Source organism: Coregonus lavaretus (assembly GCF_964263955.1).
Source record: "Coregonus lavaretus genome assembly, chromosome: 12".
NCBI classification, from domain to species: domain Eukaryota; kingdom Metazoa; phylum Chordata; class Actinopteri; order Salmoniformes; family Salmonidae; genus Coregonus; species Coregonus lavaretus.
Genome location: NC_139999.1, coordinates 58,432,380 through 58,539,368, shown reverse-complemented (window position 1 = coordinate 58,539,368; position 106,989 = coordinate 58,432,380). Strand labels below are relative to the sequence as shown.

Below are 106,989 nucleotides of genomic sequence, written 5' to 3'. Positions count from 1 at the left end.
GGTCCGTGGTGGTGTAGGGGGTGCTGCCCACCTCCATGGGTGAGGACTCGGAGGCAGGGCGGCTTCCATAGGTTAGATGAGGTGAGCGTCAAGGCTCTGGGTGGTGTTGGGAATGCCGTCGGTCTCTCAACATGTCGTCAAGACGAATGGACGTTGTGATGTTGGTATCAAGGTCCATCTCGTCGTCCCGACATGCGAGTTCCGTCGTGATGTCCTCCCGTAAGCCTCTCCTGAAGGCCGTGCGCAGAGCACGCTCATTCCAGCCGGAAGACGCCGCCACCGTGCGAAAGCTCAGGGCGTACTCGAATATGGCCTCCTTTCCCTATTGTAGCCAGAAGAGACGCTCACCCCTGTCCTTTCCCTCCGTGTGATGATCAAACACCGCCCTGAACTGAGCGAGGAAGGTGGAGTAGGGAAGCGCCGCGGCCTCACCTCCTTCCCAGACTGCCGTGGCCCAATCCAGCGCCTTTCCCTTCAGTAACGAAATCACCAGCGCTATCCTGGCTTTATCCGATGGAGATGCCCCACGCTGACGTGCCAGATACAGTGAGACCTGTAGCAGGAAGCCTCTATATTTTGTAATTTTCCCATCATAGCGCTCCGGCAGGGCGAGGGGTCCCTCAGTCATTGATGATAGCACGGGAGGAGGTGGACTGGATGCACTCGCCTCTCCCTGAGGTGGAACCAGAGCGATGGTCAGTTTATGCAGCGTTTGGGAGCACTTCCTGCATGGCGGCGTTCAGCTGGGCAATCTCTGCTGGTGCTGTTCGAGGCGCTGGGAAACTCCGGGAGGATTACCTGCTGCATCCATCTTCGTGATTGGTGTGTGATTCTGTGACAAGTACTGAGGATACGAAAAGGAGGATGCAGAAGCAGGAATCAACAATGTAAAGGTTTACTTAACACTGAGCAAGAGAACAACAAAGAGCGAGTACACGACATGACACTAACAATCACATACAACACAACACTGAACAGTCCAGGGCTATATAGGGGTGGTGATGAGATGATGAGGTGCAGGTGCGCTGGAGGTGATTAGGGTGCGTTGGGTTTCCATTCCGGTGTTGCCGAGGTGGTGCGCTCAGACCGGTGGCTCAGTAGACCGGCGAATCAGAGCGGCGGAGGGGAGCAACGGGAGGACACGTGACAGTTAACATCATTTTACAAGAATGTTTTCTGAAAAAAACATACCTCTTAACCATTCACTATCAATCACTTCTATAGTTCAGATTAAATCATTTGGTATGATGAACCAATAACAAAAGGAAGAAATGCAGAGAAGCAATTTTACCATAAGTATTTACATTGTCATTATGGATACACCTATTGGATAAATATGCAAACCCCTTTCTTGCTGCTGAAAAAAAACAAATTGGGTAGTTTTAAGGCCTTGTGGGCAGGTTTTGAGTGGTCATTGGGCTAGAAATTTCAGCTTGACCTGGCCGGACTATAGGTAGATAAAAATGTTGTGCTGGTAATATGGGTCAGATCTTTTGACCTGGTTGGGCTAGAAGCAAACCATTTTCGCTGTAGTAATGGTGCAACCATGACGCTATCGAATCTGCACTCACTGTTCTATCTAGGGCACTCGGAAACAATGGTACAGCGAAGCCTTATCATTATAACAATTATTATCTGGGTGATTTTTTCCTAGTCTCACATTGCTCCCAAAATAAAACTCCTGGTCTTACAGCAAAATATGTATTTGCATATGTGACCAAATTGCTAGCACTTTAGAGCCCTGCATTACTAATATTTGAAATAAATATAACTAAATACATGTATTACTCATATATGTCCATATACTGTATGTCACATACATTTCATACATATGTTTACATATTCAAATTTGGCCATTTTTAAATATTTGTTTGTACTTATCCATATGTGGTAGTATGCACATACATGTGCTATTCATATATTTATGGAACATATAAGTAAATATATGGACTATAAATATATTCTGACAGCATGCAATGCATAAAACTACAAAGTTCAGCACTATTACACAATAGCATGCTGTGGTATACAGTACATGACTGACAACTAAATGAGTGCTTTTAATCATCTTTATTTTCTACTCAAATAACTTGGTCCATTGTTGAATTGTGGCATAGGAGTCACTGAAAGGTTACAACTGAATAACAAATTACCTCTGTGCCCTTATCATCTATATTTGAAAATAAAGTATTTTAATATCAAATTCATACTTACAATACAGATTCCTTCACCCTGTACATTTTCAGACTATGTTGACAGTTACCCTGTGGATAATGCAGACAGAGAGTCAGTGAAACAATTCCAGACAAGAGGAAGAATTAGGGGTTAATGTTCATGACAATCAAATTGATACTTACAATGCGGTTTCCTTAACCTCCAGTGTCCATTTTCAGACTCACAAATTGACAGTTACCCTGTGGATAATGCAGAGAGAGAGTCAGTGAAAAACTTCCACACAAGAAGAAGAATTAGGGATGAATGTTTATGAACACATTTTAATTTCATTGGGAGCTAGCAAGCTAAATTATACAAAATACTAACTTAAATTGGCTGGGGTCTATCAATAGGCAGTTGAGGCTCCAAACCAGAAGGAACCACTTCAGGGAAAAAATATTATTTTTTAGCTAGAAATAATCTAGCTAGCTAGCCAGTTCTAGCTAGTTATATTGCTGTCAGAGAAACCACAGATCGAACAAGGAGCTAAGGTTATTTATAAAAATCTTTAGAGAAACCCAGCCCTCACTATAAAGCTAGCTAGCTAGTGACAAGCAACACGTTGCTTGGCAAGCATAATTTAACATTGACTAGCTTTGGCAATTAAATTATATCTAACACATACATGACATATTAAAGATTTCTGGCGGTGACGGCTGCTTTTCTCCTTCATCTGAAGAAAATTCTAAATTCCAAAAGCTGCTCTGTAATTTGAAGGAGGAGCCGGGGGCGGTTCTCAGGAACATTTCAAATTGTGAGTGACAGTGTGTCTCCTCAAAATAAACATAGTAAGATTAGCTATGTTTCAGAAGTGGCAGGTAGGCTATACCTCAATAGCTGCATAATTTATTTTCAACTACAACTCAATTATCTAACTTTTGTATGTAAATCCCACTTTGGGAGCCTAATGCTTAGGTACCCGAGGTCAATAGACTCAATATGTATTTTACACATATATTTAACAGCGAAGAAAGACAATATTGTGATTTTGTGAATTATTTGCTTTTTATGATATGCTTTGACACCAAAGAATGGCACTGCTGTTTATAGCCATATTGCTGACTTTACATGATTGTTATTGGCTTAACTTGGAGTTTAAAGTTCAATATCTACATATGTTTTATTATACTAAGTATTATACTGTGTGTAAGATTTAATGTAAGATTTTTATCTTATTATAGTAAGTATGATATGAAAATGACACACAATTACCCCTGTTTGTGAAGGTTGAACCCAATCATTAAACTTTATTGTGAACAGGGAACAGTCTTACACACAGTAATGTATTCAATGCCATGGCATGAACTCACTTCCACTGAAATGCCATGGCATAAGCTCACTTCCACTGGTGGTTATGTTGGTGGCAGTGCTGATGCTTATTGATTTATACCGCGTACACCGCATCCTTGGCACAGTTGGTAGAGCTTTGCGCTTGCAAACCCAGGGTTGTGGGTTCGATTCCGACCGGGGGACATGTATGAAGAAAAAAAAGTACGATGTATCATGTATACATTGGGCCGACGTCGGCGAGATGTATGTCTGGGTGCATTATTAATGCCCCATGCCTGGGGCTCGTTTCCCAGTTGAGATGTAACTTAAGCATTATGATGATCGTACCAGATGCATCATTATTTACGAGCCAACTTTTTAAGTGTTTCCCAAACAAGCACGAAGAGAAAATGTTCGCTAAGTGCGTAATTAGACCCAGCTGTCAGATTGGTTCTCTCCATTAAAATCTTACTTTACCATTATAATTATTCCAAAATACTGACGACGGATCAGCTCCTGGAGACATATTACCACCTATGGCTGCACATATTGAGACGGCTTAAAATGCTTACCCTATAATATTGCACTAAATCACGATTTGGCACATCATTGCGCACGTTGTTACACATCATGAAATATATTGAGGCAGAAATTACAGACGGTAGCGTAGGATTAGCAAAATAGAATTCAATTGAATGAACATGAAATTGATTTCAATGTGATTGAAGTATACAGGGCTACATAGCCTATATTGTAGGCTTTTGCAGTCACCTCGGTTTTCATTTGAAACATAATTTTATTTCTTCGCTTGTCTGTAACAATTACAAAGACATAGGCAACTTTGTATTTGTAGTCAACTTCATTCTGACAGATAAACCTCTTGATTCCGTGTTTGTACATAGATCTTCTGTGTATAAAGTGACGCGGAAGGGCAAAAAAGCATCTAATGACGCACTTAACTGTTCTACGAGTGGTCTGAGGCAGTCGGCAAATAACGAGCGTTTTGAAGTGCAACTTTAGTAACAATGGTTTTGGGAAACAGCTTGGCTGCTTAATATAGATCGTAAAATGGTTCTAAGGATTATCTTAACGCTACGAAGGCTCTGGGAAACAAGGCCTTTTTTGGTTATTCTTCTCATACACAAAGAAATATCTAATCCTGTCCACATAGAGTTTGTACATTCAGCATATAACACATACAACAGTATTTGACGTCACATACATGCTTTTTTATCAGTGGTGGGCGTGACAGGCATATTATGTGTGTCGAGATTCATTCTGTCAAAAAGCTTGCACACGCAGACCATCATGAAATTAATGTACATATTACATGTCTCTGAGTTTGCATTTTGGGAGCAGCAAGCACCAAGATACATATTTTCCTAATGGCTTGTCGATGCAGCAAGAAAGACGTCCCATGTTTCTAGGTCAAGCTGATACAGTGCATGTTTCAGAGGAGAAACGAGAGCGAGAGAGCGAGAGAGATACTAATTACTCTCTGTCAGGACATGGAACGGAGCAGCTACCTGCCGCTACCTCCCTGGAACAGGAAGGAGAGAGGGGAGAGGAGGAATGGGAGGAGGGGGCTACCCTGGAGAGAGCAGCTCTCAAAGGCAAGTCAATGTTATACACTTCCTGCCCTACTGAGAACGGTTGTACTGAAGCTGCTCCAATCACCTGCGTGCAAAAACACGAACCCGTTGGGCAGTCTCCCACACTGAGCAATGCAGCTAACGATCTTTATTGCAGCTGCATGGAACAAGTAAGCACACATGACTCAAATATGATTTATGGTATATTACTACCTAATCTCCAAGCCTCAGCAACTAACAAGCGCTGAGAGAACAGCTTGGAGACTATACAGTATGCTTCACAGAAGACTATCTAAAATAGTATTTGAATCCATGTTCCATAGCTGAGTCACATGCAGGGAAGACTGTCACACAATTTGTTTACATAATGGAGGCCCACAGCTGCAAAGGGTCAGGGTTTAATGTGTGAATGTGTGTTCCCTTTCCTGCAGTCAACTGACCAAATCGCCCTCTAGTGGCCTCATAGGTGGAATGTTATTAATATTTTTCATAATTTCATAATTAATAAACATTATTTTAAAAATCCTACTAAAAATCTGGTGTTTCGATGTCAAACGGTTTTGCTATATTTCAGACTTCTGTGATGTATATAAAAGTAATATTGTGATGCAAACTCAACATTGAATACATTTCAACTCTATATCTGACATGGTACAGGTGTCTTCTTTTTTTAAAGCCCATAACCATGTGTGTGAGGTGTATACTTTTGTTTCAAAGTAGAGTTGTTTAAGACTACCAAGAAAAACTATGTGCGAACCTGATTTAGCCCACTGCAGTATAAGGTTAATTACTTTGTGAAGACACCTCCCCCTTTCCATGTCTCTCATTGATGGTGTGAAGGAGCCCAGTGATGTTTGGAGAGGCCCATGATGGAGAATAAATCAATGGTGTCGTGTGTTCTCTCTACGCCAGGCCATTCTGACGATACACAAGCCCCTTGAGTAATGCAACAAACATGCAGAATTAATGGCTACCATGGTGTACTCTCCCAAGGAGGCTGACAGCGTAAACACATTTTCATACTGTAAAGGCTCTCCCTTCAGTTATAACACAATGGGATGTCCGGAATGTATTATTATTTGATGACAATATTTTGAGATCATGTAAAGTATTCTATATTAGTGGGAAAATAATGGTTGTTTTATTTTATAGTCCCATATTACCTGAATACATCTAGGCTGCTATCATAAAATGCCTTTTTGTTTTCACTGCTGATGTAAAAAGACAGGGAAGCCAAAGAGGAGCGCACACTGGAGCCCATTCAGTCAAGTAACATGCTCTCGAGCAGAGGTACTGCTGTGAAGCAATGCATTTGAGGGAGATCGGCTGTGACTGCTGTTGCAAGAAGGACCAGAGATGCTAGTTTGATGTGACTGGTCCTGAAGCCACCTACTGATCTATCATGATTTGATTATGTAAACACCCTCCCCCTCACACTCCCCCTTTTTTCCTTCACTTGACCACCAGGACATAGATACTGTGCCCCAAATAACACCCCATTCTCTAGTTATTGCACATCTTGTAGTATTGCGCTAAAGGGGGAATAGGGTGGCCTTTGGGATGACTCTATAAATCTCCATACCCTTAAGGGCTGCTCGGTTGATTAAGAGTGTGCGGCAGGAGTACACTGTGCTTACTTTCTAATTCTTTGTGCTGCTCACTCTTGGACAACTTCCAAAATACTTTGATGGAGTTGCCAAAATGATGTCACCGTTTGGCAAGAGGTGGAAATCTCGTCACATATGAAAGGACGGACTAGACTGAAGCATGGTGGCATGTAAAAGGATGCAAAATGACTGTGTTTCTATGTTCTAACCTTGTCTATTGTGAGTTTTGTGATGAGTACTACGTTGGCACGTACGATTCCCCTGTGGCTTGGTTTTATTTAAACTATTGTTGATGCAACAGAGACTACCCTTGATGCAACAGAGACTACCCTTGATGCAACAGAGACTACCCTTGATGCAACAGAGACTACCCTTGATGCAACAGAGACTACCCTTGATGCAACAGTCACTGGGGTTTTCTAAAGAGCTCTTTACAGCAGTCGCAGACTTTGGTAGACATTTGTTTTGCTTGAAAAATACAGGATGTCTGTGGCTGCTTGCTTTCTCTGGGTATTGTGGAGTTGTCTAAAACTACCCTGTCAATGAATGATCTGGTTTAAATATGATTTTCACATATCAATTACATTATTGAAATGTTCAATTACATGATTGAAATGTGACTCGTCCCTGACTGTCTTAACTGCCAGACAAAACAGGATGGGAAAAAATATCCCTGAAAAATTAGGCCACAGAAATATGATTACAACTTTTCCTCACATAAAGCTCTGGACGTCTCACCAATGACAGATATTCTACAATGGCAAATTAGAATATTAAAAAATCGGGGCAAACCAATAGTTCTGGATTAAATACTCCTTGATTTAATAATGGTTGTGAAAACAAGTAGCTGTTACACACTAAGTATTATTCTATACTTCTACAAAATATACTTTCCTGCAACCCGCCTCACTCAATGTGGAACGGATTCTATTATTGACTTACCTTTTATCTAGAATCTCCAGTTGAAACTAGCTAGCCAGCTAACTAGCTACTTGCTATTTGCCACAGTTGCTATTTCACCCAGAACATTGGATTTTCTGCCGGAATAATTTAATCACTGGACATTAATCACCGGATCGCAACTAGCTAGCCGCAACCGAATGGATATTGCTGTTTGGCTAATCACCACTGCCCCCGATGCAAGCACCAGTTAGCCTCGAGCTAGCCTAGAGCCAGGCTCATATCCCGGCTATCTACCTCTAGGTCTACCGGACGGGAGTAGCCAGCTAACTAGCTACTTGCTATCAGCTACCGTTAGCGGTTTTTCACCATTGTCCGTGGCCTGCACCACCTACCAGCCAGCTCTAGTCTGGACTATTATTCGGCCAGTCTGCACTGTCTGCACAGCGCGTTATCGACCCAGAACATATCAGTTTTTCTGCCGGAATCACTGAATCACTGGACCTTTAACTCCGGATTCATCGCTACCAGCTAGCTGCAACAAAATGGACGTTGAGGTCTGGCTAATCATCCTGAGCTAGGCCCATCTCCCATCTCCCATCTCCCGGCTATCTACCTCTCTGTCAACCGGACGGGACCACCTAGTGTTGACACGGAGCCCAGCCGATCCTACACGACTGGTCTGCCGACGAAATCGTCTGATGAGGTAGATTTTACAACAGGCTTCCCGTTACGTTGTTGACCACGAAGATTCCATCTGTTAGCCCCGGCCTGCTAGCACACGCTAGCCGTGCCCTCTTGCTCGCTAGTGCTTTAGCAGCCCCCGAACTACCTCCGAACTATCCTATTGCTGTTCACCGGACCTTATAACTCAGTTATACAGCTGATGTCTGCTGGACTGTTCCTTTTTACAGTACTGCATCCTGTTTATGTTTAGCCTCAGCCCAAACTGTGTCGTCATTACCAGCTGTTGTCTTAGCTCTCTCAAATTACACCTTGATTGCTTTATGCCTCTCTCCCTTGTCAATATGGTTAGCTTATTGTTGTTTCGGTTATTTCTAATTGTACTATTTCACTGTAGATCCCCCAGCCCAGCTAAACCTGCCTTAGATAGCTCCTTTGTCCCACCCCCCATACATGCGGAGACCGACTCAATTGGTGCCTCCAGTGATGCTATCTCTTTCATTGTTACCCAACGCTTAGGTTTACCTCCACTTTACTCATATTCTTCCATATCCTTGTCTGTACATAATGCCCTGAATCTTTTCTACAACGCCCGGAAATCTGCCCCCTTTATTCTATGTACCCAACGCACTAGAAGACCAGTTCTTAAAGCCTTTAGCCGTATCCTTATTCTAGTCCTCCTCTGTTCCTCTGGTGATGTAGAGGCTAACCCAGGCCCTGCAGCCCTCAGTATCACTCCTACTCCCCAGGCGCTATCATTTGCTGACTTCTGTAATCGCAAAAGTCTTGGTTTCTTGCACGTAAATATCAGAAGTCTACTTCCTAAGTTTGAGTTATTCACTGCGTTAGCACACTCCGCCAACCCTGATGTTCTAGCAGTGTCTGAATCCTGGCTTAGGAAGGCCACCAAAAATTCTGAAATTTCCATCCCCAACTATAACATTTTCCGTCTAGATAGCACTGCCAAAGGGGGTGGAGTTGCAATCTACTGTAGAGATAGCCTGCAGAGCTCTATCATACTATCCAGGTCTGTGCCCAAACAGTTTGAGCTTCTACTTCTAAAAATCCACCTTTCCAGAAATAAGTCTCTCACTGTTGCCGCTTGCTACAGACCCCCCTCAGCCCCCAGCTGTGCCCTGGATACCATATGTGAATTGATTGCCCCCCATTTATCCTCAGAGTTCGTACTGCTTGGTGACCTAAATTGGGATATGCTTAACACCCCGGCCATCCTACAATCCAAACTAGATGCCCTCAATCTCACATATATTATCAACGAACCTACCAGGTACAACCCTAAATCCGTAAACATGGGTACCCTCATAGATATCATCCTGACTAACTTACCCTCTAAATACACCTCCGCTGTCTTCAACCAGGATCTCAGCGATCACTGCCTTATTGCCTGCGTCCGTAACGGGTCCGCGGTCAAACGACCACCCCTCATCACTGTCAAACGCTCCCTAAAACACTTTAGCGAGCAGGCCTTCCTAATTGACCTGGCCCAGGTATCCTGGATGGATATAGATCTCATTCCGTCAGTAGAGGATGCCTGGTTGTTCTTTAAAAGTAATTTCCTCTCAATCTTAAATAAACATGCCCCATTAAAAAAATACAGAACTAAGAACAGATATAGCCCCTGGTTCTCCTCAGACCTGACTGCCCTTGACCAGCACAAAAACATCCTGTGGCGTACTGCATTAGCATCAAATAGCCCCCGCGATATGCAACTTTTCAGGGAAGTTAGGAACCAATATACACAAGCAGTCAGGAAAGCAAAGGCTAACTTTTTCAAACAGAAATTTGCATCCTGTAGCACTAACTCCAAAAAGTTTTGGGACACTGTAAAGTCCATGGAGAATAAGAGCACTTCCTCCCAGCTGCCCACTGCACTGAGGCTAGGAAACACTATCACCACCGATAAATCTACAATAATCGAGAATTTCAACAAGCATTTTGCTACGGCTGGCCATGCTTTCCACCTGGCTACCACTACCCCGGCCACCAACTCTGCACCCTCCGCTGCAACTTGCCCATGCCCCCCCCCCCCTTCTCCTTCACACAAATTCAGACAGCTGATGTTCTGAAAGAGCTGCAAAATCTGGACCCCTACAAATCAGCTGGGCTAGACAATCTGGACCCTTTCTTTCTAAAACTAGCCGCAGAAATTGTCGCAACCCCTATTACTAGCCTGTTCAACCTCTCTTTCGTAATGTCTGAGATCCCCAGAGATTGGAAAGCTGCCGCGGTCATCCCCCTCTTCAAAGGGGGTGACACTCTAGATCCAAACTGTTACAGACCTATATCCATCCTACCCTGCCTTTCGAAAGTATTTGAAAGCCAAGTTAACAAACTGATCACCAACCATTTCGAATCCCACCGTACCTTCTCCGCTATGCAATCCGGTTTCCGAGCTGGTTATGGGTGCGCTTCAGCCACGCTCAAGGTCCTAAACGATATTATCATTTTACATTTACATTTTAGTCATTTAGCAGACGCTCTTATCCAGAGCGACTTACAGGAGCAATTAGGGTTAAGTGCCTTGCTCAAGGGCACATTAACGTCATTTAGCAGACGCTCTTAGCCAGAGCGACTCGCAAATTGGTGCGTTCACCCTATAGCCAGTGGGATAACCACTTTACAATTTGGGAGGGGGGGGGGGGGGGGGGGTAGAAGGAACACTTTATCCTATCCCAGGTATTCCTTAAAGAGGTGGGGTTTCAAATGTCTCCGGAAGGTGGTGAGTGACTCCGCTGTCCTGGCGTCGTGAGGGAGCTTGTTCCACCATTGGGGTGCCAGAGCAGCGAACAGTTTTGACTGGGCTGAGCGGGAGCTATGCTTCCGCAGAGGAAGGGGAGCCAGCAGGCCAGAGGTGGATGAACGCAATGCCCTCGTTTGGGTGTAGGGACTGATCAGAGCCTGAAGGTACAGAGGTGCCGTTCCCCTCACTGCTCCATAGGCAAGCACCATGGTCTTGTAGCGGATGCGAGCTTCAACTGGAAGCCAGTGGAGTGTGCGGAGGAGGGGGGTGACGTGAGAGAACTTGGGAAGGTTGAACACCAGACGGGCTGCGGCATTCTGGATGAGTTGTAGGGGTTTAATGGCACAGGCAGGGAGGCCAGCCAACAGCGAGTTGCAGTAGTCCAGACGGGAGATGACAAGTGCCTGGATTAGGACCTGTGCCGCTTCCTGTGTAAGGCAGGGTCGTACTCTCCGAATGTTGTAGAGCATGAACCTGCAGGAGCGGGTCACCGCCTTGATGTTGGCGGAGAACGACAGGGTGTTGTCCAGGGTCACGCCTAGGCTCTTCGCACTCTGGGAGGAGGACACAGCGGAGTTGTCAACCGTGATGGCGAGATCATGGAACGGGCAGTCCTTCCCCGGGAGGAAGAGCAGCTCCGTCTTGCCAGGGTTCAGCTTGAGGTGGTGATCCGTCATCCATACTGATATGTCTGCCAGACATGCAGAGATGCGATTCGCCACCTGGTTATCAGAAGGGGGAAAGGAGAAGATTAGTTGTGTATCGTCAGCGTAGCAATGATAGGAAAGGCCATGTGAGGATATGACAGAGCCAAGTGACTTGGTGTATAGGGAGAAAAGGAGAGGGCCTAGAACTGAGCCCTGGGGGACACCAGTGGTGAGAGCACGTGGTGCGGAGACAGCTTCTCGCCACGCCACTTGGTAGGAGCGACCGGTCAGGTAGGACGCAATCCAGGAGTGAGCCGCGCCGGAGATGCCCAGCTCGGAGAGGGTGGAGAGGAGGATCTGATGGTTCACAGTATCAAAGGCAGCAGACAGGTCTAGAAGGACAAGAGCAGAGGAGAGAGAGTTAGCTTTAGCAGTGCGGAGAGTCTCAGTGACACAGAGAAGAGCAGTCTCAGTTGAATGACCAGTCCTGAAACCTGATTGGTTTGGATCAAGAAGGTCATTCTGAGAGAGATAGCAAGAGAGTTGGCTAAAGACGGCACGCTCAATAGTTTTGGAAAGAAAAGAAAGAAGGGATACTGGTCTGTAGTTGTTGACATAAGTGGGGTCGAGTGTTGGTTTTTTGAGAAGGGGAGCAACTCTCGCTCTCTTGAAGACGGAAGGGACATGGCCAGCGGTCAAGGATGAGTTGATCAGCGAGGTGAGGTAGGGGAGAAGGTCACCGGAGATGGTCTGGAGAAGGGAGGAGGGGATGGGGTCAAGCGGGCAGGTTGTTGGGCGGCCTGCAGTCACAAGTCGCAGGATTTTATCTGGAGAGAGAGGGGAGAAAGAAGTCAAAGCATAGGGTAGGGCAGTGTGAGCAGGACCAGCAGTGTCATTAGACTTAACAAACGAGGATCGGATGTCGTCAACCTTCTTTTCAAAGTGGTTGACGAAGTCATCTACAGAGAGAGAGGAGGGGGGGGGGGGGGGGGGGGGGAGGATTCAGGAGGGAGGAAAATGTGGCAAAGAGCTTCCTAGGGTTAGAGGCAGATGCTTGGAATTTAGAGTGGTAGAAGGTGGCCTTAGCAGCAGAAACAGATGAAGAAAATGTAGAGAGGAGGGAGTGAAAAGATGCCAGGTCGGCAGGGAGTTTAGTTTTCTTCCATTTCCGCTCCGCTGCCCGGAGCTCTGTTCTGTGAGCTCGCAATGAGTCATCAGCCACGGAGCTGGAGGGGAGGACCGAGCCGGCCGGGAGGATAGGGGACACAGAGAGTCAAAGGATGCAGAAAGGGAGGAAAGGAGGGTTGAGGAGGCAGAATCAGGAGATTGGAGGGAGAAGGATTGAGCAGAGGGAAGAGATGATAGGATGGAAGAGGAGAGAGTAGTGGGAGAGAGAGAGCGAAGGTTGCGGCGGCGCATTACCATCTGTGTAGGGGCAGAGTGAGTAGTGTGGGAGGAGAGCGAGAGAGAAAAGGAAACAAAGTAGTGGTCAGAGACATGGAGGGGAGTTGCAGTGAGATTAGTAGAGGAGCAGCATCTAGTGAAGATGAGGTCAAGCGTATTGCCTGCCTTGTGAGTAGGGGGGGACGGTGAGAGGGTGAGGTCAAAAGAGGAGAGGAGTGGAAAGAAGGAGGCAGAGAGAAATGAGTCAAATGTGGACATAGGGAGGTTGAAATCCCCCAAAACTGTGAGGGGTGAGCCATCCTCAGGGAAAGAACTTATCAAGGCGTCAAGCTCATTGATGAACTCTCCAAGGGAACCTGGAGGGCGATAGATGACAAGGATATTAAGCTTAAATGGGCTAGTGACTGTGACAGCATGGAATTCAAATGAGGAGATAGACAGATGGGTTAGGGGAAAAATTGAGAATGTCCACTTGGGAGAGATGAGGATTCCTGTACCACCACCCCTCTGACCAGATGCTCTCGGGGTATGCGAGAACACATTATAACCGCGATCGATAATAAACAGTACTGTGCAGCCGTCTTCATCGACCTGGCCAAGGCTTTCGACTCTGTCAACCACCGCATTCTTATTAGCAGACTAAATAGCCTTGGTTTCTCAAATGACTGCCTCACCTGGTTCACCAACTACTTCTCAGATAGAGTTCAATGTGTGAAATCAGAGGGCCTGTTGTCTGGACCTATGGCAGTCTCTATGGGGGTGCCACAGGGTTCAATTCTTGGGCAGACTCTTTTCTCCGTGTATATCAATGATGTCTCTCTTGCTGCTGGTGACTCTCAGATCCACCTCTACGCAGATGACACCATTTTGTATACATCTGGCCCTTCATTGGACACTGTGTTAACAAACCTCCAAACGAGCTTCAATGCCATACAACACTCCTTCAGTAGCCTCCAACTGCTCTTAAACACTAGTAAAACTAAATGCATGCTCTTCAATCGAACGCTGCTGGCACCCGCCCACCCGACTAGAATCACCACTCTCGACGGGTCTGACCTAGAGTATGTGGACAACTACAAATACCTAGGTGTCTGGTTAGACTGTAAACTCTCCTTCCAGACTCACATTAAGAATCTCCAATCCAAAGTTAAATCTAGAATCGGCTTCCTATTTCGCAACAAAGCCTCCTTCACTCATGCTGCCAAACATGCCCTCGTAAAACTGACTATCCTACCGATCCTTGACTTCGGCGATGTCATTTACAAAATAGCCTCCAACACTTTACTCAGCAAATTGGATGTAGTCTATCACAGTGCCATCCGTTTTGTCTCCAAAGCCCCATACACTACCCACCACTGTGACCTGTACGCTCTTGTTGGCTGGTCCTCACTACATGTTCGTCGTCAAACCCACTGGCTCCAGGCCATCTATAAATCACTGCTAGGCAAATCCCCGCCTTATCTTAGCTCATTGGTCACCATAGCAGCACCCACCCGTAGTCTGCGCTCCAGCAGGTATATCTCACTGGTCATTCCCAAAGCCAACACCTCCTTTGGCCGCCATTGCTTCCAGTTCTCTGCTGCCAATGACTGGAACGAATTGCAAAAATCTCTGAAGCTGGAGACTCTTATCTCCCTCACTAACTTTAAGCATCAGTTGTCAGAGCACCTTACCGATCACTGCACCTGTACACAGCCCATCTGAAATTAGCCCACCCAACTACCTCATCCCTATATTGTTATTTATTTTGCTATTTTGCACCCCAGTATCTCTATTTGCACATAATCTCTTGCACATCTAGCATTCCAGTGTTAATACTAATTGTAATTATTTTGCACTATAGCCTATTTATTGCCTTACCTCCATAACTTGCTACATTTGCACACACTGTATATATATTTTCTGTTGTATTTTATGACCTTATGTTTTTTTTACCCCATATGTAACTCTGTGTTGTTGTTTTTATCGCACTGCTTTGCTTTATCTTGGCCAGGTCGCAGTTGTAAATGAGAACTTGTTCTCAACTGGCTTACCTGGTTAAATAAAGGTGAAATAAAATAAAAATAAAGAAAAAATTATTCACATAATATACCAGAAAAAAGAGAAACCCTTCCAAGAATGAAAGGATGCTCAGCAACACAGACACGCATATGGACAGAATTTACTAATTAAAAAGTGATGAAAGAATAGTGGAATATGATACGATGCCATTTGGTTTTGTACACAGGTGGCACCCAGCACAACTTTTGCCTGGAGGATTTTATGCAACAATGCGAGGGTTGTTATGCAGCCACTGTGACAGAGCAGAGAGTCAGATGTGATTTCAGAATTAAAGCCTGTCTTGGATGTCAAACAGCATCTAGAGGAAAAATGCTGGGTAGAAATTACCTGGGGCCTATAAGCATGGCTGAGTCACTGAGCACAGCGAGAACCATCATAAAAAAACAGTGTACCTACCTAGCCAAAATGTCAAACATGCCTGACAATTTGAACAATAACCACTGAAGACTCATCATTAAAGAAAGACGAAACCTAATCTCAATGAATACATTTCAGGATGTTGTTACCTGCAGGGGGCAAACTCTAAGTATGACGCATATCTGCCTTTTTGTTATCAAATGAAATTGAATGAATCACACAGACTAATAATGTCACTCATCAAAGCCAGGATTCAATCCAAGGCGCATTCTAGAGCAGTGCAATAAACAGTTGACACTGCACCTTTTAAAAGCATTTCCCCTGATGTTTGCGGAGATTGCATTCACAGTAAACGCTCCCCCATGGACAACAAATGTGTAGGCTTATGCAATACCTGGTCTCTATGCTATAGACTGCGCTTTTAGATGTTTTAAGGTAGTTTTACGTAGGGAGACAGACGTGGCAGTTTGTCCACGAGAGGGTTGCAGAGCGCCTTGTAGTAGATTTGTTTGCTAGAGTTTGGAGGTCAAGGTGGATGGTGAGCACAAGCCGCGCTTGCAGTGTCAAAAACATCCCTGGTTCAATAGCGCCCCTTTTTTCTGTGTTTTAGTTTCAAGTTAGTTTCGGTACAAGAGTACCATAACTTAACAATTTAGGGGTTCTTGCCTAACCGTAACCCTTAACGTCTTGCGTCCTAGAAGTAAACATTTAAAGAAAAGGGTGTACTTCTGTTTCTTGCACTCACACATTTCCCGGCATAATTTGATATTTCACCGCAGCCTCGCAATTTGACGTTTACGCCAGTTGGACAAATGTCAAGAATCTAAGTGAGTTTGAAAGATCCTGATGAAATGCTAGCCTACAGTTGCCCTGGTCTATTTGTACCCTTTATTTGTTGCCCCAGATGCAAATTCAATAAATACCAGACATTCTACAGTAAATTCCTCGCATTTTACGACTTTGTCATCTAATCTTACTAGACTGTCTTGCAACGTTAATTGCATACAGCCAATCTCATTGTGTTGTGCTTTGGGTCATCCAATGTAACCCAAAAGGAAACGTTTTAAGTATAGTATACTGTACATACAGTAGAACAATGTTGTACTGAACCAAACATTGCTGTAAGCCTGCAGGTTATAATTTCCCTAGGTTGCAAAAAATACGGAACTGTTAGACTGCTCTACTTATAAAAGGTTGAACATTAATACTGACAGTCGGGATTACTTGGGAATAACACACATTTCATTGCATAATCCCCACAGGCTACACAGGGGCAGTGTTGGCTGATGAATTGAGAGTTTTGTGGTTTTGGAGAGGCCCAAGACTTGGATCACTCAGTGTAAATCTTAGCTGGATCACTCAGTGTAAATCTTAGCTGAGTTTCCTCCACTCCAATTGCTCTATTGAGTCCCATTCAAATTTAATTGGGAGGATGAAAGGGACCTGCCGGTAATCGGGTACAGTGGCCAGGAGTAATCCAAATGCTCCTGGTCTGTTGTTACTACAGTGAAATCTATTTGGCCGTGAACAGACACAATGTTCGCCCAATCCTTTAATTGGATTCTGCCTTGATATGAGTGACAATGTGCCCTGGCACAACTGCACTGCAGATCATGGCATCAGACAGTAGTTGATTAAAATGAGCCTGCATCCGTGTCAAAATAAAAAATGTGTTTATTATGTCTCCCCCTGAGAAGAAATGGGTTTGTCAATACAAACCCATTTCCCCCGGACTTCACAGATAGTCTTTTACTCATTGACTCACCAGTTGTCCACAAACTGTCATGCCACAACCTCAGTCATGCTTTGACACTCTATGCCTCACTATGTTGCTTACGTGTTGTTGACATGTTGCTAGACCCTCTCTCTCTTCTCTCTACTCTGGTGAGTAGTTTGATCTATACAGGTGCTGTAGTACAGTGTTTCCCAACCTTAGTCCTCGAGTACCCCAAACAGTACACAGTTTAGTTGTAGCCATTGACAAACACACCTTATTCAACTCATTGAGGGTTTGATGATTAGTTGACAAGTTGAATCAGGTGTGCTTGTCCAGGGTTACAATAAAAATGTGTACTGTTGGGGGTACTCGAGGACCATGGTTGGGCAACACTGCTGTAGTACACAGGGTTGGCTTATCAGAGCTGGTCACTGTCAGGTGCTATCCATGTTACGGCAAATTGACAACGCCATCACTGTGGTGCCCATCTGTTGCCGTACTGACGGGGGTGTCCTGGCGACCCAATGGAGGCCAGGGAGACAGAGCTATAAGGCTCTGTTGAAAGGTCAGTGCCTCTGTGAGGAGGTGTGCCAGGACTTCACAAAGACAGGCGGGCCAACGCACTTGTCAACACAATCTGAGCGCACTCGGTTTGGTGTGTGTATACTTGGGCTCCCGAGTGGCGCAGAGGTCTAAGGCACTGCATCTCATTGCTTGAGGCGTCACTACAGACCCCCTGGTTCGATTCCAGGCTGTATCACAACCGGCCGTGATTGGGAGTCCCATAGGGCCGCACAATTCAGACCAGGCAATGTTTTTCCAATTCTCCAGTGTTTTCGTTCCTTAGCCCACTGCAACCACAGTTTCTTATTTTTTGCTGAAAGAAGTGTAACTCTGTAAGGTCGTCGGCTGCCATACCCCATTCGTGTCAAGGTACGACGAGTTGTGCATTCTTTTACAGGTCTTTGGGCACCAATGTTGTACTGGACTGTCAGTTGACTAACTGTAGCCCATCTGTTTCTCTCATGCCAGCCTCCTTTGTTCTCTTTCATCAATTACCCATTTTTGACCATTGGCCTGCTGTTGGCTTGATGTCCTTTGGGTGGTGGACCATTCTTGATACACACAGGAAACTGTTGAGCGTGAAAAACTCAGCAGAGTTGCAGTTCTTGACACACTCAAATAGGTGCACCTGGCACCTACTAACATACCCCGTTCAAAGGCACTTCAATATTTTGTCTTGCCCATTCACCCTCTGAATGGCACACATACCCTCGGGCTCGTGCAGTGGAGGAGATCTTCGTGGGCTATACTCAGCCTTGTCTCAGGGTAGAATGGTCAGACCTCTGCCTGCCCTTGACCTGTCGTTTGCCTGCCCCCTGTTTTTGTAATAAACTTTTGTTACTTCGACACTGTCTGCATCTGGGTCTTCTCCTGAAACATGATACTTTAACCTGTCTGCTCCCCTTCATCTACACTGATTGAAGTGGATTTAACAGGTGACATCAATAAGGGATCATAGTTTTCACCAGGATTCACCTGCTCAGTCTGTGTCATGGAAAGGTGTTCCTAATGTTTTGTACACTCAGTGTACTTTCCACTGTATGTATTTTGCGAGTTATAAACAAGGCATTCTAAGATGTGCAACATTCAGGAAAGAACACCTTCCACCTTAAGCCAGGTGTTGAAAATCAACAGCCTAACATGCTGACCACACCGCTCGCGTCGAGTGCGCGAGAGTTGCAAAATATATGTACACATACATGTTATTCAATCATTGCACCCACACTGCTCGCGCGCTTCAACAAGTGTCTGCGTAGCCAGGCGCTAAAATAGAACTTGGTTCTATTTGTGACGCTTGATGCGCTGCAAGTCCTGCCTCTCCCATCTCCTCATTGGTTTTTAGGAGCATATACCCACGTGGGTGAATGAAAGATGAACTGAGGTCCACACTGCAGTCCAGTTGGTGGTGGTAATGCACCTTAAAGTTGGTTGCCAACCGCCATATAAAGTCCAAAGAAGAAGAAGAAGCCTGAAGGAGGAGAGATTACTAGAAACAAACTCTGTTTACCCTTTTATCTGTGGATTAATTGTCGGAGTAGAGGACCTTGTGCATTTCAGGTAAAATAACAACCCAATGTTTATATCCCAGGACAAATTAGCTAGCAACAGCAAGCTAGCTAGCTAAATTGCCATAAATGTTTAATGCTTTTCGACCTGTCCCCAAATTAATATAGTTGATTCAGAGTTAGTTTTGATATTTCAACCTGCGTGTCCTGATTGTGTCTGGTGTGGGTGGACAAAATCAACATGCGCGCGATGGCGCACGCGGACACTAGTTCAATCAAATTCTTCACATTCGGTCAAGAAAATGGGTTTCTACAATGGGATAAAAAATTAAATAAAAATCTCAAATCGTTTAAAAAGATTTAAGTCAGAAAAACGTTGTGGCTACCATATATCTCTTGCTAGTTAGGGTTAGCTAGCCAACATCAGTTTGCAAGCCTGTTAGCTAGCTAACAAGGTGTTTTATAGCATGTGTCAAATTTGCAAACTAGGCCTATCTATCAGCACGCAGATGTTTGCTATGTGGCTAATTTGTAATCTCACACATTACACCTATGCAACTGCAAGGCTGTGTAAATATCAATGCAGCTTTGTGAGTACATTCTCGATTAAGACGAAAAGTGATTGTGGAAGATTAAATCCAGTTTGCCAGTACTGTTCACAAAGTGAAATCTGATATTTACTGGTATTTAAAAAATAAAATAATAATAATGATGTATTCAGAATATTTAATGAATACCTCATTAGGCCTCCCTTCAGACCTTCTTAAATGCATTTTGAGGAGGTGAGGACAGCGGACACGGAATTACGTAAGGCTAGTTAAGAAAGTTGTCTGTTTTATGCTCTCTCAAACAGGTTGCTCTGGAGTTCACAAGACGGGTGTCTGTGGACCTCAAGAAGTCATTCTATGAAGGCCTGGACGGTCATCTGCCCAAGATCCTTGAATTCTACAGGACCAAGAGATGTGGAGGGACTGAGGAGCTAAAACACTTGATGGACAGTCTTGACAAAGAAGTGATTTGTATTATATTTATTGAAATGAAAGTATTCTGTCCAGTACGTACTTTTTGTGTATATTGATAATATGATTACTTTTTTCAATACATGTCTGAATATGGGTGATGATGCCTTAACATTGTGTCATTTACAACCACTTTGAAATGTTGTACATTGTGCTTTTGTCATCAGTTCCATTCAGAGGGAGGCTGTGCTAAGAGGCCTGCCGCACTTCATGCGAGTGGACCCTATCCATTTCTTGAAGACGGGAGGTATACAACAATAGACTACAACGCAACCTTATTCTTTCAACCTCCTTTTCACATCATATCTTTTTCAGAGCTGATCTAATTACACCAGAGATATCCCTGATCAGCTGTTTAGAGAAAATGTTTTGTTTTCAGCGCAGCGCTGTATGTGTTCTGAATGTCGCAGAACTGAATAATTTAGCTAACAACCAGGGATGAATAAAACTACACTAGCTGGCTAACTTGGCTATTTTTTGTGAAGCAGAAGTTTGTGTGTTATGTTTATTGATGATAGCATTAAGGCCAAATTCAAGTCATCCAATATTTTTTCCACATTTGTTTCTGATACTCCCAGGTGTCCTAAATAGAGAATCAAATAGCTTAATGGTCCATGTTATTACCATCTTAAACAATTGTGTGGTGGATATCATAAGGTATTCAACTGATAATCTCTTCAACTAATCACAAAGGGGTTGGATAAGTTTGACATGGACTTGTAATGTGTACTTATTTTTTTTTAAAAGATACGTTTTAGATAAATGGCTAATGGTGTTATGAATGTGCTTTCATCAGGTGCTCCAGGGATGTCCATCATGATGGGATATCCTTTTGCTGGCTTTGAAGTGGAGGGAAGGAATGTGCATTCGTTTTTACTCTCCACATGTCTGCTCTGCCACGGACTCTATCTGGATTTGCTATCATAGCGTTTTATTCCCTATGCAATTGTGCACTGCATTAAACTATTGTAAGTTATAGCCTATCCCAGTGCTCTCCAACTCTAGTCCTACGGTGCAGGCTTTTGCTCCAGCCCATCACTAACACACATTTGAAGAATCATAGTCTTAAGTCTGGAGAATGTGTTACTGTTGGGCTGGAAAGAACCTGAGTTGGAGACTCTTGGCCTACTATTAACAATGTGTTTTATATATGACAGCTAGACTCTTTTTAATACTTGTTTATGAATTATTTTAAATATGTTGGCTATATTTATCTGTGTGTGTATGTGAGTTGTTGATGTGACAACTGAGAAGCTGTACTGTAGAAGAGCAACCTTATGATACATTCCTAATGGCTGTTTTTGCCACACTGTCTACTTCGGACGTTATCTAGCTAGTGGACAGATTGCATTTTTCTTGTATATTTTCTGAGCTGAGAGGTTTTGAGTATGCTTGTAGCCTAAATATCAAAGTTGATCATAATTACTTTTGTTATTTAATAGAACAAAGGCATCAACACCCGAAGAGGCTTATCAGAAAATAGATGGTAAGGGTAGATACAGTATTCAGTATCCATGTTAATATCCCTCTTAGTCCTGTATGATTGCAATATTATGAGTGAGTCCAGGAACTGTGTAGATACACTACCGGTCTAAAGTTTTAGAAAACCTACTAATTCAAGGTGTTTTATAAGGTGTAGAATAATAGTGAAGACATCAAAACTATGAAATAACACATATGGAATCATGTAGTAACCAAAAAAGTGTTAAACAAATCAAAATATATTTGAGATTATTCAAATAGCCACCCTTTGCCTTGATGACAGCTTTGCACAGATTTGTCTTTGTGAAGGACGCATGAATCAAGCCACGTACAAGGTTGTCCTGGAAGAAAACTTGCTTCCTTTTGCTCTGACATTGTTCCCCAACTCTGAGGATTGTTTTTTCCAGCAGGACAATGCGCCATGCCACACAGCCAGGTCAATCAATTTGTGGATGGAGGACCACCAGATCAAGACCCTGTCATGGCCATCCCAATCTCCACACCTGAACCCCATTGAAAACTTCTGGAATGTGATCAAGAGGAAGATGGATGGTCACAAGCCATCAAACAAAGCCGAGCTGCTTGAATTTTTGCGCCAGGAGTGGCATAAAGTCACCCAACATCAATGTGAAAGACTGGTGGAGAGCATGCCAAGACGCATGAAAGCTGTGATTGAAAATCAGGTTTATTCCACCAAATATTGATTTCTGAAGTTAAAACATTACTATTGTGTTGTTTAAAAATGAACATGAACTTATTTTCTTTGCATTATTCGAGGTCTGACAACAATGCATCTTCTTTTGTTATTTTGACCAGTTGTCATTTTCTGCAAATAAATGCTCTAAATGTCAATATTTTTATTTGGAATTTGGTAGAAATGTTGTCAGTAGTTTATAGAATAAAACAAAAATGTTATTTTTACCCAAACACATACCTATAAATAGTAAAACCAGAGAAACTGATAATTTTGCAGTGGTCTCTTAATTTTCTCCGCAGCTGTATATACACCCAAAAAAATATGGGGGATTGGAAATGATGTCGACAATTACAATGATGGAAGCCACAATCTATCTGCAATATTAAAGCTGATCTACCCCTAAAAAGAACACTGTAGCGTTAAGATTTCCCTTCACTGGAACTAAGGGGCCTATCCCGAACCATGAAAAACAGCCACAGGCCATTTTTCCTCCACCACCAAACTTTACAGTTGTCACTATGCATTGGGGCAGGTAGCGTTCTCCTGGTATCCGCCAAACCCAGATTAGTCTGTCGGACTGCCAGATGGTGAAGTGTGATTCATCACTCCAGAGAACGCGTTTCCACTGCTCCAGATTCCAATGGTGGTGAGCTTTACATCATTCCAGTCGATGCTTGGCATTGCGCAAGTTAATCTTAGGCTTGTGTGCAGTTGCTCGGCCATGGAAACCCATTTCATGAAGCTCCCGACGAACAGTTCTTGTGCTGACGTTGTTTCCGGAGGCAGTTTAGAGAGAGAGAGAGAATACATTTGCACAGCCCCATTGTGCCAGGGGCTGCTGCTGACTGCAACAAGCCACACCCAGTTTCCCACATCCGCTCTTCTATTGGCCGAGCAGCAACAGCCTGCTCTCCCTCCTCCCCTCTCTGTCTCCACAAAGGACTCACCAGTGAATGAACTGAGTCAAGCACAAGCTGTTGAAATAGTAAAAGCCTCTCTCCGCCACGCTCTATCACCAAGAACAACCAGACAGACACAGACACTGACGCTGTTGCAGTGCACAGGAGCACCCTACCCTGGGTAAAGCTACATCAGCAGACCATACTACGTAGGAATATACCGTCTCCTCAACAAAACAACACCCTCCACTGAACTGAGAGGCTGTTTTTCCTCTCAGTTCTCCCCATAATTACTCAATTTTCTCATTCTAGGACAGCATTGCTTCTCTCCTCAGCGATTACCCTCGGAGCGCACACTACCACAACACAACAGGACACCCCACTCTGACTAAACAAAAGTTGTGGAAACCTATCAACTTTGGAGGGGAGCCTACTACGTATACGGTCGGATATACGGTGGCCTTCCAGTGCCGAGAGAGAGAGAAAGGGAGGGAGGATTTGGGTCTTCTTCTCTCTGCTGGTGGGTGAAAGTCTATCAAAACGCCGCGTGCCGTGCTCCGCGTGAAGAATGCCCAGGCGAGGATGGCCAAGCCGGCCGAACCGGCGCCCACACCAGGGCTCTACATGGAGCGCTCGCAGAGTCGGATCAGCCTGTCGGCCTCCTTCGAGGCCCTGGCCATCTACTTCCCCTGCATGAACTCTTTCGATGAGGACGATGTTGGTAAGCAGCCTAAAGATGCTAGCAGCAGCTTCCTCATTCACTACTTCCATCCCATCTATCTTCACTGCTTGTGGGCTGCTCATCGTGGCTCACAGTTGGTGTGACAAGTTAGTAGACAAGGTGGGGAAAGTCTGAGAGGAGCAGTTGTGTGTAGGTGGTTATGCATGTCGGTATCCCTCTCTTGAACTTAAATCAAGTGTATTTGGGAGTTTAGTGGTTTCGAGGTGGTTGAAATGTCTAAAAAACCCTTTGGGTGGTTGTTCTATAGCATAGTGAATAAAGCTTCTGATCAAATGTTGCTACCATGTTAGTATGTAATACATTGTTTGCAAATGGCTGATGGGTGACTGTTAACAGCTCCAAAAGGAACATTCTAGGTATCACCCAACTTGATGCATCATACATTTTATGTGAAGTTCTTTGAGCACAAAAGCAATTCAGTCAGTCTCTCTCTGAGAAGTGATTTATCCAGCCCAATCTCATTATAAAGGGCTGGATGCATAAGCACTACTAGTCCCATGACTTCTGCCAGCACACACACATTTTACATTTTAGTCACATAGCAGACACTCTTATCCAGAGCGACTTACAGTAGTGAGTGCATACATTTTAATACTTTTTTTTCGTACGCACTAGACATTGGCCAAGGGTCATTGGCTACTTGAACTACTGTAATCAGACCATCTCATGCAAAGGAGAGTAGCATTTCTGTATCTGTGTGCACAACTGAAATGCTAATTCCTTTGCGATTTGCCAAACTGCACTACTCAAGTTAAACACCCACTGATTACAGGTTAATTTCTCCTCTTGTTGAGATGAGCTGCAAACATGCCCTCATCATTTCACTTGTCATTCAATCTATCAGTGTCATTATATTTATATTTAGGCTGATTTGTAATCTCCCCGGTGCACATTGCAAGCCAACTAAATGTATGTGGAGGTGAGGTGAATTGATTGACAGATCACTACTGTCTCTTTGCATGTCTCCATCTCATCTCTTCCCCTCTTATTTTGCCGTCTCCATCTACTCCTTTCTTTCACAGTGTATGTCTCCATTTTCCCCTCTTTCACTGTCTCCATCTCCGCCTCTTTTTTACTGTACATCTCCCTCTCTCTTTCACTGTGTATGTCTCCATCTCCTCTTCTCTTTCACTGTCTCCTTCTCCCCCTCTTTTACTGTCTCCCTCTCTTTCACTGTCTCCATCTCCTCTCTTCCACTCTCTCCATCTCCCCTCGCTTTCTCGATTTCTACATTTGTTTCCCATTCTCTTTCACTCTACATGTCTCAATCTCTATTTTCTCCTCTACTGTGTCTGTCTCCATCTCCCTCTCTCTTTCACTGTGTCTGTCTCCATCCATCCTCTGTCTGTCAGCCTGTCGGGGTCTGCATGCGTGGCAATGCGTGACTGGGCCAGACATCACGTCTCCCCAGCCAACAGGAACAACACACCAGACTGCACCTCCTCGACAAGCTCTAGCTCTACCTACAGTCAGAAGAGTCACACACACACACAGCAGCCCGTTGTCACAGATTTCATCATCAGCTCTTTCGTGCTAGCATTTCATTAGACTCGATTAGACGGCAGACGTTTCGTTATCTTATCCATAGATATATAATTAATTTTTTTCTATTTATATGATCGTATCATCGCATGTACAGTACAGTGACACTCGTGGTCACTGATCTATGTAGCCTGATATATCTCTACATAGTGGTGCTGGGAGCCAGAGGGGAGGATTATTACCTGTTGAGAGAGATTCTGGCACTCAGCCTTGATTACAGCTCGAAGACCCTTGCCAGTCATGTCTCAGCCAGGGGAAGAAGTAAATGTATATGAATATATTTGTGAACATATTTGTGAATGTGTTTTTGGTCTTATTTGTATATTATTTTTTTAAATATGTGACTATATTTGTGGCCCAATTATTATGAGCATGATTTCAATGCCAAAAGTGAGGAACATGGGAAAACATTGAAACAGACTGATTGAGAAAATTGAAATGTCATAATGGAATGAACCCTAATATATTTCATAATATTAGATACTGTGATGTAGATGCAGTACAAATGTATAAGACATTTCATATGAAAATTAAAACAGCATTTTGAAATATCTACAAACTAACCTTAAACAGTGTGTTGAAGAACAATTGGATAAAACAACAACATTGGACTAATTAAGGAATAACCCGGGGTACCCTCCCACTAATCAAATAAAATCAAATGTTATTTGTCACATGCGCCGAATACAACATGTGTAGACCTTACCGTGAAATGCTTACTTACAAGCCCTTAACCAACAATGCAGTTTTAAGAAAAATAAGAGTTAAGTAAAAAAAATAAAAAAAAATAAAGTAAAGTCGTGCTTGGCCACGCAGTCATGAGGGGCCCCCGTGTTGAGGATCAGCGTGGCAGATGTGTTGTTGCCTACCCTTGCCACCTGGGTGCGGCCCGGCATGCTTCAGTGTTGCTTGCCTCGAAGCGTGCATAGAAGTCATTTAGCTCGTCTGGTAGGCTCGTGTCACTGGGTAGCTCGCGGCTGGGCTTCCCTTCGTAGTCCATAATAGTTTGCAAGCCTACCACATCCGACGAGAACTATTATAAATCAATTCCTAAGAGGAGAAATTGGGCGCAAATATAGAAACAACACATTGGTGAAAAATATAATCATCTCTTGTCATAATGGTTATGGTGATCTATGAATGTGCAGATAATGACAGAGCTAGTAATTACAGTTATTTCCAGAGGAAATGTAACATTTTACATCTATTAATCAGTCAGGTCTGAGCAGTGGAAAGGCTGAAACCTGTGTAGGCAGGGCAAAAAAATGGAGGGAAAAATAATCCCTTGGTGACCATTTTGGAGAAACTACCCAGAAAAGTCATAAATAAAACAACAATTTGGTGGGTGAAAGAGGCAATCCATTGAAGAACATACATTATATCGACTGATTCCTGTGATATTTTGCATTGCATTGTTTTTCAGTCTTTAACTGTTGTTTACCTTAGGGGTGGGTTTAAAAATATACATGTATCAGTAACACTTTTCATGAAGTTGCTCTTATAGCTGTGTAGTATAGCTAGCTGTAATAACACTAGTAACATTATTAACATGTTTTTATGCAGCAGATGGCTATGTGCTTCTCTACTGCCTTCCTGAAACCTAGAAGTACTGTTGCCCTGGAAACAGAAATGCCTTGGATTTTCTGGGTCAGTGCTATTGGCAGTGCTACTTGGGTATGTTGTGTTATGGTGCAAAGGGTTGTCAGTTCGCGGCCTGTGGGGTGGAACTTCCAGTCTGTCACAGTGGTGCACGTGACTCGGATCACACAGTCAGGCTTTGTCTGGCTGTTGGGGTTGCTGCAGGAGGAAGATGTCATAGGGAGGTGGATGTGGCGGATGGCCTTCCTGAGACCTAGAAGTACTGTGATCCCCGATCCAGAAATGGCCTTTTCTGGGTCAGTGGTGGTATATTGAAGGTGCTTCTTGAGTATGTTGTGTTATAGTTATCTCCATGTTCACCTCATAGCCTCATGTTATGAATGTATAACCTGTCTATTGGGTCCACAGCTCAACCAATGCCTCAATCACGCATGAACACACGCACAGATAGAAGGGAGGAGTAGGTCAAAGGTTAAGTATCTATGAGCTTTCCCGAGGTCAGTGTCTCACCTGCACAGTAAAAATTACAGAGTAAATTTAACTCTAATTGAAGAAAATGTAACTCTGCCACAGATAACATCTGGTCCCAGTCTAAAAAGAGTAAAACGTACTCTGGAAACAGAGTTATTTTTTCAGAGTTGTATTTGCTCAATTTAGTGTTGATATTTAACTCTGTGTCATTGTGTTTCACTCTGTAGGCCTACAGTATTCATTTAAAATAACTCCATTACTTTTTTAACTCTCTGTAGTGTTGTTCAGTATTCTAGAGTTCATTGTTTACAGTAATGTTTACTCTTACTAGTCATTACAACTTTACTCTAAATAAATGGACTCCGATCAGGGTAAACACAGAAAAATGCTATTTTTACCCTAATACAGTGCCCTGAAACTCCTGGATTGCAGGCCACATCATTTTATTTATTTGTATCTTTGTGTTGCGTAAGATTTATTAGTAAATCAATGTACATGCAAAAACACAGATATTGAAAAAAACAATTCCAAATGTTTTTTCTTCAATAGAGCATGGGGATTATTTTGGGGTTATTTTGCACCACTGAGTGTTAATTTCACTCCTTACAGAGTTAATTGAACTATTTTCGAGTAAAATAATAGTAACTCTGCTCTAAAGACTCTACGTTATTTCCTGTGTGTGCTCCTAGGGTCCCATAATGGACTACTTGTAATGAACGTGTCGGTAGGTTGAAAGAGTACAATAAACACTGCACTTCCAACCCACAGCTCAACCTGTTCCCAATGCATTTTAAGTATCATATTTAGCTTCCAATTGTTCTTGTTTACCACTGACACACTTCTGAAGATATGCCAAGCCTGTTTTCTAATGCCTCCAGGAGAGGAATTGGGATCTACTGAAGAAAATCTCTGAACTTCCAATGCTTGTTAACACTGTCAGGCCCTGGTTAGATGATGCCTCTCAAAATGAGAGCGAGACAGCTCAATGTAATTGAAGAATCCATAGACTCTAACCACTTCTGGGAAAATTGGAAAACACAAAACGAACAACGACACGAAGAGTTATCTATCCAAAACGGAGATGTATAGATAAGCCACTTCTCCAGTCTTTTTGGCCTCATAACAAAGAACAAACAGAAAAAACCTTGACTTTTTCCAAATGTTGTTACGTTACAGCCTTATTCTAAAATTGATTATATTATTTTTTCCCTCATCAATATACACACAATACCCCATAATGACAAAGCGAAAACAGGTTTTAAGAATTTTTTTCTAATATATACAAAATAAAAAACTGAAATACCTTATTTACATAAGTGTTCAGACCCTTTGCTATGAGACTCGAAATTGAGCTCAGGTGCATCCTGTTTCCATTGATCATCCTTGAGATGTTTCTTTTCTGCAGAATTGAAGTTCCCCAAGAACACAGTGGCCTCCATCATTCTTAAATGGAAGAAGTTTGGAACCACCAAGACTATTCCTAGAGCTAACTGAGCCATCGGGGGAGAAGGGCTTTGGTCAGGGAGGTGATCAAGAACCCGATGGTCACTCTGACAGAGCTCCAGAGTTCCTCTGTGGAGATGGGAGAACCTTCCAGAAGGACAACCATCTCTGCAGCACTCCACCAATCAGGCCTTTATGGTAGAGAGGCCAGACGGAAGCCACTCCTCAGTAAATGGCACATGACAGCCCACTTGGAGTTGCCAAAAGGCACCTAAAGGACTCTCAGACCATGAGAAGCAAGATTATCTGGTCTCATGAAACCAAGATTGAATTCTTTGGCCTGAATACCAAGCATCACATCTGGAAGAAACCTGGCACCATCCCTACGGTGAAGCATTGTGGTGATGTTTTTGAGCGGCAGGGACTGGGAGACTTGTCAAGATCGAGGGAAAGATGAACAGAGTAAAGTACAGAGATCCTTGATGAAAACCTGCTCCAGAGTGCTCAGGACCTCAGACTGGGGCGATGGTTCACCTTCCAACAGGACAACGACCCTAAGCACACAGCCAAGACAACACAGGAGTGGCTTTGGACAAGTCTCTGAATGTCCTTGAGTGGCCCAGCCAGAGCCCGGACTTGAACCTGTTCGAACATCTTTGGAGAGACCTGAAAATAGCTGTGCAGCGACGCTCCCAATCCAACCTGACAGAGCTTGAGAGGCTCTGCAGAGAAGAATGGGAGAAACTCCCCAAATACAGATGTGCCAAGCTTGTAGTGTGATACCCAAGAAGACTCCAGGCTGTAATCGCTGCCAAAGGTGCTTCAACAAAGTACTGAGTAAAGGGTCTGAATACTTATGTAAATGTGATATTTCAGTATTTTTGTCATTATGGGGTATTGTGTGTAGGTTGATGAGGGGGGGAAAAAACGACTTAATCCATTGTAGAATAAGGCTGTAACGTAACAAAATGTGGAAAAAGTCCCTGACCAAGGCCCTTCTCCCCCGATTGCTCAGTTTGGCCAGGCGAACAGCTCTAGGAAGAGTGTTAGTGGTTCCAAACTTCTTCCATTTAAGAATGTTGGAGGCCACTGTGTTCTTGGGGACCTTCAATGCAGCAGAATTTTTTTGGCACCGTTCCCCAGATCTGTGCCTCGACACAATCCTGTCTCGGAGCTCTACGGACAATTCATTCGACCTCATGTCTTGTTCTTTGCTCTGACATGCACTGTCAACTGTGGGACCTTATATAGATAGGTGTGTGCCTTTCCAAATCATGTCCAATCAATTGAATTTACCACAGGTGGACTTCAATCAAGTCGTAGAAACATCTCAAGGATGATCAATAGATACAGGATGCACCTGAGCTCAATTTCGAGTTGCATAACAAAGGGTCTGAATACTTATGTAAATAAGGTATTTCAGTTTTGCTAAAAATTTTGATAAAAACCTGTTTTCGCTTTGTCATTATGGGGTATTGTTTGTAGATTGATGAGGAAAACATATAATTTAATCAATTTTAGAATAAGGCTGTATCGTAACAAAATGTGGAAAAAGGGAAGGGGTCTGAATACTTTCCCGAATGAACTGTATATTATCTGTCACAATGTATAACATCTAATCCTAGAGCAATCCTCCAAAAATCGCAAATTCATATTTGATTTATACAAAGGTGAGATAGGTAGGATACATTCATCCTGTTAGCAATCAATGTATGTTCTCTTGTTCTCTTTTGAAACCCATTCATGCAGCTTGCCAGTCTGAACTGCTCCTCCTCCCTTACTCACTTGCTATGTTCATGCTAATAAAATGCTGTGGATATGCACAAACTATGTTCTATGAAATCAAGGTCTGGACAGAACAAGCACCAATCGGTGCAGCTACACCTCCCCATTAGGAGTTAGCCTATAACAGGGGCACGTTCGGATATCAATACTGTATATGACATGTAGAATGAGGAATCGTGTTGGCTCTATTCATGACTTTTCTATCTGCAACGTTCCCCAACGTTTACCCACTGAACGTGGCCCAGGACGGTGTGACAGACCTAAATCATATGTTTCTCTGGGAGATCTATTAGGATGGCTGTTTGTTTTGTTTCAGGCATTTACATAACATGCTCTTATCGGCTTTTCAAAATGGGACTACTTAGGGCTTAACACAATGAGCAGCCCTACTCACGCTCAGTCCCAGACCCATTGGCCTTACTGCAGCATTGTTATTAAGGTATTTGTGTCAAATTTAATTTCTAGTATATTATGGGTTATAATTACTCATGGGATTTGATTTAGATGCCATTGACCAGCAGGGCCATATCACGTCAGACAAGTTACAACGCCCAGGTTGGGAAATGGCAATATTGTGCATTGATGAGTTCCGAATATGGGATCAGAGTCTGTTTCATCAGAGACATCTGAAACCCTGTGTATATTTTTCTCTAATAGGGCATCAGTTGTGGGATTGCATATTCTGTTTAGTGACTTTGAACCATTACCAGTCAATGGGAAATGTGATTGGAAAATACATATTTTCTTATGAGTAGCTGAAAGCGTTCAATGAAAACGAGTCACAGAGAAATGTCAGTCGAGCACTCTAAATAACATTGCCATTTTGAGTGTATGATCATTCTGGATTCATAAAGTGGACGAGTGACTAATGAAGTGCTATATGATGGCCCAATCAATGATCAGAATTAACAAGAGCATTGACGACTGGGGTTTTGGATTAGTAACACCCTAGGCGACTGGAATGATACATTTTAATTATATTAGACACATTCGGAAAATATTCCTTTCACAAGCCATTCTACATGGGAGGAGGAGCAGATACAGATTGATAGAGCTAGTGATAAAACATTGTTTCTGATGCATGAGTTTTTGAAGATAAGAAATACATTACCCAGTCTAATTCTCTATCTAGCTAGAATCTATCTATATCTTGAATCGATATGGGATTATCCCACCACAGGCATTTACAAGGCCAGTGCCTGTCTTGTGAACCATTTGATAAGGGAAACGATCAGCAGGTGTTTTAAAAATACTCATTTTCTCCCTTCCCCTTGGTTTCAAATTTGTGATTGTCACAAATTAATTCAGCTAACATTAATAAATGTGCTCTATTTCATTTATATCCCCACACTGGGGACCTCTGTAATGAGACCTACTTGTGCATGTGCTGCATTAGACTGGTTGACCCCAAAGTTATCAATCTGGTTCAAATTCATGGGGAGTAAAGTAAAGTACGTGTGTCATATGGTCCCGACTGTCTTTATATGCAGGCATCTTGTAGATTGTAGGTTTCCTAGAGGCCACAATGCAAAGACAGAGAGAGTCTCTTTTAATGTAAAAAAGCAAGTGCTTGAAAACAAACCTGAACCTTTGTTGAAATAAGATATTTGGCTGCAAATGCACTGTTTTCTGAGTCTATTTCTCAGTATACATTTGTTACAGTGAATGGAAATGCATTTAAATACGGTATACATTATCAATTTGTTATATTACTGCTAATAACAATCAGCTATAGACTAGCATGCATATGCAAATGTACCAAGAACATTTGTTATGATGAGAAATCAATGAGCCTGTGTATTTTACCTCGGTTTAGAGCATAGTGTTTCATCCAAGAAATGTATTATCCTATTTGCAACAGAACAGGTCTCTGTGTTCAGGGCTTATTCTAGATGTAGCTGTTTATTGGCCCTGTCTATGGTATATACATTCTCATCCCATCTCAATGTACAGTATATCTGTCTCAATCAGCCAACATCCATTATTGTTCGATCTGCTGCACATAACAATATTGTTCAGCTGGATCTTTTTGGAAAGAAATGGTATTAATTATAGTAAGACATAATGTTCCTTCTCTAAAATGTTAACAGGGTTAAAACATTTTCAAAACCCCGGGATGGTTCGGTATCCCATAGCAACAACATCCTTTCAGTACTTTCAGACATCGCTTTAGAGAGGTTGTTAGGACTGCCTGCTGCTCATTGCTTTTATAGAATACACTCAGGTTGATATAGTTTCAGACAGCATAAACAGGTAGTATATTACATTTGAATGCTGAACATGATTGTATTCACATTCTTACGGGGTGGAATTCGGTTCCCTCCAGACAAGATGCCTATCTCTTTTCATTTATTTGAAACCAGTCTTTGAGTAATCCAAATATGCCAATGCTCAAATTCCCTGTGAACAGGCTGAAAATAGCAATGTTCTGGGTCACATTTGAGCAATATAAAAAGCAAACCCTGACACCCCCTACTGGAGTTGCCATGTAAGACTGGGCCATCGACAGATATCACAGGTCTTTTATACAAAGCAAATGATCAAATCTGAATAGCATGATTATTGCATGGAAGTCTATGAGCCAATACTGTCTTTGGGCAAGGTGTCTATGCCTAGTGTTCAGTAGTGTACTGCATGCCTGTGAGGCAATGGCACAGTGCAAAGTTAACCTGGAGATGTAGACTAAGATGACCTGCAACTGATACTGCACCTATGTAAAAAGGGGAAACTTTCGTGTCCTTAATAATAGATTGACATTGTCAAAGACTTTATGTCAGGCCTGCTGGAGCACTCTATCAAAAAGTGCCTCTTGCTTCCCATGAGGTCAAATAGAAGGATTAGGAAATGTTCTGTACTTACATCTGAAATAGATGGATACTGCAGGATTTTTTGGAGATTAATGTTTATTTATTTTTTATCAAGATATATGTTTCCCGGGGCCTCCCGAGTGGCGCAGCGGTCTAAGGCACTGCTTTGCAGTGCTTGAGGCGTCACTACAGAACCGGGCTCGATCCCAGGCTGTGTTACTACCGGCCGTGACCGGGAGTCCCATAGGGCAGCACACAATTGGCCCAGCTTCGTCCGGGTTAGGGAAGGGTTTTGCCGGGGGTGGCTTTACTTGGCTTATCGCGCTCTGGTGACTCCTTGTGGTGGGCCGGGTGCCTGCAGACTGACTTCGGTCGTCAGTTGGACAGTGTTTCCTCCGACACATTGGTGCAGCTGACTTCTGGGATTAAGCGGGCTGGTGTTAAGAAGCGCGGATTGGCGGGTCATGTTTTGGAGGACGCATGACTCGACCTTCGCCTCTCCAGAGCCCGTTGGGGAGTTGCAGCGATGAGACAAGATCGTAATTGGATATCATGAAATTGGGGAGAAAAAGGGGGTAAAATACAAAAAAAATATATATATATAATATATAAATATATGTTTCCACAAAGCAAAGCCTGCAGTGAAGGATTTGTCCTTGCTAAAATGATGTCACCTCACTGCAGTCTTTCAATTGCCCTTATTCTGAGAAATGTTAGATAGGCTAGGCTGCTACTGTGAAAATTGGATTCTATGTGCTGTATTTACTGAGAATTAGAAATGGAAAAACCCTTCTACCTTTGGAGAAGATAGGCAATTTATAATGACCTTGACACTGTGAACCCTTAAGGTTCCTCTTAATTTATTGCTATGCGTTGGTGGACTAGAATAGTGTTGAATTGTTCCAACTCACAGAGGTCTCATAACATCATGAATTACATTTAGCTGGCAGAGCCTTTGCTGTAAATAACGTGGCTGTCACTTGCTGTACAACAGTTTTGGCCTTCTGTAGCTTTCCAAATCAAAGTTTTGCACTACTGTATATCAACAGCTTCATTTTGAATAATATAAGAATACAGCCTTTTGGAAAATCAAAGCCCTGTTTTTAAATGATGCTAGTTTGTTTGCAGTTGGAGGATCAATCAAGGATGTGGTTCATGAGCTGGTATGTGTGAGCAAGCATTATCCTATACTAGATATTGTCTATTATACGGTAGGTTACCCAATGGCTAAGGAGTTGGACCTGTGGCCGAAAGGTGGCTAGTTCGAATCCCGGGCCGGGTGCTGGAAAAACAGGTGGGATTGATCTGGCATCTGGAGAGCTGTTGGGTTCACATTTTCAATACATTCTTCTACCGTTGGGCCCTTGAGCAAGGCCCTTAATCCCTCAAAATGCTCTCCATCCAGGGGCACTGCGCTACAGCTTGACCCTGTGCTCTTCTCAACTGTATGTGTGATGTGTGCTGTCTGGGAGGGAGCAAAGGAGAATGGAGCAGAAGAAACGTTTCTGTTGTTTGCTGTAACTAATGGACAATAAAATGGTATTGCGTACTTGATCTAGTATAGTTTTGTTTTAGGTTTTGGATACGTCGGTTTAGGCAGAGGTTTGAATATAACATTACACTTCACAATTCAAATGGATGGAAAAATAGATATCACAAAACGTTGATCTTTACACAGTAAAAAATATAATATTCAAAATGGACAGATGCACATACTGAACAACAAATGACCCAATGACACAACCCATTGACCCTTGCCACAAAGGCGTAGGACAAATCAACACACTGCTGAAAATATAACAAATGAGAGACCACTTCAAGTAAAGTGTTACCTAAAGTAAAGGGTTACCTTCTAGTATAGTGTTACCTGAAGGAAATTGTTTCCTGTGTTTACCAAACATGTCTATTCCCTGTGTGAATTGTAGATGCTGAGGGCAGGAGGCTAAAGGGGATCCAGAGGAGCACTGAGACGGGACTGGCCGTAGAGATGCCCAGCCGCAACGTACGCCAGGCCAGCCACGAGTCCATCGAAGACAGCATGAACAGCTATGGCTCAGAGGGCAAGTGAGTACAGCAACATCAATCAATCAATCAATCAATCAAATTTTATTTATAAAGCCCTTTTAACATCAGCAGATGTCACAGTGCTATACAGAAACCCAGCCTAAAACCCCAAACAGCAAGCAATGCAGATGTAGAAGCACGGTGGCTAGGAAAAACTCCCTAGAAAGGCAGAAACCTAGGAAGAAACCTAGAGAGGAACCAGGCTCTGAGGGGTGACCAGTCCCCTTCTGGCTGTGCCGGGTGGAGATTATAACAGTACATGGCCATTAAGGCCAGATTTTTCTCCAAGATTTTAAAAGGTTTATAGATGATCAGCAGGGTCAAAAAATAATCACAGTGGTTGTAGAGGTTACAACAGGTCAGTACATCAGGAGTAAATGTCACTTGGCTTTTCATAGCCGGGCATTTAGAGGTTGAAATAGCAGGTGCGGTAGAGAGAGAGAGTTGAAAACAGCAGGTCTGGGACAAGGTAGCACGTCTGGTGAACAGGTCAGGGATCCATAGCCGCAGGCAGAACAATTGAAACTGGAGCAGCAGCACGACCAGGTGGACTGGGGACAGGAAGGAGTCATCAGGCCAGGTAGTCCTGAGGCATGGTCCTAGGGCTCAGGTCCTCTGGGATGGGAGGGAGAGAGGGAGAGAGAGAGAATTAGACAGGACACCGGATAAGACAGGAGAATAACACTAACGTTCTAAGCACTTGAGGCCCCCATTGATTCACTGTGGTTCTCTGTGCGTCAGTTGGTATGAGTGAGGTGCTAACAACGCCAAGGTTGTGGGTTAAACTTCAGAACAGATCACATAAACATACTAGAAGTGTATGCGTTTACTCAGGGCAGGCTCCAGGTCGCTTAGGGCCCCTGGCCGCTTGGGAGAATTCCACGTGGAGTGGAGAAATAACAACATGTAGGGCACTGACAGCTGTGAGTGTAGCTAGCTAATGTTATCTGTTGTTGTTACACCATATTCAAAAGATTAGCCAGCTGGCTAGGCTATGGCTAGTTCTGGAGCTGGATTTCTCATAAGCATTTAGGGGAAATATGGATTGGAGAAACCAGTATTGTTAACTTTGCGTCTATTGTTATCTCCAAAATGTGGGCATAAATTGCGGCCACGAATCCGCCATAGAAATAGAAAGAATAAGATGAAGCTCATATGGATAGCCTAACTATTTATTGGTTTGGACTAGGTACAGTGCCTTCGGAAAGTATTCAGACCCTTTGATATTTTCCACATTTTGTTAGGTTACAGCCTTATTCAAAAATTCATTAAATTGTTTTTTTCCCTCATCAATCTACACATAATGACAAAGCAAAAACAGGTTTGTATAAATATTTGCCCAAAAAACAAAAAGAAAATTGAAAGATTACATTTACAGAAGTATTCTCACCATTTACTCAGTACTATGTTGAAGCACCTTTGGCAGCGATTACAGCCTCGAGTCTTCTTGGGTATGACGCTACAATCTTGGCACACGTGTATTTGGGGAGTTTCTCCCCTTTTTCTCTGCTGATCCTCTCAAGCTCTGTCAGGTTGGATGGGTAGTGTCGCTGCACAGCTATTTTCAGGTCTCTCCAAAGATGTTAGATCGGGTTCAAGTCCGGGCTCTGGCTGGGCCACTCAAGGCCATTCAGAGACTTGTGCCGAAGCCACTCCTGTGTTGTCTTGGCTGTGTGCTTAGGGTCATTGTCCTGTTGGAAGGTGAACCTTCGCACCAGTCTGAGGTCCTGAGCACTCTGGAGCAGTGTCAGTGATGCTGTAGGTGGGTGTAGTGGTGGAATCAAGCGCAGGACACCGAAGTACAGTCCAAAATACTTTAGTGAAAATCCACAAGGGAAAATGAACAAACTTGCCCGAAGGCGAAACTCCGCACGTAGGCGACAAAACAAAACGGGCGCACTACACAGCGTCAAACGCTCCAACACAGTGGAGAATAGCTCAACCGAGCGATATAGTATACATGTCCAGCAACGCACGACAGAAATAAAGCAATCACACACAACACTAGACAATCACAACGAGAACTTATAGGACACTAATTACACTAAACGATAACAGGTGTCACAACAAACAGACAAAAGCAAACGAACATAGAAACATGCAACGGTGACAGCTAGACGACGAACGCCGAAGCCTGCCCGAGCAAGGAAGAGAGGCAGCCTCGGCCGAAACCGTGACAGTACCCCCCCCTTGACGCGCGGCTCCAGACGTGCGCCGACTCCGGCCTCGGGGACGACCAGGAGGACGCGGAGCAGGGTGCGTCGGGTGCCCACGATGGAATTCCGTCAGGAGAGACGGGTCCAAAATGTCTCTCCTCGGCACCCAGCACCGTTCCTCCGGACCGTACCCCTCCCACTCCACTAGATATTGGAGACCCCCCATCCGACGTCTCGAATCCAAGATGGACCGCACGGAGTACGCCGGTGCCCCCTCGATGTCCAATGGGGGCGGAGGAGTCTCCCTGATCTCACTTTCTTGGAGTGGGCCAGCTACCACCGGCCTGAGAAGAGACACATGGAACGAGGGGTTAATACTTTTATATTCAACAGATAGTTGTAATTTGTAACACACCTCGTTCAACCTTCTCAGGACTTTAAATGGCCCTACAAACCGCCGACCCAGTTTCCGACAGGGCAGGCGGAGGGGCAGGTTTCTGGTAGAGAGCCAGACTCGATCACCAGGTGCGTACACCGGTCCCTCACTGCGGTGGAGATCGGCGCTCGCCTTATGACGACGGAGGGCCCGCTGCAGGTGGACGTGTGCAGCGTTCCATGTCTCCTCCGAGCGCCGCGCCCACTCATCCACCGCAGGAGCCTCGATCTGGCTCTGCTGCCAAGGTGCCAGAACCGGCTGGTAACCTAACACACATTGAAAAGGGGTTAGGTTAGTGGAGGAATGGCGTAGGGAATTCTGGGCCATTTCGGCCCAGGGAACGTACCTTGCCCACTCCTCCGGCCGATCCTGGCAGTATGTTCTAAGAAACCTCCCCACATCCTGGTTCACGCGTTCCACCTGCCCATTACTCTCCGGGTGGTAACCCGAGGTGAGGCTCACCGAGACCCCCAACCGCTCCATAAAAGCTCTCCAGACTCTGGAGGTAAATTGGGGACCTCGATCAGACACAATATCCTCGGGTACCCCGTAGTGCCGGAACACATGGGTGAATAGTGCTTCGGCGGTTTGCAGTGCAGTAGGAAGGCCCGGCATAGGGAGCAAACGACAGGCCTTAGAAAACCGGTCCACAACGACCAGTATAGTGGTATTCCCCTGTGAAGGAGGAAGGTCAGTGAGGAAATCCACCGAGAGGTGAGACCATGGTCGTTGTGGAACGGGCAGGGGTAGTAACTTACCCCTAGGCAGATGTCTAGGCGCCTTACACTGAAAATTGAAAGATTACATTTACAGAAGTATTCTCACCATTTACTCAGTACTATGTTGAAGCACCTTTGGCAGCGATTACAGCCTCGAGTCTTCTTGGGTATGACGCTACAATCTTGGCACACGTGTATTTGGGGAGTTTCTCCCCTTTTTCTCTGCTGATCCTCTCAAGCTCTGTCAGGTTGGATGGGTAGTGTCGCTGCACAGCTATTTTCAGGTCTCTCCAAAGATGTTAGATCGGGTTCAAGTCCGGGCTCTGGCTGGGCCACTCAAGGCCATTCAGAGACTTGTGCCGAAGCCACTCCTGTGTTGTCTTGGCTGTGTGCTTAGGGTCATTGTCCTGTTGGAAGGTGAACCTTCGCACCAGTCTGAGGTCCTGAGCACTCTGGAGCAGTGTCAGTGATGCTGTAGGTGGGTGTAGTGGTGGAATCAAGCGCAGGACACCGAAGTACAGTCCAAAATACTTTAGTGAAAATCCACAAGGGAAAATGAACAAACTTGCCCGAAGGCGAAACTCCGCACGTAGGCGACAAAACAAAACGGGCGCACTACACAGCGTCAAACGCTCCAACACAGTGGAGAATAGCTCAACCGAGCGATATAGTATACATGTCCAGCAACGCACGACAGAAATAAAGCAATCACACACAACACTAGACAAACACAACGAGAACTTATAGGACACTAATTACACTAAACGATAACAGGTGTCACAACAAACAGACAAAAGCAAACGAACATAGAAACATGCAACGGTGACAGCTAGACGACGAACACCGAAGCCTGCCCGAGCAAGGAAGAGAGGCAGCCTCGGCCGAAACCGTGACAGTACCCCCCCCTTGACGCGCGGCTCCAGACGTGCGCCGACTCCGGCCTCGGGGACGACCAGGAGGACGCGGAGCAGGGTGCGTCGGGTGCCCACGATGGAATTCCGTCAGGAGAGACGGGTCCAAAATGTCTCTCCTCGGCACCCAGCACCGTTCCTTCGGACCGTACCCCTCCCACTCCACTAGATATTGGAGACCCCCCATCCGACGTCTCGAATCCAAGATGGACCGCACGGAGTACGCCGGTGCCCCCTCGATGTCCAATGGGGGCGGAGGAGTCTCCCTGATCTCACTTTCTTGGAGTGGGCCAGCTACCACCGGCCTGAGAAGAGACACATGGAACGAGGGGTTAATACTTTTATATTCAACAGATAGTTGTAATTTGTAACACACCTCGTTCAACCTTCTCAGGACTTTAAATGGCCCTACAAACCGCCGACCCAGTTTCCGACAGGGCAGGCGGAGGGGCAGGTTTCTGGTAGAGAGCCAGACTCGATCACCAGGTGCGTACACCGGTCCCTCACTGCGGTGGAGATCGGCGCTCGCCTTATGACGACGGAGGGCCCGCTGCAGGTGGACGTGTGCAGCGTTCCATGTCTCCTCCGAGCGCCGCGCCCACTCATCCACCGCAGGAGCCTCGATCTGGCTCTGCTGCCAAGGTGCCAGAACCGGCTGGTAACCTAACACACATTGAAAAGGGGTTAGGTTAGTGGAGGAATGGCGTAGGGAATTCTGGGCCATTTCGGCCCAGGGAACGTACCTTGCCCACTCCTCCGGCCGATCCTGGCAGTATGTTCTAAGAAACCTCCCCACATCCTGGTTCACGCGTTCCACCTGCCCATTACTCTCCGGGTGGTAACCCGAGGTGAGGCTCACCGAGACCCCCAACCGCTCCATAAAAGCTCTCCAGACTCTGGAGGTAAATTGGGGACCTCGATCAGACACAATATCCTCGGGTACCCCGTAGTGCCGGAACACATGGGTGAATAGTGCTTCGGCGGTTTGCAGGGCAGTAGGAAGGCCCGGCATAGGGAGCAAACGACAGGCCTTAGAAAACCGGTCCACAACGACCAGTATAGTGGTATTCCCCTGTGAAGGAGGAAGGTCAGTGAGGAAATCCACCGAGAGGTGAGACCATGGTCGTTGTGGAACGGGCAGGGGTAGTAACTTACCCCTAGGCAGATGTCTAGGCGCCTTACACTGGGCGCACACCGAGCAGGAGGAAACATAAACCCTCACATCCCTCGCCAACGTGGGCCACCAGTACTTGGCACTAAGACAGTGCACTGTCCGGCCGATACCAGGGTGTCCAGAGGAGGGTGACGTGTGAGCCCAATAGATCAATCGATCCCGAACCTCGAGCGGAACGTACTTCCGACCCTCCGGGCATTGCGGTGGACTAGGGTCGGTGCGTAACGCCCGCTCGAGTTCAGCATCGACCTCCCACACTACCGGTGCCACCAGACACGACTCCGGCAGTATGGGAGTGGGCTCCACGGACCTCTCCTCCGTGTCATACCGCCGAGACAGTGCGTCTGCCTTACCGTTCTGTGACCCAGGGATGTACGTGATCTTAAATGTGAACCGGGTCAAAAACATATTCCACCTCGCCTGGCGAGGGTTCAGCCTCCTCGCTGCCCGGATGTACTCCAGGTTACGGTGGTCCGTCAAAATGAGGAAAGGGTGTTGAGCCCCCTCAAGCCAGTGCCTCCACACCTTTAGGGCCTGTACTACGCCTAACAGCTCCCTGTCCCCCACGTCATAGTTTCGCTCCGCCGGACTGAGCTTCTTGGAATAGAAGGCACAGGGGCGGAGTTTAGGTGGCGCGCCGGACCGTTGCGACAGCACGGCTCCTATACCGGCCTCTGACGCGTCCACCTCTACCTGAAATGGCAAAGAGGGATCCGGATGCGCCAGCACCGGAGCCGAGGTAAACAGGTCCTTCAGCCTCCCAAACGCCCTGTCCGCCTCGGCTGACCACTGCAGACGCACCGGACCCCCCTTCAAAAGAGACGTTATGGGAGCTGCCACCTGTCCAAAACCCCGGATAAACCTCCGGTAATAATTCGCAAACCCCAAAAACTGCTGCACCTCCTTCACAGTGGTTGGCGTTTGCCAATTACGCACGGCCGACACCCGGTCTACCTCCATCTTCACCCCTGACGCAGACAACTGATAACCCAAAAAGGAGACCGACTCCTGGAAGAACAGACACTTCTCTGCCTTGACATACAGGTCGTGCTCCAACAGCCTCCGCAACACTCGGCGCACCAGGGCCACATGCTCGACTCGGGTAGGCGAGTACACGAGAATGTCATCGATGTACACGACCACCCCCTGCCCCTGCATGTCCCTGAAGATCTCATCCACGAACGATTGGAAAACTGAAGGAGCGTTCATCAACCCGTATGGCATGACGAGATACTCGTAATGGCCCGAGGTGGTACTTTTGGCTGTCTTCCATTCATCGCCCTCCCTAATGCGCACCAAGTTGTACGCGCTCCTGAGATCTAATTTAGTGAAGAAACGCGCCCCGTGCAATGACTCCGTCATGGTCGCAATCAGCGGGAGTGGATAACTGTACTTCACCGTGATCTGATTGAGACCACGGTAATCAATGCACGGGCGTAATCCTCCATCCTTTTTCTTCACAAAAAAGAAACTCGAGGACGCAGGGGAAGTGGAGGGCCGTATGTATCCTTGTCTCAGAGATTCGTCTATGTACGTCTCCATAGCTCTCTTCTCCTCCTGAGACAGAGGATACACATGCCTCCGTGGGAGCGCAGCTCCTGCCTGGAGGTCTATCGCACAATCTCCCTGCCTATGGGGAGGCAACTGCGTCGCCCTCGACTTACTGAACACAATAGCCAAATCCCCATACTCAGGGGGAACGTGCAATGCGGGCACCTGGTTTGGACTCTCCACCGAGGTAGCCCCTACGGAAACGCCTAAACATCGACCCACACACTGGGCAGACCACTCCATCAGAGCCCTCTCCTGCCACGAAATAGATGGGTTATGGGTACTCAACCAGGGCATGCCCAGCACCACCGGATACGCAGGCGAGTCGATCAGAAATAGCTGGATCATCTCCTGATGACCCCCCTGCGCACACATCCTAAGTGGCGCAGTGACCTCCCTGATCAAGCCCGCACCCAACGGACGGCTATCTAGGGCATGAACGGGGAAGGGGACGTCAACAGGAAGAAGGGGAATCCCTAAGGCTAAACAAAACTTCTTATCAACAAAATTCCCAGCCGCGCCTGAATCTACCAGCGCCTTATGCTGGGAATGAGGTGCTACCTGTGGAAAACGCACAGGTATACAGAAATGTGCAACAGAGAGCTCTGGGTGAGTGGGGCGCCTACTCACCTGGAAGGACTCCCCAGTGCGGGACCTGTCGTCCTCTCCCCTAGGAGGCCATCCCCAGCACCTAGCCGCGGTGTGTCCTCCCCGACCACAGTTGGTGCAGGAGATACTCCTGAGTGGCGCAGTGGTCTAAGGCACTGCTTTGCAGCGCTAACTGTGCCACTAGAGATCCTGGTTCGAATCCAGGCTCTGTCGCAGCCGGCCGCGACCGGGAGACTGATGGGCGGCGCACAATTGGCCCAGCGTCGTCCAGGGTAGGGGAGGGAATGGCCGGCAGGGATGTAAAGCTGATAGAGCATGGCGTTTGCAACACCAGGGTTGTGGGTTCGATTCCCACGGGGGGCCAGTATAAAAAATAATATATGTATTCACTAACTGTAAGTCGCTCTGGATAAGAGCGTCTGCTAAATGACTAAAATGTAAATGTAAAAATGAGATGGACCCCCTCGTAAGCCGACCCCTCCTCTCTCTAGCGCCAGCGCCCCCGGGCTCCATGGGGCACGGCTCGGAGGCGCTGGAGGGTGAAATGGACGGACCCCCCTCGGGACGTCCGCGGGTAGCTAGCAGGTTATCCAGCCTGATGGACATGTCGACCAACTGGTCGAACGAGAGGCTGGTGTCCCTACAGGCCAGCTCCCTACGGACGTCCTCGCGTAGACTACATCGGTAGTGATCGATGAGAGCCCGCTCATTCCACCCTGCATCCGCCGCTAGAGTACGGAATTCCAAGGCGAACTCCTGGGCACTCCTCTTCCCCTGCCGGAGGCAGACCAGACGCTCCCCCGCCGCTTTCCCCTCCGGGGGATGGTCAAACACCGCCCTGAAGCGGCGGGAGAACTCGTCGTAGGTGATGGTGTTCGCGTCGATTCTCCTCCACTCTGCGTTGGCCCATTCCAACGCCTTCCCGGAAAGGCAGGAGATCAGGGCGGACACGCTCTCGTGTCCCGAGGGCGCCGGGTGCACGGTGGCCAGGTAAAGCTCCACCTGGAGAAGGAATCCCTGACACCCGGCCGCGGTCCCATCGTAGGCCCTCGGGAGCGAGAGTCGAACTCCTCTGGGTTCCGGAGCGGGAATGGGCTGACTTGCCGATGGTGCTGGCAGGGAGGATGGCGGTGGAGAAGTCCCTCGGGTCTCCCAGCCTCGGATGGTGGTGATCACCTCCTGCAGTGCGGACCCCATCCGCAGGATCTGGTCACTCTGTTCGCGGACCCTGTCCTCCAGCGTCGCCTGTGCTGCTGCGGCTCCTGCTGATTCCATTCTTGAAGGTGTGTGATTTTGTCACTGATGCTGTAGGTGGGTGTAGTGGTGGAATCAAGCGCAGGACACCGAAGTACAGTCCAAAAGACTTTAGTGAAAATCCACAAGGGAAAATGAACAAACTTGCCCGAAGGCGAAACTCTGCACGTAGGCGACAAAACAAAACGGGCGCACTACACAGGTGCGTCAAACGCTCCAACACAGTGGAGAATAGCTCAACCGAGCGATATAGTATACACGTCCAGCAACGCACGACAGAAATAAAGCAATCACACACAACACTAGACAAACACAACAAGAACTTATAGGACACTAATTACACTAAACGATAACAGGTGTCACAACAAACAGACAAAAGCAAACGAACATAGAAACATGCAACGGTGGCAGCTAGTATTCCGGAGACGACGAACGCCGAAGCCTGCCCGAGCAAGGAAGAGAGGCAGCCTTGGCCGAAACCGTGACAAGCAGGTTTTCATCAACGATGTCTCTGTACTTTGCTCCGTTCATCTTTCCCTCGATCCTGACTAGTCTCCCAGTCCCTGCCGCTGAAAAACAACCCCATGATGCTGCCACCGCCATGCTTCAACATAGGGATGGTGCCAGGTTTCTTCCAGACGTGACACTTGGCATTCAGGCCAAAGAGTTCAATCTTGGTTTCATCAGACCAGAGAATCTTGTTTCTCATGGTCTGAGTCCTTTAGGTGCCTTTTGGCAACTCCAAGGCTGTCATGTGCCATATACTGAGGAGTGGCTTCCGTCTGGCCACTCTACCATAAAGGCCTGATTGGTAGAGTATTGCACAGATGGTTGTCCTTCTGGAAGGTTTTCCCATCTCCACAGAGGAACTCTAGAGCTCTGTCAGAGTAACCATCGGGTTCTTGGTCACCTCCCTGACCAAGGCCCTTCTCCCCCGATTGCGTAGTTTAGCCATGTAGCCAGCTCTAGAGAGTCTTGGCTGTTCCAAACTTCTTCCATTTAAGAATGATGGAGGCCACTGTGTTCTTGGGGATCTTAAATGCTGCAGAAATGTTTTGGTACCCTTCCCCAGATCTGTGCCTTGACACAATCCTGTCTCGGAGCTCTACGGACAATTCCTTCGACCTCATGGCTTGGTTTTTGTTATGACATGCACTGTCAACTGTGGGACCTTATATAGACAGGTGTGTACCTTTCCAAATCATGTCCAATCAATTTAATTTACCACAGGTGGACTCCAATCAAGTTGTAGAAACATCTCAAGGATGATCAATGGAAACAGGATCATCCTTGAGGTCAATTTCGAGTCTCCTAGCAAAGGGTCTGAATATTTATGTGAATAAGGTATATCTGTTTTTAATTTTAAATACATTTGCTAAAATGTCTAAACCTGTTTTCGCTTAGTCATTATGGGGTATTGTTTGTAGATTAAGTAACAAAATGTGAAAAAAGTCAAGGGGTCTGAATACTTTCCGAATGCACTGTATCTCTTAACCCCATCCATATTGGATTTGCCGTATATATTTTTCAACTGTGCTGTGATGTTTCACAAAAGTTCTGAACCTTTCTATTCCCATAGTTTCTACAGATTGTAAATTAAAGATAAATGTTTTTGCTAAAAGTATTATTATATTATTGATAGATTGACTATGACTTTTCAAATCACCCAGTGGTGCTATCTGCAGAGTTAGCTCCAGGTAAATGTTGCAATTCTTCAGCCATTCCTGGACCTGTGACCAAAACAAGCTACATATGGACAGTACCAAAATAAATGATCGAATGACTCTGTCTCTTAGAAGCAAAATCTGCAAAGCTGGGAAGGTTGTATCCCCCATATATATTGGTAGCAAGAATTTTGTATAATAATTTAAATAGAAGACATCTAAGTTTTGAATCCGATGTCATTTTGCGTATCAGTTCATAAACCATGTGCCATGGAATCGGTACATCAAATCTCAACTATTTTGCAATCTATATGGCACAGCTGTCAATTTTTTGGTCCTTAAATTAAACTGGTATACTTTTTTATTAATCACAATTTTCTTTAACCAATTGAAAGTGTGCCAGAGCGAAGAATAACTGACAAATTTACGAATGCTCAACACCAGTTGAGTATGTCCGGTATCAGTAAGCGTAATTAATTTGTTGCCTGCAGCACAGTTGCCGTCACCAATGCTCTGGATAACATAGAAACAGCCTAACCAGCTCTGCTAGGGCAAGTAAAATGGTCAGAGTGAACTGTTCTCTCATTTGTGTCTGGAAGTAGTTAGCAAGCTAGCCAACGCTAGCCAGTTAGTTTGGGTGCTTGCCTGGTGTTGTTAGGTCAGAATGCTCGGATCAACCCTACTTTTCGGCCAGAGCGTCCAGTGTGCGCTCTGAACGCTCCGAGAGCGAAACACTCTGAATGGCCAATCTGACAACGCTCTGAGTTTACGAACGCCCAGAGCACACTTTGGCACCCAGATTAAATTCACGAACACACCGGTAGTATAAGCCAGCCTTTAGTCTTGAAATCTTTCGTTGTTTAGTACATAGCCTCACGTGAATCCTTAAAGAGATGGGTGGGGCTAATGTTTAAGAGGGTGTGAACGATGCTGAATGGGTGTAGATAACGAAGAGCTCTCCAGTAGGTTTACCAAAACATTAGAGGGCCATTTTCTCAAAAGTTAGGTTACAAGTTTATCAACTTTCAAAGCAGAATTACTTTCCCATTGTTCCTCAACTGTAGTGTATGATATACCATTTTCTAGCTCTGAGTCTCTACTTTTATCCAATGTAAAAAAACACAATTTCAAATGTTGCTATATAAGACCGAATCGAGCCGGTCGTTTACAATTTTGGTCTTTAATGCAGGGCCGACAGACAAGTTCCTTACTTTTTACCCCTTCCACTTGCCTCTTCCATTTTTTGCGGTAATGCTGCAATTAGTTGGTTGTAATTTTGGGTAGAGCAGACATTTCCATTTTTGTTAGCTGCATATGTGACACAACTCCACCAGTCCTTTTATGATATAATTTACAAAGATTATATATATTTTTTAAATGTTAGTGGAAAATGTTTTTTTTTATCAATTAGTATATTTGAGTTTAACCACAATATTTGTTGTATTATTTGTTCTGTCTTTTCTGGTGGATTAAACTGAAATTGCAACAAACTTTCTATGGCTTGTTTTAAAAATAGTGATATTTTGGAGATGATTTCATTTTCAAATAACCGAAAGTGAGAGGTTGTAATCTGAATAAAGGGGAAAAAAAGCCATTCTTGAACATGGGGTGAGACATTCTTACTCATTTGCTAGAGAACCAGTTCGGATTTAAGTATAACTTTTGTATGACTGACGCCTTTAGTGAGAGGTCTAATGCTTTCATATTGAATCATTTCTGCCCTCCGAATTCATATTCATTATATAAATAGGCCCTTTTAATTTTGTATGGCTTGCCATTCCAAATAAAATGGAATATTTTTTGCTCATATAATTTATAAAACAGGTCGCTAGGTGTAGGCAAGACCATAAGCAAATACAGTTGAAGTCGGAAGTTTACATACACCTTAGCCAACTACATTTAAACTCAGTTTTTCACAATTCCTGACATTTAATCCTAGTAAAAATTCTCTGCCTGATGTCAGTTAGGATCACCACTTTATTTTAAGAATGTGAAATGTCAGAATAGTAGAGAGAATGATTTATTTCAGCTTTTATTTCTTTCATCACATTCCCAGTGGGTCAGACGTTTACATACACTCAATTAGTATTTGGTAATATTGCCTTTAAATTGTTTAACTTGGGTCAAACGTTTCGGGTAGCTTTCCACAAACTTCCCACAATAAGTTGGGTGAATTTTGGCCCATTCCTCCTGACAGAGCTGGTGTAACTGAGTCAGGTTTGTAGGCCTCCTTGCTCGCACACGCTTTTTCAGTTCTGCCCACACATTATCTATAGGATTGAGGTCAGGGCTTTGTGATGGCCACTCCAATACCTTAACTTTGTTGTCCTTAAACCATTTTGCTACAACTTTGCTTCAGTATATCCACATAATTTTCCTTCCCCATGATGCCATCTATTTTGTGAAGTGCACAGGTCCCTCCTGCAGCAAAGCACCCCCACAGCATGGTGCTGCCACCCCCGTGCTTCATGGTTGGGATGGTGTTCTTCGGCTTGCAAGCGACCCCCTTTTTCCTCCAAACATAACGATGGTCATTATGGCCAAACAGTTATATTTTTGTTTCAGGCGTTTGGAAATTGCTCCCAAGGATGAACCAGACTTGTGGAGGTCTACAATTTGTTTTCTGAGGTCTTGGCTGATTTCTTTCGAATTTTCCCATGATGTCTAGCAAAGAGGCACTGAGTTTGAAGGTAGGCCTTGAAAACATCCACAGGTACACCTCCAATTTACTCAAATTATGTCAATTAGCCTATCAGAAGCTTCTAAAGCCATGACATCATTTTCCTTTCCATGGTAGCAAGATCATATCTATTTTTGCTAACTTTCTATTACCTTTTTTGGGAGTGAGATAATTTCTTTAGAAAAAGTATCTACATCCTCTATGAGGCTGTAGAGGGATCCAAATTGTGGATTTAAAAGAAAACATGAATCATCAGCGTACAATGACACCTTTGTTTTTAAGCCCTGGATTTCTAACCCCTTGATATTACTGTTGGATTTGATTTTAACAGATAACATTTTGATGGTAATAATAAATAGATATGCCGATAGTTGTCAACCTTGTTTTACTTCTCTTGACAGTTTAAAACTTTCTGAGAAGTAGCGATTATTTACTATTTTACACCTAGGGTTTCTATACATAACTTTAACCCATTTTATAAGAGATTCTCCAAAATTTGAAATATTCCAGGCATTTATATATAAACTCCAGTCGTGCTTTATCAAAAGCCTTTTCAAAGTCAGCTATGAATAGCAGGCCTGGTTTCCCAGATTTTTCATAGTGTTCTATTGTTTCTAGTACTTGTCTTACATTATCTCCAATGTATCGTCCATGTAAAAAAAAACCTGTCTGATTAGGATTAATTGTCAGGTGCGAGCGTGGATGTGGTGTGGGAATCAAGCGCAGGACAACAGAGGCTTCGTCCAAAAGTCTTTAGTAAAGACACGAAAAACAAACAAACGGCTACAAACGAGCCGGAGGCAAGTGAACTTTACGCACACTGCGTAAACCACAAAATACAAACAAATGCGCACAACAGTGCGGACACTCTCTCAAAATAAACAAATGGAGAGAATAACTCACAGCTCCTGCTGACCGGTGAAACAATTACACACAACACAAGACTCAAACAACGAGAACTTATAGGACACATAATAAGCACAAAACAGAAACAGGTGTACCAATAAGACAAAACCAAACAAACATCGAAACATACAACGGTGGCAGCTAGTACTCCGGGGACGACGACCGCCGAAGCCTGCCCGAACAAGGAGGAGGAGCAGCCTCGGCCGAAACCGTGACATTAATAATATCCAACAATCCCTTTTTAATTCTATGTGCTATTCATTTTGCTAGAATTTTAGCATCACAACACAGAAGTGTTTTAAATGGACTGGTCTTTATATTTACCACTTGGATCCTTTTTCAGTAATAATGAAATCAGACCTTGTTGAGTGTCTGATAATCTACCATTTATATAGGAGTGGTTAAAACATGCTACAAATGGTCCTCTGAGTATATAAAAAAAGGTTTGGTATACCTCCACTGGTATGCCATCCAGCCCTGGAGTTTTCTCGGACTTAAAGGCTTGAATTGCATCAAGAAGTGATTCCTCTGTAATGTTAATCATATGTTCGAGAAAGACCCCACTGAATCCTATTTGTCTTGTAATGTATTTTATAACATAAGGAAGTGAAATTTCATCACCAAAGCGCTTTTTCACCCATTCTGGGCAGAGTGGGTGGACACCCTACTACTTGCCTACAGCTTAGCTAGCTAGCTAGATACTTTTTTTATCAATGGATTCCCGTGAGAAAGAAATTGCTAGATTTCTAAATAGTAATGTTAAGCTGGGAGCTGGTTCAGACGATCAGTGACGTCAATTTATTGGCAATGACTTTTTGACACCTGAGCCGGAGGAGAGCATCTCCATCAGTGACACCAAAGACACCGGCAAAGACACCGACTCGCTCACCAAAGTCGAGCCCCCTGAGGTGGCAACCGAGGAAGACCACCCGTTAATGGTGGATCAGTCATTTATGGTGCTTCAGTCGGCCGAGGGGGAATATGTACAATACTTACAGGAGCTCTCAACCTATGATGCTTTTATGGCGTCATGGCAACCATTAAAAAAAATGTAAAGGCTAAAGTAATGGGTAATGTAGTCATTCAAATTGCTCGGGTTATAAACATTCCGAAAACACAAAAAATGGGTAGTATAAACAAAAATGCAAAACACAGCGGAATACAGTGGACAGTGGCATGTCCCTGGACAACGTGCTTCTTTTGAGGCTAAAATTGGCATAATCTGATTGCCAGTATTTCCTATTTCACTGATCCAGATTCAGAATGCAAACTGCCTCTGCTAAGCTTTTGTGTGCCCAATGTTGCTGTTCTTTTTCAAAAGCAAATCAAATCATATCGTATTTGCCACATGCGCCGAATACAACAGGTGTAGACATTACAGTGAAATGCTTACTTACAAGCCCTTAACCAACAATGCAGCACCCCCTACACCACCACGGACCACAGATCTCCTCGTCCGTGGTCTAGGCGGTATGACTCCCGTCGAGTGTTCCGTCATCACCTGTCACCAAACCATTGTTTTTAGTTCCCCTAATGGTGAATGGTTCTTCCTTCTCTTCCTTCTCTTCCACGGCAATGATAGATTCCGGATCAGTGGGGAACCTTATAGATAGGGAGCTGCTATTCTCTGAATGGGGGTTGCCCACCGTGCCACTGCTTTCTCCGCTACACGTCACATCGCTGGACAATAAACCACTTGGATCAGGCACCATTACGCACGTCACTCTCCCCATCACCATCACCGTTCCCACACTACCGGAGCACCACGAGGAGCTGTCCTTCCACATCGTCACGTCACCCCTTCACCGGATCGTCTTGGGATTGCCCTGACTCAGACTACACAACCCCACCATCAATTGGATCACCAAGAGGATCACAGCCTGGTCCCCCTCATGCTGGAGGACCTGCCTGCCGGTGGTTTGTTGTTCCACGTCAATGGAGAGTCCGGAGTCCGCCCTCCAGCCCAACATTCCACGTGAGTACACAGATCTCTCCGATGTCTTCTCTGCCTCCAAGGCTAAGTGTCTCCCTCCTCACAGGCCCTGGGACTGCACCATTGACCTGCTGGAGGGGCAACACCCCGCGAAGAGTCGCATTTACTCCCTCTCCATAGCGGAGACTGAGGCCATGGAGAAGTATGTTGTGGAGACCCTGAAACAGGGGTTCATCAGACGCTCTACCTCTCCTGCCTCCGCCAGCTTCTTCTTTGTGGCCATAAAAGACGGACTGAGACCGTGCATTGACTACCGGGGGCTGAACTCAGTCACCACCAAGTACCGGTACCCCCGCCCTCTTGTTCCGTCGGCCATCGAGCAGCTTTACCAAGTTGGACCTGAGGAGTGCCTACAACCTGATTCGAATCTGGGAAGGCGACGAGTGGAAGACGGCATTCAGCACTACCTCAGACCACTATGAATACTACCTACAGCCTCGCCAACACAACTTCTGTTTTCCAGTCCTTCGTCAATGACGTGTTCTGAGACATGCCGAATAGACAGGTGGTGGTGTACATCGACGATATCCTGATCTACTCAGCGACGTTCGAGGAGTACGTCAGGGACGTCAGAGCTGTCCTACTCTGCCTCTGGGAACACAGCCTGTTGGTGAAGGGGGAGAAATGCGAATTCCACCAACAGGCCATCTCCTTCCTGGGATACAGGATCAGTCCTCACGGGGTGTTCATTGAAAGAGCGAAGACGGATGCCGTCAGGTCATGGCCAGTCTCCACCACCATCAAGGGCCTACAGAGCTTCCTGGGCTTCGCACATTTCTACCGCCGTTTCATCAGGTCCTTCAGCTCCATAGCCGCCCCGCTCACCTCTCTCCTTGAGAGGATGCCTCAGAAGCTGGCCTGGAACCCTGAGGCTGACGATGCCTTCAAGAGGCTGAAGGAGAGGTTCACCACAACGCCCCTCCTAAAACACCCAGATCCAGCTCGTCCTTTCATCCTGGAGGTGGACGCATCTGAGGAGGGCGTGGGTGGGGTCCTCTCCCAGCGGCAAGGTAAGCCAGAGAAAATGTATCCCTGGGCCTTTTCCTCTAAAAAGCTTACCCCCGCAGAGAGGAACTATGGAGTTGGAGACAGGGAGCTGTTGGCAGTGGTCCTCGCTCTGGAGGAATCCACTCCGGATTCTCACCTGACCACCGGAATTTGGAGCACATACAGGCAGCGAAACAGATGACCTCTCGTCAAGCCAAGTGGGCCCAATTTCTTACTCACTTTCAGTTTACTCTGTCCTACCGCCCAGGATCCCAGAATGTGAAAGCTGACGCTCTCTCCAGGATGCACCATACCGGAGAAAGGATCTGGGGGGTCCTATCCTGCCTCCGTCTCTCATCGTGGCACCTGTCATTTGGGATGTGAATGAAGACATCAGCCTGGCAGCTCAGAAGGACCCAGCGCCTGCCAATGCCCCCCCGGGGCGCGTGTATGTACCCACCAGGGTCCGTGACCGCCTTCTGATCTGGGCGCACACCACCCTTACGGCAGGGCACTCTGGTAAGACGCGCACCCTACATTCTCTCTCACAAAAATACTGGTGGCCCACCTTGGCTACTGATGTCTCCCACTATATCAACTCCTGTTCCGTATGTGCCCAAACAAAGACACCTCGGAACGCCCCGGCAGGCAAACTAGTTCCTCTCCCAGTGCCTCAGCGACCTTGGTCACACCTGTCCATAGACTTTGTCACCGACCTCCCAAGTTCTGACGGCTTCACCACAGTCCTGGTGGTCGCAGATCGGTTCTCCAAATCATGCCGTTCTTTGCTACTAACTGGTCTTCCTTCTGCTCTACAGGTCGCTGAGGTCCTGTTGCAACAGGTCTTCCGGCATTATGGACTTCCGGAGGACATCGTCTCGGACCGTGGCCCCTAATTCACCTCCCGAGTGTGGAAGGCCTTCCTGGAGAAGATCGGGGCCAAGGCCAGCCTCACTTCCGGCTATAGGACTCAGTCGAATGGGCAGGTGGAGCGCATGAACCAGGAGCTGGGGAGGTTTCTTCATTGCCACTGTCAGGACCGGCAGGGTGAGTGGGCGAGGTTTCTATTTTGGGCAGAATATGCCCAGAACTCCCTCGTTCACTCCTCCACGGGGCACACTCCCTTCCAGTGCGTCCTGGGGTACCAGCCGGCCCTGTCCCCTTGGACACCCAGCCAGAACGATGCGCCCACTGTTGACGAGTGGTTCCACAGGGCCGGACAGGTTTGGGACGCCGCCCATGTCCAACTCCAGAGGGCCATTCGTCGGCACAAGGACCATGCCAACCACCACCGCAGTGAGGCCCCCGTATTCCAGCCTGGTGATCGTGTCTGGCTGTGTACAAAAAACCTCCCTCTCCGCCTGCCTTGCAAGAAACTGAGCCCCGGTTTGTGGGGCTGTTTAAGGTCCTCCGGCGGACAAATGAGGTATCGTACCGGCTGCTCCTTCCCCCTCACTACCATGTCTCACCCACTTTTCATGTGTCTCTCCTCAGGCCGGTGGTTCCTGGTCCTCTGGCGGATGCCGTCCCCCGGGGTACGCCCCCTCCACCCCTGGAAATTGACGGGAGTCCGGCGTATGTGTTGAGGGACCTGCTGGACTCCAAGTTCCGTGGGGGACGGCTCCGTTACCTGGTGGACTGGGAGGGGTATGGTCCTGAGGAGAGGATCTGGGTTCCGGCTGGGGATGTTCTGGACCCCAACCTAATTCGGGACTTCCACCGTCGCCACCCTGACAGGCCCGCTCCCCGTCCTCGGGGTCGTCTTTCTGGGTATAGACGTCCTGCGGCGGGAGCCGCGCGCCCAGGGGGGGGGGGGGGGGGGGGGGATACTGTCACATCTCCTCCCGTTGCTCCCCTCCGGCTGTTGTTAGTGTGTGATTGTTAGTGTCTTGTCATGTACTCGCTCTTTGTTGTTCTCTTGCTCAGTGTTAAGTAAACCTTTACATTGTTGATTCCTGCGTCTGCGTCCTGCCTCTTCGTATCCTCAGTACTCGTCACAGCTGTCCTGATATCCAGAAGCTCTTTTCGGTCATAAGAGACAGTGGCAGAAACATTATGTACAGAATAAATTACAAATAACGCGAAAAAACACACATAATAGTACAATTGGTTAGAGGGCTGTAAAACGGCTGCCATCTTCTTCGGTGCCATAATCACAAAGGGAATATAAATATGGATATGTGCCATAGGATAAAAGGGATACCTTTTTGGAAGTGCAGTGTGCTTTTGATATATACCACTGGCTCAGACTAGCACCGATGGTAGCTGGTGTGACAGCATTTTAGTCCTATGGTGTTATAAAAAGAACAATGCTTGCACACATTACATCAAAGAAGTGAAAAAAGAGCTTCATTATCGGTGCACTTTTTTGCTTTCATCTTATTACAAGAAAGAGGAAAATACTTTATTTCTTTCCTCTATGGAAGTGTCTCTTGTTGACAGCAGCCTATCAGGCAGTGCTAGAAATGTGCCAGCTCTGCACTCTGCAAAGAGAGCCATCATCAAAGCACCAAGGATGGCCTCTGCACTGTAGTTTTACGTAACATCTGTGGCCACTCCGACAGGGGAAACCGCATCAGGGAAGGAAATCAACCTAATTGAAACTGGATTATGGGGAATTGAACAGTCAGGGATTACTCTTCTGGTGCAGATGATGGTTTACCATATCTTATTGGATCTTATGAATCTCATGAATACATAACAAATAATACATCTTTACATAATCAAGCCGTCAAAAGACTTGAGGCCGCCAGAAGGGAAAGAAGGGGCTATTATCTTGATTTGGTTTTCTCTCTGAAAGTTCATGCTTGTAGGAAAATAAATGGAGATGCAATTTCTTAGTGTATTATACAATTCAAACAAGACTATCATCCTGGCTGCTCTTGATAAAATACATTCTGGTTCAGATGAGGACTGGTGCTGAAAATGAACAAACACTCACACTATTACATCAGTATTGTAGTTTTTTTCCATCTCAGCTGAAATCCTGGTTAGCAGTTTTGATTGTATAGGCTCTTATACAGATTACTTTTTTTGGAGTAACCTCTATAGTGTGTGAGTTCCATTCTTATCGATTCAGGTTTATCCAAGCCACCACCTTACTGTATGTTGATGATGAAATGATATTCGGTTACACTTTATTTGGATAGTCCCCTAAAGATATATTTGATTTATTTACTTAATTTGATTTATTAGGATCCCCATTAGCCGACGCCAATGGCGACAGCTAGTCTTACTGGGGTCCGACACATAACGAAAAAGACATTACAGACAAAAGACAACGATTTACATACATTTAACAACATTAACATATAGTGTGTGTGTATGTGTGTGTGTGTGTGTGTGTGTGTGTGTGTGTGTGTGCATCTATCAGTTACACATACAGTAGCAGTCAAAAGTTTGGACACACCTATTTTCTTTATTTTTACTATTTTCTACATTGTAGAATAATAACAAAGACATCAAAACTATGAAATAACACATATAGAATCATGTAGTGACCAGAAAAGTGTTAAACAAATCAAAATATATTTTATATTTGAGATTCTTCAAATAGCCACCCTTTGCCTTGATGACAGCTTTGCACACTCTTGGCATTCTCTCAACCAGCTTCACCTGGAATGCTTTTCCAACAGTCTTGAAGGAGTTCCCACATATGCTGAGCACTTACTGGCTACTTTTCCTTCACTCTGCGGTCCGACTCATCCCAAACCATCTCAATTGGGTTGAGGTCGGGGGATTGTGGAGGCCAGGTCATCTGATGCAGCACTCCATCACTCTCCTTCACTCTCCTTCTTGGTATAATAGCCCTTACACAGCCTGGAGGTGTGTTGGGTCATTGTCCTGTTGAAAAACAAATGATAGTCCCACTAATCCCAAACCAGATGGGATGGCGTATCGCTGCAGAATGCTGTGGTAGCATGCTAGTTAAGTGTGCCTTAAATTCTAAATAAATCACAGACAGTGTCACCAGCAAAGCACCCCCACACCATAACACCTCCTCCTCCATGCTTTACGGTGGGAAATACACAAGCGGAGATCTTCCGTTCACCCACACCGCGTCTCACAAAGACACGGTGGTTGGAACCAAAAATCTCACATTTGGACTCCAGACCAAAGGACAAATTTCCACCGGTTTAATGTCCTTTGCTCGTGTTTCTTGGCCCAAGCAGGTCTCTTCTTCTTATTGGTGTCCTTGAGTAGTGGTTTCTTTGCAGCAATTCGACCATGAAGGCCTGATTCACACAGTCCCCTCTGAACAGTTGATGTTGAGATGTGTCTGTTATGTGAACTCTGTGAAGCATTTATTTGGGCTGCAATTTCTGAGGCTGGTAACTCTAATGAACTTAGTCTCTGCAGCAGAAGTAACTCTGGGTCTTCCATTCCTGTGGCGGTCCTCATGAGAGCCAGTTTCATCATAGCGCTTGATGGTTTTTGCGACTGCACTTGAAGAAACTTTCAAAGTTCTTTACATTTTCCGTATTGACTGACCTTCATGTCTTAAAGTAATGATAGACTATTGTTTCTCTTTGCTTATTTGAGCTGTTCTTGCCATAATATGGACTTGGTCTTTTACCAAATAGGGCTATCTTCTGCCAGGAGGGTTGGAGGTAGTGAGAGGTTGCCACCGGACAGACGTCCTCACGATCTGATAGAACCGAGGGGCTCTGTGTTCTACCCCAGAGGAGACAGCATTCCCTGGAGCCCAGAAGGCGGTAACACGGAAGAGGTCTGCTGGAGGAGACCTGTTTCTTTTCTTTTTCTTTATTGTTGTAAATAAACACCCTTGAAACTGAGGTATCACACTTATCTCTGTGTCTGATCTATGTAACCGTCTTGATCAAACCCCCTGGTCTTCCACAAGTGGTGGAGAATGCGGGAAAGTCTGACGTGGTCAGACCAGGGTTGACGTTTGTGCAGTATCAGCATGGATGAGTTAATAGCTCCGTTCGTTCAGGCCCAACAAGCGCAACAGGACATTCAGGAACGAACGCTGGAAGAACAGCGTCTACAGAATGTCCGCCTGCTGGAGGAAGTCAGGAAGCTGCGAGGAGAAACGCAGACCGAATCGCATCCCAATCAGTTTTTAATCAAGCTAACGGAGGATGACGACATCGAGACCTACCACTGCACATTCGAATGGACAGCACTCTGGGAAGGATGTCCCAAGGCGAAGTGGGCGAGTCTGCTGGCCCCTTTGCTGTCTGGAGACGCCCAAAAGGCGTATTATGACCTCAACACCGAACAGGCGGCTAACTACTCAGCCGCTATGGGTACAGCCCGGGCCATTGGGCCCAACTGGTCCATGACTAGAGGTTCGTGGCCAACGCTTCCCCCCGAGACCAGATGAGCGACCTACTGCGCATCACCAGGGCATGGCTCCTAACCGACGTAGCCACTCTCCCCGTTATCGACAAAGTGGTCATGGATCACTTCTTACGGGTGCTACCACACGACATGAAGAGGGCGGTGAGCCTATGAGTGCCCCAGACCTTGGAGGACCTCTTGGGAGCTGTGGAGACGCACCAGAATACCTAGGCCCTGCTGAAGGGGACGCAGGCCGAGTCCGGGAGCTGTCGGAGGGGACAGAAGGATACCCCACCACCGTACTCCCCAATCCGACAGTCAGTCGGGTTAAAGGACTGCAGACCCACGGAGAGACAGCCGGGAGAGAGTCGATCTGCCGCCGCCGCCCCCAGGTGGATGAAGAACAAAGGACGTGTTTTGAGTGTGGTGCCCGGGGACACCTCTCACGGTCGAGAGGAGTCGATGACATCAGCGGGCCCCGGAGACGAGCCGGGCCACGCAGTAAACTATGTCACATCCTGTTGGGCCCACAGCGAACCACCAGCACCCATGGTCCCGGTGAAAGTCGATGGTTACGACACCCACGCTCTGTTGGATTCCGGGAGTGTGGTAACAAGAGCGCTTGCTGGCCCATCTGACTGACCGTGGTGAGGATGTCCGTCTCCTGTGTCCACGGTGACACCAAGCGGTATTCGACCAGGCAGGCTACCATCGTGACGCCACAAGGGAGCTGCCAGATGAGGGTGTGTGCCGTACCTGAGTTGCCGATACCCCTCCTCGTGGCACGAGATTATCCGCTGTTCGCAGCACTGTGGAGGCACGAGCTGGGAAAAAGAGTACGAACCGGCGACCGACGAGAGCGGGGACAGACCGTCGCCTGCGTGGCCCGGAAGCAAGCGGTTGTCAACCCAGTGTCTACGGACCCGGAGTCGGGGTCCGAGGGGGTGCCGGAACCAACATCACCTGGTGAACAACCTGAGGAAGAGCCCATGCTCCCCCTCCTCGATTTCGAGGGACCCTCCGAGACACATGCCCTGAGCCCCCTGAGGGGAAAGTTCGGGATAGCCCAGTGGGAAGAGGTCTCCTGGAGACCTGTTTCTTTTCTTTTTCTTTATTGTTGTAAATAAACACCCTTGAAACTGAAGTATCACACTTGTCTTCATGTCTAATCTGTGTAAACGTCTTGATCAAACCCCCTGGTATGCCACAATATACAAAAGTATGTGGACACCCCTTCAAATTAGTGGATTTGGCTATTTCAGCCACACCCGTTGCTGACAGGTGTATAAAATTGAGCACACAGCCATGCAATCTCCATAGACAAATATTGGCAGTAGAATGGCATTACTGAAGAGCTCAGTGACTTTCAACGTGGCACCGTCATAGAATGCCACCTTTCCAACAAGTCCTTTTGTCAAATATCTGCCCTGCTAGAGCTGCCTTGGTCAACTGTAAGTGCTGTTATTTTGAAGTGGAAACGTCTAGAAGCAACAACGGCTCAGCCGCGAAGTGGTAGGCCACACAAGCTCACATCCGCCAAATCTAGGTGTGGTGGATACCAGGAGAACGCTACCTGCCCGATTGCGTAGTGCCAACTGTAAAGTTTGGCGGAGGTCTGGGGCTGTTTTTCATGGTTTGGGCTAGGCCCCTTAGTTCCAGTGAAGGGAAATCGTAACGCCAAAGCATACAATTACATTTTAGACGATTCTGTGCTTCCAAAGTAGATGTCCTAACCGACTTGCCAAAACTATAGTTTGTTAAAAAGAAATTTGTGGAGTGGTTGGAAAACGAGTTTTAATGACTCCAACCTAAGTGAATGTAAAATGTTGACTTCAACTGTACATCAGTTGGGGTCTCTATAAGCTTCAATATGAGGTTCTAAACCTAGCATGAAAGTGCATCAGTGAAATCTCCTCAGAGGAGGAAGGGGAGGACCATCCTCCTCAATGAATTTCATAAAAATAAAAATAGTGAAACATTAAAGTATCCTTTTTGATAAAACTATACTAAATATATTCACGTCACCAAATAATTGATTAAAACACATTGTTTTGCAATGAAGGTCTACGATAGCCTCAACAGCACTCTTTAGGGAAGCACCATGGTACAGCCGGAGGACAGCTAGTTTCCGTCCTCCTCTGTGTACATTGACTTCAATACAAAACCTAGGAGGCTCGTGGTTCTCACCCCCTTCCGTAAACGTACACAGTGATTATGACAACTTCCGGAGGATGTCCTCCAACCTTTCAGAGCTCTTGCAACATTAACTGACATGCCACCCAATCAAAGGATCAGAGAATGAATCCAGTACTGAAAGCATAATCTACAGCTAGCTAGCTAGCACTGCAGTGCATAAAATGTGGTGAGAAGTTGACTTTGAGAGAAAGACAAGAGTTGAACAGCTCTGAACAAATTCATTTCTTCAAAAATGAAGGAGAAGCAAGAGAGAGAGAGAACGATAGCTATATTTTGTAGTATTTTTTTAAACTTTCACTTACTTCGCTAGCTAATGCAGCTAGCTAGTTCAACCTACTCAAACACCCGGCTCAAACAGAGAGGGATGCTATGTTAGCTAGCTGACTATGGCTATCCAACACTGGAACTCCTCAAGGTAAGGTTTTATTGGTTTTATTAATGAATTGCCACAGGGGCCCGCCAGTGTAACTGCTAAACTGCTTGCTGCCGACTGTACACTGTACTGCATGATTGTAGTGCCTTTACTAACGCGTTAGTTCTAGTAGCTATGTTGATTATAATAATAATAATAATATGCCATTTAGCAGACGCTTTTATCCAAAGCGACTTACAGTCATGCGTGCATACATTTTTTTTTTGTGTATGGGTGGTCCCGGGGATCGAACCCACTACCTTAGCGTTACAAGCGCCGTGCTCTACCAGCTGAGCTACAGAGGACCACAATATCTGGGCGTTGATTATGACATTAATATGGTGACAACAATATAGGCTGTGGGTGTGTTCCTAAATCCACTCTAAATTCAGAGCAATGTTTGTAAATTCATAGTGTTTTGCTCTCGGGGCGTTCAGAGCGCACACTGGACACTCTGGCCGAGGAGTAGGGTTGATCTGAGGGTTCTGACCTCACAATGGCAGTCAAGCACCCAAGCTAACTGGCCAAAGTTAGCAAGCTTGCTAGCTACTTCCAGACACAAATGAGAGAACACCTCACTGACCATTTTACTCGCCCTAGATGAGCTGGTTTTCATGTTTTCTAGTGCGTTGGTGACTAACTGTGCTGCTGGCAACAATTTACTTACATTTTTTTGCCGACGTTTACTGACACCGGTCATATTCAACGGGTGTTGCGTGTTCACAAATTAATCAGTTATTCTGGGCTGAATTGACCAACTCATCCTGTGTGTAGCGGTTATGATATGAAGGTTTGGCTTGGAAAGTTTTTTTGGGGCCTGGTCACAGAAAGCTGATGTGTTGTGCACTGAAGTCCGTAAGCGAAGAGAAAAGGTGAGAGGAGGAGAATGCATAAGGGATCATGCTGTTTGTATGTGGCTGCTAGGAAAGTTATCTGTGTTTGTTTGTGATCAGGGGTGTATTCATTCCGCCGATTGTGTTGGAAAACGTTTCTTAAACGGAAGCGAACAGAACGAAACGGGGATAAACATACCTGAATTTGTCCAATAGAAACTCTAGTTTGCAACTGTTGGACTAATGATTACACCATAGACCAACTAGATGCAGGCAAGAGTGTGCAAAGCATTATTGAATGTGTCAATGTCTGACACCTTGATTACTCAAATTTCTCTTGACCTTTGCACCTACGTTGTAAACTTTAATTTGTAGGCTAGGTTGTGGCAGCTTCATGATGGGTATAGTGAAAATGAGAGTATCATGTAGTAGCCTAAACCTATCGATGTTACATTGAGCTGGGTGAATGGATTATGAATGACAGTCATCCAATATGCTGTAATAGAAATATGGCCATGCTCAAAAAAGAAGAAATTATCATCCTCCCTCATCTTAAACGGTACTGACCGCCGCTGAAGTGCATCCTTGTAGCTGTCTGGGCTAATATAGTCAAAATATTTGCCTTTGGGTAAGTTGAGCCAATGGTTGAGCCAATGGCAAGTTGAGCAAACTAAAGTGTTTTCTTCCCAGGTGTAATGCAAAGCATTATCGCTGGGATATGAGGTAACAGGGCCTGGCCTATGTTAAAAGTGTTTTTAAAATGTACAAGTGTTTGTTAAGTGTTAAGCCTGTGTTAAAATATGCTTAAAAGGCAAAAAAAGTGATTGTGATAGTGTTGAATTGTGTTTGGGAAATAAAGATAGACATGGTTTAAAAATATATTCAAAATCTAATCTAATCTAATTGTATTGGTTGCATTTACATATTTTGCAGATGTTATCACAGGTGCAGCGAAATGCTTTTGTTTCTAGCTCCAACAGTGCAGTATATCTAACAATACACACAAATACAAAAAATACAAATCAAGAAATATCAGAACGAGCAATGTCAGAGTCCAATGGTGTGTATAGACAGTATGGACAGTATATGAATAGGAAAGGTGTGTACAGCAGTAGTTATATAGGATGAGCCTTGATATAGCTAGCTAACGACCTCCTTTTCCAAGTGGGAAAAAAACGGTGGACAGAGACTAGCTAGCTGGGATTTTTTTACAAGGAATCTGCCTCCCGAAAAAAGCTTCTCTCAAGTGGTTGTGACACCTACTCCCGTTGCCTGCTGCACTGCTGCTTGGATTCCACCTGGCGATCTGTTCACCGTCTGCCCTGTCTCCCCCTGTCTGATACAGGTACCCCCGCCATACTCCCCCCTCTCTCCCAAGCTTTCGCTCGCCTCCAGCACACATGCACTGTTGGGGCGAGTGACTCTGAACTTACAATGGCTAGCCCCAAGTCGTTATATATTTTTTATTGTGCTTTATGCTATTTGCCTCATGACTCCTGCGTGCTTTGTTGACTATGAACTTGCTTGTTTACCCAACCGTGGGACAGACCATGTTTGTTCCCACACTTGGGACTCTGACTCTCTATTGGTTACACAGACTCTTGGCCTCCCATCCTATTCTAACCACCTCTCGCCGGCTTTTATATTCATGTTACCTGATGAATTTGCTGTACAATATGAAATATCTAATGCACATTCAAATGTCATAAATCAACACTCCAGAGCTCTCCCTGTCCTCTGCCATGCCCTGATTGTATTACTGCTGATGATATCTGGAAATGTGCATGTACACCCTGGCCCATCTACTGTTGCTAGCCCCAATTCTGACTTGTGCTCTGATATCTGCTTCACTGATTTCTGCTCTTGTAAAAGCCTGGGTTTTCTGCACGTTACCATTAGAAGCTTATTACCTAAAATTTATCAATTGAAAGTGTGGGTTCACAGCTCCAATCGAGATGTGTTGGTCATTACTGAGACGTGGTTAAGAAAGAGCGTTTTGAACACTGATGTTAACCTTTCTGGTTATAACCTTTTTCGGCAAGACAGATCTTCCAAAGGTGGTGGAGTGGCAATCTTTACCAAGGAACACCTTCAGTGCTCGATTGTCTCCACCAAGTCTGTCCCCAAACAATTTGATTTGCTGGTTTTAAGCATTAAACTTTCAAATAGCTCTTTGTTGACTGTTGCTGGGTGTTATCGTGCACCATCAGCACCGACCTGTACCCTAAATGCCCTAAGCTCTCTCCTGGCCCCTCACACTAAGTCTGAATTTGTCCTGCTAGGTGACCTATTTGTCCCGCTAGGTGACCTAAACTGGGACATGCTTAAACCACTTGACCAAGTCCTAAAGCAATGGGACTCCCTAAATCATTCTCAGATTATTACTAATCCCACAAGGTATGACTCCAAACACCCAGAAAAGGCTACTCTCCTTGATGTTATCCTTACAAATAATCCTGATAGGTATCAGTCTGGTGTTTTCTGTAATGACCTTATGATCACTGTTTTACAGCCTGTGTTCGTAATGGCTGCTCAGTGAAATGACATGTCAAATCAAATCAAATTTGATTTGCCACATGCGCCGAATACAACAGGTGTAGACCTTACAGAGAAATGCTTACTTACAAGCCCTTAACCAACGATGCAGTTTTAAGCTAAATAAGTGTTAAGTAAAAAATTGCTGAGTAAAAAAAAAAAATTTTTTTTTTAAAGAGCAGCAGTAAAATAAAATAACAGTTGGGAGGCTATATACAGCGGGTACCGGTACAGAGTCAATGTGCGGGGGCACAGGTTAGTCGAGGTTAATTGAGGTAATTGTAGATGTGGGTAGATTTAAAATGACTATGCATAGATAATAATCAGAGAGTAGCAATAGCGTAAAAGAGGGGGTGAGGTGGGGGGACAATACAAATAGTCCGGGTAGCCATGATTAGCTGTTCAGGAGTCTTATGGCTTGGGGGTAGAAGCTGTTAAGAAGCCTTTTGGACCTAGACTTGGCGCTCCGGTAATGCTTGCTGTGCGGTAGCAAAGAGAACCGTCTATGACTAGGGTGGCTGGATTCTTTGACAATTTTTAGGGCCTTCCTCTGACACCGCCTGGTATAGAGGTCCTGGATGGCAGGAAGCTTGGCCCCAGTGATGTACTGGGCCGTAAGCACTACCCTCTGTAGTGCATTGTGGTCGGAGGCTGAGCAGTTGCCATACCAGGCAGTGATGCAACCAGTCAGGATGCTCTCGATGGTACAGCTGTAGAACTTTTTGAGGATCTGAGGACCCATGCCAAATCTTTGCAGCCTCCTGAGTGGGAATAGGCTTTGTCGTGCCCTCTTCACGACTGTCTTGGTGTGTTTGGACCATGATAGTTTGTTGGTGATGTGGAAACCAAGGAACTTGAAGCTTAACCTGCTCCTCTACAGCCCCGTCGATGAGAATGGGGGCGTGTTCAATCCTCTTCTTTTTCCTGTAGTCCACAATCATCTCCTTTGTCTTGATCACATTGAGGGAGAGGTTGCACAACACGGCCAGGTCTCTGACCTCCTCCCTATAGGCTGTCTCATCGTTGTCGGTGATCAGGCCTAACACTGTTGTGCCGTCAGCAAACTTAATGATGGTGTTGTAGTCGTGCTTGGCCATGCAGTCGTGTGTGAACAGGGAGTACAGGAGGGGTCTAAGCACGCACCCCTGAGGGGCCCCGGTGTTGAGGTTCAGCGTGGCAGATGTGTTGTTACCTACCCTTACCACCTGAGGGCGGCCCTTCAGGAAGTTCAGGATCCAGTTGCAGAGGGAGGTGTTTAGTCCCAGGGTCCTTAGCTTAGTGATGAGCTTTGTGGGCACTATGGTGTTGAATGCTGAGCTGTAGTCAATGAACAGCATTCTCACGTAGGTGTTCCTTTTGTCCAGGTGGGAAAGAAAGGGCAGTGTGAATTGCGATTGAGATTGTGTGATCTGTGGATCTGTTGAGGCGGTATGCGGATTAGAGTGGGTCTATGGTTTCCGGGGTGATGGTGTTGATGTGAGCAATGACCAGCCTTTCAAAGCATTTCATGGCTACTGATGTGAGTGTTGCGGGGCGGTAGTCATTTAGGCAGGTTACCTTTGCATTCTTGGGCACAGGGACTATGGTGGTCTGCTTGAAACATGTAGGTGTTACAGACTCGGTCAGTGAGAGGTTGAAAATGTCAGTGAAGACCCTTGCCAGTTGGTCCGCACATGCTCTGAGTACACGTCCTGGTAATCCGTCTGGCCCCGCGGCCTTGTGAATGTTGACCTGTTTAAAGGTATTGCTCACATCGGCTACGGAGAGCGTGATCACACAGTCATCCGGAACAGCTAGTGCTCTCATGCATGCTTCAGTGTTGCTTGCCTCGAAGCGAGCATAAAAGGCATTTAGCTCGTCTGGTTAGCTCGTGTCACTGGGCAGCTCACGGCTGGGTTTCCCTTTGTAGTCCGTAATAGTTTGCAAGCCCTGCCACATCCGACAAGCATCAGAGCCGGTGTAGTAGGATTCAATCTTAGTCCTGTAATGACGCTTTGCCTGTTTGATGGTTCGTCTGAGGGCATAGTGGGATTTCTTATAAGCGTCAGGATTAGTGTCCCGCTAGTTAGTTAGATTTGTTTGCACCCATTATTGAAATGGTTGTTCCAGTTTAAATGGCTTAGGTAGTCACCTCACAATTTTCCTAACCCTGACAGTCATTCTTAATGCAGGTTGTGGGTAAATAAATTCCAACTGTTGGATATCCTAACTTTGGTTCGATTCCAATAGGAATTACACAATTTTGTCAAGCCAGCATAATGTGACTTGCAGGTAGGTTTGCACAATTCTGATAACGTTGGAAGTTTCCTGGAAACAGGAGGGAATAATCAGGAAATCCAGAATCCTTCAACCAGGATTTTAAAAAAATCTGGGAATTTGGGGAAAGTTACCAGAATTTTTCAACCTTACTTGCAAGGGGTGGAGCATGGTGTCTTCAGCGAAAAGACGAGCAGTTGGAAAGGGAGTAAGTCCCGATGATAGTGAGGATAACAGGTGAGGGATCGGAAGACGATGGTGATTCAGGAGAGGAGGACAGCGGATCAGAAGAGGAGAGCAATGAAGAGGTCAAGGCCGAGGATAGAATAGACGCCGGAAGGGAAAGGAGGGGGAAAATGGAGTCATTAGAGAAGGCAAGAAACAGATATAGGTCTGGAGAAATGCAGTATTATCATAAGGAGACGTATACTTGGATGAATGATGAGGAATGGAGGGAAAAAGAGAGGCAGAGGAGGTCTAAGAGAGAGATGGAGGAAGATTGTGAGTTTGAGTCAGTTAAAAATGGCGGAAAAAAGGGAGAAGGTTTGTTAAAGAAGAGTGGTAGGAAATGTAAGCAAAGTGAGCTGAAGACAGGAGTAGAAATGGAAGTGAATGAGGGTGAAGTATCGGAGGTGGAAGGTGTGGTGAAGTACTCGGAGCCCGAGGATTGCACAGCGGGTCAGGATAAAGATGAGTCTGTGACAGTAGGAGTGAAGAAAAAATGGATCCTTGCCTTTTGGCTGATCCAATTGTGGTTTCAAGATGGGTGAAAAGAGCATTGGGTAAAGTGGAATCGGTGAGGGTAACCAGAAGTGGTCTAGTGATAATTGTTTGTGTTTCTGTTGGGCAGAGGGAGAAGGTGCTCAGAGTTAAACAAATGGGGGAAAGAATTGTGAATTGTTTCGCTCTTAAGAAAAGGGTGCCATTGAGAGGAGTGATTACTGGAGTAGCAGTGAATGTAAAAGTTGACCAACTGAAGGAGATGATTCCCGGTGTGTGTGATGCTCGTCGTTTGGTGCGACGTAAACAGGGTGGCGAGAGTGGGGAAAGTCTTTGTCTGTTCTTTTGAGTTTTGAAGTTGAGTCTTTGCCTGAGAAAGTGAGGTTAGGATATATAAGTTATCCAGTGCGAGCATATGTGCTGAATACCTTAAGATGTTACAGGTGTCAAACTTATGGGCATGTGGCAGCAGTGTGTAGGAGGGAGATTCCAAGGTGTGAGAAGTGTGCAGAAGGGCATGAGACTAAGGAGTGTGAAGCAGTGGGGAATGTGGTGGTGTGTGCTAATTGTAGGGGTGGCCATGGGGCTGGGGATCAGACATGTCCAGTGCGAGAGAAGCAGGTTGAGGTATCCAGGGTAAGAGTAGAGAAGAAGTTGTCATATGCAGAGACAGTGAAGAAAGCTCAGCTGGTAGAGCACGGCGCTTGTAACGCCAAGGTAGTGGGTTCGATCCCCGGGACCACCCATACGTAAAAATGTATGCACGCATGACTGTAAGTCGCTTTGGATAAAAGCGTCTGCTAAATGGCATATTATTATTATTTATTATTTATTATTATTAAAGTAGAGGAAGATGGGTCAAGGGGGAGGGATCCTGAGAGAAATGGTGTGAGTAGTAGAGATGTACCAGTACAGAGGGATAAACCAAAAAGTTATATATGGTTCAGCAAGATTGGATTTTTAGCGTTTATAGCAATGGTTATTAATTGTACTGCAGGGATGGAACGCAAATCGAAGAAAATTGAGGTGGTGGTGGCAGCTGCAGAGAGATATTTGGGTGTGCAAGACTTGACAGCAGAGGAGTTACAGGGAGTGTTAAGTGGTGATGTCCCATCAATTCAGGTTGAGGGCATGAGGTAGGAGTGAGTGTATTTAAACAGTGGAGAAGGGTGGGGTTAATTATTAGTTGTAGTGTTGAAGGTGTGAGTGTAGTGTTAGATGGTAGGATATTTCTTTGCTTTGGTTTATTTTATTTTTCAAGGAAAGATAAGGGAGTTGAACTCCAGTCTAGTAGGTGGTGGTAATGCAACAAATTGGATGCCAACCGCCGTTAAACCTCATTGAAGAAGAAGAAGACATTGAAGAAGAAGATAACATTTTCACTTATGATCTCATTTTGTGAAGGCCATAGGACTGAACATGGATGAATGCAACCATGTCTCTGTCAATAACAAATACAGTCATGGGTGGTAACTATACAATTCAATCGAAAGGCAAGGCACTCTGTGAAATATGCAAATAAGGCTTTACAGTAAGAGTATGTTACCGTAAAATGACTACAGTAGTATTATTGGTATTGTAAATCAATTACAGTAACAGTATTGGAAATCCCGTAAAACAAACTGTTCCTTTTTCTTACAGTAACTTACAGGTAACCAGGCTGCCAGTAAGTTACTATAAAAACAACATGAAAAAAAAAAAAAAGTGTACATAACCCTAAAACCAGAGATGGAAGTAACAAATTACAAATACTCTCATTACTGTAATTGAGTAGCTTTTCCGAGTACTTGTACTTTTTATTTGTATTTATCGAAGTCAGTAATTGTACTTTTACTTAAATATGTTTTGAATGAAGTATTGTACTTCGCTACTATTTTGTAGGCTATCCATAATAGTAGATCATGGTGGCATGGAAGGTTTGAGGAGCCATAAAACAACTGCTCATGTTGTTTAGTCAGGTGACCCATTAAATTAAATGTCACGCATCGCACCAAAACAGACCAATTAAATCAATCTGTGCACACAAACTGAATGATGAATGGACAGAAATGTTCCAAAAGAACTAGAGCTAGTTCGGGAAGTATCGTGAAAGCGAGGAAGTTTTTATCAAAGCGGTGTGTGTGAAAAACAACGGCGACGGAGGATGCTGAGGAGAGTCAGGAGACAATCAGACACTGACAGACCCAGTGTCTGAAGACGAGGAGGAGAAACCATGGCCGCGTCTCAGAGACCAGTTCTCCTTTAATAAGCACAGGAGAGGTGACAGTGTAATCATGCAATGCAAGCTTTGCTTACTCTGGATAAAAGAGGTGGCCACCTACAAAAATTCTGCCTCGAACTTGAGGAAACATGTAGAGGTAAGATAACTGGCTATGAATAATACAAAATAAATGCAATGGATGCATAACAATGAATGTATTCTGAACCTAGGTTAGCGTTAGCCTAGTTGTCTTGCATGCTAACGTTAGCTAGCTATCCTTGCAGCTAGCTAGCTACATGGCTAACCATCATCTGATCATGATAGCCATTATTTTGCCTAGAACATCATTGTCACTATGTGTGGTGGTGGCTAGCTAGCTAGCCATGTAAGTTATCTGGGCTAGCTAACAACATTAGGCTAACGTCAGCAAGTGAACTAACTAACTAACTAGTTATAGCGATAGGTGGGATGGGCTGAGGGGTGGGATTAAAGAGTTTATGTTCAGTAAGGTATTAGTTATGTGATTGCTGTATATAAAATCACCATGTATGAAAAATGTGTATGTAAAATGTATATGTAAAATATGTAGCAGAAAAGCAAAATAAAATGTGTCCTCCGAAGAGAGAAAAAAGCTAGTTAGCTAACGTTAGCTTGCTTGGTCATGACATATTTAGAGAGACCTAGGATTTTTAGCTATGTACTTTCTCTGTTTAAATTAGGATAGCATTAATCTAAAAGACAGATTCTGTAGCTAAGTCTCAGATAGAATGTGTCAAATTTTTTTAGCTAGCTATATTTGGTTAGATCACTCAGATGTATAAAATAAGAGTAACCAAATCACATAATTCAATGACATAAAAAGTATGTTTGCTGGGTAAAACTTTACTATAACTGGGGCCTACACTTTACATAAGCATTAAACACCTTTATTAAGCCTTTCATGACACATTAATGAGAGTTGAAGTAGGCCTATAATTTATTACATTAACCTTCATGATTGATTGTATTCATTCAACATCAGTGTCTCTCACAAGTAATGTTTTGTGTACACATCATTCTCATCATCATTATTGAGCGTGTGTGTATGTGAAGTGAGAGAGAACAATAGATGGGTTTGTTTAAATTAATTTGTATAAAACCAAACTGTGTGTTTGGAGGTCATGTGACATTCATTTTGCATACATTTATGGAATATTTTTGTTCACAGAGGAAACATCCATCAAAGATGACGGTCTACAATAACGTCCCCTCAGCACGCAAAATCAAGCGGACCAAGGAACCATCATACACCCCTTCAGCAAGCAAAGATATCTGACATTATGGCAGTGATAAGAGGCAGATGTGTCTCGCAGTTGACAAGCTTGTCATTAATTTAATCTGAGGTTCAACAGTTATTCTGTGGTCCAGCAACCAGCTTTTAAAGAGTTGGTAACCACCCTGCAACCTCAATGCAAAGTAATCTCCATTCAATAATACACTGCTCAAAAAAATAAAGGGAACACTTAAACAACACATCCTAGATCTGAATGAATGAAATATTCTTATTAAATACTTTTTTCTTTACATAGTTGAATGTGCTGACAACAAAATCACACAAATTATCAATGGAAGTCAAATTTAATAAGAGCTGCACTACCTGAGCCACTTGTGTGGGTTGTAGACCCCGTCTCATGCTACCACTAGAGTGAAAGCACCGCCAGCATTCAAAAGTGACCAAAACATCAGCCAGGAAGCATAGGAACTGAGAAGTGGTCTGTGGTCACCACCTGCAGAACCGCTCCTTTATTGGGGGTGTCTTGCTAATTGCCTATAATTTCCACCTGTTGTCTATTCCATTTGCACAACAGCATGTGAAATGTATTGTCAATCAGTGTTGCTTCCTAAGTGGACAGTTTGATTTCACAGAAGTGTGATTGACTTGGAGTTACATTGTGTTGTTTAAGTGTTCCCTTTATTTTTTTGAGGAGTGTACATGAAGCTGCCAATCACATGACGAATACTGTGATGGCACTCCTCGGTAGAGTGAATTATGTTGCCACCACCACCGATTGTTGGACAGCTCATCACAGAAGTTACATCGGCGTCACATCCCGCTAGATAGATGGAAGAAATACCTTCGATGTGCTTGCAGGTGCCCTTAATGACATCCATTGTGCGTACAGGATCAGGGGGAAAGTGGTAAGAACCCCAACTGACAGTGGATCAAACTTCATTAAAGCGTTTAATGTTTTTGGTGAGCAGAGCCAGGCAGAAGTAGTGGAAGCAGCAGAAGAGCCTGCAGATCAGGTTGAGTACCAATACACATTTTCCATCCTTGAAGAAGACAGTGGCCTAGAGTATCAGTTCCCTCAACATCAACGGTGTGCATGTCACCTGCTGAACCAACGACAGATTCTGCCCTGGCAGTAGGGAATAGTGAAAGCTACAAAAGGTTGTCCCGTTCAGCCTTTGCCAAATGCTAAGGCATGTGGAATAAAACTGGGTGTTCAACCTTGGCTGCTGAAGTTGTAGAGGATGAGTGTAATCTGCAGTTGATCCGGCTGAATCAAGCACGTTGGAACTCGACTTCCTGTACCTGGCTGTGGAGAGGATCACACGTGTCATACAAGAGAAGAACGCCATAAGGAATGTGTGTTCATTGTGAAAATGTGAGTAACATTTCATATGGTATATTCATGTATGTAATTTATTCCTATTAGTAACCAGGTTTCCGTCCAACCTTTTTATGCGAGTAAAGTACATGTCAGATAAAAAATGTCACGACAGGCCAGATGGAAACAGCAAATTTGTCTGTAAACTTTCCAAATGTCGACAAAACAAAATACGTTAGACAAGGTGGGATCTTTTTGTCAGTCAAATTAATTATGCGAGAAATGGCGGTGGAAATATTGATAAAATATCCATCATGTCGAAGTAAACTTGGAGTCATGCGATGACATGCTGTGTGGTCCTCCCACTACCACTCAGGAAAGCATGCAGTTTATCAGCCTACAGATTAAATAAGTTACGGTGAACTTCACAGGGTGGTGAACGTGCAAGGTGAGCTCCTCCTTTCCAATAAATATCAAGGGTCTTATTCTGATGACATGATGATCGATGCTTGGCTGCCGTTTGACAATTAAAATAATCTCTATTTTGTCCATAATAATCTCATAATGTAGGCTATACCTGCACTGTATATGCAAGCTTTTGGCTAGAGCGCACATGCCAATACCAGAGTGGGCACATTCGATATATAACGCAACATTTTTTTGTGACAAAACCATCAGTAGAGTTGAAAATGCGACGGAAACTCATTTGACTTGTATTTTTTATTCGGTACATGGGAATTTAACTTCAAAAGTTATTTTTATGTGCACTATGTCATCACGCACAGCCTTTTATCCACAACAAGTCAATTTGATCCAAACACATCTCTGGTGGGAAAATTAGCATATACTTTTTATGCAGATTTTAGAATATTCGCATGAAAATCTGTCACCAATTGGATGGAAACCTAGCTACTGTAACCGTTATTGTCCATGACTATTCTAACAGGTGTTAACATTTTTATTGTGTCTTACAGGCTGAGCCCTGCAGAAATTGCCTTCTTGACCGAGTACTGCACCGTGATGAAGCCTGTGGTGATGGCTTTGAACATCCTTCAGTCAGAGACCAACATGCACATGGGGTGGCTGCTGCCAATGATCTTCTCGCTACAAGCCAAACTTAAGAGGCTGGAAGCATCTTGCAAGATGTGCCTACCACTCATCAGAGCCATTCAGGAGGGTCTCCCAAAGCATATTGGAGGAAGGATGGAAGATCCCCAACTTATTGCTGCTGCAATCCTTCTGCCAAAGTTCAAGACCTCTTGGACTGACAAAGCAGATGTCATCGAAGCAGGTAAGATTTCCTCACTCTAATATTTGTTAACCTCAAAAGTGTCCCTATGGTGATATGATATGCAGGATATGGTCACTGTGGGTCTTTTCATATAATTGTATGACTAAGGTTGCATTGTAGGTGCTGGCCACTAGAGGCCCCCCATGCGCCTTTACTTGCCTCTTGCATAAAACTGTGCGAGTCTACACAATAGGTACAGCTAGACATGGACTCATCTCAACATTAGACAACTTTTTAGGTCTGAGAACATCTGACAAACTTACTACAGTCTCAGTATCTGAGAATAACAATTATGGAAAGTCTGTTTGGCTATTGTAATGTCAGTGATATGATGAACTAAGTTGCCACGTAAAGCAGAATTTGCTGAAATATTCAATATGTGGATGTTGTGTATTTGCCACTATACTGGTTTGGTCTACCTGAAGCATTATCTTCACACAATGATAGAGGACGAGACAGAGCAACAGAGGCAGCATTCATCTGATAAAGATTATTCTCATCACTGATGCCCAAAAGGTCACAAGGTACAGGGGAGCTGGATGGTACCTTGTCTCTGTGTCAGACAAGATGGACTTGCTTCATTCCTTTCCATACATAAAGAAAGTGTCCCTCAAACTGAACATAGGCCTGCCTCTGCTGCCTGTGAACGAATTTTTAGCTGTGCCGGACTGCCCTTCACTGCAAAGCAAGCCAGGAAACTGAACGGCAAGTTCAGAGAGAAGTAACCTTGTCCCCAGGCTCTAATTGCTGGCGCATAGAGCAAAGTGGAACTTGAAATGGGTGTGGTTAAAATCGGGGAGGGAGAGAGAGCGAGCCTGCTACAGCTGTATTAGATGGGACTTTGAAAATAGGCGAAAATCGCCAATCTAAATAAATGTTCTATCACATTGATTTTTTTGGAAGCCCAATTGATTCTGAGTTCAGGCATATAAACTTTATATGTGAAAACTATTTCTAAGATTTATACTTTTAGATTTTCCAAACTCACTTCTTTGTTTAAATCACTTGTGCTGCTCTCGCTTTGAAGTCGGAGGTTTAACATAATTGTTCTTTTGTCTAATTAGGCCTAATTTGTTATGCAGCTTGTCAAACCGTGTAAAGGTTTCTGCAGTCATTCATTCACTGATTCCATCCATTGATATGATTATTAATTGACAGTTCTTTGATAGCCTGAAGCAGGGCTGCTTTTGAATGTCAGAGCATGTAAGTGGCAGAGTGAGGAGCAGAGCATAATTCAATTCTCTCCCACTCCGATTTTGCTATCGGCCTTCTTTCCCGCTCCAATTTTGCTTTGGTACTGCTCAGCCACAAGTTCTGGGCATGCTCTGCCTAGCATTTTTTGTTTCCTTTATCACTATTCTTTTAATTGGGCCCAGTCGGTTGTAATTATTTAGCCTACTCCACCCACACTAGCCTATATCTAGTTTATATTGTACTTTCTAACATTAGGATATGTAGCTTCTATTTTGAAGGGCTTCAAATTTATTAATGTATGTTTTAGGTAGGCAATACATAGGCTAGTGTACAATGTATTTACGTTTTTCTTGGAATAGAAACACCATAATATTAAATACATTGAAATAAGCTAACATATCAGAAATTAATAATAAAGGCCATTATCAGCTTTTCATAAAAAAAAGGGAATAAATAATCTCAAACTGCAGCGGTCAAATGATTTGTGCAAGGAAGCTAGTACCAACAAGCTTCACATGTGCATTGAGGGCGGGAAATGTGCTCTACAAATTAAATATTATTGTTATTATAAATACACATGTAAAAACTTAATTATATACAGGAATATTAGTGGGAATATAGCCATAGTATAAAAAAACGAGAAAGAAATTGAATATATTTGAAAAACCAATTTGAGATGAAGTCGTGTGGATGCTATTTCTCATTTTTTTAAAAATATTTCTTAGGGACTATTGTGCAGATACTTTTTATTTGATCGGAGAAAAAAAAAAGTAGGCAGCCAGTACGGTACAATAAACTTTAGTGAACTACAGTTGAAGTCGGAAGTTTACGTACACCTTAGCCAACTACATTTAAACTCAGATTTACACAATTCCTGACATTTAATCCTAGTAAAGATTCCCTGTTTTAGGTCAGTTAGGATCACCACTTTATTTTAAGAATGTGAAATGTCAGAATAATAGTAGAGAGAATGATTTATTTCAGCTTTTATTTCTTTCATTACATTCCCAGTTGGTCAGAAGTTTACATACACTCAATTAGTATTTGGTAGCATTGCCTTTAAATTGTTTAACTTAGGTCAAACGTTTCGGGTAGCCTTACACAAGCTTCCCACAATAAGTTGGGTGAATTTTGGCCCATTTCTCCTGACCGAGCTTGTGTAACTGAGTCAGGTTTGTAGGCCTCCTTGCTCGCACACGCTTTTTCAGTTCTGCCCACACATTTTCTATAGGCTTGAGGTCAGGGCTTTGTAATGGCCACTCCAATACCTTGACTTTGTTGTCCTTAAGCCATTTTGCCACAACTTTGGAAGTATGCTTGGGGTCATTGTCCATTTGGAAGAACCATTTGAGACCAAGCTTGAACTTCCTGACTGATGTCTTGAGATGTTGCTTCAATATATCCTCATGATGCCATCTATTTTGTGAAGTGCACCAGTCCCTCCTGCAGCAAAGCACCCCCACTGCATGATGCTGCCACCCCCGTGCTTCACGGTTGGGATGGTGTTCTTCGGCTTGCAAGCATCCCCTTTTTCCTCCAAACATAACGATTGTCATTATGGCCAAACAGTTCTATTTTTGTTTCATCAGACCAGAGGACATTGCTCCAAAAAGTACGATCTTTGTCCCCATGTGCAGTTGCAAACCGTAGTCTGGCTTCTTTATGGCGGTTTTGGAGCAGTTGCTTCTTCCTTGCTGAGTGGCCTTTCAGGTTATGTCGATATAGGACTTGTTTTACTGTGGATATAGATACTTTTGTACCTGTTTCCTCCAGCATCTTCACAAGGTCCTTTGCTGTTCTTCTGGGATTGATTTGCACTTTTCCCACCAAAGTACGTTCATCTCTAGGAGACAGAACGTGTCTCCTTCCTGAGCGGTATGACGGCTGCGTGGTCCCATGGTGTTAATACTTGCGTTCTATTGTTTGTACAGATGAACGTGGTACCTTCAGGCGTTTGGAAATTGCTCCCAAGGATGAACCAGACTTGTGGAGGTCTACAATTTGTTTTCTGAGGTCTTGGCTGATTTCTTTTGATTTTCCCATGATGTCAAGCAAAGAGGCACTGAGTTTGAAGGTAGTCCTTGAAATACATCCACAGGAATACCACCAATTATGTCAATTAGCCTATCAGAAGCTTCTAAAGCCATGACATCATTTTCTGGAATTTCCCAAGCTGTTTAAAGGCACAGTCACCACCTTAGTGTATGTAAACTTCTGACCCACGGGAATTGTGATACAGTGAATTTTAAGTGAAATAATCTGTCTGTAAACAAGTGTTGGAAAAGTTACATGTGTCATGCACAAAGTAGTTGTCCTAACCGACTTGCCAAAACTATAGTTTGTTAAAAAGGAATTTGTGGAGTGGTTGAAAAACGAGTTTAATGACTCCAACCTAAGTGTATGTAAACTTCCGACTTCAACTGTATATACAGAAAATATATACAAAAGAATACATACAGTATAGGAGCAAATCAGCCTGAATATCAGGACACACAACCGCAATGCTTTTCGACTACTAATTCATACGCACATTACATCTCAAACTGTTCTTTAGAGATTGCAACCCCTCGGTCCCCACGAAAAGTGTGTTTATGGCTCCATGTACATTCATTTCACCTGGGCCTATTAGCTGTGGATACATACTACAGACTGGTGTGTAAAGACATATCCAAGCTAGAGGGCTCTATCCCCTACAGTGGATCCTCATTTTAAAGTTGTGAAATACTGCGGGACAGTGTGCGGTATTCTGTGTTTGTCACAGTGCTTGCCATTAATGCACATTTTAACCACTTGAGGGCATCTTTGAGTACATCTACTTAAAATACATGTCCTGATAATGTTGAGGGAGCGTGCGCGCCTGGCGCACAGAAGTACCTGGCCTGCTGCGCGGAAATGTAGGAAAGTGTTTTTTTAACATCCATTGCGAATGACAATTTATTAAAACTATAGTTTGTGATGCAGAAGCCAACGCGGTGGATCGGTCAGTGAGGAGACAGACAGGATGTTCTGGTGCTCACCTCTCAGAAGCTTTTACAGTGGGGAGAACAAGTATTTGATACACTGCCGATTTTGCAGGTTTTCCTACTTACAAAGCATGTAGAGATCTGTAATTTTTTATCATAGGTACACTTCAACTGTGAGAGACGGAATCTAAAACAAAAATCCAGAAAATCACATTGTATGATTTTTAAGTAAGTAATTTGCATTTTATTGCATGACATAAGTATTTGATACATCAGAAAAGCATAACTTAATATTTGGTACAGAAACCTTTGTTTGCAATTACAGAGATCATACGTTTCCTGTAGGTCTTGACCAGGTTTGCACACACTAAAGCTATTACATTTATTTGTTGAGGCTTGGCCTATTTAGAAGGCAATTTTGCAGCATACAGCTATGTTTGTCAGCATAAAGCTGTGACTCGCTCATTCGTGGCTTTCGTTCAAAATAGGTTCATAATGCAGGGTTAATTTAATAAAGACACATTCTATCTGATCGTCTTTTGCATATGCAGTCTCTCTCTCCTCACGCTACAGCTCATTTCATTTGAATTATTATGTTCATTTCCTCTCTCTCTTCAGAGGCCACACGCCTTTGAGGCAAGCAAACAGCCTACTCTTCACCTGGTAATTGTGTGGTTCGAAAGGATAAAGCGTCACCTACAACTGGATTTCTGGTGTCAGGGAGGAGAAGCCAGCTGACCAGGCACAGCGAATGACATCCTTTTCCTGCACAGCAATTTGAAGAAATCAGAGTGATGAATGTACTGTTTTTGAAGTTATTATTTTAGTAGCTTTATTTGTTGGCTAAATCAGGCTTTCATTCATAGATCATACGCAGGGCATATGGTAAAAGTTTGGGTAGGCCTATACTAAATAAATGTAGGATTTTTTTCAGCCTGTATTCAATTCTGGGAATTGTTTATTAAACTACTTTAAAAATTAAACTACTTTATTTTCTAAACAATATTGAATGTAACTATCTTGTTTTGTTATGTCAGCTATAAGCTTTCATTAGGTTATTGGAAGGCTCTTTTAAAGTGATTTGAGTTGTCATTGTGCTGCATTGCATTGTGATTTATATATTTTTTTAATTCTTAATTCATGGCATGGTTTCTTTTTATCCAAATGTTGAATAGACAAATCATTTCATACAGGAAAGAGGAATAATAGCCTACTGTCTGTTGTCATAAATACAATTAGGATAAATAAATTAATGTTATTGTAACAGATCAGCTCTCAGAACTCATGAGGCGCCTTATTTCTTCAATATAAAAATTCATTCATTCAGAAGGTTAAACCCATAGGTCTTAGGCCCACAGTAAATTAAATTAGATAAATCAACATTTTTGATGAAATACGAACTCTATAGGCTAATAGGAGTGTTGGAAAAATGACAAGCTCGTAACACGCATCTGATTATTCATTATGAATAGGATGTATTTGATTTATTTAGAATATGTTCTTCATTGTAACCACATTGTCACAAATAATTAAACACACACAGACACAACATGAGTAGATTGATTAACTTTGTAAAAAATAAATAATAATTGGACCATCTGAAAGAATGTGTCTGTGATTATTTATTTCTAACCAAAGCTACGAATGAGTGTGTCACTCAGCTTTATGCTGAAGAATAGCCTACTAAATAGGCCAAATAAATTAAATAGCATAAAAAACAAGTACATTTTTTAAATAAAACAAATAAATGAAATTGGTCAGGTCTTGAAAATATGGACATCCTTTTCCCCTGTATCCTCCTTGGAAATGTATTTAATTCAGTTCATTCTTCACATCAGCAAAGAAGAACTCTGTGTTTCAGAAACTTTCTATCTGATTTTTATCATCCATTCATTCATTCAGTAAAGATAGAGACACATTAGCGTCTTGGTACCAACACTTTACAACGAACCCAAAAGCATAACCAGTGTTCTAACTCCCCCTTGCGGCGACGTAATGTGCCGTAGTATACCACAATCTACCTCAATGCGCTGCGGTATAAACTCGAAAGGAATAACTTAACCCGCTTTGAGAAACAAGCCCTTAAATCTCCAGAATGTCACCTCTATAGTCATCCACCCAGTGGACAACGGAGGCACTGCTATACAAGACTACACTGTCTATACAAGACTACACTGTCTATACAAGACTACACTGTCTATAAGACTAAGGTAACTGAATGATCAGACGTTCTATAAGACTCTACAAACCCCACAAAATGGCTTTTGGCTGTAATCAAACAGACTGTCACTGAGGGCATGTGCAATGGTCACGCCGGTAATTTGCAGTCCCTAAAATACTGTTTACTTATCTAAATCCCCAAAGAGACAGGATGCATCTTCTTTGCCATATCAGACCAGACATTATTGTCCAAATAATCAGTGCGCACCTCAGACATCTTTTGCCCAATAGGTGGCTTTTGACTCCTGGTAGCTTGTAATGTTTGAAATAGCCTAATCGGTCTGCGTCAGCCTGCACAGAATAGTAAGGTAGTAATCGTTTATTATTATTAATATTATTATTATTACTACTGCATGAGGCAATAAAACTGCCACAGCAAGTTGATCCCTGCAATGCATTGATTTATTTTGCAACTCGTCCGCCAAATCCATCCATTATGAACAGTTCTCCCTCTCGAGCTCCTTCTAGAGGATCCTTTCAAACCAATATTTTTTGCTTTGCCTTATCAAATTAATAGGTTGTTGTAATCGGTAATATCGAAAATCGGATGGCTTCCTTATGTTTATGTAAACCATTAGCCAACACTTCAAAGATTAAACGAAGTATCATCATGAAAGTTTACAAAATTTTATTTAGGTGATTAAATGTATTTGTTCCTGTTATTGTGAACTGTATGCTATAAGTATACTGAACAAAAATATAAACACAACATGTAAAGTGTTGGTCCCATGTTTCATGAGCTGAAATAAAATATCCCAGAAATTTTCCTTATGCACAAAAAGCTTATTTTGTGCACAAATTTGTTTACATCCCTTTTAGTGAACATTTCTCCTTTTGCCAAGATAATCCATCCACCTGACAGATGTGGCATATCAAGAAGCTGATTAAACAGGATGATCATTACACAGGTGCACCTTGTGCTGGGGACAATAAAAGGTCACTCAGTTTTGTCACGCAACACAATGCCACAGATGTCTCAAGTTTTGAGGGAGCGTGCAATTGTCATGCTGACTGCAGGAATGTCCACCAGAGCTGTTGCCAGAGAATGTAATGTTTATTTCTCTAACATAAGCCTAACAGTGTAGTTTTAAAGAATTTGGCAGTACGTCCAACCGGCCTCACAACCGCAGACCACATGTAACCACGCCAGCCCAGGACCTCCACATCCAGCTTCTTCACCTGCTGGATCGTCCCAGACCAGCCACACGGACAGCTGATGAAACTGTGAGTTTGCACAACCGAAGAATTCCTGCACAAACTGTCAGAAACCGACTCAGGGAAGCTCATCTGCGTGCTCGTCGTCCTCACCAGAGTCTTGACCTGACTGCAGTTCGGCGTCGTAACCGACTTCAGTGGGCAAATTCTCACCTTTGATGGCCACAGGCACACTGGAGAAGTGCTCTTCACAGATTAATCCCGGTTTCAACTGTACCGAGCAGATGGCAGACGTGTGGGTGTGTGGTTTGCTGATGTCAATGTTGTGAACAGAGTGCCCCATTGTGGGGTTATGGTATGGGCAGGCATAAGCTACGGACAACGAACACAATTGCATTTTATTGATGGCAATTTGAATGAGATCCTAAGGCCCATTGTTGTGCCATTCATCCGCTGCCATCACCTCATGTTTCAGCATGATAATGCACTGCCCCAAGTCACAAGGATCTGTACACAATTTCTGGAAGCTGAAAATGTCTCAGTTCTTCTATGGCCTGCATACGCACCAGACATGTCACCCATTGAGCATGTTTGGGATGCTCTGAGTCGACGTGTATGACAGCGTGTTCCAGTTCCCGCCAATATCCAGCAACTTCGCAAAGCACTTGAAGAGGAGTGGGACAACATTCCACAGGCCACAATCAACAGCCTGATCAACTCTATGCGAAGGAGATCTGTTGCGCTTCATAAGGCAAATGGTGGTCATACCAGATCCTGAATGGTTTTATGATCCACGCCCCTACCTTTTTTTAAAAGATATCTGTGGCCAACAGATGCATATATGTATTCCCAGTCATGTGAAATCCATAGATTAGGGCGTAATTAATTTATTTCAATTGACTGATTTATATGAATTGTAACTCACTAAAGTCTTTGAAATTGTTGCATGTTGTTTATATTTTTGTTCAGTGTAGTTCAATGTAGTTCAGTGTAGTTCAATTCAATGCATCCTGAGCCCCCTTCTCCCCCAACCACAGTTATTTGGTGAAAGCCAGACTGCCTGGAGAGGCACCTGTGCTCTTGTACTCAGCTCATCCACTTTCCCTTTGAATTTCATTCCGTTGGGGCGGAAATGCTGCCAAGAATCACACATCAAGTAATTCCCTTAATTCTGCCTTCAGGCTGGTGGTTTAGCTGCTTCTCGGTGCTGGCCTGCTGCTTTCTGCCATAGACAGGATGTCCAAACTCCAGCCTCATTGTCAGACACCATTAAGCCAAAACTGCCACTGTTATATAAGAGCACTGTATTCCACAGCACCAAAACACTGGCAGTTCTCTATCTAATGTTTTATCGACATTAGCCCATAGGGGTTTGCCTGGAATATTTGAGGAGGTAAGGCTGATGTTGTGTTGAAGGGAGGTGTACTAGGAGTGAGTTTATTGACACATTATTATATACAGTACCAATCAAAGGTTTGGACGCACCTACTCATTCAAGGGTTTTTCTTTATTTTTACTATTTTCTACATTGTAGAATAATAGTGAAGACATCACAACTATGAAATAACACATGGAATCATGTAATAACCAAAGAAGTGTTTAAACAAATCAAAATATATTTTAGATTCTTCAAAGTGGCCACTCTTTGCCTTGATGACTGCTTTGCACACTCTTGGCATTCTCTCAACCAGCTTCATGAGGTAGTCACCTGGAATGCATTTCAATTAACAGGTGTGTCTTGTTGCTGCACAGCTATTTTCAGGTCTCTCCAGAGATGTTCAATCAGGTTCAAGTCCGGGCTCTGGCTGGGCCACTCAAGGACATTCAGAGACGTGTCCCGAAGCCACTCCTGTGTTGTCTTGCCGTGTGCTTAGGGTCGTTGTCCTGTTGGAAGGTAAACTTTTGCCCCAGTCTGAGGTCCTGAGTGCTCTGCAGCAGGTTTTCATCAAGGATCTCTCTGTACTTTGCTCTGTTCATCTTTCCCTCGATCCTGACTAGTCTCCCAGTCCCTGCCACTGAAAAACATCCCCACAGCATTATGCTGCCACCACCATGCTTCACGGTAGAGATGGCTCCAGGTTTCCTCCAGACGTGACGCTTGGCATTCAGGCCAAAGAGTTCAATCTTGATTTCATCAGACCAGAGAATCTTGTTTCTTATGGTCTGAAAGTCCTTTAGGTGCCTTTTGGCAAACTCCAAGCGGGCTGTCGTGCCTTTTACTGAGGAGTGGCTTCCGTCTGGTCACTCTACCGTAAAAGCCTGATTGGTGGAGTGCTGCAGAGATGGTTGTCTTTCTGGAAGGTTCTCCCATCTCCACAGAGGAACACTGGAGCTCTGTCAGAGTGACCATGGGGTTCTTGGTCACCTCCCCGACCAAGGCCCTTCTCCCCCGATTGTTCAGTTCCAAACTTCTTCCATTTAAGAATGATGGAGGCCACTGTTTTCTTGGAGACCTTCAATGCTACAGAAATGTTTTGGTACCCTTCCCCAGATCTGTGCCTCAACGATATCCTGTCTCGGAGCTCTACGGACAATTCCTTCGACCTTTTGGCTTGGTTATTGCTCTGACATGCACTGTCAACTGTGGGACCTTATATAGACAGGTGTGTGCCTTTCCAAATCATGTCCAATCAAGTTGTAGAAACATCTCAAGGATGATCAATGGAAACAGGATGCACCTGAGCTCAATTTCGATTCTCATAGCATGGGTCTGAATACTTATGTAAATAAGGTATTTCTGTTTTTATTTTTAATAAATGAGCAACATTTTCTAAATACCTGTTTTCGCTTTGTCATTAGGGAGTATTGTGTGTAGATTGATGAGGAAAATGTTTTATTTAATCCATTTTAGAAGAAGGCTGTAACCTAACAAAATGTGGAAAAAGTGAAGGGGTCTGAATACTTTCCGAATGCACTGAAGGGGATACAACCATCCCAGCTCTGCAGATTTTGCTGCGACGAGGCAGAATCAGTAGATCATTTGTTTTGGTACTGTCCATACGTAGGTTGTTTTTGGTTGCAGGTTCAGGAATGGCTGAATAATTGCAACATTTATCTGGAGCTAACTCTGCAAATAGCACTGCTGGGTGATTTAAAAAGTCATAGTCAATCGATCAATAATATAATAATACTCTTAGCAACAACAACAAAAATATTAAATTTACAATATGTAGAATCTATGAGAATAGTAAGGTTCAGAACTTATGTGAAACATCACAGCACAGTTGAAAAATATATGGCAAATAGAAATCAAAACTGGATGGTGTTCAGAGATAGATGGGAGGGGTTGAGTGGAGCTGAAAGATGGGACTAAAAACAAACAAAAGATAACTATTGTAAAATATACTGTGTCCGTAAAAGTAGAAGCTGAAAGTAAAAGCCTAAGAGTTGTTGTCCATTAGTTTACTCCAATTAGGGGAAGGATGGTAGGATTAGGGCAAAATATTAAAAAAATTTATATTTACAAAATAATATATGGGGGATTGGAAATGATGCAGACAATTACATTGATGGAAGCCACAATCTATCTGCAATAATAAAGCTTTTGACGCATTACATTAAAAAAAAAACATTTTAGTCATTTAGCAGACGCTCTTATCCAGAGCGACTTACAGTTAGTGAGTGCATACATTTTCATTACTAAGGGTGGCCATTGTTATGTTTAGATGTTGTCATTGAATGACTCAGCCCGTTACAGGACATGACAACATACTCTTTCATTTACAGTAGGGGAGCTGAGATACTATAACAAAGTGTAATAAAGTGTCTGTTGTTGAGTCTCCCAGGTCAGTGTTACACACTACTGACATTGACTGCAGATGTAATTACTGTATATTTTGCATCACCTGACTTATTGTTCTAGGTTCACAGGTGCATTTGATTTCACAGTCCACTTTTTACCTGGTAATTACATTATACAGTTATTCTTCCTTTAAAAGTTTCGAGCTTATGCCGCGATCGTTTGTGGTAGATGGTGGCAGATTGTGGTAAATTGCGTCATTCTATCATTGCACCACAGTATCACAAGGGGGAGGTAGAACGCTATCTATCGGTAGTCTAAACTGTGGCAAAAATTAACTATATTTTCGTAAATTAATGTAGGTGTGAATGTTTCTCTTCTCTGGCACTAGAGTCTTGCATCAGGCAAAAAAAAGAATTGCTGGTGGTGGTCCTGGAGTTGAGCGAGAACTTGGGTAAATACAATGGCACAATTTTACTTGACATGTGGACTGATATTTTTTTTAAATAGGCACGGTGGGCACTTTTGGTTTCTCTCTCTCTCTAAAAACAGAAATAAATAATTCTAAATAACAAACTGGCTTTATTTACCACAGTGTGAAAGAGTGATAGCCCCTCTATATGAAGTGAGTTTCTGAAACATGGAGTCCTTCTTTGCTGATGTGAAGAAGAAAATGAATGAGAATCCAGCGAGGATAGGGAGGGGAAAAGGTTGCCCATATTTTCAAGACCTGAGCTACTTTATTTATTTATGAAATGTACATTCACACCTCCATTAATTTACAAAAGGATAGTCTAATAGCTCGGCTAGGTGTGAAAAATCCCCCATTTGTGCCACATTTTAGACTACCGATAGATGCTGCGGTCAGTCAGAGTTGAGTCCTATTGTAAAGTGTAGCCTAATGGCAAAAAAAGGGCAAACTGGCAATGTATTTGATGTTTACAGTGGCTTGCGAAAGTATACACCCCCTTGGCATTTTTCCTATTTTGTTGCCTTACAACCTTGAATTAAAATGGATTGTTTGGAGGCTTGTATCATTTCATTTACACAACATGCCTACCACTTTGAAGATGCAAAATATTTTTTTGTGTGAAACAAACCAGTTATAAGACAAAAAAAACAGAAAACTTGAGCGTGCATAACTATTCACCCACCCCAAAGTCAATACTTTGTAGAGACACCTTTTGCAGCAATTACAGCTGCAAGTCTCTTGGGGTATGTCTCTATAAGCTTGGCACATCTAGCCACTGGGATTTTTTCCCATTCTTCAAGGGAAAACTGCTCCAGCTCCTTTAGTTGGATGGGTTCCGCTGGTGTACAGCAATCTTTAAGTCATACCACAGATTCTCAATTGGATTGCGGTCTGGGCTTTGACTAGGCCATTCCAAGACATTTTAAATGTTTCCCCTTAAACCACTCAAGTGTTGCTATAGCAGTATGCATAGGGTCATTTTCCTGCTGGAAGGTGAACCTCCGTCCCAGTCTCAAATCTCTGGAAGACTGAAACAAGTTTCCCTCAAGGATTTCCCTGTATTTAGTACCATCCATCATTCCTTCAATTCTGACCAGTTTCCCAGTCCCTGCCGATTAAAAACATCCCCACAGCATGATGCTCTCGGGGTGATGAGAGGTGTTGGGTTTGCGCCAGAGATAGCGTTTTCCTTGATGGCCAAAAAGCTCAATTTTAGTCTCATCTGACCAGAGTACCTTCTTCCATATGTTTGGGGAGTCTCCCACATGGCTTTTGGCGAACACCAAACGTGTTTGCTTATTTTTTTCTTTAAGCGATGGCTTTTTTCTGGTCACTCTTCTGTAAAGCCCAGCTCTGTGGAGTGTACGGCTTAAAGTGGTCATAGATAGATACTCCAATCTCCGCTGTGGAGCTTTGCAGCTCATTCAGGGTTATCTTTGGTCTCTTTGTTGCCTCTCTGATTAATGCCCTCCTTGTCTGGTCCGTGAGTTTTGGTGGGCGGCACTCTCTTGGCAGGTTTGTGGTGCCATATTCTTTCAATTTTTTCATAATGGATTTAATGGTGCTCCGTGGGATGTTCAAAGTTTCGGATATCTTTTTATAACCCAACCCTGATCTGTACTTCTCCACAACTTTGTCCATGACCTGTTTGGAGAGCTCCTTGGTCTTCATGGTGCCGCTTGCTTGGTGGTGCCCCTTGATTAGTGGTATTGCAGACTCTGGGGCCTTTCAGAACAGGTGTGTGTGTATATATACCGAGCTCATGTGACAGATCATGTGACACTTAGATTGCACACAGGTGGACTTTATTTAACTAATTATGTGACTTCTGAAGGTAATTGGTTGCACCAGATCTTATCTAGGGGCTTCATAGCAAAGGGGGTGAATACATATGCACGCACAACACATTATTTATTTATGTCATTTCACTTCACCAATTTTGACTATTTTGTGTATGTCTATTACATGAAATCCAAATAAAAATCCATTTAAATTACAGGTTGTAATGCAACAAAATAGGAAGAAAGCCAAGGGGGATGAATACTTTTGCAAGGCAATGTAAGTCGTTATCATACACAGGCTCACACATATTTTATTTTAATATAATGTTCAATAGTTATGTCAAATTAGTAATAATGTTGTGAAGGGATGAATTATCTCTAGATGGAATTGGCTATTGTTCCTGTCAGATTGACCTGATTATTAATTGCAATAATTGTAACAGGCTCTCAGCTACTTTTTTTTGTAATTGCCCACTGATATTTGTGTTGTTTTTTAAAATTTAAACACTAAAGGTAGACTGGGGAAAGTGGGAGGGTAGAGCGAGATTACTTTTACTCAAGGGGAGAGTGAGACAATAGCTAGACTGCTGTTTTACTTTTAAACTCAGTACTATTGTGTTCAATTTCGTAAAGCGGTGTTTCTTAACCAGGCAATGCTATATAGTAGGCTGGTACCTGGTGGTTACGGGGAAGCAAGCGAGTCGCTTGCGCGTTGTGTAGCTATGATCGGAGGCGGAGCAGAGCCTGCCTGCCTGCCTGTTTGCCCACCCTCAGCGATTGCTTCACAGCAGCTCACCAGCTGATATATTCTGCGTGTGACGGTGTGGCGCGTCCTTCCCACTGCTAGCTAGAGAACAGAACCCATGCTGCGCTGCGCACCCAGTGCTGCTATTATTCTGCTTATCATAGTAGCTGTTGTGACTTTGGTTATGGTTATTCAAGATATTTTACTGAATAATTAATTGATCTAATTTATATAGTTAATTTGGTTATCCTGTCCAAATTAATCTAAGAGGGGCAACATTAAGGTTTGGATTATATAGAGAGAGACCCTTGAATGAACTCCCTTTGACGCATACGATAACATATTTTATATAATTGTTCAGTGTTCCCTGCAGCATACCGTAGCAACAGAACATATGATGCAACAATCTAAACAGCATTGTTGTCTGAAAAGCATCTAAACAATGTTTTGTAGTGATGGGAAATAAAGATCTTCAGAACTTTATTCCTCAATTTCACCTTTTATTGTAAAGGATAAATGTGAACTTCATCATCCAAGCATCACACAGAACACATCCACAGCCAAACTCATTCCATAAACCAGTCTAAATAACAGGTTAAACTGACAAAAAACAACACATAATTTAGCGACCTAACAGCTAGACTTGTTTACAATGTACCACATCTCTGGTGAGCACAAGTGAGAAATGTAATATTGTTTAGAAAAGAGATGCGTGTCAGCTAAGCTAACAGCAACTAAATTATTTGATGGCAGCCATGTTTTTTTAAATGTTTGACGAGTGAAAACTCCCATTTTTCAGCATATTGCAAATCTTCGATGTACTTGTTACAGTGTATACAAGAACCGGAGCACATGACTTGACAAGTCGTTTACCGTTTTTGATTAATCACTAAGCAAATAAAATGTTAACACCTCACAGATCATCACCCCAAATACAGTGGGGAAAAAAAGTATTTAGTCAGCCACCAATTGTGCAAGTTCTCCCACTTAAAAAGATGAGAGAGGCCTGTAATTTTCATCATAGGTACACGTCAACTATGACAGACAAAATGAGATTTTTTTTTCCCAGAAAATCACATTGTAGGATTTTTAATGAATTTATTTGCAAATTATGGTGGAAAATAAGTATTTGGTCAATAACAAAAGTTTCTCAATACTTTGTTATATACCCTTTGTTGGCAATGACACAGGTCAAACGTTTTCTGTAAGTCTTCACAAGGTTTTCACACACTGTTGCTGGTATTTTGGCCCATTCCTCCATGCAGATCTCCTCTAGAGCAGTGATGTTTTGGGGCTGTCGCTGGGCAACACGGACTTTCAACTCCCTCCAAAGATTTTCTATGGGGTTGAGATCTGGAGACTGGCTAGGCCACTCCAGGACCTTGAAATGCTTCTTACGAAGCCACTCCTTCGTTGCCCGGGCGGTGTGTTTGGGATCATTGTCATGCTGAAAGACCCAGCCACGTTTCATCTTCAATGCCCTTGCTGATGGAAGGAGGTTTTCACTCAAAATCTCACGATACATGGCCCCATTCATTCTTTCCTTTACACGGATCAGTCGTCCTGGTCCCTTTGCAGAAAAACAGCCCCAAAGCATGATGTTTCCACCCCATGCTTCACAGTAGGTATGGTGTTCTTTGGATGCAACTCAGCATTCTTTGTCCTCCAAACACGACGAGTTGAGTTTTTACCAAAAAGTTCTATTTTGGTTTCATCTGACCATATGACATTCTCCCAATCCTCTTCTGGATCATCCAAATGCACTCTAGCAAACTTCAGACGGGCCTGGACATGTACTGGCTTAAGCAGGGGCACACATCTGGCACTGCAGGATTTGAGTCCCTGGCGGCGTAGTGTGTTACTGATGGTAGGCTTTGTTACTTTGGTCCCAGCTCTCTGCAGGTAATTCACTAGGTCCCCCCGTGTGGTTCTGGGATTTTTGCTCACCGTTCTTGTGATCATTTTGACCCCACGGGGTGAGATCTTGCGTGGAGCCCCAGATCGAGGGAGATTATCAGTGGTCTTGTATGTCTTCCATTTCCTAATAATTGCTCCCACAGTTGATTTCTTCAAACCAAGCTGCTTACCTATTACAGATTCAGTCTTCCCAGCCTGGTGCAGGTCTACAATTTTGTTTCTGGTGTCCTTTGACAGCTCTTTGGTCTTGGCCATAGTGGAGTTTGGAGTGTGACTGTTTGAGGTTGTGGACAGGTGTCTTTTATACTGATAACAAGTTCAAACAGGTGCCATTAATACAGGTAACGAGTGGAGGACAGAGGAGCCTCTTAAAGAAGAAGTTACAGGTCTGTGAGAGCCAGAAATCTTGCTTGTTTGTAGGTGACCAAATACTTATTTTCTACCATAATTTGCAAATAAATTCATTAAAAATCCTACAATGTGATTTTCTGGATATTTTTTTCTCAATTTGTACCTATGATGAAAATTACAGGCCTCTCTCATCTTTTTAAGTGGGAGAACTTGCACAATTGGTGGCTGACTAAATACTTTTTCCCCCCACTGTATGTACTTAAAAATGTATCAATTGACCAATTGTACATTTGGGCTAACTCGTGAGGGACACCTGGGAGTCCTGATACAACATATGATGTTGTGTTGTCATCCTTTGTTGTATCAGTCTGAAACTTTGTACAGACACTGCTGCCCTCTTGTGGATAACATCTAAATTACCTCCTGCTTCCTATCTGAATGTATGGCCTTTGTTTTTCATTTCAAAGATGATGAAATAAAAAAAAAAAACGTTTGTTTTATCTTTTACCAGATCTATTGTGTTATGTTCTCCTACATTCATTTGACATTTCCACAAACTTCAAAGTGTTTAATTTCACATAGTATCAAGAATATGCATATCCTTGCTTCAGGTCCTAAGCTACAGGCAGTTAGATTTGGGTATGTGATTTTAGGCGGAAATTGAAAAGAAGGGTCTGATCCTTAAGAGGTTAAAGAAATCAAAATATATTTTAGATTCTTCAAAGTAACCACCCTTTGCCTTGATGACAGCTGAGCACTTGTTGGCTGCTTTTCCTTCACTCTGCGGTCCAACTCATCCGAAGCCATCTCAGTTGGGTTGAGGTCGGAGGATTGTGGAGGCCAGGTCATCTGATGCAGCACTCCATCACTCTCCTTCTTGGTCAAATAGCCCTTACACAGCCTGGAGGTGTGTTGGGTCATTGTCCTGTTGAAAAACAAATGATTGTCCCACTAAGCCAAAACCAGATTGGATGGCATATTGCATGCAGAATGCTGAAGTAGCCACGCTGGTTAAGTGTGCCTTGAATTCTAAATAAATCACAGACAGTGTCACCAGCAAAGCACCCCCACACTATCACAACTCCTCCTCCATGCTTCACGGTGGGAACTACACATGCGGAGATCATCCATTCACTTACACTGCGTCTCACAAAGACACAGCGTTTGGAACCAAAAATCTCAAATTTGGACTCCGGACCGAAGGACAAATTTCCACCGGTCTAATGTCCATTGCTCGTGTTTCTTGGCCCAAGCAAGTCTTTTCTTATTATTGGTGTCCTTTAGTAGTGGTTTCTTTGCATCAATTCGACCACGAAGGCCTGATTCACGTAGTCTCCTCTGAACAGTTGATGTTGAGATGTGTCTGTTACTTGAACTCTGTGAAGCATTTATTTGGGCTGCAATCTGAGGTTGGTAACTCTAATGAACTTATCCTCTGCAGCAGAGGTAACTCTGGGTCTTCCTTTCCTGTGGCGGTCCTCATGAGAGCCAGTTTCATCATAGCGCTTGATGGTTTTTGTGACTGCACTTGAAGAAACTTTCAAAGTTTTTCACATTTTCCAGATTGACTGACCTTCATGTCTTAAAGTAATGATGGACTGTTGTTTCTCTTTGATTATATGAGCTGTTCTTGCCATAATATGGACTTGGTCTTTTACCAAATAGGGCTATCTTCTGTATACCAACCCTACCTTGTCACAACACAACTGATTGGCTCAAACGGATTAAGAAGGAAAGGAATTCTACAAATTAACTTTTAACCAGGCACAACTGTTAATTGAAATGCATTCCAGGTGACTACCTCATGAATCTGGTTGAGAGAATGCCAATAGCGTGCAAAGCGGTCATCAAGGCAAAGGGTGGCTACTTTGAAGAATATCAAATATCAAATATATTTTGATTTGTTTAACACTTTTTTGGTTACGACATGATTCCATATATGTTATTTCATAGTTTTGATGTCTTCACTATTATTCTACAATGTAGAAAATAGTAAAAATAAAGAAAAACCCTTGAATCACTTTTGACTGGGACTGTACTTTGATAAGAACGCACACATGTCTCTTGCAACGCCAGGGTTGTGGGTTCGATTCCCACGGGGGCCAGTATGAAAAAAATGTATGCACTCACTAACTGTAAGTCGCTCTGGATAAGAGCGTCTGCAAAATCACTAAAATGTAAATGTAAATGTAATGTCTAAAGTTATTATTTGTAAGGAAAACAACAATGAAGACAATGCAGGCGCCAGCCAGAAAATGTGCCAGGGGGAAAAAGTTCATGCAAGGCCTGTTCTGACTAGAGATGCACAAATGTCTGCACACTTGATCTGGGGAAACAGAGAAGTTTGTCCGCCTCAGTAAAGCCTCAAACATAAATTGTCCGCAACAATTCTTATGTGAATTAATGAGGAGGCGGAACACACCTCAAATCAAACTGTTAGAAAATAAAACTTTTTAGAAAATAATTTGAAATTGACAAGTTTAAACATAGCCTATAGATAATTAGCAGGCATTGTACCTTGGTTCGAGGGCAGCGCGGGTTAACTGTCCTGTTTGGTAACAATCACATTTTGGAACAGTGAGTGCATTCTGACATCACTTGCATAAAAAACTCAAGCTGGAGCGATCATTAGAGATATTTGGAACTCGTGTGTGAAAATGTTAGCCCTTATACCGTTAATCCTATATCAACAGTCAATTTACTATATTCTCATTCTTAACAGTCGTCACTCTGAAACCTCAAGAACCCAGTCACTTGCAAATGAACTCAATGCCTCAAATAATTCATTAAAGTTTTATTTACTAGACTAAGTAAATTGGAAAATTAGGTAGTTAACCCATTACAGTCCAAGCCCTGTCTAAGCTATATGCAATTGTTTTAAGAAGGTCATACCAAGGATCATTTTGCTATTTGATTTGGAATTTTAAGCCCCCTTGAAGTATAAAAAAATATATATTAAAAAAATTATTTGATGAAAAATATTATTTGGCCTTACTGCTATTAGCCCATACAAACACATTTAATAACAGATTCACTACATGGAAGAACCGATCGTCCCAAAAAAAGTTTGTTCTGAAGTGTATGTCCTATATATGAGAGATATAATAAAGATTAGGATACATATATTTTTTTACATGTATTTAACCCCATATTTTTGGCACTAAACAGTTTCTATATACAGTATACTTCCATAAATGTTTTCAACTGGTACCGGGGGACCTTCAGACAAGTATTGTGTGGCCTGTGGGCGTCCTAGAGCAAAACAACTGACATGTACGCGTTCATGATAGTCTCACCTTTCCACAGAGGGGTAATAGTTTGTAAGCCAAACCGTTTGGATGCTATTTTGTGAGAAGCCTGATTTTCGGGATGTCTCATGGGCTGACAAACACCACTCTAGCTCTGTTACCTTTCACCGCAGATGCGGAAGTGCGACATCGGCGAATGCGGTGGATATCTCTAGCTTAAACTAACAGATTTTTATGGGGATTGTTTTATTATGCTAATTTGATTTCTGCAGGGGAGCAGACATTTACTCTAGGGGGTTAATAGATACAGCATAATGGGATACAGCATAGTTTTTGAGGTGAGAATCTCCACATATCAATATAAATTAACTTCCATACTCAACTAAGCAAATACAACAGTACATAAGTTCACAAGACTTTTGAGGACAAGATAGTCTTATCAATTGAGGGGGAAATATGAGGCTCCACCAACACAGGCTTTCACAACTGTGAAATTATAGAGTTTCATCAACCAGGAATCGCCAATGGCTAGGCTATCAGTTCACATCAGAATGTGGACAATGCAGAGACAGTATTGATCATGGGTTGGTCAATTAGACCTGCCGTCTTACAACTAATCAATAACTTCCACCCACGTTACACACACAAGGCCACTTTCATACAATAGGAAGAATGTAACAGGGAAATTACTTGTGGTCTGTCTCCCTGTCTCTTACCTTTGGAGCTGAGGCCAGCGGGCCAGAAATAGCTCACAGCCGAAGGATTGATACCCACGTCTTCCTCTCTTTGTTCTCAGTTCTCAATCCAAGAAAGTAAAGTCTATTAAAGTGTATATAGTTATTTCTCTGATCTCCCAGGATGTATTGCTAACTCAGTCCGTCGGACTTGAATGAGCAACAGTGTGCTCCGCAGGGTCCTCTCGGGTGATTCTTCTGTCTGAATAGGATAATGCTTCCTCAATCAGTGTTTTGGCTTCTAAGGAGATGGGATCATTCGTTCAACGGGCATGGCGGCGCCTTGCTAAACTTGATCTACAGTATGTTTAGTAAGTCGTCTAATTTATAGGGAGACTCACAGAAGGCGGCTCTAATGGCCGAACAGTGTAGCACGGGAATGCCCCGTTGTTTCTAAGAACTCAACACATTTAAAGTTCATATGAGATAAACCTGAGATTTCCTCATAAGTGTTCATAGAATGTTTTTTTCTGTACAGAGAACAGTTTCAACATCTTTTCCATTAAATACATAGCCTGTAGAGTCCAAACATGACCATGGTTACTTCACATACTTTGTATGTTACAGCAAAATCCACATTATACTTATTTTATGACATAGGAGGATCAGAACAGAAATATCACATTATGTTTCAAGTTATATCAACATGTCATGAGTTTTTCAGTTTAATACATTGATAAGAAACGTGTTTAATATGTTCTGGTACTATTGGCACCCTTTTATCTTTGTTACGGAGAGTGGGAAGAAACAATTCCTGACTCTTCTTTCTTTCTTGGAACACAGCTCTGCCCCCCCACCCCCTAGTTACAAGTCATGAAAGTCGGGAATCGAGTAGTACTCGAGTCCGAGTCCTGGACTTGAGTACTGAAACACTGCCAAATGGTATAGTGACAGTTGTGTCAATAAATCTCAAAGAAACCTAAATGTAATAACTATGCAATTATTTGGTAATTACCTCTTTAACTATGTAATTCCTACCTAACTACCCGGTAGGGAGCTATTAAATAAAGCTTAACTGGGATTCCTGTTTTGAGAAGTGAAGCTAACAGTTTCTCCCATTTCTTCTTATCTCTCCTTTTTGCCAGTCTGAATTACAGTGGGATGTGCCTGGCCTCTGATACCCAATTCAGTGACTTCCTGGATGGGATGGGCCCTGCACAGTTTGTTGGGCGACAGACACTAGCCACAACATCATTGGGTGAGAATTACTAAACGCTGTGCTTGAGCTAAACCTGTGACTCAAGTCATTATAGTGGCTATACAGAACTTTTGCTCTGGAGCCAAAAAAGGTCCCCTAAATGGACGGATATATTGTGCAGAAATTACCTCATTGGACAGAAGGGGCAACACCTCACCACCCTCATGAGAAAAATATATAGTGTTTTTCTGAAAGTAAAGATTTGTGTGGTTTAATGAGTAATGAAATGGATTAATATTATTTCATGTGTATGAACCATACAGCCAACATTCAATAGTGGTATAGTTGGTGAGCGTGTCTATGCTCATAGATATGTTTATCATTATACAGGTGATGTTGAAATAGGCCTGCTGGAGAGAAATGGCCTCTTGGAGGTGGAGATCGTGCAGGCCAGAGGACTCACCCAGAAACCTGGATCCAAAGGACCTCCAGGTGAGCAAGGAGCTGCAACCATCTTATCCCTTTAGTTCTCTGGGGGATGATATCCGATCAGAACTCAAAACAAACCCTATATTGCTGCACTGGGAATGAGAAACAAAAAGTGTTTAAGACACTGCAAACCTTGTTCCTCATGGTGGATGTCTAAGTGTAATCTTTAATCTTGCAATCTGAAATGGGGGATGAAAAGTGTATCAGTGTGACCTGATTGCTTTGAGGTATCTACGCATGCCCCAGAGACACGCAATGTAATAATATTGGTCTTCTCTCATTGCCAGCGGCTTACATTAAAGTGTACCTACTTGAAAAGGGGGTATGCATTGCCAAAAAGAAGACAAAGTCAGTTAGGAAATCCCTGGACCCTCTGTATAACCAAGCGCTGGTGTTCTCGGAGAGTCCACAGGGGAAAGTCGTTCAGGTAAGGTAAAACAGACTTCATTCACTCTGAACAAAAATATAAACGCAACATGTAAAGTGTTGGTTCCATGTTGCATGAGCTGAAATAAAAGATCTCAGAAATGGAATGACTGACTACAGGAATGTCCACCAGAGCTGTTGCCAGATAATTTAATGTTAATTTCTCTACCATAAGTCGCCTCCAAAGTCGTTTTAGAGAATTTGGCAGTACGTCCAACCAGCCTCACAACTGCAGACCACGTGTAACCACGCCAGCCCAGGACCTCCACATCCAGCATATTCACCTGCGGGATCATCTGACACCAGCCACCCAGACAGCTGATGAAACTGTGGGTTTGCACAAACTGTCAGAAACCGTCTCAGGGAAGCTCATCTGTTTGCTTGTCATCCTCACCAGGGTCTTTACCTGACTGCAGTTAGGCGTCATAACCGACTTCAGTGGGCAAATGCTCACCTTCGATGGCCACTGGCACGCTGGAGAAGTGTGCTCTTCACGGATGAATCCCGGTTTCAACTGTACCAGTCAGATGTATGGCACCATGTGGTCGAGCGGTTTGCTGATGCCAACGTTGTGAACAGAGTGCCCCATGGTGGCGGTGGGGTTATGGTATGGACAGGCATAAGCTACGGACAACGAACACAATTGCATTTTATCGATGGCAATTTGAATGCACAGAGATACCGTGACGAGATTCTAAGGTCCATTGTCGTGCACATCATCTGCCGCCATCACCTCATGTTTCAGCATGATAATGCACAGCCCCATGTCGCAAGGATCTGTACACGATTCCTGGAAGCTGAAAATGTCCCAGTTCTTCCATGGCCTGCATACTCACCAGACATGTCATGCATTAAGTATGTTTGGGATGCTCTGGATTGACATGTATGGCAGTGTGTTCCAGTTCCCGCCAACATCCAGCAACTTCGCACAGCCATTGAAGAGGAGTGGGACAACATTCCACAGTCCACAATCAACAGCCTGATCAACTCTTTGAAAGGAGGCAAAAGGTGGTCACACCAGATACTGACTGGTTTTCGGATCCACGCCCCTACCTTTTTTTTAAAGGTACAGAATCTGTGACCAACAGATGCATATCTGTATTCCCAGTAATGTGCAATCCATAGATTAAGGCCTAATTAATTTATTTCTATTGACTGATTTCCTTATATGAACTGTAACTCAGTAAAATCCTTGAAATTGTTGCATGTTGCGTTTATATTTTTGTTCAGTGTATATGTACATATACATCAGTTTCATGTTCATAAGTGGATGCAACAGAAAGCATTTTCAAATGTTTTGCAACAGAAAACAACATTTGCATCCCAGGTCCAGGTAGCCCCGCCCTTTTCCTGTCTGTTTTCTTCCATTTGGTGCCTAATGAACACGATCCTGGTGGTCTCCATAGTAATTACAAAAGCAGTGACTGTGGCAATCAAAGATATCTCTAAACATTTACTCATATTGATGTAAACCTCAAATGAACAGGACGACTGGGTACTGTTAACACTAGAAGCGCAGAGACGGTCATTCTGACATCATGTGAATTTAAAATTGTGATATTTCTGCAATCTTTTAAGTAATGTCCTGCTCCGTCCTTGGCTTTTTGTAAATAAGTATATTTACAGTGCCTTCAGAAAGTATTCATACCCCTTGACTTATTCCACATGTTGTTGTGTTACAGCCTGAATTCAAAATTGATTAAATATTTTCTTTTTCTCACCCATCTACACACAAAATGAGAAAGTAAAAACATGTTTTCCTGGGTAAGTCTCTAAGAGCTTTCCACACCTGGATTGTTCAACATTTGCCCATTAATTAAAAAAATTATTCAAGCTCTGTCAAGTTGGTTGTTGATCATTGCTAGACAACCATTGTCAGTTCTTGCCATAGATTTTCAAGTAGATTTAAGTCAAAACTGTAACTCGGCCACACAGGAACATTCACTGTCTTCTTGGTAAGCAATTCCAGTGTAGATTCGGCCTTGTGTTTTAGGTTATTGTCCTGCTTGAAAGTAAATTCATCTCCCACTGTCTGGTGGAAAGCAGACTGAACCAGGTTTTCCTCTAGGAATTTTGTTTCTTTTTTTCCCCTGAAAAACTTCCCAGTCCTTAACAATTACAAGGATACCAATAACATGATGCAGTATTGCTTTAGTGCTTTGTTACAAATTGGATGCATATTTTGTAATATATATTTTTTTTGCACAGGCTTATTTTCACTCTGTCAATTAGGTTAGTATTGTGGAGGAACTACAATGTTGATGATCCCATCCTCAGTTTTCTCCTGTCACTGCCATTAAACTCTGTAACTGTTTTAAAGTCACCATTGGCCTCATGGTGAAATCTCTGTGTGGTTACCTTCCTCTCCGGAAACTGAGTTAGGAAGGACACCTGTATCTTTTTAGTGACTGGGCATAATGATACACCATCCAAAGTGTAATTAATAACTTCACCATGCTCAAATGATATTCAATGTCTGGTTTTTTAATCTACCAATAGGTGCCCTTCTTTGCGAGGCATTGAAAACCTTTCCTGGTCTTTGTGGTTGAATCTGTGTTTGAAATTCACTGCTTGACTGAGGGACTTCACAGATCATTTTATGAGTGGGGAACAGAGATGAGGTAGTCATTCAAAAATCATGTTAACTCTATTAGTCCATTCAACTTATGTGACTTGTTAAGCAAATTTTTACTCCTAAACTTATTTAGGTTTGCCATAACAAAGGGGTTGAATACTTATTGACTCAAGACATTTGGGCTTTTCAGTTTTAATTAATTTGTTAAAATTTCGAAAAACATAATTCCACTTTGATATTATGGGGTATTTTGTGTAGGCCAGTAACAAAAACTATAAATGTAATCAATTTTAAATTCAGGCTGTAACACAACAAAATGTGGAATAAGTCAAGGGGTGTGAATACTTTCTGAAGGCACTGTAACACAATGACTTTGTTAGAAGTTTGAAATCACAGAGTTATTAGCAGTTTTAGGAGGACATGTCATATTTCCCCCCTGCCCTTCCTTCATCCAACAGCTGGTTGCCCATCTGATAATGGCCCATCGAAACGACATTTCACACATATAATAATAGATGAAGCCTAAAGACAATATTAAATTGGCAATGGTCTGATGGGTGACAAAAAAATCTACATCATGTAAAGTATATCTAAAAGTGTAGAGTCATCTACCATTAGCAATTGAGGGAGAAATGGGATTGTGTCGCCAGTGGAACCAATGCGGAAACAGTCCCAGCGGAAACCAATGATGGTCATTTATTATTTTGTCCTGCAGTAAATAACATCTCTATTTGTCTCAGATTAATTTAGAGCGTATCAACATATGCATTTGGAATAGTGGATATATAGTATCAAAGAGAATCATCTAGAGCTTTTCCAGTCCTTAGAAATTAATAGTACCCTCACTGATATTCCCATTTCTTTCCTCCAACAGGTGATTGTTTGGGGAAACTACGGACGCATGGATCGTAAATGCTTCATGGGTGTTGCCCGCATTTTATTGGAGGAGCTGGATTTGACGAGCATGGTGATTGGCTGGTATAAGCTTTTCCCCACCTCGTCCATGGTGGACCCCACGATGGCCCCGTTGATAAGGCACTCTTCCCAGCTGTCCTTGGAGAGCACCGTGGGCCCATCCTTTGAACGCTCTTAAGACCTCTGGGTACTGGCTCTTTTTGAACATACCCTTCTCTTTGTGTGCCCTCCAAAGGAAGGTACCACACCTTCAGAGGAACATCTGCCTGACCGTAGTGTACTGCTCTGAGATGATGAAAGTGACACTGGCCTTGCACTGTTTAAAAATATATATATTTTAAAGGGGCGCCAAAGGTCTAGGAAGACTTTGAGCACAGGACTTATTCTTGACTTGGGCTGTTTCTTCTTACATGGTACAATGGTATAATCTGTGTCTTTTGGATAGAATTATGTCAATGATGGTGCAAGAGAGAGATTTGCAACCCTCTACTGGGGAGGTTACCATCCTGTGTTCTGGTTGCAGACATTGGGTCTGAAGCTGAAGGTTGCTTCACAGAGGGGAATGTGCAATATCATGGTTATACTGTAGCTGGTCTAGGAAAAAACAAGCCAACACAAGTTCTAGACATCCAACAGCAAGAGAAGCAGATTCTCTCTACAATAATAGAATTTGTGAAACCAGGCTGAGAATTCTGATTTGGATCAAGCTTAAGTGTTGTTTGAATATATTTAAGATTGTCTTTGATGCTTGGCTAACATTTTAACATTTTCAACTGTGCCAATTTACCAGCAAGTGTCTTGACTTTGTGGCTTGTGCCATTGTTCACTGAAAAGGGGTAATTTTGGAACGGAAACATTTGATGACAGCTCGTGACGGGGCACTGAGAGGATATATGACAGATATATAATGAAATCAAATGAATTTACAGAAGAACATGTGTGCACATTGTATAGCTGTACGGTAATTAGAATAACATGTATTTTATTTGGGCACTTTATTATTGATGTTTTTCTATTAATGTTAGTCTTCAGTGAGCCAAGAACAGAGACACAGAACTTTGGTATCCCAGTAAGGTTGTAGCATTAGGTGGTAGCGTCAGCATGACAGAATACCTTATTAGCTTATCACAAAATAATAAGATTAAGCAGGGGCGGATAGGTCCCAGAAATCTAAACTAAAGTGTAAATTGATTAAGGAGCTAAAGGACAAGAAACACACAGTGCCAACGAACACTTAAGAGGAACCGGTGGCCAGGCAATCACCTGCTAGGTGTCGACGAACGGTGCCGATTCAACATGTAGAATGGTCAGGAAATAAATAATTTTGGCCAAAGTTCTGGTCAGAGGGTAAAGGATGGACACCCACTGCTTTTAACCATTCACTGGCATTCACTTGCGCATTGTGTATTGTCCTTAACATGTAGCAGTTAAGTTCAGATTCATAGAGATAATTGCAGTACTGACTTGTGTGCTACTGTGGAAAACAGAATAGCTGTATTAAATATTAAGAAACAAGTGTATTTGTTCCCTTTAAGTATTATACAGCACACATTGGTATCTTTTTTGACAATATAAAACGTCCAATGCTGTGCAAAAACTCTGAACCACACCTGATAAATCAAACCTGTGTCAAATACAGATGTCAAATACTTCCAAATACTTAATTTAGCTTGGAGTTTGCACTTCTGGGACTATTCCATTGGTTTCATTGTACATGCAAACTAAATCAAGCGCAGCTCAAGTACTTGAACGTTTTTGACAAAAGTATCTGACCTGGATCTAGCTAAAATGAGTCTACATGTTGCGTATAATGTATTAAGTCTAAATTAGAATGAAATGTTCAAAATATGTATATATGGATACAACATTTTTTAAATGCTAAATTAACTTGAAGACAAAATTCAAGTCTTAAGATGAACACTAAGGCTTAGATTCAATTAAAACAAGTGTTAACCGGCAATAACAAACACCTGCATAGCGGATGTTTTGGCAGTGTTGGAACTGCATTGGAGCTGTCAAATCTGTAAGCAGCTTCTCTTGCAATCATTGTCAGGAAGCCACACCCTCCCCATTTGCATTAGAAGTTCAGAACAAGAAAGTGTAGGCTGTATAGAAATAATTATGCTCAAATTGAAAATTCATTAAACAAAATAATGAGGATTTATATCATCCTAATCGAGGTGTAGATTACATCTCACATTCCAGTGTTCGAAATTGTAAACAAGGCTGCATGGGATTTCTGACTCCGTGCGGTCAATGGCAATGTCCTCTTTAGGTATAATGCCGGGAGCCACTTGTGGATTTGACAGCTCTAAGGCAGTTCCACCTCCGACACCGCCAAAACAACTGCTATGAGGATGTTGGCTAAAGCAGATCTCATTGAATCAAACACTTAATTGTAGACGCAACATCAAAGTGGAAAACATTTGAGCTCTCTAGAGCAGCTAGCACTGGTACAGGAATATGCTACCAAGACTTACTGTTCAGAAACATTTATTTGTCTAATAAATATCTTCATTTTGTAAAGCAATAAGTAGCAGCACCCATTCACAATAATCCACAACAAACCATGTTTTTGTCCCTCGAATTGTGATGTATTAGGCTAAAACTACAATTAAGCTAATACAACCTGTAAGTCATTTCTGTGCAAACCAGTGTCAGCAGGTGTGGACAGTGGGGTCCGAAATTGACACGCTTGATAAAGATGTGCAATAATGACTGTATAAAATAAATAATTGAAATACTGTTTACTCAAGAAAAATTGGGAAATTAGATTATTTTATACAGTGGTTCTTCCTTTAAAAGTTGTGTCATAATGTAGCACAGCTTGCAGGATGCTGCAGGATTGTACAGCAGGTTACAGTGCATGAAGTCATGGTATTTTACTGTCAGCCATTGTGGCCCCGTTAATGCTTGTTGAAACCACCAGAGGGCATCTTTGAGGGTGTCTTTAGGAAGCTTGATTACTTTATGAAGCTTGCTTACTTTCCCAAATAATCCTACAGAGGTCCATGCAGGCCAGACGTTTTGATTGTGCTATAGTAGCTTTCAGATAGGGTATAGCAGAGAAATACATCTGAAAACATGCTATTCTGTTCTTTTGAAATAAATTGTCTTAGTATCATGTTTTTTTATGACCTTCCTAAACAAGATATGAATGGATTTCTTTGTGATTGTGTATATTAAATTGATTTATTAGACTGGTGGCTATTGATACAGTGGGGAAAAAAAGTATTTAGTCAGCCACCAATTGTGCAAGTTCTCCCACTTAAAAAGATGAGAGAGGCCTGTAATTTTCATCATAGTTTCACGTCAACTATGACAGACAAAATGAGAAAAAAATTCAAGAAAATCACATTGTAGGATTTTTTATGAATTGATTTGCATATTATGGTGGAAAATAAGTATTTGGTCAATAACAAAAGTTTCTCAATACTTTGTTATATACCCTTTGTTGGCAATGACACAGGTCAAACGTTTTCTGTAAGTCTTCACAAGGTTTTCACACACTGTTGCTGGTATTTTGGCCCATTCCTCCATGCAGATCTCCTCTAGAGCAGTGATGTTTTGGGGCTGTCGCTGGGCAACACGGACTTTCAACTCCCTCCAAAGATTTTCTATGGGATTGAGATCTGGAGACTGGCTAGGCCACTCCAGGACCTTGAAATGCTTCTTACGAAGCCACTCCTTCGTTGCCCGGGCGGTGTGTTTGGGATCATTGTCATGCTGAAAGACCAAGCCACGTTTCATCTTCAATGCCCTTGCTGATGGAAGGAGGTTTTCACTCAAAATCTCACGATACATGTCCCCATTCATTCTTTCCTTTACACGGATCAGTCGTCCTGGTCCCTTTGCAGAAAAACAGCCCCAAAGCATGATGTTTCCACCCCCATGCTTCACAGTAGGTATGGTGTTCTTTGGATGCAACTCAGCATTCTTTGTCCTCCAAACACGACGAGTTGAGTTTTTACCAAAAAGTTATATTTTGGTTTCATCTGACCATATGACATTCTCCCAATCCTCTTCTGGATCATCCAAATGCACTCTAGCAAACTTCAGACGGGCCTGGACATGTACTGGCTTAAGCAGGGGGACACGTCTGGCACTGCAGGATTTGAGTCCCTGGCGGCGTAGTGTGTTACTGATGGTAGGCTTTGTTCCTTTGGTCCCAGCTCTCTGCAGGTCATTCACTAGGTCCCCCTGTGTGGTTCTGGGATTTTTGCTCACCGTTCTTGTGATCATTTTGACCCCACGGGGTGAGATCTTGCGTGGAGCCCCAGATCGAGGGAGATTATCAGTGGTCTTGTATGTCTTCCATTTCCTAATAATTGCTCCCACAGTTGATTTCTTCAAACCAAGCTGCTTACCTATTGCAGATTCAGTCTTCCCAGCCTGGTGCAGGTCTACAATTTTGTTTCTGGTGTCCTTTGACAGCTCTTTGGTCTTGGCCATAGTGGAGTTTGGAGTGTGACTGTTTGAGGTTGTGGACAGGTGTCTTTTATACTGATAACAAGTTCAAACAGGTGCCATTAATACAGGTAACAAGTGGAGGACAGAGGAGCCTCTTAAAGAAGAAGTTACAGGTCTGTGAGAGCCAGAAATCTTGCTTGTTTGTAGGTGACCAAATACTTATTTTCCACCATAATTTGCAAATAAATTCATTAAAAATCCTACAATGTGATTTTCTGGATTTTGTTTTTCATTTTGTCTGTCATAGTTGACGTGTACCTATGATGAAAATTACAGGCCTCTCTCATCTTTTTAAGTGGGAGAACATGCACAATTCGTGGCTGACTAAATACTTTTTTCCCCCACTGTAGGCTACTCGTTAAGTCCTAGCTATTCTACTGTTAATATGCATACCGCGCAGCAGACCTTCATGCGCTTTGAGGATGAAATGCTCAGTAAGTTTTTGTCTTTTATGATATTTATCTTAATGTAGGCCTACTGCTAGAGTGTAAAATACACATATTTTGGTAAATTCAGGGACAGGTGGGTTCAAGGTTTTTATTGAAATGACATGGAGCTGTAGGACTAAGTGTCCTGTTTACTGTAGCTGTCTTAACATAACTTACATTCATGCATTTGTGCATGTCATCACCCCAGACAGCACACGTACATCTCACCAACGTCTGCCCGGGCCAATTTAATGGCTCATCAATGCGTGAACTGTGACCAGTGTCCATCACTACTGTAAACCGAGAACTGTATTCTAAAAATATAAACATAGCATCTACAGTGGTAGAAATATATTATTGAATTAGATTCTTTTTTTTTTACTATTTCACAATGCATATGTTTATTAGGCTACTGGGCAGTGTCTTTAAATACAATCAAGCGTTTCAGTTATAAAACGAAATTATCAGACCTCAGGTTAAGATCCAGATGCAGACAGCTCGAAGTAACAAAAGTTTATTACTACAACAGGGGCAGGCAAGCAACAGGTCAAGAGCAGGCAGAGGTCAGTAATCCAGAGCAGAGTCCGAAAGGTACTGAACGGCAGGCAGGCTCAGGGTCAGGGTCAGGCAGAGGTCAGTAATCCAGGGCAGTGTCACAAGGTACAGAACGGCAGGCAGGCTCAAGGCAGGCAGAATGGTCAAAACCGGGAAAACTAGAAAACAGGGACTACAGAGAAAACAGGAGTACGGGAAAACCGCTGGTAGGCTGGACGAGACAAGACGAACTGGCAACAGACAAACAGAAAACACAGGTATATATGCACGGGGGTAATGGGGAAAATGGGCAACACTTGGAGGGGAGTGGAGACAAGCACAAGACAGGTGAAACAGATCAGGGTGTGACAGAAATAACAAAGGGAGCCTTGAATAATTAAACAATAAATAAACCACAACATGTCGGCTAAAGCAATTGAATTCAGGAATTAATTCAACTGTTTTTAATCTTGGCTGTACTGAAGACTATAAAACCTTTTTTGTTAGAACAAACTATATGGGATTGATTATACGTGTTTGAAAACAGCTGTCCATCACTACTGTAAACCGAGAACTGTATTCTAAAAACAAAAACACAGCATCTACAGTGGTAGAAATATATTGTAGAACTATTATTTAAAAAAAATTACGGTTTCAAAATGCATATGTTTATTAGGCTACTGTGCAGTGTGACAAAAACCAAAAAGACAATGAGATGTTTACTGTAGCTTACATAATAAACATAGTAAAGTGCCTAATTCCTTAGATAAGGGAGAGCAGGCCATGTCCAGACTTTCTCGAGACCTCAAGTACTCATTAAATCTGTCTTTAATACTTTTTCGGGTTGCATCACTCATGGACAGAAACTTCTGAGACACAGTATTTATGATGAACACTCGGAGGTTCACTGGTAAGCCACAATTGCCTCGGGATCCATCCCAGTTGGTATTCTGTGTCCACTAAGGGTATCTCTCTTCGGTTACACATCCTTGGAACAGCAGAACAGCATAACGGTCCGGACGGCCCTTGCTGTGCCTGGTGAGCAGTTCGTCAAGCTCTGGTGTCAGAAGAGGAATGGAAATGTCAGGGTGAACCGAGGACCTGATGAACCCGCCACGATTGTTGCCTCTTCCTGTCGGAGGTGGAGTTCCAGAGCTCGCAGGTGTGCCTGGCATGGATTGGGACTCCATCTCGTTCCTCGCCCCCGCCAATGCCGCCTGACTGTTCAAATTCATTTTTTTTGTAAAGCCTTTAATACAGCATAGCAAAGTTTAAAAACAGACGGATTTGTGAAATTGCTTTATCCGACATTTTGCTGTTGCATGAGGCTGGGTGATCACAGAATCAGTAGGATATTAAACAAACACTCAAATAGCCAACAGAAGCAGGAACAGAAGCGTAGGGCTGAGTGACTCACTCAATCTGGTCTGTGATATTGAGTTAGAAATGTAAAACTTTAGAGTACTTAAGCCTGGAATACATTGCAACTTTGCCCTTTTTTCGCCATTAGGCTACACTTTACAATAGGACTCATCTCTGACTGACCGCAGCATCTATCGGTAGTCTAAATTGTGTGTTCCCGGAGTTGAGAGAGAAGTTTGGTAAATACAATGGCGCAATTACACTTGACATGTTGACTGACGATTTTTGAAAAATAGGATACTTGTGCCTTACAGGCCATTACATCAACAAAAAGTGGATGTTGTCCAGTACGGAGTGGGACAGTGCAGCTCAAAACTGCAGATAACATAAGGCCAGCTATTGTGAAAGAATACTTGTGGATCTTGTTGATTTCCTCTATCGTTTCAAGAGGCCTACTGTCCACCTGGTAATTGTGTGGTTCCAAATGATAAAGCGTCACCTACAGATGGATGTGTGGTTTTAGAGAGAAGCCAGCTGCGAGCCTGCGACCAGGCTCGGTGGATGACATCCTTTTCCTGCACAGCAATTTGAAGAAATCTAGTTATGAATGGACTGTCTTTTAAGTTATTGTTTTAGTGTATTTATTTGTTGTCTAATACTAGAAGGCAGGAAAAGAGGAATATTAACCTACTGTCTGTAGTCATAAAAACAATTAGGCTAACAATTAGGCTAAATACATTGAAATAAATTGATGTTGTTTTGTTGGGTAACTGATTGGCTCTAGGAACTCATTAAGAGGCGGCATCTATCTTCAATATAAGAATTCATTCAGAAGGTTAACCCATAGGTCTTAGGCCTGCAGTAAATTAAATTAGATTACCAGGTACATTTTTCATTAGGTTACAATAATCCATGCCTTC

The 106,989-nt window shown here is 43.6% G+C and overlaps 1 protein-coding gene across 1 annotated transcript; it reads left to right on the top strand.

Annotated features, from left to right (window-relative positions):
* Positions 1-24,003: 24,003 nt before the first annotated feature.
* Positions 24,004-99,453, top strand: rims4 (regulating synaptic membrane exocytosis 4; the record flags this gene model as incomplete). Its single annotated transcript, XM_084173136.1, has 6 exons — positions 24,004-24,100; positions 35,694-35,832; positions 94,818-94,930; positions 95,261-95,362; positions 95,647-95,786; positions 99,235-99,453. The coding sequence occupies 6 exons, from the start codon at positions 24,004-24,006 to the stop codon at positions 99,451-99,453; spliced, it is 810 nt and encodes a 269-aa protein (XP_084029262.1).
* Positions 99,454-106,989: the final 7,536 nt, after the last annotated feature.